We start from the raw sequence: 139,165 nt of genomic DNA on the forward strand, positions 1-139,165 counted from the left end.
AAATAGTTCACATGCTAAATTGAGAAAAGGTGGCCCAGGGAAACTGAGGCTTGGCAAGGGGAGATTATTTGTCCAAAGTCAGCTCAATGGCAGAGGCAGGAACCAGCTGTCCTGAGCATCAGGCCATGGCCGCCTCTAATTTGCTTAGCTGTGTTGCTCACCAGACCATACCCCCTTCATGGTCACACATTCAGTTAACCCAAACCCACTTTTCAGTAATACGGCACCAGCTGCCCAGAGCACTCCATACCCTCAGCTGCCTATTCCAATGCCCACGTCCACAAAGTCACCAGAACAATAGAACAGTAGGATCGGCATCGGATATCTCAAGTGAAGTACCAATATCCCACCCTAAAGGAATAATGTTCACCCAAGCACTGTCAACTCGAGCAGGAGCTGGGTGGTGCTTTCTGCCTGCAACTGCTCCCCAAAAAACACCACAAACATAAAACTAACCGGGATGCAGCATTTCTTCCAAGGCTGAACACTTGCTCCTTCACAAACAACTAGTGACAGCGCCACCTGGTGACATCTCACTGTAACACACCAGCTCCAGCCTTGCTGCTGGCTGAGGATGGTAAGGGAGCTCATGTCTCCCGCCTCCTGCAAGCCTCCCACAGCTGAGGCCTGTCCTAACAGGCCTCTCTCCTGAGTTCTCTCTCTTGCTGGGCTTTTCCTGCCTATGCTACAGATTAGATGCAAGGAAAGATCTTGCAGGGGAAAAGGAGCTCCAGTTAGACCAGCATGGGGCAATTAAGGGGCCAGAGATGAGGCAAGACTCAGGTATTCCAAGTAGAAAGGAAGATTCTTTACTAAAATGGCAGGGGGGGTGGGTCACAGAGGTGGTTTGAGCACTGGCCTGCTAAACCCAGGGTTGTGAGCTCAATCCTCGAGGTGGCCATTTAGCAACTGGGGCAAATAGATGTCAGGGATGGTGCTTGGTCCTACCAAGAGGGCAGGGGACTGGACTAGATGACCTCCTGAGGTCCGTTCCAGTTGTAAGAGATGTGATGTGGGTCTCCCTGGCTTCCCATCTGCTCTGCCTCCTGTTACCCCATGGGGTTGGCCCAAACCCTGGCTTGATTACATACTCATGGGAAGGGCCTGTGGAGCAGCTGTTGGCACGGTAATATCTGGCTGTACAGGACACACCCCCAGAGGCAGGCGCATGGGATTTCTAGGGGTAGGCAGGTACTGAAGATGCATGAGGCAGGCAATGCCCAGCTAGGCCCCCCTCCTCTCCTGTGCCTGCAACCCCAGGAACAGCAGTAGAAAACATGGGGAGGCTGCTCACAAAGGAACCACAGGCCCTGTAAAAAGCTGTGCGCGTTTGGGTCATGATGGAGAAGGGAAGCACTTGTTGATGACTGACATGTAGCCCTTGAGGTCAGCAAGTGAAGGTGGCCGTCTTCCGCGGGAGCATCTGATGAGCCAGAAGTTAATTGGCAGAGCTGAGACTTGGCCCAGGACACCAGGGCTTGCACCTGACTCCTGTGCAGAGTGTCTTGAGATCTGAGGGTTATGCCTCAGCAGAAAGACAATGCCCTCCCAGCGATGAAACACCCCCAGCAATAATGGCATCGCCTGCAGCACGAAGCCCTGACCACCACATCACCCCCTAGTGGCATGGCATCGCCCGCAGCATGCCATGCTGTAGTGCCACCCCCACCCCCGGGACACCATATCACCAGCGGCATGCTGCCCTGTAGCCCCACAGCGCCCCCTAGGGACACATCATCTGCTGCAGCATGAAGCCCTATAATACCACCACGCCCCCTAGCGGCACGACATCACTTGCAACGAGGTTCAGGTGGCCACATCGCCCCAGGGCACCCTATGGCCTGCAGCAGTCCTGAGCACCACAGCGCCCCCTAGTGGCATGACATCACCTGCAGCAAAAGGCCCCGCCCATCACATCGTCCCCAGGCAGACCTCAACTCAGCTACCTGCAGGGCCAGAGCCCAGAGATGAGACTGGAGGACAGGGCCTTTGCTCACTGGGAAGGTGGGGCAGAGAGCCAGGGGAGAGGTGGGTGGGGCCCATCACCATTGGGGGAATGGGGTGGGACCAGGCAGCAAATGGGGGACCAGTCCTCACCAGATGGAGGTATAAGAATAGCAGGGACAGAAAGGAGATGGCAGAATTGGGGGAGCAATTGGGCATCCCTTCCCACTCCCAAGATAACCTAGTTCCAAGGCAGGTGGGGCAGTCGTACAGGCTGTTTCACTGCTCGCTGTCCTCCGCCCCCATACAAGCCCCTTGAACCAGATCAGAGAGATCTCCACAGGTGGACAGTGACCCTCCAGCCCCACCACTTCCCTATCCTTCCCCAGCCTCCCCACCCAATGCAGGCAAAGGGGACCACAGAGGTTTAACTAGTAGTTTCATCAATAAATCAATTTATTTAAAAGAATATGTTACAATTAATTACACTAAGTGACTTTACCAAACAATTTTAGAGTGGTTAGCTCTATAGAACAAGGAATGAAACACTGTTAGCAATCGGGTTTTTGTTTTGTTTTCTTCACATTTCTGAATCACAAAAATCACAAAAAAAAATACAAAAAAAAAATACAAGATGCTGCATGAAAATACAGTTAGAGTTCTCTGAAATAAATTAAAACAAAAAAAAAAAGGGGGGGGTGATTAAAAAAATCTGTAAATTTAGTAGCAGGCATCAGTTCAGGCCCCTCTCCCATCCCCCCCAGCAGGGGGAATCTCCCCCTTACATCAGAAGCTCTGACAGATGTGTTATTGCTGTTATATCTGTTGCTTTCCTTCTATAGATGAGCCTTTGCGTAACACAAACCAATCCAGGGATGGGGTGGAAGAGAGAGGGGCTGAGGCAAGGTATAAAATGCTGAGGAAGGATGAATCAGGGGCACTCAATTGCAGACTCCCTTCCCCCTCCCCAAGCTCAATGTAACACATACACAATGGTCTGTGGCTTTGGCTCTAGGGGAGTTGCTTTGTTGTGCCTGGCCAGGAGCAGTGTTCCCTGTAAGCTGAGCACTTGGGCAGCCGCCCAGGAGAGATTCAAGTGCCGCCCACCTGCTTAGCAGGGCACCCCCAGACAGCAGCATGAGTTTCTGCTGGTGGTGCACATCCACACATGCCTTGGTGCACATAAAATGTATTCTGCACATGGATGTTAAAAATTAGAGGGCATCTTAGGTAAGAGCTTCAAGGAAACCAGACAAAGAACACCCAAATTGGAGCAGTTGGAATCTAAGCTGGGAAAACAAGGACAGTGGCTGGAGAAGGTCACAGGATAAAGCAAACATGACAGTTCAGTGCTCTCAGAGCTGAATTCAGAAACTGATAGTATATCAATGCAGTTTCCCCTAATGCGGTGCTAGAAGACTCTCTCCCATGCGAACTGGGCTTTGGGGACTTGCCAGAGGCAGACAGCAGTAAAGTGCCAGAGGTTCCCCACCTACCTGTCAGGGCAAGCGAGCAAGGGACAAACAAAAGAGGGCTGCAGACCAGCTGGGGGGAGGATGTGCAGGAGCAAGGAAGGGGCCTTACTGTTACTGGGAAGCTACCAAATTGTGTCCACTCGACCTGGCTGAGGAACTGAAGGATCAGCTGGAAACAGATGAGCTTCATGCTGCACCACCTGCCACTTCCCCAAATACCCCCCTGCTTCACAGCTGTGCCCCAGGGCAGCACAATCAGCTGCAACGGGGCAGCACCCAGTAAGCACATAACAGTGTCTTGGTTGGAGTCCTTCAGAACACTAGCAACCAAGCTCCACGCTCTCCGGTCCAGAGTGTTGCAGCCAGAACACAGGATCACTTGGTAAAGTGCAAGGGCTATGGGAGCTTCATACAAATTTGTTCAGCAAAACCAGAACTGACCCCGTGAGCTAAGCTGCTGTCGGCTTTAACAAATGCTTCACCTCCAAGCTGACGGGGGGGGGGAGGAAGAAATCCACAAACTGCTGGGTTTTTACAAATGCACCACTCATCAACTTTGGTTTGCAGACAGCGAAAAGCTTTTGCACAGATACAAATGTCACTTTCCCCTACAGCATTTGGCCATCTAAGCCACTCAAATCAGACGAAGTCACAAATCTGGCTTGGAGTTAGCTTCCCAGCCCTGAAGAGGAGCTCTGTGTAAGCTCAAAAGCTTGTCTCTCACCAACAGAAAATTGATCCACAACAGATAGTAATTCACCCTCCTTGTCTCTATAAACATGGAGCCAACAGAGCAAAAAAAGAAAACCCTGCAGGACAGCAAAGAAGTAATTACCTTGCTTTAACCATCACTTCAAGCCAACAGGATCAGGGGAGAAAGGGAAGCCGAGAAATTTATTTCTTGTCTAATTAAGGCTTCCTCATCAGCTGTATCTTCTACCTATTTAATTCAGAGAGCACTTGAGGAAAACAGTTATACCAAGTTCAACCTGACCTATTTAACCAGTGCTCAGGCAGCCACAGCCCATCAAATGATTGAAAAAAAAAAATCTGAAAAGCAAAGAGTCAGGAAATAGTCTCTGAGTGGTCTGCAGCTCTTTACACGAAGTGACCTGGGCTAAGACATCTAGACAGCCTGTTTATTTCTGATGGCCCAAAAAATGGGACAAATTAAATCAGCAAAGGATTTTTTAAAAAAGGAAGCGGCTATGACAGATTCCCTGTTGCATTTCAAATTTGAACACAATACACAAAAATCTGAACTGGTCTTACAGGCATGGAGCTCTTGCCCCAAACCCTGCACTTTAGCACGCTAAACAAACAGAACAAGGAGCATCTCGAACATCGCTAGAAATGCCACAGCACAGAACAGCTCGTGGTTGTAAAGAATCCAAGTGAATGAGGCTGTTAGTTCTTAAGTCGACTTAGGCTGGTTTATGGCTCTCACTCCACTTTTGGTTTTTCGCATGGGCCCTGCTGCAGAACCTACTCCTGCCAAGGGATTTCCAGCTTCTTTCCAGAAAACTGGAATCTTGGCACCTGTCCTTCCCTAAATCCCATGGATTGAGACGCATCTGGCAACACAATGGATGATTACAGAGCTAGGTGCATGTAAAGGCTCACAAAGAAAGGGGGGGGGGTTGAATGATCTCCCTGCTCCCCAACACTATCCCTGGATTATGAGGAATAAGCAGAAGCAAGTTAAACTTATCACAGTGCATCTCAACAGCGGGGGCGGGGAGCCCGAATAAACTGCAGGCAGTGGAGGAGTTTGGGGAATGTAAGAGTTAAGCATGTAGCGGGGGTGGGGGGGACCTCATGGGGTGAAAACTGCCCATGGAAGCCAGCTCCTTGTCCAGTCACACAGCCAGCGAATTACACCCAATAACCACAATAATTGGTTCTCCAGGCCCAAATGTGGCTCAGTTCTCTGGGGTTCCCTTATTTCCTTCCCAGCAGGAGCATATCTATGCTCCCCAACAGACATTCACAGCCGCAGTGCACACCAATGGGAGCTGATACTGGGAGAACAGGAGCTGCACAGAAGCTGCATTTCTCACAGTACCACAGAGCAAGTCTGAACTCCATTGTAAAGGTTCCTGTTGATCTCAAAGAACAGCCCATCTTAGCACCCTTCAAACAACCTGTTCGGGCTCTCTCCACAGCCTTAGCCAGGTGCTTGGCTGTGTGCAGAGAATGGTTGAAGCCAAGCCTTCACTAGCCAGCCATGCAATGCAGAGCTCTTGGGGTCCAAGCCTCTGACACTGATTGCAGCTGAACACTGAAGATTGAAGAAGTTCCACAAAGCACTCCTGATTCCTGTGACATGCAAACCTCTTGAACTCCTTTGACTTGAGCCGTGGTGAGTAGCCAAGCCCAAGGATCAGAGACCAGGGAGGGACCCAACACAGCGGCTCGGATCTTTACATTGCCTCTGATAAAAACAGAAGGGAATGTATCACCGATCTCTCTAGACACAAGAGAGACTTTGTCAGTAGCTATTCAGTCCAGTGGGTAATTTACGGGAAAAGTCTAATACTGCACATTGACATCATGCCTCCCAGTCAAGGGCCTGAAAAAGTGCTTTACATGGGTGGTTATGAATGCCTCACTCTACTGGTCGGAAAAGTGAGGCACAGAACGGGGACGTGACTTGCTCAAGGTCACCTAGAAAATCAGTGGCAGAGTCAGAAATAGACCACAGGTCTCCTGATTTCCAGCGGCCTCCTTTCACCACCAGAACAAGCTCCCTGCCTCAAATACCAGGAGATTCTCTAAGCTGTAAGTGGGCTTCTGTGCCGGAGAAAACATACTCCAGTGAGCCAGGCTATCGGCCTGTTACTGAACTGGCAGAGGGGCACGAGCCATGCGACCTTCTTCCGTTTCACTTGCTTTCTTCATGGAAGGGACAAGGGATTGGTTCAAAATCTGAAGTGCAGAGCCAATGTGCTCTTGTGAAGGGGGCACCCGCTCAGGCTGATGGGCCAAGATTACCTAACTGACACAGAGAAATACAACATTGGTAGGCAAAGGCTCCCAGAGCACTGGATTCTAAGTTTAAGGCCAAGGTCTGTCCTAAGCAGATGCTGATCCCGCTTCAAAATTATTCCTGAGAGGATGCTGTCTCGCGCTCTAGAGCATTTCCTGGCCTGCAGTTTAAAGAAGCCTCCAGGGTTCATGCCAAGACGCTGAGGCTCAGATCCCACAAGCCTCAAGGGTTGTCCTGCTTTTCTAAAGAGATGGGGTCTCCAAGGTAAGGTTTTATCAAGCCAGCAAGTTAGAGCAAATAGGAAGCATTGCCCATGCCCCAGCTTTGGGTCCATCTTTGCAGCTTCTGAGCTGCACAGGGAACAGGGTGCCCAGCACAGGGAAGAGCTGCCAACTGGCCTAGACTTCCTTCTGAAGACGGTAATGCAATTCCGTTTCTCTCCCCTCTTCTCCTGCTGGCCACACTGACTTCATTTTTTAACCCTCACTTTTAGCCTCTTGAGGTCCCCAGGCTGCCTCTGATGCTCTTCCCGAAGCAGAGGCAGGGCTGTCAGACCTCTCGCCTTGGCTCCCTGTGCTGTGCACCAGCCCTGCCAGCCCAGAAAGCAAGACAAGGGGAGGTGTCTCCTGTGCCACCAAATCCCATAGCAGGACAGAGCTCTGTACAGCTACCATGTCAGCTGGGCCCCATGCTCAGCAGATCAGGTGGCTAGCAAAGGCATCTTTGCCATTAGGTGGGATGGGCGACTCAAGAGTTACCCTCTGGTTCCCAGAGTTCCCAGGCTATCTCAGCACAGGAATCAGTTGCCAAGATACGGGTGGAGGTGGTAAATCAACCTGAGCAGCTACAAGCACGACGAGCGCTCACAAACCAACCTTCTCCAGGGGCTGCCTCCTCAGGTCCTTCAACCTGCGGTGGGCACACTGTGGCCAGTCCTGGCCAACACACCGGTGGGAGGGGGGAATCCAGAACACCCTGGTCTAGATGAGGCCAGAACCCCTTCCCTACAAAAAAGCCTCTGCACTGAAGTGTTCTGAGAAGCTGGAAAGCAGCACCACAACACTAAGTGCTACTTGCTGCGTGTGCAGGAAAAGCGCTATTCCCCAGGCTGTTGCTTGGCTGGCTAGAACAGTTCCAATTCTCAGAGACAGAGCTCTAAAATCCGACCCTGCCCACAAAAGCCACCCTTGCACTGCTGGTCCAGGTCTCCCACACCCCGCCTGGGCTCACGAAGTACTGGCGTTAGCGCTGCATGCAAAAAACACTGCTTCTGCCCTGGAAAGTTGCAAGCAGCAGCCAAAGCCTGTGAGCTCAGGCTCACCCCACCCCAAAGAGAGCTGATCAAGGCACAGGGAAAGCAGCATTTCTGCCCATCCAAGCTGGACAAAGCTGATTCTGCCTTCTGGCTCCCCTTCCTGCACCTCTGCTTCAGGGCCCAACCACGACACCTGAAAAGAAATTCAACCTAAGAGAACTGTGGAGCTGGAGTCAACCTCCCCTACATTGAAATTCGGTGCAGCACCACCATGGTAGGTCAAAACTCTCCTGTCAACCACCCTCACTCCTTGAGGAGTACAGTGGTCAACCACAGGGCTCGATTTAGCATGATCCTACTAGGCACACTAAATCAAACACCAGAAGATTGACCACAGCAGCAATCTTCCACTTAGACTATGTCTACGCTAGGGAAAGAAAGTCAACTGCAGATACACATTTCCAGTTATGGCAATAGCACAGCTAGAATCAATGTATCTGCAGTCGACCTACCTGGCCTTCTTTGCTGCAGATGGGGGAAACTCATCAATCGATGGCAACCCCTGATAGGTGGATTTCGCCTCTCGCTAGTGTAGACATAGCCTTAGCGTAGAGTAGCCCTTAGCCTCCCCAGGGTGAAAGCCCCAGCACAGAGAGCCAGCACAAGGTCTGTGCACCATCCCAGGTCCACTTAATTCTTTAAACTCTGGATGCAGGGGGCCTTCTTACACTGAGAAGAGGCCTTAATCTGGCTCTCCAGCACAGAGGTGAATTTCACTCTTTAGGGCTTGGATCAAAATTTCATGGAGGCCAATGGGAAGACTCCAGCTCAAAACCGATCGTACCACTCTGTGTATGTAATCTCAGCTCTGAACCCGGGGATTTCAGAGTCCCATCAATTACAGCATCATAGCCTTAATGAGCATTTACTCCTGTGAGCAGCCCCATTGATTTTAAACACTGCCTGAGGTCATGATGCAGGACTGGTCTGCCAGTGAACAAAATCCTTCCTCTCCTTGTCCGGTTGGTTCTGGAGCTGGCTAATTTACACACTTCTTAAAAAGGTTCAATGCAAAAAATGAAAAAAAAAAAAGGAAACTAAAAGCTTGTAAACGTGTCAAGGTCCTTAGAGAAGCGAGGTATTCCCCTCTAATGTTTTTTTCTCTTTTTTTCCCCCCCATTAAAGTTGTTCTTAAAAAAACACAATGGATTCAGAGGAAAGATGCGTGTAAAAACACAAGCTTAGAAAAGGTACTGCTGTTGATATGAAATTTTAAAAGAAATATATATATGTATATACGCGTACGGTATTTTGTATATATAACTTTCTTTTCTTTTTTACATACATACATATATATGTCTGAACAGTGCAAATGGATGGCATTTCTATTTCCAGTTGTAAAAAATATAAGCACAGTCCATATTCCAATGAAGGACCCAAGCGAAACAAAAAAAGAAAGACAGAATACCCTTGGCTGGATTTTGTGGGTTGCTGAATAAAGTTTTCCCCTCTTGTCACTCTGATAAGCCTGCTGGTTTTTTCCTAGCTGCTTAATTCCATAACCATGACATTCACAAATGGTATTGTTATTAATAATATTTAGTTGAAGGGCTTTTTAATACAATAACAGAATTTTTTAAATCTTTAAGTGTTAATTTGGGGGGGGCGGGGCGAAGGGAGATTACGTTCTTCAGCGACAGGAGGGGCTAAGTGGCGGCATCTCTCTGCTGTGATCTGGCCATCTGAAAGATATTCTGAAAGAGAAGAAAGGGAAATGAAAAACAAGTTAATTACCATAAGCCTTTGGTTTGATCTAGCAGTCTTGCTGAGCATTAACTCTCTGGGGCAGCCCCATCTGCAGAAAGGTGCATTGAAGTATGGAGGGGCTGGGAGTTGCCCCAGCATCTTTTATAGAGTCCACAGCAAAGCCAAGAACAGACACCTAAGTTTAGTTCCCGTTTCCAGGCTCCTACTTTAAGCATTAGACCCCACCCCGCTGTTAGATCTCACCAATAAACTCCCTCCCACAAGCGAAGGGCTACCAGGGTGAGAAAAACCTGCCCTATAGTGATTGTTCTCCTGGAGTCTATTTATCTTGATTAAAAAACCACTTAGGTGTGTGACTTGATCACTTTCATCCAGTACCCACGTGGGAACACCTATTGCCTTGTGGGCCCTTCAAGCTAGCAGAGAAGAATAACCGAGCCGTGGGATGGAGGCTGAAGCCAGACAGAAAATAGAAGATGTGCATTTCTAGTAGCGAGAGTAACACTGGAATAACTTATCAAGGATCACAGTGGATTCTCCATCACTGACCATTTAAAAATAAAGATTGGATGTTTCCCTAACAGCTCCACCCTAGGAATTTGTACAGGACAGGACTTTGGCCTGTGTTACATGGATATGGGAGGGATCAGATGAGATGAGCAGCAGGTCCCTTCTGGCCTTGCAGCCTCTGCCTATGAAACCTCCAGCAGCTCATGACATCAGCTCTCCTAATGCTCCTCCGTGCTGACTGGCAGCTGCTCCACTAGCTCTGACCTGCCCACCAACCCTCCAAATTCATTCGCCTCATTCTGTACCTGCTGCCTCCTGCACCATTTCAGCTCCGCCAGCACCGCAGGCCCCACTGGCAACTTTTACAGACACATAACCCAATCGAGGGCCTCCCAACAGCACATCCGACTAGAGGCTCACATGCTCACTTCTGACCCAGATAGAACTGCTGAGGGAAAACAACTGGACTCAAGCCAGTGTTCCCTGTAAGCTGAGCACTTGGGTAGTTGCTCAGGAGAGATGCCCATGACGCCCACCTGATTAGCAGAGCACCCACAGCCAGCAGCCTGCGTTTCTATGCTGGTGCACATCTGAACGTGCCTTGGTGCACAGAACAAAATTTATTCCACCCACAGATGTTAAAAATTATGATGGAACCCCATCTCTAACGCACTGCAATATGAAGCCTCCTGGTAAAATCACAAACACATCACCATCATCCTAGGCTTGTCTGAGACCACAGCACTACAGGGGGTGAGAGAGCAGGCAGATCTCCAAACACACACACTGATTTCTTGCCAGTGCTGGGTGCAGAAGTAATTCAGGTACCTGCAGCTCGGGACATGCAAACTTGCAATTCTTTGCTCCAACTGTACGCCCAGCAGCGGCACAAGAGCGTTGATGAATCACACCAACAGCCAATGGTAATTGCTATTGCTAGAAGCAAAGGCTGGAGAACCAGCCCTACAGCAGACACCTCAGGGAAGCTCTGCTTCCCTTGGCCACATGCTGTAAATTAATCCTCCACAGAGCAGGGACGAGGCTTCCCTTCATGGCAGGTGCCTTCACTGAAGCTGCCAGTCAGGTGTTGGTCTCAGGGTAGTATGCTCTGAAGGGAAGGGGGTTATACTCCCCTCCCTCTGGAGGCATAGCCAACCCCGTGCTGGGTTGGCGAGTGGGCACAGGAAGCTAGGCTCTTGAAGGGAATCAGCATCTGGCCTGAAATGGGTGACCACCCACGGGGGGAAACAGACAGACCGTCCCCACCCCTCCGAAGTAGATTCATCTCATGGGAGTCTTTTGAACAAGACTTTTTAACAAACAATGTTCCTAGCTGTGCCAAATGGAGGTGAAACATCCCAAAGAGGAGGGCTTTGCTTCGGGGGCCTTCGTCTAACCCGTTCCCTCCAAATCTCCTGAGCATTGGTACCCATGCTGCCCACTCACAAACCCCACCCAGAGGCGGCTGCATTTCAGTAGCACATGGATTCTTCTCCAAGGAAGCTACAAGTTGCTATGGGAGCCTGCAGAGGGAACAGAAATACAGTTTTCCTCCTAGTCAAAACTGCTTCCCCCTTCCAGAGCTTCTCTACTTCAGTGCTTATCACCAGCATGTTTAAGCCAAGGTTGGGAGAAGGATGGCCCATGGGCCGGATCCAGCCCACAGCCCAGTGGGAACCTTGGGCAGACTCCCTGTCTGCCCTGCCCCCACAGGCTACGCAGCAGCTGGCTGTGGGGGCCATGTACCTCTCTGAGCACCGCCAAGAGCCAAAGCAACAGAGAGAGGCTTTGAGTGCTGCCCCGCCCCCAGCACAAACTCGCGTCTCCCACTGGCCAGTGAGCTGCCTGCCTGTGAAGTATTCCCTTCCCCACCCCCTCCCCCAATGGAGCTTAGAAAAGCACATGGCCTCTGCAGCTGCCACTCTGAGTGGCATACAGGGGCATGGAAGAGAGGGAGCCTGCCTGAGGGACCCGCTCGGCTGCTGGCTGGGAGTTACTGATGGTAAATGCCTCCTGACCCACAGCCTGCCTCTGGCACTCCAGCCCCTCCCTCCTAACCCTCTGCCCCACGTCCTGCAAACATACTCCCTCCCCATACCCTGCACCCCAGTCCCTGGTCACAACCCGCTCGCAGACCCTGCACTCCCTCCTCCAGGTCAGAACCTTTTCCTGCACCCATACCCACTCCCAAACCCCTGCACCCTCTCCTGTACTTCTATTCCCTGCCCCAGGGCATAACCCCCTCCTTCACCCAAACCCCACATTCTCTCTGCACCTCAATCCCCTACCACAAGCTCCCTTCTGCGTCCCACCTCCACCCCAGACCCTGCACCTCTTCCATTAATATCATGGAAAAGTGCAGCCCTTGACCATGTACCAAATTCTTGGAACAGCCCCCATCAAAAGTTATTGCCTACCTCTGGTTAAAGCGCTAATCTCCCTGTGACTGAATTAAACCCACAAGGGGATGTCTAACCACTTGAGCATCACAACCCTCAGGGTACGTCTCCACTGCAGACACATTGAGCCCAGGTGCAGCAAAATCAAACTCTGGGAGATCTACTGCAGCACGTCGATCTTTGTGTAAGTACAGATTAGCCCTGAGTCTCACAGCCCAGATCAGCTGACTTAGGCTCACAGGGTTTGGGCTGTGGGGCTAAAAACAGCCATAGAGATGCTGGGGCTAGAGCCAGGTCTCTGGGTCCTTCCCTCTTTCCCAGGTTTCAGACAGAGCTGGAATGTCTATGTTACGATCTCCTTTCTAGACATAGTATTGAGAACATTCTACAGCGGTCACCATAGCAAATCTAACATTTAGCACTGGGCTGGAATTCTCACTGCCCCGCATTTGTGACAGCCCACGTTCTGAGCAGAAGAAACACAGCATGTCCCACGTAAACTAACTACAGTGACATTTAAGGGCAGGCACCGGAACTCTTTAAATGCCAATTACAAAGAGAAGTTGCATTTTTGGGTTGCTTTGGCTGTTTAAGACACTTGATGCCTTAGGTTAGGATCTAAGCATGATTAAGTGGACATCACTGGACAGAAATACAAGAACATCTGGAATCTTAGCAAAGGGAATTCTCCCAAGCCGAGTGCAGTAAAGACAGAAGGAGAATTGCATGGAAGAAAAACATTGTTAGCAATTTTTACAGGCCAACTGATCCATTATGGAAATTCCATGATGCTAATTGTGTCCCCCCTACCCCCACCCCTGCACATATGGAATAGGCCATAGCAGTCTGCAGAGACTTCACTTGGCAAGATTTCTGGCACATACAGATGCAAGTCAACAGCATGGGCTTATGCAGAAACAGATGCTGCAACCAGACACAGTTGGAGAGGAGGGACAGAGTCGAGTGCTTACAGAGATACTGCAGGTGGCTTTTATTTCAGCCCCATAAACTGAAGGAGTCCAAGGCAGCTAGATGGAGTTTGGTGCTCACTGGAGAGCCCTCACCTGAACTCATCCACCCTCCATCCTCAAGAGCATTGGGGAAGCAACAGGCGATAAGGAGTCAGAGGCTGCCCTGCAGGAGCCTTAGGGCTCAGCAGAAAGACTGGAGATTAACCTCTGGCCATAGTGTAAACAGGGCAGAGAAAGGGTGAGGGCAGGTCGTGAGGGCAGTTGCAAGGAGTATCGGGGTTGACAGGGATGCCCTGAATGTTTGATTTAGTGCATCCTGACTATCATGTGTTAAACTGAATTCCGGAAGATCAACATCTGGGGCCTCCATCTTCCTGTAAGTATGGACATGCCCTGAGAGTTTGATCAGCACAGCTCTGTCGGATGGGGAGAGAGGTTCACACCGCTGACTGACAAAACCACCCAGTTTACATTCTAAGCATAAATCAGGTTTAAGATATAACACCCCAGTCAGGCAATGGAAACTTCCTGAGATCATCTCAGGCTAAAGGTTTAAATCTCTCTGTAGAACCAGTGAGAAATGCTTCCATGTTACTGCTGAGCAGCAGCGTGCCTTTGCTTAACAGATTCAGCAACACAAGATGGTTTCCCTCCCCACCATTCGATTAACCCTTCAATTACTGAGATGAAAAAGTGACCAGGACTTGCCCATGAAGCAGAACCAGCACGCCCCTCCAGAAGTACCAAGGGAAAAGCTGACCTGGAGTTTGAGGTTAGTGTTTGGGCCTTTAAAGAAATTGCAAAGTACAAAAAAAAAAAGTCCTCCTTTATCGCTCCCTTCTGACCCTCCTTTTCCCATCATCTAGGAATGGAAAAAGCTTCATAGGTAAAGTCTCATTCCAGGTCCTCCAAAGATTGCCAATGTCCAGCACACATGAGCACTAAATATTTCCACTGTAAGGAAACACTTCTTAGAGCAGCATGACAGTCTCTCCCCAGCTTAGAGCAGCAGGTAACATTCTCCTTTAAGGACAAGCTGTCACTGTTATAAACACTATTCTACACTGTCAGGAACTGGAATGGAGAACCCAAAGGTAAGTAGTAAGTCCGCAGCACAGCGATCAAAGCGACTCAGAGAGCATGAAGGCTGTTTGCTTCCACCCCGGTTACCTTGCTGCACATATTGTCTTTACTGATGTTCTTGTTATCCTTGTCTGTTGCTTCCTCCTCCACCTTTACAAGAAAAAAAATATAAAGGACATAAATAAAAACTGATGGGGAGGGGGGCTAAATTTCTATTTCTATGTCATTATAGGAGTAATTCAGGGACAGGGTTTGGGAGGCAGATCCCAAGGCAATGAAATCCAAATGCCTATTCTGTCAGGACTGACTGACCCAGGATCAGACCAGTGTTTATCACGTGCTCAACCATGGCTGCAGCTAGCGTTGCTCTGACTGGGGCAGAGGTGAGAAAAAGCACCCAAAAAGCTACTGAAGTAAAAGTACAGCTACTGGGGGAAGACGGGGTGTAATTAAGTCAAAATATCCTTCTGGAAACCTACCTGAGTAAAAGTACAAAAATGTAATTAAGTAAGAGTCGAGGTAGCCACCTGGAAAACTACTTGAGTTAAAGTGCAGACATGTCATGTCTGTTGTAACTCAAGTATCCAGAAACAGAAGGCAGCCGTCCCATGGAAATCCATGGGCACTTCTGTATACTTGAACACAATAAAGATGTGATATGCCTACACTTTTACTCAAGTAGTTTTCCAGGCGGCTACCTTGACTTTTACTTAATTACACACACATCCCCACCCCCAAGCAGCAGTATTTTTACCCAAGTAACTTTTCGGGTACTTTTCCCACCTCTGGACATGAGGTACAGAAAGAGATGCTAATGTTTGGACTTAGCCCATGGAGCAGATTGGTATTCCCCAAGCAGAAGACAAACAGGCGGTCCTGACAGAGCACTGCCCAGTGCAGACTTGAACAACACAGATGGAGCTAGACGTCTGTACACACTGACTGAAGTGCCTCTTCTTCCCCTCGCTGAATTCCTTTTGTGCCATGTCATTACGTGTGATCAAGAGCCAAATATCCTGCCAGCCACCACGGAGAATGCTGCCTCCAGGAAATCCACCTGTGTAGGCCTGGCTGTGTATAAATGAGAGCTTTCCAGACTGCCAGGGCATATTCACATACCAGCCTCAGATCTCTGGGATAGAGGAGCCCACACAAACAAAAGCACCTCAGTCCTTACAGAAATAAGTATCCACTCCAGGCCCATCTGGAGGTCAACAGGCAGTTTGTGGCACCTAACAGTGATCTAATAAGGAAAATGATCAAGAGGCTACAGAAGTGACAGAGCTGATCGTTACCAGGAAAGGGTTACACAGAGGAGTTTAGCAGCACATAACAGACCACGGCATCCTAAGCAGATATCTGTCGTCTCAGAGCCAACTCACTGGGGCCACTTTGCCAGCTACTTTCTTCTGCCATCTCACTGTTGCCCTGCAGTTAGCCATAGCAGGAAGCTGTACCATGGGATGCAAAGCCTGGCTAGAGTCCCACAGGGATAGGGAAACTCTGGCAAGTGAATGGGGACGAGATAAACCTCTTCTCTAAGGAGCAGGAGAAGATGAAGAGATACATACAGTAGGAGCAGAAAGCAACGAATACAAAGAAGTGAACAAGCAACAGGTGAATAGTAACTGAGCTAATCTATATACTATCAAAACAAAAAAGCAGTCCAGTAGCACTTTAAAGACTAACAAAATAATTCATTAGGTGATGAGCTTTCGTGGGACAGACCCACTTCTTCAGATCAACAATTGTTGATCTGAAGAAGTGGGTCTGTCCCACGAAAGCTCATCACCTAATGAATTCTTTTGTTAGTCTTTAAAGTGCTACTGGACTGCTTTTTTGTTTTGAAAGCAACAGGTGGGGTGAACTTATCTGCGAAGGACTCCTTGGCTTGGACATAAGCCCCAGTATTAGCCAGAGTGGCATTTAAAAAATGAATAATTACCAAGAGGACACCACGACATACACATTCTGGACAGGCACCTATGGCTGGGATTCCAAGCTTAATTAAAGAGAATACTTTGCACTTCTACAGAGTTTTCTCCTGTAGAACATCAAAGCACTTTATGAACAACTGAGTAGTCGTCTTACCCCTCCCGAGGGAGAGATTTTCCTCTCTCCTTCTAACAGATCAGGCGATTAAGGCAAAGGAGTGACTTGCCCAAAGCGTCTCTGCCAGCCACTTGCAAAGGTGGGGGGTTTGACTACCCTAGTCCCATACACGCACATCACCGCCTCTTCAAAAGGAGTTATGCTGCACAAAGAACGAGAGGACCAGGGCCCAGGAATCCTTCCTGACACCCAGTTCCCTGTTTTAGTTACACTCTAAAGTTCTCATCCAACAGCTGCACATAAAACCCAGCAGCACCTTCCAGGTGCCCACTCCCAGAAACCAGGAGTTCATCCCTGCTACCAGCTTCCACCGCCCTAAGCACTACACAATGCTCCCCTCCCGCCTTTGGGCGGCAAGCCGGTATTGCAAACAAGTGCGAAGACGTGGCAGGAAAGGGTTCTCTCCACTCACAAATGTACTAAGCCATTTCTGTGCTGTTATAGGATCTTACCTCCTTCCTCCACTTGAGCTCACAGAACACCCGCTCAAAGCACTCGTGCATGTAGTTGAACTGCAAAGACAAAGCAGCCTTCTCTCAGGTTGACATAATACACAATAGTGCTGCACTGCCCTGAGACAACAGTCCATTCGCGAGCAGGGCTGGAGTAAGAAGCTGTCCACTCAGCTTACATGTACAGCAGGGGAAGGCAGAGGTACCAGCTCCATCTACCAAGAACTCACTGTACTTCTGGCTCCCCCTAGTGGCTGTCTGGTCCCACAGCGCAAGGAAAAGTTGACAGTGAAATCAAACAGATCAGAGCAAAGAGAATTTTACACCTGTTTCGAAAAAGTAGGACAGTCCCTCTCCTTAGAGGATTTGCAGGTAACAAGGTCACTCACATACGGGGTGAAGATTTTAACCCATCGAGGTTTCTTCTCTCCTCGTGCGTATTCAAAACAGAACGCCATCCCCTCTTCGTCTGTGTCCCACCGCTGCATCTCGTCCCACTCAAATGCTATTACCTGGTTCTAAACAGAAGGAAAGATCAGGGTCCGGGGGGGGGCCATGCTCCAGTCGGGAGGATCTTGCCTAAGGCCAATTCAGGAGACAAGCTAGCTTCTGAAATGTGGCAGAGCAGACCTGAACATGGGAGGACGGGGTAAGGGGAGATGGAGGGCAGAGTGCAGGGGAAGAGATGGAAAAACAAGGGTGTCACAGGAAGGGGAAGTGGGGATGCAGAGAGGTTCTACTAATGCTGCAAAGTGTGCTATGGGGATCCCACAGAGCAGCAGCCCCTGTCATCTTCCGGCAGCTGCAGCACCCCAAGAATGAAGAATCTGTATTCTGCCTCTCCCTGCAGCAAAGCTGGCCATACCCATGAGTAGTTTACCTCTAGCTGACCCTCTTCTGTGCAGGCATGGAGTTTAAAGTGCTTGATGCTGATGGCTGTAATCACATGACCCTTTCGCCGGGAGTCGCAGGAGCAGTGGGGGAAGATGATCTCATTGTAACCCTCACATGTCCGCAGCATGTTTAGATACTGCAGAAAAGCAAGAAAGCAATGTGTTGGCATATTTAACAAGTAACAGGCAACAATCCCCCACAGCCCAACCTGCTGCCACCCTCTCCGTGCTCAGCAGCCCCTCAGGGCACTCGCAGCTGGGGGAGACATCCCTGCTTTTAACAGACTACTTTCATGAAATCCTACACCAATGCAATATGCACGCCATCACATTCAGTCCATTGCCAAGAAGCTGGCTGAGGTTTTTTTGAGCTGAGTTCCTATATCCTTGAGCATCAAGTCCACAAATCAGCAGTGGACAACGTCAGGCTTGTGGGCTGCATGTGGCCCATTGGGGTTCTGTGTGTGGCCTACAAGACATTTTGTTCACAGCTGCCCATGTGCAGGGCTGCCAGATTCTGCTGGTTTTTGTCCATGTAGGTTTTTTTTTTTCCTACCAGTATTACACAAGTGACACGCACTTAAAGCCAGGGCACATGAAATGAGGTGAGTGCTGACTACACATTGTGACAGCCACGCGCACCCTCTGCATCCAATCAAAGCACTGCTACCGTTCAGTCGGCACACCCTGCAAATTCTACATAAGCCAGTGCATTTAAAGAAAGTATCCTCTCCTGGAAGGCGGCCTCGGTTACAACAATCTTCCAACCCACCGAGATGCAGGGTGTAGTTGCACACACACAAGGGCTTTTGCTCTGTGTGTGGGCGTGCATTCGGTGGGGGATGCAGAGGAGACGAGAGTAACTGCACCTCTAAGTGGTATTTCTGTTGTGCAGAAGTTTTAAGTGTAGACTTGACCTCAATGAGGTGCTATAAAATTCACAAGTAAATGCTCTATAAAAAGCCGGCTGAGCTGGAATCACTAGCTAACACAGCTCAGCTGAACTGGAAATCCTATGGATTTTATTTTAAAATGTAGCCAGAAATGGTCAAGCCTTCAGTCCAAGATAACCCTGAGCCTGGATCTCATTCAAGCCATCTTCATTTAGTCCACCAATGGGCTCTGTTGCTTATGCTGTCACATTTCCCAAAATCCCCTGCTGAATTTTATCTAGTTCTGTCGTCCGTCAGGGATGACTAGAGTGAGACAGAGCTTAAAATCAACACACTGTGCTCAAGTATTGCAGAACAACTGAAACAAACTCAAAATCGAAACCAGGAACTTGGGGCCTAAAATGGGAGGGAGGAAAAAGTTACAAAAGAGTGAATTAAGCCCAGAGCGTCAGCCTGAATTTTCAGATTTAATGCTGAATCTCTTTGTTATGGGTTCAAATTCACAAAATTAAACACACTGTCAAGTTGTTTCAGGCTTGCCCTTCAAAGTTTGTATTAAAAGGGTTTTAGCAATAACTATTATGGAAATATTTACAAGAGACTTTTCTTACTTTAATAAACTCTTTTTAAAAAGTATAATAATTCCCCTGTAGTGCTGGGAACCCAAACACAGCAGCCTTGCGATAAAGCAGGAGAATCAGAAAAGGAAACTGATTAGCAAAAGAATGGGAAACTGACAGTCAATTTCAATGAAAGTTGAGTAAGATGCACATAGCAATCAATTAGATTTCAGATCATCAATTGCACGTTAAATAGCACTTTTGAACTTCATAGCACCTCACTGAGGACAAATCTACACAGAAAACTTCTGCACTATAGAAATACCAGTTAGAGGTGCAATTATTCATTTTCCTGGCAAAAGCCTTTGTGTATATGCAGCTATGCCACATAAAAGTACTTTTATTGATTCTAGGTATTTTGATCAGGGAACTGGTATAAGCCTGCATCGGCTGTATCCCTGGGGGTGCTGCCAGTCTAGCTATAACAGCAAACTTTGTCCAGTATGGGCTAGGTCATGGTGTAAGTTGGCGCACACTCACTATACAGATGGGGAAAACAAAGTGTCACGTGATTTCCCCAAGGGTATAAAGGGAGTCAGAGACAGAGCAAAGAACCCAGGGGGCCTTAATTTCTCCTAACTTTAAATCTAAGTGTTTTCTGTTTAGATTTAAGATTTTGCACGTCTTCCAGGGAGTCTGAACAGCTCCTAGCACAATGGAGCCCTAGTGACACCTGGGACCTGTAGACTTCATTGCAGCAGCACAGGGGAAGAGTTCCAATTCTATTGCCTTGACAGTGGCTCGTTAATGCTATTTATGATGTTTGCAGGAATTGAGAAGACACTGATAAAGCAAACCATGAAAGAATGATCGGGCTCAATGCTTATTGGAATGTCCCACCAGCTTGGCAGTGAAGCGAACAGGTGCTTAATATTCACTGCGGTAAGCAAATACATGGATTAGAGAGTGATTAAAATGCAGATTCAGCTTAGGCACCACAGCCTCTCAGGTGACCTGTTTGAGATCTGTACAGAGGCATTTCAAGTTCTGAGAGCAATGATCTGTGACAGCTGTTACAGTCTACAAGGGTCAACAGGGCCCCCATTAGCAGAAGCAAAGTAAGAGCTGACAAGGACTAACTGGGGAAAGGGTTTCAAATCTGGAGGTCACTGACACCAAAGACCATTCATTTTCAGGAGGCACCAATGCCTGAGGGTGTGGGCATCCACCAAAAGGTGGCCAGGAAAATAAAACCTGAAAGGATGGCAGCTCAGTCATCAACGGCAGCAAGAGGCCTCATGGTTATTTCCAGAGCAAATCAGTAAGTTATTCCATTTGCAAGTCCAATGATTCGCCTGACCTCCAAGCTACGTTCCCTGCCTCTGACAGCCTCAGCAAGAACAGGGAGGCAGGGACTGGAGCTCAGCTGAGCTCAGCTTAGCTCTCAGTCTGGTGATGTGCAAGACAGGACAACACTCAGCTTGCTTGTCTGTAGTCTTGCTGGCACAGACGCAGAAGCCAGAGATATGTAAATCAAGTTACACTAGCACCGCAAGCATTAGGTGTGTTGGCAGTGGGGTTTTATAACCTGCCCCTGAACATCTGGTACAGGCTGAATAGTAACAGAGAGAGAGCCATGCTAGTCTGAAGAAGTGGGTCTGTCCCACAAAAGCTCATCACCTAATAAATTATTTTGTTAATCTGGTTCAGGAGACAGGCGGCGCTGCACACCATAGCGACAATTCCTGTTCTCAGAACACACCAGGATGGACACGGCCTTTGCCCATCAAATACAGAACAGGCAGAAGAGAGACTATAAAAAGGATCTCCAACTGGATGAATAATATATAAAAACAAAGAAAAAAACAAAAACAAAAAAAACCTCTCTGTGCTATAGATTCACCTGCTCAATATTTTCTAAACAAGAACTGAGTCCTGCCCCAGTGGCACACACCACACAAGGCAAGGAATTTGACTCAATGCCACACATGATCAGGCATAGGGATATTAGCTCATATAGACTAAGGCCAGGTCAACACTAGACATTAAAGTCTTTGGAGATACGTAATTCTCTAGCAATTGCATAGCTAGAACTGACTTACCTACAGTCGATTTACCTGGCCATTCTCACAGACGGAGGTCAGCCTTCCATCCTCCTCATGATATTGAGGAGTACAGGGGTTGACTGTCGATCCCTGACAGTTTGATTTTGCGTGTCCCTACTAAGTGTGTGAAATCAAACCCCATAAGAAGCAAACAGGATGTTAGGAATAATTAAAAAAGAAAAATAAGATGAAGAATATCTTACTTCCCCTATGTAAAACTATGGTACGCCCACATCTTGAGTACTGCGTGCAGATGTGGTCTCCTCACCTCAAAAAAGATATATTGGCATTAGAAAAGGTTCAAAAAAGGGCAACTAAAATGCTTAAGGGTTTGGAACGGGTCCCATATGAAGAGAGGCTAGAGAGACTGAGACTTTTCAGTCTAGAAAAGAGGAGACCGAGGGGAGATATGATAGAGATATACGAAATCATGAATGGGGTGGAGAAAGTGAATACAGAAAAGTTATTTACTTGTTCCCATAATATAAAGAACTAGAGGACACCAAATGAAACTAATGGGTAGCAGGCTCAAAACTAACAAAAGAAATTTTTTCTTCACACAGCGCACAGTCAACCTGTGGAACTCCTTACCAGAGGATGCCGTGAAGGCCAGGACTCTAACAGAGTTTAAAAAAGAGCTCGATAAATGTTTGGAGGTTAGGTCCATAGATGGCTATTAGCAAGGGGTAAGCTATGGTGCCTAGCCTTTTGTCGAAGGCAGGAGATGGATGGCAGGAGACAAATCGCTTGATCATTGTCTTCGGTTCACCTCCTCTGGGGCACCTGGCATTGGCTACTGTCGGCAGACAGGATACTGGGCTAGATGGACCTTTGGTCTGACCCAGTATGGCCATTCTTATGTTAACCCTGACCAGGTTGAACTTCCACGTAGTGAAGACATAGCCTCACTCACAGTGTCTGGGAATGGTGTCTTACCAGTTAGCACCATGATAGCCTAAGCCTGGTACAGCAACCTGGCATTTCCTTGCGTGTTCAACCAGTGCACGTCCACACATGCCTACGGTGCTCTTCTGAACACAACTTCCTTCGGAAAGTGGTGCTTTTGTGGCTTCACTGCTGACTGGAATGGTACAATACAGAGCTAATGCACCTGGCTTCACCTACCAGAGGAAAGAGCCATTGCCAAGTAACAAGAGAACAACAAACTTACCATAACCATCTTCCTCTGCTCCGACAGCTTCTGCAACTGGTAAGACTTCTCCTCTGCTTTGATGCAACCTCTCTTCACATCATCCACAGCCTAAATGAAAAAAGACGAAAGCAAACTGAATAGAGTTGCACCTGCATCTGACGAAGTGGGTCTTTGCCCATGAAAGTTTATGCTCATACATTTCTGTTAGTCTATAAGGTACCACAGGACCACTCGTTGCTTTTGCAGATCCAGACTAACACAGCTCCCCCTCTGATACTTGAATAGAGTTGAATCTTCAAGAGACAATTAAGGGCTCTCTTCACTGTAGGTACTGTATGCAGTACTTTTACCTGGCACTCCTGCAGAACTGCCCTGAGCTGTACAAATATGTATTTCATGCACAGCACCCTCAGGCAGCTGGGGACAAACTGGTTTTATGAAGGAGTAAATGAAGGGAAACAGGTGAAGGGTCTTGCAAAGATATAAAGGGCAGTGAGGGCAGAAACAAGAACTCAAGGGTCCTAGAATTAAGAGCAGAAGACTGGACTCCTGAGTTCCTCTGTTTGCTCTCTGAGGGCCTGGGCCAGTGATGGGAAGCAGCTGGATTCTATGGTCTGTTTCAGATTTCTGCCATGGAGTCATTTAGCAACAGCAGGCATATCACTCAACCACCTATTTCCACTTCTTTACACAACAACATACAGGGGTCAGCAATCCCCAGCACAGCTGCCAAGAGTGGCCCACAAGCCGATTTTCATCAGCATATGAGGTGGGAGATCAGTCCTGTCCCTCCTCCCCTATGCAGCCTGGAGCTTGCTCAAAGCCAGACTACCTGTGGATTAACAAAAGACCAGCTAATGCTACCAACCACCACCTAAACGGTACAGTGCTAGATCTTAACATATTTATTAATTAAGCTGTTGTAAGTAGGACTATTAGGGACTTAAAAGTATCACCAGCATTCAGACTATATACAGAGGTCAAAAGGTCAAATTTTGGCACTCTGACTCGGAAAGGTTGCTGCCCCCTGGCGTCATACATAGGACTGGCCCAAGCTCCTGGTGGTGCTGAAGTATGCAAGATCCTGAAATTCAGACTAGCTTAGGGCAGCCAATGCTTAGCTATGGCAATATGAGTTTCAATGGCTTGTGAGCAAGTCAGGTCAGCATCCCGAGGCCAGAAATTTACAGGTTCCTACCTGGTGGAAGAAGTAGGTAACGGCAAGGTCATTGTCATTCAGAAGAGCTTCCTCTTCCGTAGTGAAGAGCCACTTCCTGATGGTCAGACATGTCCCCGGCACAGCCGAAGTGTAGTTCTGTACATAGAGTTTGTGTGGGAATTCATTGGGCGCCAGTTTACGCACTGCAAGATGTATTGGAAGAGCAGGATGAGCTCTTTCTGATCTGTGTCCACACAGCACACAGCATGATGGGTTGCTGGCCCATGACTGGGGCATCTAGGCCCTACCATAACACAACTAAATAACTGATCACCAGAGAATTTCCATCGCTGCCACTAACAATGTGAAGCCAAGGAAGCGAGCAAGTCTCTTGACAGCTGATGGGAGTAAGTCCCCAGTTCTGCTCCTTCCAAGGCCCTTTCCAACACCTGCCTTCAAAATGTCAGAGCTTTACTAGGCTAGTCCTGTGCAGCCTCAGGTCAACACAGCCATCAGAAATGTGTATTAAATCAGAATCCCCTTGCTTGCCCCACTGGCTAGGAAACACTGCTCCCCAGGTGCTGTACCTGAACGCTGCTCCCCAGGTGCTATCCCTCAAACAGCTGTGTTATGCAAGACAGCGGCTAAAACCAAGCAGCCAAAGTCATATTTGTCAGACTGTCGCAGTTTATTTTCAGTGTTTGTGAAGAACACAGGGCCATGTCCCGCGTATGCTGTAGATTTTGGATCTCTGGCCTGGGCATCAGATATTCAAGCTGCCGGAGAAAACACTGCAGATAAGTCTTGCTTTGGCCTATGGGAACGTGTAATGTGGATGCTAACGAGACTAGGAGTCTTACAAGCTATTGTCGAGCACTTCAGAACAGCAAAACACATTTTCATGCATGTTCCCCAGCTGCAAGGATTCTCCCAAACGACAGGGGTATCTCACACAATTGCTGGGCAGCCTGCCATCAGAACCAGAACAAAGACTCGTGCAGTGGTCAGCACCGAAGGAGCTGCCTTCAGGCTATTTAGTATCAGCTCTGGATGGCTGGTACAACAGACAGCATACCTTTGTTGTGAGCCTGATGTACTGAAAAACTGCCTAACCAAACAACGAAGGAGAAAAAACACACTGTGAGCCAGTATGATCCACCTGAGTGATTTTCCAGCCCTGCATTCAGGTCCTTGCACTGTCACACCTGCAGCTCAATTCTTTGCAGGGAAACTAAATGGAGTGGATCCAGTACATAAAGAACTATGACTATTTAGAGGTTGAGGCGTAGCACCTGGGGAGCTATATCCTCTGGGGAGCAGTGTTCCCCAGACAGTGGGGCAAGCAAGGGGATTCTGGTTTCATACAATTCCTCTGAAGGCTGGTGTTGTAAAAGGTCTTGGAACAGACAGCCAGAGTGGTAACTAGAGCATTTACTTCCCAAAAGTTTGAGAAGCATGGCCCTTGTCAAAATAAGCACTAATTAATAATAATTATTTAGGATGACCACATTGCCCTAGGGCAAATATGGGACACCAGCCTCCAGGGATGGGGGGCTGCTGTCCCATGTCAGCGCTCCTTGGCAATGGGGCCTGCTGGGTGAGGCCCTGGGGATGGGGGTTCCACAGCCTCCAGGTGGTGGGGAGGCAGGGAACAGGGCAGCTGCCCCATGGCGGAGCTCACCAGCAGCGGGTGTTACCATCACGGGGTCTTGGGCAACGGGGCAGCCACCTTGTGGAGGAGCTCCTTGGCAGCATGAGCTTCTGCCTGGGGTGCTGGGGAATTGGGCAGTGGAGGCTGCTGCTGTGAGACAGCAGGTGGTAGGGAGCCCCCAAAATATTGGACAATTTGCTCATTTTCTTAAAAAAGTCGGGACACCTGTGAGACAATTTAAATAAGGGGAAAAACTGGATGGATGGTCGCCTTATAATTATTATTACAATCAGGCAGCGTGAATATTACCCATGTGATGCTCTGCCAATATACCAGAGTTCTGAACTCCAGCAGCTTGGACATTCCTACCTGAGCTCCCTACACAGCTCTGCCAAAAACTTTCAATCTTGTCCTGCTGCACACTCTTCTATCCCAACCCTATGCTCTCTGCACACAGATCTGCCGACGCCCTGGGATCCTGCCCTGGCAACTCAATGCCATGTATCTCTGATAAATCAGCTGTCAACTCAGTGGCATCAAGTGGTAATTTTGTGAGAGAGGCAGCTTCCCGGGAGACACGGGTGAACCATTAAACTTTGATGAGCCAGGATTAAGACCTGCATGCCAATCGAGTCAGCTCTTTCAGGGATATTTTAGAAGTGCTTTATTTAAAAATCTAAAAATGCCTCTGCAAGCCAAGCCAGCCACGTCTTCCAAAGCAACAGCCAGTGGGAACAGTTTGTACTACCTCTGCCTATACTGCACAATTAGCAGAGCAGCAGGAAGATTTAGGACACACCTTCAGCTATATAAGAAAGTCATTAACCTACAAATTGTGGGAACACAGCAAAGAATCGGGACCCCCTTGGCTCAAAGCCTAGCACATAAAATCTAATCGCGCTCACCCCGCAAGAGAACGTAAGTTACTGGGACTTCCTTCCACTTCAGAAAATCCAGCCTGAAACTAGGTGAAAGCACTGCTGCCTGTGACCTGAAAAATCACAGGTAAAACCAGTATCCTTTCGCTGACAGGGTTGGCGTCCACTAAACCCCCAGAGATTCCCACTACTAAGCCTCAAATGCCATCAGAGTTCTCAGCCCTTGTTCCTGATGCGCAATATAAAAAAAATTCTTAAGCACGCTGCAGTCCTTAAAACTAAAACATGCTTGTATTTCTCTCGGTTCTGTCTCCTTGAACTGTTTAAAAGAGGAAGTCAAGCATTAGCAGAAGCAAAAACTATCAAACTGGGAGGGTGCCTCATAATCCAAGTCTCCAACACCTAGAAAACTTGTCCTGGGGGTACCAGATTCTGAGAATCAATCAGAGCTGAACGAGGATGCCAGCCAGCCCTGCAGCTGCAGAACTTTTGGTTGGGTCAGGAGACTTACCAAAGGAGTGATTGATTACTTCAAACAAGGCAAAGTAGTTTGCTGTAGTGCTGTCCATCCCTACTTTAGCAGCCACAGCCTAAAGGGCAATCAAAAAGAAAAACAGGGTCAGCAAAATAGCATTCAGCACTCTTCCTACCTTCTTCTGAGGCAGGCCTGGCCTAGCCTCATGTAGATTATTTACAAGTCACTGCTCACATCTATTAGTCACCAAGGACAGCTTTAACACTCTTCCTGTTCAGTCACACTTTTTATTTAACTAAGGCCTAGAGTCTCTCACTCTTTCCTCCTGTAAACTGCTCCAGATTTCAGGCACTGCCACAGCTGACAATTAGGTCATCTTTTCTTCCGAAGCATCAAGTTTCAGTTCCTAATACACCAGGCAGACACCTCCCCCTTCCCTTAGGAGTTTTTCCTGCAATACTTCAGCCCTGCATGCTGATAACAGAGTTCTGCTTAAGACAGACCTTGATACAAGCAATTCAATAGACTTTGCCCTAAATGCATCAATATACGCCAAGTTTGACCAGACAAGCACAGATTGCATAAATCTAGAACTCCCAAGATTTTGCTGTCATGCAGGTCCTTTGGCTCTGTTACGTATAACACCACCTTCCTTTGTTTGGGTTTCCTCCCAAACCTGTATCCCACCCCATTAATCCTCTTCCAGCTACCATCCTCAGTTACAGCAGTATTAGATGCATTTTATTAACCTACTTTAAATCAGGTCCACTGGCAGCAGCACCATGCTCTAGGTATACTCAGGCAGCAATAAGCCAGTTAAAAATCAATATGGCGTGGGACGCTGCAGTGACTTCAGTGGGAGTTGAGAGGGGTCAGGACAAACGTTCTCTCCAATTTTTTCCATCAATGGGCAGAATAAATATTATGTGCCTCATGGGATGCACAGATGTGAACTACCAACAGAAACACTCACTGCCGGCTGTGGGTGCTCTGCTAATCAGCTGGACATCATCTGAATCCTTCCTGTGCGTGCTGCTCAAGCGCTCAATTTACAGGGAACACTGGTCAGGACCTCTCCGGAGTCAGGCCTTAAACCTACTAATCCAGCAAAATAAAACAGCTAAACACTAACCCCACACTCCGGATCTTCCCAATGTGGGCAGTTCCTATTAAGATTCAAGCCACTGACCCAGTAGAATCCCACACTGGGGTTTGCAAGACCTATCTCATTGCCTGCAGACAGCTAACTCTCTACAGCCGTAAGACAGAACCTATCTAGTAACTGAGAAATCCAGCTTCAGCCTTTAAGATGCTATCAATGAAAAGTAACAGAACAGCAACTCTGCCCCAGTAGGAGAAATCACCAAAGAAGATGCTATTGCACTAAGATCTAAGGTTGGATTTCTCCCGCTCTCACTTCTCTGTTGCATTATGGCAGGAACAGTTCTACTAGATCCCACTCACCATGCAGAGCAGCAGTGGGAACTGTCTCTCTGTGTACGCAGGGTCTTGCTTCAAGTTTGGCCCACATTAATCTATTTTAGACAGTTGGAAAGCTTCATGCAAATATGCACCTTACCTGATACACTTGGTCTGTAGTGCTGTTCTTTTTGACCCTGACTGTCACTGTTGTTGTGTCTGGTAGTGCTACTCTTAGCTCCACATCTGACACACCATTGTAATTCTGGAAAAGAGAAGAGAACATGTAATCCAGAGTCCTTTCTTCCCATCACGTAACAGAGCACCCAACCAGGAGTCACTAGATTAGCAGTCTGGGTACCGCAGGAGATACAGTCCGAAAGAGGAGTTATTTTACCCCAGAAAAGTCATCTAGAAGTGGCATTGCACATATGCACTCCATGAGTTTAAATCAAGTTGGCTAAGTTTATAAAATTTATCTATTTATTTAATTTATTTATTTATAAACAGCCAGGCCTGCAAACTCACACTGGGATCTGAGAATTAAAACAGGCTCTGGTTCGCCCATGGCTATCAGTACCTATTTTATCTGGCTCCCATTACTCTAGGATCTGAGCCTCACCAAAGAGCAACCTGTTATCCTCACAACAGCCCTGAGAGGCAGGGCAGGACTATTACCTCCACTGTACAGAACTGAGGCCTAGAGACAAAGTACTTTACTCAAGATCCCATGCAGGAAGTCTACTGTGGAGCAGGGAATTGAAGCAGTCTCCCAAACCTAGGGCTACTGCTCTAGCCACAGGCTCATCATAATTCCTCTCTAAGGATTCTGTAGACCAGTTCTGGCCTGTGCACATAGATGTAACTGACAAGAAAGTATGGAACTACAAATGGAACTTGATTAACCATTCTATTGAGGCCGCATGAGCCAGAACAAACCCCAGCTCTCTCTCTCGTTGCTCAGTGGAGTCAGAAGGGTTCAATCATCACTGTGAGTCAATACAGATTTGCTGAACAGGAAGAGGTCATTTTTACATAGTCAATTTTCTGAACAAAATCACATTTCAAAATGAATCCTTTACAAGCCCCAGAAGCTGATTTCTGATTGCAACAGAGGCAGCTTTCGGAAAACAGGAAGATGTGTGTCCAGTTGCTTCACAAAACAGTAGCATAAGTGAACCTTTTCAGGTCATAAGAAGGGAGGATTTTCCACTTGCCTGAATCACTGCATTTTAAGTTTGCCAGTGAAGGAAGAGAATGAAAGGAAGGGAAAATAGCAACTCACAATTGCTGCCTTGCAATCAGAATTAAATTATTCAGAGATAAAATATTAATGTTTATTACGCCCATTGCCTTGGCTCCCAACGGCTGCAGCATAAAGTATGAGTAACTTGCAAATGCAAATCAGGCTACACAGGGCCTACACCAAAGCCCGTACTGCTGTAAGATGCAACATTAAACACAAGTAGCCATCAGCAAACCAAAACAATGGATTTTATATTGGACTCTATAGCTTGCCACAGGGCCAAGGCAAGAGCCCACCATTGAGAGAGTTTGCTTGCTTGTTTGTAAAGCTCTGAATTCCAGGAACTGATAAGGGCAGTGAAGGTGTTCTTCATTGCAGAGCTGTATCAACAGCAGAGGAAGGGCTTGTCAATACAACAGGGATGATCAACCTGCTCAGGGTCGATCCTGCAGAGTTCGATTTTGTGCGGCTGGTAGAGACACATGAAATCGATCTGGAGTTGGCAGTCAACCTCCCTCTATGTGGATGGCCAGGTGAGTTCGATTCTAGCCACACAACTGCCACAGCTAGAATTGCATATCTGCAATCAACTAACCTGCCTAGCATAGACCAAGCCAGAAATATCAGAAGCATATGGCAATCTCTGACAAGTCTTTTGAGCCCATTATGATGGTTCCTCGCTTTCTAGGATAACAGATACATCAGGCTATTCCTTTATTGTCCCAGTTTTCCTTGTGTACCTGGACAACAACAAATAGCTAAGCAAACCAACGTAGCTGTTCTCTTTGGCCATACTTTACTTAGGAGTTTAGTTTGTTACAACCTATGGGTTGAATGTAGCTTGAAGAAAAGCAGAACCCGATTATCACTCCAGAGTAGTCTTCAGCCTCCTCACTTACTTCATCCGATTCCGATAAGAACTCCTGCATGATGTCGCTCTCCCCAATGACTCGAATCGAGCACACTGCAGGACCAAGAAAATGCTGTGTTAGTGGCTCAGGCTTGGAAATGGTTACAAGAGCCTTCACTCCAGGGGCTTGGCTCGAAGGGAAACTAGGGGAAGGGAAAATAACTTGCAGTCACTGTTCGGTGGCTTGCATGAAATGAAATGGTAACTAAGTCCAGTCCCTTAAGGAAAATGTCCATAACACTAATACTCCTGACTTATTCCTTTCCTGAAAGACTTAATAGGACCCAATGGGCCACGGAAGGTGGAGCTGAACTATATCAGCCATGCGTAGGAGAAGCTCGCTGTGCTAATATCAGTGCTGTGCCCACTGTAGGAAGAGAATCCTATCTCCCCAACCTGGCACCTGACACAAGCACTCGCACACACGGTCCATCTCACCCAGCAGCCGCCAATCCCTACTGCTTCAAGGCAAACAAAGTATGGGCTATAAGATGGGGTGAAAAGTCCTTCCCACAGATTCCCATTTACCATGCCTTGATCAGCACACAGGGGGCATGGTCTCTTACTAGGAAGGCTTATAGGATCCACAGATGAAGGAGGGAAGTTGCAGGCAGCTTTGCTGCCCAAATGGCATAAGCAACTGAAGCCACGGCAGACTCCAGGCACTAAACAATGGAAGATTAAGTAGAGGCACGCTACTGTCCTCAAACAGTGGTTCCCAACCTTTTCACTGGTGCGGACCCCCCCGCAACGACACCCCCAAGCCATTCGCGGACCCCCATCAAAGCCAATTCTATTTTCTACGATCATTTTTATTTTTCTTTTAATTTTGTTAGCAGACCCCCTGCAAAATCCTTGCCGACACCAGGTTGGGAACCACTGCTCTAACACATACAGCAGTGGCGAGACCAAGTTACCATACTCTGTCTGGGATTCCTTAAGAAAAAGATCACCAGAGCCACTCTTTCCACAGTAAGAAGCTTCCCCGATCTCCCTCATATCTCCACTCTACCCAGCAACTTTGCATATACAACAGTATAAATAATGGTCCATTATGCATTAACTACTATGTTTTGTTGCACTAAGTGCTCTGCAAGCCAAGAACATATGCAACATAAAAAACAAACTTCACTTGACTTTACTGCACTGTTTCATCTGAAAGAAAAAAAAAAAAAAAATCAAACCTGGTTTCAAATGAGATTCTTTCCCTTGTTGGTAAGGTTTTACCACCATCCTGGTAAGACAGGGGTGGGGAACTTTTCTGTTCAAAGGACACAGACCCAAAGAAAAATCATTCAGAGGTTATACATCTTGGCTACTTCTACACTAGCCCCTTCTCTTCGAAAGGGGCATGGTAATGAGCGAGGGCAGAAGATGCTAATGAGGTGCTGCTATGAATGTGCAGCACCTCATTAGCATAATGGTGGCCACAGCAATTTGAAAGTGCTGCTTTTGAATCGCACACCACCCATGTAAATGGGGCCTTTCGAAAGCCCCTTATTTCTAAAGCCAAACAGGAATAAGGGGCTTTTGAAGGTTGGGGGGTCCTTTCAAAAGGCCCCCATCTACACAGGTGGTGCATGATTCAAAAGCGGCACTTTTGAATTGCCATGGCTGCCATTACACTAATGAGGTGCTGCATATTCATTAGCATCTTCCAATCTCTCTCACTACCACTTTTGATACAAAGGTGCTAGTGCAGACATAGCCCTTGAGAAGGAAAAATCCACCTCACTGGCCCCAAGCCTCACTGCAGACTAGGTCAAGGAAAGCTGGGTTCCCTGCCTCAGTCATAAGACTATTTTTTGCCTGCTTTGAAGTCGCCAATGGATACCTAGCACTGGGCTTCTGTTTCTAGCCCAGGTGGCCCTGTTACCTTTCTCTAGGTACTCCTCGAGCCCTCGGCGTCTGGCGTCCAACTGCTGCTCTGATAAAGAGAAAGGCCATTTCCCCGGCAGGCGTGGAAAGGTGAAATTGGCAAATTCCCGCTTCATATTCTGGTGGAGGATGGCAAACTCCCGGTACCGCTTCGAACACAGCTGCCTGCCTGCCATGTAAACATTGTAAACCTAGCAGGATAGAGAGAAGAGAAGGAAAGGACAAAAAAGTTGTTCAAGGCAATGAAAACTTACCAAACGTAACACACAGTGCTGCCTTCCTGAGTCTGCAGACAGCCTGAAATTCGCTGAAAGTTGTGAACTACCTCAGTCATTTCAATGGGGGGCTGACTTTGAAACTTAGTGACGAGTGAAAAAAAACTACAAGAAATTCAAATAGTTCACCATGTCACAGCTGATTGTTTGGCCAGAGAAATGCACCAACTAACGATGCCAATCATTACTATTTGGCATAGTAAGAGAGGGGGTGAGGGGAAGCAAAACAGCTGGCATAAAACGGTTGACATTCAAGCTACCTTTCATCTCCAAAAAAACAGATAAATGCACCCTAACCCTCTTTCCAAACTCTCCACCCGCATTCAGCTTCCACCTTGACAAATCTACGATGAAGAAAGCGTGAAAACCTCACAAACTGAACCAACTGATTGGATCATTATTTTCATATCCAATAACTGCCCCCCCACACACACACACAATATACATTTAAAGCTATGGCTGAATTTCCAGTCTGCCACAGAATTCAAGACTTCATGACTTAATCCAGCTGTGCAGGGGAGAGTGGTTCAAATATTCTGGGAACACCCCATTGCTCCACTAGCTTCCATGCTGTACAGGTAGTACTGATTTCATCCCAAGGTCATTCAGGAAATGGGATTTGGCCTCTGTGCCCTGGTGGCGATTTGACATCACAAAGGAAAGGAAAACTGGTCTAGAATGAAGGAGGTCTTAGCCCACACGTCAGGGCAACTTTCAAAGATCTAACACCTACAGAAAATACTTTCACCATTCAAACATCAGCCAGATCCCAACTTCAAGGTCAATTAGTCCTACATGCTGTATGTAGCAATGTGTTTTGTTTTGTTTTAAACAAAGAGTATGTTAAGGCCAGAGATAAGTGAGGCAATTCAAAAATCAGCATTTCCACACAGACAGCATAAGTAAAAAAATGAAGCATACAACAGGCTCTCATCAATTTTGCAGACGTCTAGGCACTGCTAATATGTCCACAGTGACAAAGAGGGACTGAAAATGGGACACCGCCTTCATTAGCTTCATGGAAAGAAAGAGTGTGCTAAAAATATAAAACATGCTCACACCTTTTTGTTGGTGCGCAAGAGAAACTTGGGCAACAACCATCATTATCCAAAGTCACACATCAACTCCCCATTCGTTGCATTTCCAATGCTGAATGCACTGGCAGATCAGAGAAGCTAGAGTAATTCAAAAAGCAACACAAAAGACAACAGCAGCTCTGGGGAAACCAAAGAATTTCAAGTTCCACTTTGTTTCCAAAACCTGCACAGGGTGTGCTCTCAGAATTCGAATCAATTTGTTTTCAGCGTTACCCATATGAAGAGCTGACCTGTGACCTTCCAAAAGAGAGAGAGAGTTTCAAAGCACAACTCTTGCATTACTCACAAGCATATATCTCATCCTTCTGGCATCCCATGACATGAAGCTGGAGAACATCAGGAGAGGATGGAAACAAGGTGGTGAGTCCAATACTACCTGCCTTCTGTACAGCTGAGAACATACATTGGGACTGTCTAGTCATTTTAAGCAGCATTTCAGTCCAGTCTTATTACAGGCTTCCTAGAGCACTGAAACAGCTGCTGCAGCTTCTCTGCAAGATTTCTCCTCTTTACACTAAGACTCACATTTCTATCACTCCTTCATCTTGTCCTATACTTAGGTATTGAATTTAGCAATCTGCCTGGCACGTGTGTGGAGCCAAGAAGTGAAATAACAGGGGGTGCTAAAGGACAGGACTGTGATATGGGAAGCATGCACGTTCCCTGCTCAGGCAATATCTGGCCACTGCCCTGAATCTTTTATTGCCACATCAAGTTTTCTCCCTTTAAAAGCACATTTTATATGCCCTAGTTTACAAGCCTGACACTGGACTCTACCTTCTTGGTGATAAACCAAGTTCTAATCCTCACCTCCCCAGGAACACACAAGCTACTGTGTGTCTGCTGGGTTCCTGGAACAGTAACTCTGTGTCATGTTCTCCATGGGAAAATGCCTCCATTTTCTATGCTGTAAGGGAAAAAGTAGCAAACTGGGAACCTATTCGTCATCTGTCAGTCAGCTCCTCATGCTCCAAACTGGAGCTGCAGTGCACACAGATGAGACTGCTCTGGTTCAGCCAAGCTTTTAGTCTGGGCAAAGCAATTCAAAAACCAGCTGAGTTCCCTTTAAAAATCCTTTCGCCAGTGCACAACAGACTTGCATGCTTTCTCCACCCCACCCAAAAACAGCACCACATCAGACCCTGACCTCTCAGCTCCAGACCCTTGACAACCGTATGTCCAGTTGGAACAGCAGCTCCCTAGGGGTATGTCTTCACTACCGATAAGATTAACCCAGTCAGGGTTGATTTCACACACCTAGTAGGGTTCGAGCAAAGTTACATTATCTGGGATCAGCAGTCTGTTCCTGTACTCCTCATCCCTGTGAGGATTAAGGGAGGTCAATGGGAGTCTTTCTCCATTGACCTCCCTCTGTGAGGACAGCCAGGTAAGTTGATTCTACCTACATCACTGTCCTAGCTATAATTGCGTATCTACAAGTGACTTTAAGGTCCAGTGCAGACCTGGCTTAAGTGTAGGAGGTGAAGGGAAGGGTCTGGATAAAGCGATAAGACAAGGGCAATACCCGCAAAACACAGAAAGAAAACCAGTATTTGGGAAATAAATTGGGCCAATCTGCTTTTTATATCCTCTCTCCCCCACTCCAGGCCATGAATGATTAACCAGCTTTTTAAAAGACCCTCAACGTTTGAGCACTGGAAAGGACAGCTGCAAGAATTTTCACTCTAAGGCTGTCTATGGGCCAATCCCAGTAGCTGGCAACTGGTAACTGTCCTCTTGAGAATAAGTGCCTATTTGAGAGAAGAAAAATATTGCCCCTGGGCTTGGCTCCTGTCTCTCGTGGTCACTTGCTGAAAACCAAAGACCTGCTGGACTTTCTTCTTTTCTGCTTTAAGATTCTTTGCTCACTGTTCTCTTGTGATTCAAACCTAGCAGGTTATGTTCTCAAAGCACTCTTCGGCTAGACAAATCATCACTAAGGCTAACAGGACTATGGCCCCAGCAGATGGAGTACAGAACACACTGCAACAAGCTGACTACAGAGTTATTCAGGAAGCACAGAACACAACCAAAGGTGAGAAGCAAAAGGTCCTAGATGAGACCTGGCCTATTTATATCATCACTTGAACACTCTGCTTTGGGACCGATAAGCCATTAAGATAGGATTCTCAGTAGGAATTTGCCCTAAACCAGTCCACACTTTTAGGCCTTTCTCTGTATTGCTTTGCAAACATTATTGCATTTATAATAGATGCCTCACCTTTGATTCTGATAGGCTGGAGCCTTCTCAGCCATGCCTCAGGTGAATGTTGCAGGAGTAGTACCCATTCACATCTCCATTTGTTCGTACTTAAATCAGCAAAGATCTCTAACATCGAGCATATTCAAGCTCTCATGTGTGATCTGAAAGGGTGGCTCAAAAGTCACAGCGAGTTTGAGCCCACATCCTAGAAGCAGTCACTCCCTCTCACAATTCAGCAGCAACTGGAAGCGTGTTCAAAAGCAGGCAGGTACCCAAATAGCAGGTGGGACTGTGAACAAGGACTGAAGTCCGTCAGCAAAAGAAATGCTGCAGACCAAGATTGGCATGACTGTTGCAGGGGTGAATGCACAAAGCTTGTGGGTGCATTACTAGAACTGCAGGTGTTCTTGCAGGCAAGGATTGAAGCACATTGAAAAAGGTGCAGGGGTCCCCAGAGAGGGTACAGCAGAAAATGATGCAAGTGAGGACACACGTGCATTGGCAAAGTTCTGTGGGCTCTGAAGTGCTAACAGGAACGAAAATCTGCGTTAGTCATGTCTACAGACACAACTCAGACACACAGGGAACTGTGTCCGGAAAGATGGTGCCATTTTTACACCATCTCTGTCCTATGAGCGATCATAAACTGATTCCACCCCTCCCAGCTCTTACCGCTCTGTGGATGTGTAGTGAATAAGCCCCAACCTTCCTTTTGGAGTCAGTGGCATGTGCTCAGTTTGAAGCACAGAGAATGTCAGTGGGACAAGGTAGATGTAAATACATGCAGCCTCGCTGCCAGCAACAGCCAACCCCAGCCTTTTCGGGGGGGAGCGAGGGAGAAAGGAAACTGGACTGATTTTTCCCTCGAGTCAAAACAAGAACAACGACGCCTAAAGAAAGTTTAACAGCCACAATTAAGAGCTCATTCTGAGGTCCACAGCAATTAGATTATCTTTCAAAATTGAAATAATGGCAGGGAAGTAGGTCCCTGCCACCCACAATTCAAATTCGGCTTTTCCCTTGCTATCTCTCTGGAACAACGGAACCAGAATGGAAACGTGCAAAATAGCTAGTGCATTCTATTGCAAGCTGCTGCAGAGCTCGGTAAGCCATGATAAGCCAGAGTCAATCACAAGCCACAGAGGATGCAATGGCTTAGAGAGTAGTTTCAAGACACACCATGTTATTTGAAAGAATGAGCATCAGCTCCCCAGTGAATGCAGATGAGGAAGGTGGTACTTTCTACAGCTGATCCCTAGTGAGAACAGAAAGAGAAAGGAACACACACACACACACACACGTATGTGCAACACATACAGCTTTACAAACACAGCCCGCTTATTAGGAATGCTGAACATTCTAACAGCTCCCACTGAATTAAGTGGGAAGGGCAGATGCTCAGTGACTGTGAAACACAAGCCACCTTAATGCCTACATGTGAAATCTTCTGTCCTGTCTCTGTACAGTAACCAAGCATTGCTCAGACATGCAGCATATTCTTAAAAGGTAGCAGAGTGAAACTGACACTACCATTCCAGCTTCATTCTGTTGCATGGGAAGGTGCAGGGACACAAAATATGAGAGAAGAGTTTTTTCTCATTAAACAAATATATTCCTCAGGTATCTATCACACATGTCCTAGGCACAGAATATAAAACAGGATATAGATGCATATATGAGCTAATTGATGCCACTGAATAGAAAGTGTTACCAAACGCCACTTGTCACCATCTGGAACTCTCTACTCAGAGCTATCCCACTTGAAGGGGCTGGCTGGAAACTGACACAACCCAGGTCAGAAACAGAGTAAGTGTGGGCCAGTGTTAAGTAACATATCTTTGAAAATAATGAGCAGGTCCATCCCGATCCAAACAGGAATGTGTGTTGGCATCAAAAGACCACCATCACAGAGGGTACTAATTGCCTTTCTCACTGGCAGACACCATATGGGAGTAAAGGGACTGAATGAACCATGGAGGCCAAGGCCCCCATAGCCCTTGAGGAAGTTCCTCCATTATGATGAGGGTGGTGGGACTTGTATTACCGATGCTCTGTGAATCAGAGGCCTTCACACACAGGATTGTTAGTAACCCTTTACATGCACTAACATTAAAGGAAATAATGGGGAGGAGGGATAGCTAAGTGATTTGAGCATTGGCCTGGTAAACCCAGGGTTGTGAGCTCAGTTCCTTGAGGGAGCCATTTAGGGACCTGGGGCAAACAGAGTTGGGGGAGGGGGGAAAGAATGGTGCTTGGCCCTGCCAAGAGGGCAGGGGACTGCACTTGATGACCTCCTGAGGTCCCTTCCAGCTCTCTGAAATGTGTATCTCCATATATTTAATGAGAGTTGGAGTTCTAAGATATGATCAGTATTACAGCCTCTTTGGGGTTTGGGGAGAGGGTCTGGCAATCAGAACTCAAGGATCAGATTAAAAAGCACATCTTTCTAAGAAATGATGGTTTAGGACCTGATTGGCATGAAAACCAACCAATTCTGGACTCTACAAGGCATGACAAACCCAATACTAACCACAAACTTCTCGCCGTTCTGCTCCACGTGCTTATATGTGGGGATGGAGATGGGTACAGCTTGCTTTTCCGTGTAGTCATAGAACGACTGCCCCAAAGAGTCATCGCTGGGATCTAAGTTATCAGCTTCATGGGGAGGAACGGATAACACTGTCAGTATTAACTCCTTCTCGCCTGCTCGAATCAGGTCCACCACCTGCTTGTGGGTTGCCCCTTCTACATTCACACCATTCCTGGAAAGGAAACAAATAATATGGCCATAAATAAGGCAGGCATGCCTAAGAAGCCTTAAAACTAAGCCACGATCAGAACAAAAGCATGAAAACAAGGTGGCTCTTCTTAGCTGCTCCCCTTCAATAATTTTAGCTGAAGCTGCCTAACATGGCATCCGGTGACTCCCACCAGTTGTGAATTTGAGCCAATACCTATTCAGCTCCCAAAATGTAAGTTTTACAAAAAATGAAATAAGTAAAAAGGTTACAAACCTTCCTGATGAAAGGAACTGGCTTTAGTTTTATACCAGTGGAAACAGGGCTTTTTGCTGGAAAGCCAACCAGTGCTTTGTGACATGCCAGTGCAAGGGAATAGATCTGATCAGTAGCGACCGCTGAAATTTTCTTCAGCAGACAGCAAACATACCAAAAAATCTATTGTTCAGGGCACACAAAAAGGTAAGCAAATTCACATTAAATTCAGGTAGAATTTTAATGACATCTTTTCCACATGAAAAGCTGCATTAACTTAGAAATTTCACTAATGTTTTTCTTCTAAAAAAATATGGGGGAAACCTCAACCCTCACAAATGATTTAAAAAAAACAACTAACAAAAACATTGTGTTTGGGGTGGAAATAAAAGTTAATTTTTTTCATTTTGGTGAACAAGAAGCAAAACAAAACCTGTTATGGGTTCAACTGAACCAATTCTCTCTCTCTCTCTCTCTCTCTCTCACTCACTCACTCACAGTTGCTCAGCTCTACTGACTGGTTTACCTTCACTCTCTGACCTATGTATCCAAAAGAACAGTGCTTTATTTGTGCTGGTACTTAATGGTACTGAGTACTAGCACCTCAGCAGCCCCAGCTGTGGGACTGCCTGGGGAGCAGGTGCAGGGAGCCAGCTGAGTACCAGCCAAAGTGTAAGAGTCATTGATGATTTTAATTAATGATCAATTTTTGATACTATCATAGATAATGCAGTTAAGGCTCTTTTAAATCTCAATATTCTCTCTATAACTTTCAAAACAGGCTTTACATATGAGAACCACAATTCTTCACCTTCTGAAAAAGCTCATTGCTAGCTATGTCCCTGGCAGATGAACTTTCAGTTTACATCACTAATCCAAGGAGGTCCAAGATTAGGGAAGCAAAGGTTTAAAATGAATAATGCACATTGTTCCAGTCAGGCAAGGGGAAAACTGATTCTCCCACAACAAGAAGCAGGTTTAATAGATTTTAAACCTTGACAGGACCACCCTGATCATCTTGCTCACCTTCTGCACAACTCTGGCCAGAGAAATTCATCTACTGATTTCTGTATTTAGTCCAATAACGAGCAACTGAGTTAGAGCAAGTATTTAAAAAGGTTAGGAGCTAAGCCCAAAATGAAAGAGGGAAGGCTAGGAACTCTTGACACTAGGTGGTCTCTAAAACCAGGAAATGCTACTGCTCTCTCAAGAACAGTCATCGGACAGTTAACTCCTGCTGAAATTCTCTTCCTTGAATAGCCCAGGAGAAAGACGGACCAGGCCTAGTAACCAGTTTTTAAAGGCATTTGTTTTGTAGTCAAATCAAATCCACCCAAACATAGCTGCTTTTATTTTCTCTCCCAGTTCACCCGGGGGTGGTGTGGGGATCCTTCTCCCAGATAAGAACCAAACGTAGCAGCAAACTTCCATAAATGTTGTCCACGGCTTAGTGCGTCAGGGTTTGGTATCTGAAACATTCACTTGTATAAACAGTCCGAGCTGCATCCCTACTAATCTTGGAACGGGTCTGCAGCCTCTAAACAGAGTAAGTGTATGTCTGATCTGCAAGGACCAGTTTTTCTTCTCTTAACTATACAATTGGCTGCTCCAAAAATACACACTTAGAAGGGCATGAACACAGAACTAGACAGCTTAGTCTCCGGGTCACTGGTTCCAACCCAACTAGTGACCAAAACGAGAACTTCCTCCCCAGTACCACCCCAATTTTTCTTGTCACGCAGGAACTTCTGTGTCTTATCAGGCCCAGGCTGTCTTCATTAGGAGAATAGGTCTAATTTAGTACAGTCAAATTTATATCACCCAAATTTATAAAGTCAAAGGTGACTGTCCTGACTGGACACATGAAGTCAACAGCATGCATCCCCAGTAGCCAAGCTGCCTTTGACTGTGGGTAGCCATCCTACAGTCCCTGCCACCCCTTGCATTTTGGGTTACGCTCCCAGTGCCAAAATATTACAGCAGGCGGTGCTGGCACATGTCTTATCCTCCCACAATGCACTTATCTCCTCTTTCCTCCCAAGCCTGAACCCAAACTATACATACAAAAATGATGTGGACTAATGTAGCTATTACCACTCAAGAGAGATCTTGGACTCACTGTGAATAGTTCTCTGAAAACATCCACTCACTGGGCAGCAGCAGCAGCCAAAAAAGCAAACTATGTTAGGAATCATTAAAAAGGGGTAGAGAAAAAAAGAGACTGACTATCTTACTGCCTCTGTATACATCCCTGGTACGCCCACATCTTGAATACTATGTACAGATGTGGTCGCCCCATCTCAAAAAAAGAGACCTTGGCATTGGAAAAAATTCAGAAAAGGGCAACAAAAAAGATTAACAATTTGGAATGGGAGCCATATGAAGAGAGATTAAAAAGACTGGGACTTTTCATCTTGACAAAGAGGAGTCTAAGGAAGGATACAATAGAAGTCACTAAAATCATGGCAGGTGTGGAGAAAGTAAATAAGGAAAAGTTATTTACTTATTCCCATAACATAAGAACTACGGATCACCAAATGAAATTAATAGCTAGGTTTTTCAAACAAACAAAACGAAATATTTCTTCATGCCATGTGCACTGTCAACTGGGGAACTCCTTGCCAGAGGATGTTGTGAAGACCAGGACTTCAACCGAATTTTAAAAAGAAAAAAAAAAAAAAAAAAAAAGAAATTCACAGAGGATAGGTCCATCAACATCTATTAGCCAGGATGGGTAGGAATGGTGACCCCTAGCATTTATTTCTCAGAGGCTGGACCTGGGTGACAAGAGGGATCACTTGATGATTACCCGTTCTGTTCATTCCCTCTGAGGAAACCTGGCAATGGCCACTGTCAGAAAACAGGATACTGGGCTAGAGACCTCTGGTCTGACTCAGTGTGGCTGTTCCTATGTTTTTAAGCAACAGCAAACAATATTTTGGTGGACAACAAGACCACCTGCGGCAATTTACAGACTAACAGGTAATTTGGAGCATAAGCTTCCATGGGCAAAGACCTGCTTAGTCAGATGCATGAGTGGGAGGGAGGGTTTCAGAGGAGGGTGACTGAACAGACCTTGTCTACTCTGGCCCTACCCTTGACTGAAACTCCCCCACTCATGCATCTGACAAAGCAGGTCTTTGCCCATGAAAGCTTATGCTCCAAATTATCTGTTAGTCTATAAGGCGCCACAGGACTTCTTGCTGTTTTTGAAGATACAGACCAACTCGGCTACCTCTCTGAATCTTTTGGTGCATTCTTCCCCCTGGTTATCTGTGTAGACACCATAGCATAGCAAGTATGGACCCTGCTCAGCTGTGACAAGCACTGCAAACACCTCGCACATTAGGCCATGATTTCAACAGAGCCGAGCCAGGAGCACCAGAGCAAGGAAGAATGTGAGGAGGCCACAAACACAGACATGCAGGAACCCACTGAGTGGAGCAACCGATTTATGCTGGCAGTAGTCGATCCTGTTGATATAGCAATTCTAGCCCCATGAGCCAAGCACAGACTGATGGGACCACATAACTATACAGGTAAGGGATGATGACCAGTTCCTGCAAAACTTTTGCATGCATAAGACCACTTTTATGGAGATTGGGAATCCCTTTTCCCTGCCCTGAAGTGCAGCAATACAAGAATGAGACCCACTCTGACAGTTGAGAAGCAAATGGCTACACCCCATGGAAGCCTGCAACCCCAAATTGCTACCAGTCAGCTGGGAATCAATTTGGAATGGGTAAATCTACAGTGGGAGCTGCTGTGATCCAAGTAGTCAAGGCAACTAGAATCCTTCTGTGGGATGTCTGGGAAAGGTGCATGACGTAGGCATCCATAGGAACGCCCATCTCTTCAGAAAGCTTCAAGATGGAGCTGTCTTCCCAAACCAGAAAATTACCACTGACATTGAAATGCCAATAGTTCTCCTTGGAGACCTAGCCTACCCCTTGGTTCCAGGGGCTCATAAAACTGTACACAGGCAGCCTGGACCACTATAAGAACCAGTTCAACTACAGGTTGAGCAAGTGCAGAATGATGGTAAAAATGTGCCTTTTGGTCAACCAAAGGCACGCTTTGGCAATCTGACCAGGTTAGAGCTCAGCAAAAGCAATATTTCCATTGTTGTGGCTACTTGCTGTAGACTCCGTAATATCAGTGAAAGTCCAGGGGAAAAGCTTCTGACAAGGTTGAGGCGGGGAGGGGTTTCAAGGCAGATGATCTAGTCACTAATTATGAGCAGCCAGACACCAGGGCAATAAGGAGAGCATATTGAGGCGCTAAGAATCACGGCAGCTTTGAAAACTAGTTTCATGAATGACTAGAGATGTGACAGTTATGTATGTTACTCTTAACAAGGCGGCTCCTGTAGCAGATATATTGCCTATAGACAACACCTTCCCAAATACAACTGGCCCAATAGACACAGTTGTTCTAAACTCACATACAGTAATCCCTCAATTTTACAGACCCCAATTTAGCGGACTTCAGGAACAACAGAAGTCTGCCAGCCTCCCATTGTTCACAAAGTCTGCTAAATCCACCAACACCCCGCAACTCAAAAGAAAATACGTGGTGACTAACCACTGCTGCCACTTCTGGAGCCTTTGCTGTAGCCTAGACCACTGCTGTGACTCCTGCTGCCGTGGTGGAGGCCCCAGACAGGTGGCGTCTCCTGCTGTGACAGCTGTGGCTCCTGTTGCTGTGGCAGAGTCTCCTCCTGCTGCAGAGGTGGCTCCAGTGGATCCAGGGAGTCACTGGCATTTATTGGGGGCGGGGGAGGCTGAGGGAGGCAATAAACCCTCAGACTTAACTGACTTTTGGGTTTAAATGGATACCCTGTCCCCTCAATAGTCCATTAAATCAAGGGTTTACTGTATTTTCATTTAGAAACACAGGGAACAGAGACAGAAAAGGACTTCAAAGCCCGAGCTCTGACTTGGGGCCGGGGGGGGCAAAGAAAGTGGATGGTGTAAGGACAAGTGGCGTATTACAATCTTCCTGTGCAACCAGCAAAGCTACGGGAATGAAAGCTTTCTGTTCCAAGAGACATCCCCTAGGACGGGGTGAGCAAACATTTTACATCAAGCCCCACTTTTCATCCCTGAAATTAGCAGAGCCCCAAAACTTGATAATGTAATCCAAACTAATGGAAATTTTGGTTATGTTCATATGGAACACACCCCTTTTGGCACATGGAAAAAATTAATCGATGTGTAAATGTTGTGGCAGACTGCTGCCCGTAGGCTGCAGGAGCCTGCTAGAAGGCAGGTATGCTGGGTTGTGGGTTAGTGCCTTCCTGTTCCCTCAGTGAGCCCAATTAGGGCAGGCAGCTGGAGCCTCATTCGGACTCAGCCTAGCTGAGTCTAATCAGCACTCATGGGCAGCTGAGGCCCTGCACTCCCTATAAAAGGCTCCCTGCCTGGTAGCACGAAGGGGAAGGTTTTGGAAGGTGCACAGCAGAGCAGGAGCAGAACGAAGCAAGGAGATACCATGAGCAGACGGTGGGCTAAGTGGCCCAGGGTGAGGTTGCTACATTGGGGTGGGGTGAAGGCCCTGCCAGCTGCCTCTTGTCCTCTTAAGGACCCTGGGCCGGAGTCCAGGGTAGAGGGCAGGTCTGGACTCCCCCACACCCTTCCCCAGAGGGGTACTTCACTGGAGCAGGCACAGGCCTGCAAGGGGGCTGGTTTTCTCCTCCCTATTCTGGGCTTGCCGATGACGAGGATGGCTCACTAAGCGGAGACACCTGCCTCTGGAAAGGCCTGGGCAGATAGGGAGTCTCCGTGAGCCTCTAAGGCACAACAGAGAACCGCCTGGAAGAGCAGGGACCCGCAGGGACTGACAGGGGAAATTGTCACAATGTGAATACACATGCATAAAAACAATACCACATTTCAACATGCTTAATGAGATGGATGAGCCCAAGGCCCAGCAGCTGATTATGCTGCATCCCCCACTTAGGAAATTTCACAGCGCTGCCAAGGAGGCCCAGCTCCAACTTTGCACACCCCTGCCATAGGAGGTGAGTGAAAGGCTGGCTGTGACTTCCTCTCCCCTTCACACGTGCTCTGAAGTGCCTGGGAAAGTAGACTATGGAACTTGGTGAGGAGGGTAGGTAGTTTATCATAGGGTGCAGGTGAACTCTGGGCTCCAGACACTTTTCAGGCACCTCTACCAGAAGCCTCATCAGTTCTGTCTGCTCCACCATGAGCCTCAACTTCTCATCCTGCATTTTACACTCGTGTTCCCTGCATGCTCTTCTCTCTTCTTTTTCTGTGTGCATGATCTGTAACATTCTCCTGTATGCATTCAATTGTGCCCTCTTGGTGCATGGAGACTGCATTTGCTCATTAAACGTTTCATCCTGTGTGTGTTTCTTTTGCCTTATGATCTCATAGCTGAAGTGAGGGAGGATCTGGACAAGTGGGTAACAGAGCCCCTGTTGCAGCTGCATTGGGGAAGAAGAACAAAGGGCAGACTTTAGAGACGATACACTGTAAAATGCAGAAGGTTAACTCTTGTACAACGAATGATGCTCTGCACAAAAGGCACATGTTAAATACAAGGGCAAATGTTTCATTTAAGTGCCTAACAGGAACACTGAAGACACAGTACAGGGCAGCGGGACTCAGTCTGATGTGAGGCATGGTAAGCAAAAGGTTGGGGTTCTTGCTCTTTTCTTTCTGCTTTGAAAACACAAAGTACAGCTCTCATGGCTATCTTTCAGCATCTAGGAGGACAGCGTTCACAAAGGCCCCTGCAAGGGCAGGATGGGCAGATTTGGAAGGGTTCATGTGGCCAGCATGCGGTCCCTCGCTCTCACCCAGCATGCCTGCACAATGCAACTCTTCCTCTTCACAGTGATCTGCAAGGAAGGCGGAGGGAGGGGAGACCTGTTCTCCAGGATAATCTCTTTACTCTGTTTGCAAGTAGCACAACAAACCTGGGGCCGTGATTTGTTGGGTATGAGCAAACAGAGGTTGATTACCTCAACTTCACTTATTCCATCCAGGTCGCCACGGACAATATCACCCTTCTCTGAATCATAGAGCATGATAGGGAGTGGATTCTGACTGAATATGTGCAGAAACCTGCACCTTATGTTGCAATGACGCCAGATCACTTACTTGTGGCCTGGCCCCAAAAGGCATCCTACCACAGAGGATAGACTAAGGCAGGCATCCCCAGAAAGTAACCTGAGAAGGATATAAGAGCACCTCTATGACAGCTTTGTAGAGGTGTGCAGGGAGCATTCCAACTCCATCTCCAAACATGTTAAACTTTTCCGGGGAGCCCCCACTGTGTAGGCACCATCAGGGCAGAGCAAACAGATAAAACACAATTAAGTTCATCCACCGTAGCAGATGTGAACTCACCAGAAGCGCCCTCCCTGCCATCACAAATAAGTCCTGGGAAAGGACTGGCTCCGAACTTCAAAAAGATCCTGTCTGCTGTTGAGATTGGCTGCTCCACTTGTCTGCTGGGCTTTCTCCTCCTCCTCATCATCTACAATTTTCCCCTCATTGTTGCTTCTGGCTGCCAAAAGTCACTTGGGAGGTATCCATGGACAGCTTTGAGACAGTGGTTGGGTAACCCTCCCTAGAATCCCAGTTGGCTGCTTAGAGAAGCAACATGTTCGCGGCTCTGAGAAATTGCCTTTACATGCCCTTTAAGTCCACAGAAGCAGCTTGGTGGTGGGCACTCTTTGTTTATAAAACTGACTTAACATGGTTAACATCGACCCAAACATGTAGTGTAAGCCAGGCCTAACTGACCATCATATCCTGTTTCCTGTGCCTCCAGAGGAATGCAAAAGAAAAGCGGTGAAATGCTACCCATGCAAAAAGAGAGAGGGAATTCTTTCTTAAACAACCCCCCAGGCAATCCTTTATATCCCTCCTGGAGCGTGAGAATGGATTTTCATCATATAAAGCTCTCGCAGAACTATCTAGGTCTACTTCAAATGCAAACGCTCTATTTAGCACTCTGTCCTTCCAAGCACTCCAATCAAAAAAGGCAGCTCCTGTTGCTCAGTATCAATCACATCTTATTGAACTTGTACTTATAGAAATATACCTCTAAAGATTGTCTAGTCTTACAAATCAGATTCAAAATTCTAAGCCAAGCCTAAAAAATTGTTAAAGAGGATAAAACAAAGGAGCAGAAATGTAGCACTTTAAAGACTAACAAAATGATTAATTCAGTGATGCGCTTTCATGGGACAGATCCACTTCTTCAGATCTCTTCTTCAGGTCTGTCCCACGAAAACTCATCAACAAAATTAATCATTTTGTCAGCCTTTACAGTGCTACCTTTCTGCTGCTTTGTTTTGTTGGAGTACAGACGAACACAGCAACCTCTCTGTGTTTAAGAGGGAACCTGCAGAAATGGACAGGCTAAAGCTGGCGCAGGCAGGGTGTTAAGCACAGTTGTTAAAATTCTCTTCAAAGCTCTATGCAGACGGGTTTTCTAGATCATTTTAAAAGAGAAAAGTGAACTTTCTCCACACACCACATTCAGGCTCTTCTGGGATAAGAGTTCACAGAACAGTGAAAGCTCCAATACTTTGAGCAAGAGGAAGGTGGGAGTACTTAGAGTACAATGGTTTGGGTACTAGCCTAAGACATGGGTTTAATTCCCAGCTCTCACACAGACTTCCTGTGTGATCTTGGGCCAGTCACTAAAGGCTTGTACCCACTACCGCTCACATTATCCTAACTCATGTGGCTCAGGGCTGCGAAGGCAGCATCCCCCTGAGCAATGTAAGATACACTGACCTAAGCGCTGGCATGGAAAGCCCTCTTTTTGCCCACCACGCTCCTCCTCAACACAGCTTCTCTGATATTTTATTACTGTGACAGGAGAGCTCTCTCCATCAGCATAAAGTGTCAACCAGATGCTCCACAGGGGTGTGGCTGCAACGCTGTAGTGTTTCTAGCATGTACTAGCTCCCAGCTCTACAGTATGAAGGAGCTGAAAGAAGCAGTGCTACATCACATGGTACAGAGGACCAGCACCTGCACAATAAAGTCACCATAGCAACTCAGCCAAGAGCAATCACCTCCAAGCCAAAGAATGGGAACAGTAAATCATAAGCAGGGATCCTAGTCTTAGCAAGTTAAAAAAATTCTGATAAAAACCAGAAATCCACGCTTCTCCTGTGATTAAAATGAAATGCCTAACTTTAGTCTCCGCAGCCACAATCTGTACAGGTATCAACTGAACACAATGTTTTACTGATGTACAGTAGAACCCTGTTTGGCCAAGCCTCCATTATCCAGCTCTCTGTATGAACTGAGCCACCAACTAGTTAGAGCTGACAACCAGAGCCCTAGCCACTCAGCTGATGACTGGTGGTCTGGTTAATACACAGAACTGGATAATGAAGGCTTGCATAAATGGGGTTCTACTGTATAGGTTTTCATTTTTACACAAAATGTAAAAGTGAAATATTCTCAGTAAAAAATGCAAATTCTGCATTTTTCCACTGCAAACTGATTTCTAGGATCCCTGATCATCAGTGTTCCCTGTAAACTGAGGACTTGGGCAGCTGCTCAGGAGAGATTCAGGTGTCGCCCAGCTGATTAGCAGAGCACCCACAGCCGGAAGCAGGTGTTTCTATGGTGGTGCACATCCATGCCTCTTAGTGTACATAAAATTTATTCCATCCATGGATGGAAAAAATTAGAGGTAACTCTGCTGATCATAGGCCATGAACAAATCAGAAGCCTCAGAAGAGGAAGATCAGCTTAGCCACACTATATTAACTTTTACTCAGTGACAACTTTGGGGCACTATAGAGCTGGCTCCTAAAATAATTGGAATTAGGGTTTGTTTTTTTTTGGACATGAGTGGTTTGGTTTGGGGATTTTTTTATTTGTTTTTGTTTCCACCTTTATTTGGGCCCATCCAGCAGACTCACTCTGTCCCAGAGGAGAACTATTCATCCTCCACTTCAGCTCTTACACAATCAGAGATGTCTCGTGGCAAAACACAAAGTCCAATTCAGCCCCAGGATGGAATCCTTAAACAGGAAGGTCCATAGCATTCACTATGAATGGGCCGGAGCACCAAAATGATCTGCTATGACAAGGAAGTAACAGCACTGAGCACCGCACAAGCTTCCCTTTATCTCAGTGTGAAAAGCACAACCTGATGGGTGGCGTTGACCACACACCGACAGTCCATAGCATGCCCTTTGCCAGATTTCAATCGGATCCAGAGTGCAACTGACAAGAACTAGCCACATTTTTTAGCTAATACTCCATTTCATGTAAAATAGTTACAGCTAGGGACTCGGAGTCCAGAAGCCAGAGTTCTATTCCCAAATCTGCAAGTGTGTCTGTCTGATTATGGGCAAGGCACTTCCTCTCTGTACTCAGTTTCCTCATCACTTAGACATGGATCACACAGTCCTACTTCACAGAGGGGTGGGGAAGCTCAACAACTATCTGCCAAGTTGTCTGCTGAAATCTTTAGAGAGAAGCAATTACGGAAGGACAAAATGTAATTTGATGGCCACAAACTTTATGCCACTCTCAAAGCAGTGGATAATTTAATCCAACTATGAATTTAATCCAACTTTTTCTTAAACCCCTGGTGCCCTGGGGGACTCTCAATGCCAGGACAAATGACCCAGGATCTTCCCCTCCCATCCTCCATGCCTTTTTCTAGGCCTTATTAGGAAAGCCATCCACAACAGTGAGCTCAAAAAGCAGCTCCTCCCCCAGCAGTGCTGAAGACATTCTTATGGACAGATAGCAATTTAAATAATCCAGTTTACAGAAAAAGTTTGAAATCAACTTTGTGTTGCCCTAGTTAAAGAGATTAATGCTAAAAAGATACCTCCTCACCTGCATACAGCATTCAGCCAATAAGCCCAGACCATCCCACTGCTGAAGGAGAAAGCTCCAGGGACTAAAATATTTGTAAGCTTTAAAAGTCACCACTTTCTAAGAAGCTGAACCAGCAGTATATTACTCTCACCAAAACTTCATGCATCATCCATTTCAGGTAAGAGAGGACTCTTCCTCAACTCACTTCCTCTCATCTTTCGGTTCTTGACACCCAGCTTGGTGCATGTGTGATTCTGACCCCAAATTGATCTGTGTCTCCAGAAACATTAAGAGTCCCATAAAACTCGGGGTATCACTTATGAGCCGTTCAGCCACACTGCCTGCCTCTTAAAACCAATCATCCTTGGTAAAGTTGCTCCCCATTAACAGATTTGTTTTTAAGTTCAGAGTCAGGAGCCTCAATTTCATTTCATTACAATATTAGCAAGTTGCTAACTGGGGAGTGGAGAAAGTGACTATCTGGACACTACTGTTAATAACAATCTACACAGTAGTAACCATGTAGGTCAGCAGCCTCCTCAGAAGAAGCCTCTGCTAGACATGAAGATGAAAAATGCTGTATGCTATAACAGGCGTTGGTGACATGGGACTCCCTTTCCTCAAAACTACAGCATCAGCCTCTGCAACAGAAACTCAGTTATTTCTGTCTCTCTCTCTACTGCTCTCACACTTGTCTCCAGAACTTCCTCTTCCAAAGGCTACTGTGAAGTCCACAAACAACTGGCTAAATAACATTCACTGAGAAAGCAGCCTCCTTCATAAACTGACCCATTATCCACGGGTCAGCAACCCCCGGCACGGGTGCCAAGAGTGGCACATGAGCTGATTTCCATTGGCACTCAGTGTGGGAGCTCAGCCCTGCCCCTCCTCCCCCATGCAGCTGGGAGACTGCTCAAAGCCATGGTAACTGTTGATTAATAAAAGAATAAATAAAATAATAAAAGACTAACTAATGCTACCCGCCACTACCTAAATGGTAAAGCTCTGCATAGTTATTTATTAATGAAGCTGTTGTAAGCAGGACTACCAGTAAATTTAAAAAGTATAACAGGCTCTTGAACCATACACCGGGGTCAAAAGATCAAATTTCCGCACTCGGAAAGGTTACTGACTCCTGCGCTATACCCATACAAAGAGTCAGGCTGCTGCTCACTGTACCAGTTCCTAGCCTCAAACATCTAGCACTTCAATTAGGTAAGGACTTCAATTGTGTGGCAAAATTTACCTATGAGACAGCACAATATAGGCTTATAGCCAAAAACAGCTACTCACCTTGTAACTGTTGCTCTTCGAGTTGCTCTTGTCCATTCCAGTACATGTGCACACACTGCGTCAGACGACTTTCCCCAGAGGTACCTGTCGGGCCAGCTGTAACGCCCTCTGTGGCAATGTCATTGAAGCTGCCTATAAATATCCTGGCTGACCCAACCCCGTTCAGTTCCTTCTTGCCAGACCATCTGATAAAAGGGGGGTGTCCAGAATGGACAGGAGCAACACATCTTGAAGAACAACAGTTCATAGAATCATAGGGACCTTGAGAGCACTGGAAGGGACCTTGAGATGTCATCGAGTGCAGCCCCCTGCCCTCATAGCAGGACCAAGTACTGTCTAGACCATCCCTGATAGACATTTATCTAACCTGTTCTTAAACATCTCCAGAGATGGAGATTCCACAACCTCCCTAGGCAATTGGTTCCACTGTTTGACCACCCTGACAGTTAGGAACTTTTTCCTAATGTCCAACCTAAACCTCCCTTGCTGCAGTTTAAGCCCGTTGCTCCCTGTCCTATCCTCAGAGGCCAAGAAGAACAAGTTTTCTCCCTCATTACGAGTTACAAGGTGAGTAACTGTTTCTTCTCCAAGCAATTGCTCCTGTACATTCCAACGTGACTTACCAGCAGCATGCCCCAGAGGTGGGACCAGATCTCCACCTACATGTGGTAGCCTACTGCAGGACCACCCTACCAAACTTGGCATCCTCCTGGGCCTGCTGCATAAGGGCATAGTGTGAGGTGAAGGCATGCACCAACAACCACATCACTGCCCTGCATCTGTCAAGACAGGCGCATGTGCCAGGAACTCTGTCTGATGCCTGTGCCCACATTGAGTGTGCTGTGAGGGGCAGGGCAGGGACCTTGGCCAGCTCATAGCAGATCTTAATGCCCAACGTGATCAAGGGTGGGCACTGGAAAGTAACAGGGGCTCCTTTCATTCAGTCTGCCACTGACAAAAAGTTGGGGGGAAAACTATGCAACGGTTTAGTCCTGTCACTATAGAGGGCCAGGGCCCTTTGCAAATCCAGTGAATGCAGCACCCTGTCCTCATCTGAGGCATGAGGTTTAGGGCAAAGAAAACAGTGGAAAGACATCTTGGCTAACAAGAAAGGCATTACAACCTTAAGTAGAAATGCAGGGTGTGAATGCAAGTGCACCATATCCTTACAGAATGCCCTATAGGAGGGTTCAGGCATCAGGACCCTCGATTCTGACACCCCCCAGGCATCATGATGACCACCAGGAATGCATTGGCCAAAGGTTCAAAGGGATGGCCCATCAGCCAGGATAATACCAGATTAAGGTCTTTATCTTTCCTGATGCTAGGTTTGAATGACTTGCAAATTGAACACTTGTCCTGAACAACAAGAAGTCCTGTGGCACCTTATAGACCAGTTAGTCTATAAGGTGCCACAGGACTACTTAGAGAGGTAGCCATGTTAGTCTGTATCTTCCAGAACAAGAAGTCCTGTGGCACCTTATAGATTAACAGATATTATGGAGCATAAGCTTTCGTGGGCAAAGACCTGCTTCATCAGATGCATCTGATGAATAGGGTCTTTGCCCACAAAAGCTTATGCAATAGGACTACTTGTTCTCAAAGATACAGACTAACACGGCTACCTCCATGATACTTGTCCTAAAGAAGCGGCTCTGTCCCATGACAGCTCATCACCTAATAAATCATCGTGTTAGTCTTTAAAGTGCTACATGACTGCTGGTTTGTTTTGTTAGAATACAGACTAACAGCAACCTCTCTTCCTTGTCCTGAAGGTGACTCTCCCCTAGGCACTTAAGGCAAGCTTACTGTGGGTCACCCTTGGGCACAGGTTTCCCACATCACTCTCACTGTTAAAGCCCTGCAGCTACTGTATACCCCGGAGCAAGACAAAGTGAGGGGAAACCCCCTCAGAAACTAAGGACAACTATTAACTACTATCAGCAATTGCTTAAAAACAACAAAGAAGCCTGAAGCTTGGGAATGCCACCAACGGCGAAGCAGTGACAGATGCTCCAACAAAGGTCAGTAGGTGGAAAGAAGAGACTGAGCTGAGGTTGGGTCACCAGGGGTATTTACAGGCAATGTAAATGATGTCACCACAAGGGACACTAGAGCGGACCCAAGGAGTAGGGCTGGGGAAAAATCTTCTGACAGCTGCACACACAGCGAAATGCACAGCAGAAATCACTTGAAGAACAGATTTTAGTAGTGGCACTTAGAGGCACCATATCTAGGCCCCAGGTGTGCAAGGCACTGCATCAGGCTTAAGCATGCACAGTCCTGCTTCCAAGTGCTGCTCTGCCCAAACACCTGAAAGGAGTTCACACTCAAAATGTCAAGTAGGCTGGGGGATGGGATGTAGCAAAAATTCAAGTCTCCACGGCTAATGAATCCGATAGATTCAACTTCATAAGAGGTCTCTGTCTTCAAAGAATTTCACACAAAGAGCTTTAAAGTAACACTGCAGCCAACTAAACACATAATTATCTCACATCCTTTTCAAAAACAGTATTTTGATCTGTGATGAAAGACTGACATGTGGTCCATCAGGAACTAGGCACGTCGAAGAGTGTGGCAGGCAAGTCAACCTGGCTCTTGTGAGCGGATTGTCATCTCACACGAATTTTTAATCCCTGCATATTGTGGGGCTAGCCGGTTCTTCCTCACTACCAGAATTAGGGCTGAAAGAGACATGTATGACCGTCCAGTCGGACTTCAGCTCAATCCCAGGATCAGGATGATACTTCTGCAACTTCATCCTTGACCACCCCACACTGAACCCCAAAATTCCTGGCAAAGTAGAGATCATCTCTCTTCTCAGCTTGACTATTTAAAGCCCCACACCATTAACACAGAGCACATACACGGCTCTATCCCAAAGAGCTTAAAATTTAAACAGTAATGTTTCAGACAGTGGAACAGTTTGTAAGTCTATGTCTCCACTACAGACAATATTGGCAGAACTTACATCACTGAGGCATGTGAATAAACTACTCCACAGAGCAACACAAGTCACACCAACATAAGCGTTTGCATACAGAGCTGCATCAGCAAAAGGACTTTCTCACAACAATACAGCCTCTGCCATTCATGGAGGCCGTTTTCAATGCCAATGGGAGAGCTGGAGCAGCACTGCATGGCTTTAGGCGACGTCTTTGCTACAAGCACCACAGCAGTTCCCCTGTACTGCTTCAGTGTAGACCAGTGGTTCTCAACCTGCAGCCTATATGACATACAGGTGGTATGTATATTGTGTGGATACCGCTCACACAACCAGGGAAACCACAAGTGTAGAGACTGGGTAAATACAGCAACAGGAGGGGTTCCCCCATCACTGTAGTTAATCCACCTTCATGAAAGTAGTTAGGTTAATGGAAGAATTCTCTCATCTACCTAGCACTGACTATGCCAGGGCCAGGCAAAATATGGCCTTGCAGGAGCCATGGACAGGCACCCTGCCTGCCCTGCTCCCACGCACTGCAAAAAGAGGCCAACTCTGGGGTGCCATGAATCTCTGAGCACTGCTGCAAGGTGGGGGGGCATTAGAACATTGCTCTGCCCCCAGCACAATCTCACAGCTCCCATTGGCCAGAAACTAGCCAATGGGAGCAATCTGTCTGCAGAGCAGGCAGGATGCAAAGGAACACTCTCCCCCACATCCAGCTCACTGCACTCAGAGCAGCACATGGCGCCCCCCTCCCCACCACAGCTAACCACTCTGAGTGGCACAGGGGAGCTGTGGCAGGCAAAGAGCCTGCTTGAAAGATCTGCTGGGCTGCTGGTTGGCAGGTGCCAACTCTCTGCTCCCCTTCCTGCAGCCCCCAACCCATAGCCCCAGGGCACAACTTTCTCCTTCACTCAAACTCCCTCCCCACGCACACCCCTCCTGCACCTGAATCCCCTACCCTGAGCTCCCCTCTCCACCCAATACCCTCCCAGACCCCTGCACCTTGTCTCGTAACATCACAGAAGAGCGTGGACCTTGACCATTTACCAAATTCTTGGAGTGACCCCCAGCAAAAATTATTGCCCACGCTGGTCTACATACAGGGTGAGGTTGATAACTACAATACTCAGGGACATAGGTTTTTGTTGTTGTTTAACACCACTGAGCAACTTGGCTCAGTCAACATAACTTTTTAGTCTAAATCTGGCCTAAGTGAAACCCTCATGACTTGAGATGGTTAGAACTAGGCTGGATAGAGCTCTGGAGAATAGCTGAACATAACACTGCCCTAGCAGCTCAGTCACAGCCTAATCAGCATTGCCTATCTCTGGCATGCTCCTAACAAAGGGAAGCTCTTGTATGTTGACCTTCCTCTTTTCCAGCTGAAAATCAAGTCCTAGTTTTAACATTCTTCTAAGATAAAAACTCGTTAGCAGAGACAGCATCAACAAGATAAAGTCCAGCTGCTGCTCTCTTCCTCACACTAAGAAAGGAGCCTGCATCACTCTGTAGTTGTTTTCACACAAGGTTCTCATGCCACTTAAAGGAAGTTTCAACAGCTCTGTGTGTTTTGACAGGTTCAACACGAGCATATTATATGGTTGTCATTCTTCTGTTTCGGTTCTGAACACACTACAAAGACTAGTGAGAAGGGTTCTGAGGAACATACATAAAAAAACTTGTGCCAACATTTCAAAAGGCATTAAAAACAAATATTGCTACAAAATGAGCAAGAATTAACTCAGGGTAGGACTATTCTGCCTTGGTGAAGGGGACCAAGTATTTTTGGACACTTCAAAAATAAGGCTGGGTGTCAATTCTGGAAACAGAGCAGCAATTACTTTCTTTCAGCTTAAAGAAGAGAACAGATTCGCACTAATCAGGAAAGAGAAGAGTATAATTTTGTCCCAGTCTACACTAGAGTTTGGCACTATAGTTCCATCAGTCAGGGTATGAAATAGACCACACCCCCAGCCAGCACAGCTACACTGGCAAAATCCCCAGTGCAGACAGTGATGATAACAGAACCGTGCCTCTGTGAGCGTAAACAATGTCATTTGGCGAGGTGGTATTACTATGCTGACAGAAAAACTCCTTCCAGCAGCACAAGCTGTGCCTAGCCTTGGGGGCTATGGCAGCACGCCTATACCAGCAAAGCTTCTGTTGGGTAGGGACCGGGGGAATTTGAGACACACACACGTTACACCAACTTAAGGCAGCAACGAAGGGTCCTGGGGCACCTTATAGACTAAACAGAAAAGTTTTAAGCATGAGCTTTTGTGAGCACAGACTCACTTCATCAGATGCTTGGAACAGGGTGGGGAGGTCACCTCAATGGTCGGGGAAAATGAAGAGTAAGTAAAGATCTGCCTCAAACCAATCCAAATCAACAGAAGGTCCAGCAAGACAGATGCCCTAAGGCAGTGGTCCCCAAAAATTTTACCTTATGCCACAAACTCTGTCCATGCCCTCACCCAATTCACGCTCGGACACCAGGGCTGCAGTTGGGGTCCAACACTGGAGCTGAAGCCTCAGTTGAGAGTCAGGACCCAAGCTGCCATTTGGGGCAGGGCTGCAAAGCTGGTGGCTACACCCACGAAAGGACTGAGGGGCACAGCAGGGCTGCGTGGCCCTTACCCCCCCACCCCATATGGGGGCAGACCCAGGCCCCACTGCAACCCCCTGAACATTCCTTTGTGCTGACTGAGGGGAAGGGGGAGCCCATCCCACAGTATGAGCATGACTGTCCTAAAGACTGAACATTCAACACCTAGCACTAGGACACCCCTGCAGGATGGACAGGGGCACTGAGCTGGAGAACAAGGAAGAAGGGTAACCTGTTTGGAAGGACTCAAGAGCCTGGAGCTGGGGAGATAAAAGGGAACCATGGGGAGACAGGAAGGGATGTAGTCCATCACAGTTTGGCTGGCTCATCAGGGCACTGGTTTAACCTGAGTGAACTACAGCATAACTTCTACCTCTCCACGCTATCTCAAGAACATTCCGATTCTGCAACCAGGAGACCCATCAATGGTTCCCTTGTTCTGGAGAAGGCTGCCTGCGTCACTGCAAATGCCCTCTGCAAGCATGGCACCCTGAGGTGGCCCAGTACATGCCTCCCACAGGAGTCTGACTTGGCCAGATTCATACCAGGGAGCCACAGAGAAACTGGGAATACGAAGCCGAAAGACTCAGTCTTGGAGTCCACAGACTCCGTGGGTGTGGCTCTGTAGGGGTCCCTGGGGTCCCAAATAGTAAAGGGGTCATTCCCAGGAGACTTACTGACTGGGGAATAGCCCAGACTCTGTGACTTCATACAAGTACATAAAAACATAGTTCCCACCAGCTTTTTCATTTGCTATGACCATAAGGCATTACAGCAGTCCCTTGAGTTATGAGAGAGTCGCATTCCCACGTATCTTCACATAAATCAAATTTTACGTAAGTCGATGGAGTGGGAGCGCTGCTTTTTTCCCCAGCAGAATGCACATTCTGCCGCTGTGGAAATAGCAGGAGCACCTGGAGCTCCTTTTGAAAGATAAGTCCCGCTGCTACAGGGGCAGTTGGGGAGGGTTAAGCCTGGCGGTGGGTTAGGGCTGTGGGAGGGAGGGTGTCGGGGGTTAAGCCTGGAGTGGGTTAGGACTGCAGGTGGGACAAGGCAGTGGAGCTGAGCCAGGGCTGTGTGCTTGTGGGGTTGAACTGGGGCCACAGGGAGCCAGGGGGTTGAGCAGGATTTTCAGCTGTGCTTAACTTGCATTAACACTGAGTTAAACACAACTCAAAATCATGTAATTTGAGGGGATTACTGTCTAGCAACTTTGCAAAGTACTGGAATACTACTAGTTTGAAAAGGACACAATTAGCTTTCAGCCTACGGTTCAGACTTTGTAAACAAACAAATATTTCCATCTTCATATGAAAAATATTGTTCCAAGAGCTTTTATGTTTAAAAAAAACCATTTCCTCCTTGCAGTGTTGGAAGCGGCAACACAACAGCACTTTCCTACTCTACCAGAGCCACAAAGGAAACTGACCAGCCTATATTTTCATTTTTCCAACCTGCAGGAAATGCAAGACTCTGCGTGAGGGGTGAAAAATAGCTATAAATTATTTCAGTTTCAGTAGTCTCAGGTGCTATTAGTCACACATATACACTTTGTTTAAATATACTATGGAAATTTGATGTCAACATTGATGGATACATGCAAGAGCTCTTTCAGTTGTACGCTTGATAAAAAGCCCATAATGCAGAACCCTTCATTAGAGGGATTTATAAACACTACTAGAAGGACAAAAACAAAATTGTCACAGCAATATAAAAACACAATTATGTTGAGGAAGAAAGTCAATCAGCTGGTGTTGAGATGGATTTTGGTTTTGTATCCTTACAGGAAACAAAGAGAGTTAAACACTCAGACTTAATGCACTGTGCAAGTTGTTATGCATGCAGACTTACAAGTGAAGGAGTCTTTCAAGAGATACAAGACTAAGAACAACCACCCAGAGGAAAATGGTTAATCAATCTTCTGGTAAAACACAAAACCATGTTACATCCCTCTTACTCATCTTATACATTCACATGACTAGAATTGCTCACTATAAACGTATCAGTGTAAAGCAGCAGGATGTTCTTCAGCTTCTCATTAGCTAAAATTACAGGAAGATATTTAAAAATTCTCAAGACTCTGAATTGCAAAATTTCAAAGAGAAAAGAATACTTATGCTTTGGGCAGGAGGCTGGACTGGATCGCCTGAGGTCTATTCAAGCCCTAGGAGTCTATGTTTCTATGATAATACATACTTCCACAGTATTGAGCACAAAAGCAGAACCCTGCAGGACCCAGACAAGTCATTCAAGGAAAGAATAGTAACAGAGAGAGGTAACATCACTGGACCTAACCACATTAATTACAGAATCAGGGGCACATTTTCCTGTTCCTCAACTAATGTCACAACTGCCATCATGTGCCAGCAATGCCCACACACCATGTATATTGGACAAACTGCAAATACTCTTCACCAAAGAATGAATGGATGTAGAGCAGACATCAAAAATCCCCAAATCCACAAACCTGTGAGCCAGCACTTTAATGGGGTGGGCCACTCTGTTAAAGACCTGAAAGTTTGTGTTCTGGAGAAAAGAGACTAACAACCATCTACAAAATGTTTGGAACTAACATTCATATTCAAGAGGTGCTAGTCTATACAAATTTGACACATTAACATGTGGTTTGAACAGGGACAGCAATTACCTGACCCATAATAAGGACTCTTTCACATACTTTGATGTCTGACCTGACACAACTTCTCCACCCCACACACCCCTCTTTCTGCTCTTCTATCTGATTTGCCAACCTTGATAACAATTTTTGGACCTCTGTGCTTTACATATTGAGTCTGTTCTGGTAAGGCTATAGATCTGAAGACATGGGTCTGTCCCACAAAAGCTCATCATTGAATAAATTATTTTGTTAGTCTTTCAAGTGCTACAGGACTGCTCATTTGTTTTGGTTTTTTCAGAGAGGTAGCCATGTTAGTCTGTATCCTAACAAAACAAAAAAGCAGTCCTGTAGCACTTGAAAGACTAACAAAATAATTTATTGGGTGATGAGCTTGCAGGGGGCAGCTTTTCCAGATCTGAAGAAGTAGGTCTGCCCCACGCAAAATCACCTAATACACCATTTCCCAAAGTATGGTCTGCAGCCCAGTACCAGCCCTGGGAAAAAAATACCGGTCCTTAGAAAATATGCAAAATTATGACTATGTACTATTATTATTACTGTGAATAAATAATAAACAGTGAAAGTTTATTAATTTTTCTTTTTTATACGAGTTTATATTTTTGGGCTGCAAAAGAAGGTACTGAAAAAAAACGGGTCAACTATATAAAGTTTGGGAAACCCTGACCTAATAAATTATTTTGTTAGTCTTTAAAGTGCTACAGGACTGCTTTTTTGTTCAATTAAAGAGAGTTTGGCCTATCTTAAGCCTGCTGACCATTTCAGAAGGTGATTTTCTGGTAATTTGCCCTCTGGGCAAGCAGCAAAACTTTGAAATAGCAGCACACACAGCTGCCTCCTTGTTTTTCTAGAGACAGCGTCTGTACTTTTCCAAAAGCAGAATCAGCTTTCTGTGCCTACTAGCCCATGCATAGAGTTAGACTTCAGACTGACTAAATGGATAAATTTAATCTCATTCAAACAAGGAGGAGCTAGTCTTTATGTGACAGCACTGAGAAAACAGAACTGTGCACACAGCCACATGTATAGGTCCAGCCAAGCCCAGAGGGTGTTGGTACAGCCTCCACTGTTACTCAGGACTTTAAATAACCTGCGGACATGTATAATTTCTCACCTATTATAAAAAAAGCCCACGAAAGTTCATCACCTAATAAATTATTTTGTTAGTCGTTAAAGTGCTACTGGGCTGCTTTTTTGTTTTGATAGTATATAGACTAGCTCGGCTTTCTCTCCGTTACTATTATGAATAGTTTATTTGGCTGTTGACGTCCCCAGAGGCAAAACTGGAAAAGCCAATTTAGCGTAATGCCCAAAATATTTCTCTAAGTGCTCATTTATTCCCAAATTACCCTAATATCTGAGCACCTCCAACACTGACACATTTATCCATACCACACCTTACCAGGCAGAAAAGTATCATCCCCAACTTACAGTCAGGAAACTGAAAAAGAGAGTAAATGATTCTTAACCCTTGTGTGGCAGGGCATAAACTGAGAGGATCAGGAAGACCTTTTTCCTATGGGCAGATTTTTCAATAAATACGCACTTCAAACTATTTTGTATATTTCTTTGAAGACACGAGCACCAGTTGCTGTTGGAGACAGGGTATCAGCACAGATGGACCACCTGTTGGATCTGGTAAGCCTTAGCGTTCCTGTCTGTGGCAGAGCTAGGAAGTGAATTTAGCTTTGGCCAAACATTTAGCCAACAGGCACTTCTTCCGAACGTAGCTCACTGGTGCTTAAAACTTAACTACTATTAGATCATCTCAAACAAACTTTGCTGTTACCAGTGATTTGCACAACTGAGAGACACATTTTTTTGAAAGACTACCTATGACTATCACTCAAGCTGATAATCGAGGAACTAAATTTGCTTTCTGTGTCTGCCTTCAGTGCCCTCAACTCCCACAAACAGACAACATGTTAAGAAGATTAGAGAAGCACTTCATAGTCATTATGCTGCAATGTCAGCATTTAAATCCAAGCATTTTGAGCTAGAAGTTACAAGGGAGAGATTTGTCTCAGGGTGTCATGCAGTTACGCGGCTTTATAACAAGCATGGAAAACATAAATTAGATGCTGTTGAGAACATCAGAACCATAAGGTTCACCCACAGATTGCAACATATTTTATAGATGTTAAGCCTCAACCCCACAGTGATCCCATAAAAAATATTTGTATTGTGATGGCACCTAGAAGCCAATCAAAATAGGTACTTTACAAACGCAGAACAAAAAGATGGCCCATGCACAAAAATCTTACAACCTAAAAATTAATGAATACTTCACCTGAGTATTTCCCTTTATGCAGAATTCTGTACACTTTGAATGAGGAATACTGCAACAAGTTAATGACCCCACATGCTAGATATCCTGTTTTAAATGGTATCCACTGTATCTACATTTTATAGATAGATAAAGCACAAAAAAATCAAATGCTTCAATCAAGACCACAAAGGCTGTGCTGCAGCCATATCAGCCTCAGGACATCAGAGAAACCCAAGGTGGATAAAGTAACATTTTTAACTGGAACAACTCCTGTTTTACTGGCGAGATGTTGGCCCAATTTAAAAAAAAAATAAAATAAAATAATATACCTCATCCACCTCTTCTCTCTTGATCAAAACCACACACCAAGGAAGTCGAAGAACTGCAAAAAGAACCCATGAGATCTCACCCCAGCTTCATGAGCTTCAAAAACAGCCAAACAACCCTACTTTGTTTTGTTATAGTTCAATTGCAGGGAATCTGCCTCAATTTATCAGAGTTCCAAACAAGGCCCAAGACTATATAAGCATTTGCAAACACAGGTGCATACATTTAGGCACATAAATGAATGGCCTGATTTTCAGAGAGGATCAGCACTCAAGAATTCCTATTCAGTCTCAAGAGCCTTATTTAACTGCCTAATCATAGGCCATGGATTCTGGCAGGGAGAGTGCGAGGCCATGGCTCAATCACTTTTTGGCTAGGCCAAAGAGTGTCACCCTGCAACCCTGCACACAAGGTCACAACACCACTTCTTGAAATTTGGAAGGGATGGGTGCAGGGGCCCATGAAAGGGAAGTCAGACTGACACGGGGGGTGCAAATGTATAACTCTTCACAAGCACTCCTCTAAATGGCTTTCCATACTATGCTTAAGTAAGATTTCGCTTAGATAGCCAAGTTTGAAAAGTCTAACCTCTACCAGTGCTAACTATGCACCATCTGATAATCTTCTGCAGAAGTTAACTTTCATACAGGTTTCACTACAGAGGAATAGTAACAGAGAGTAAGCCGTGCTAGTCTATACACTATCAAAACAAAAAGCAGTCAAGTAGCACTTTAAAGACTAGCCAAATAGTTTATTAGGTGAATGTACAACTTACTCAGATTCAATATGCCTGAAAGCACTGGATTCACTGTGTCCTCAAATCAACAAATGACGACACTTACACAAATTTGCACCTCCCAGGGAACTCCAGCCCCCACCGTTGTGCTTCTGTGGAGGAGAAAGGAAATCAATGCTATTTCTGGAGTTTATTCTCCTTCCACTCCTGCAGTACTAGAATTACTTCCAGGGGTTAGAATAGTAGATTTAGTGATAACAGCCCAACGGGAAGACACAGGATCTGCTGTTCCATGCTGACAAAATGCCATCATGAACAATTAACTTTTTAGGGTGCCAATTTATACCCCTAAGTTAACAAAGGAAGAGCTTGTATTTGTTTTCTTGCACTGGGGATCCTCTTATTTCCAAATTTCACCAGGGCTACAGGAGACACCTTGGGAGATACTAAAGTGAAATGTCCCAAGATCACACACTGTGGCTTTATTTACATGTTCAAGTTTAAAGTGCTGCTGCAGCAGTCCGGTCATGGAAGCAGTGCTGGTAGAGAGCACTCCCAGCGAACCACTTCTGTCACTACCCAAGAGGGGAGTACTAGCAGTGCTGGGAACCTGTTTACACCGGGGCTTTACAAAGCTGTAACTTGCTGCCATCAGGGCAGTTGTTTTTTTTACATCCCTGAGCCAGAAAGTCACAGCGCAGTGCAAGCTAGGCAAGCCCTATGTCAGTGTCAGACAAAAATAGGAGTGCTATCAAGTCCCTGTTCCTTGCGCTGTCTAGCAGTCTATACTCCCACCAACAGATGGGCATATACCCTGGATTCCTGACTCAGTTCTCAGCTGTAGCCATTAGATTACATGGCTCTCCAGAAGAGCTGGAGCAGTGGTCACTAGAAAGCCTGCTTCACAAGCCTCCGCTCTGACCCAAGAACCACATGTCATGTGAAGGAAAAAACAAAAAAAACAAACTATGGTCAGATCCTGAACTGGTGTAAACTGTCATGGCTTCACTGGACAATTTACACCAGCTGAGGATCTGTCCCAAACGACCAGGTCAATCAGCAAATCCTTGTCCCCTGGGTCAAACCCCAAAGCCAGCCCGTAGCCTACAAAATTACATCAATCATTTTAAACCCTCAATTTGCTTTGGGATTTTCAACAGAGAATATAAGGAGATGGAGGATTTTACACATTGTCCTGTAATGCATACAAATATTCCTTCAGTCAATAAATGCTGTTGTCTAAATACATTCTCTGGCTGCAAAATTTACCCAGCAAACACTTTCTCTGCATAGGAAAGTCAGAGCACAAATATTCAGGTCACACAAGAGAAAGCCTATAACCAAGGGCCTGTAAGAGCATTTCCCATCCAGTGGGACTAAACACAAACACCTCTTCCTTAACGCACTTAAATCGACAGACTGGAAAGCAAGGTATTCTTGTGGCTATGAAATATTCATATTAAATTTAAGTGTTTCAAGCTAACTGATTCTGCAGACATATTGATCTTTAAGTATTTTTAATTTATCTTACAACTGAACACATCTAGGAAAAATATCACAGCCGGGGCACCGCAAAACCAACCTGAAGAATTACAGTGTGCTGGGGAAATTCAGTTCAAAACCTCAACAAGGACAAGCTACAAAGCAGCTGCTTTAACAGTGAAGATACAGCCTAATACAGTAAATTCTTCCATATCTGGCATTCTATCATCCTGAACTCTCAAATAACCAGCATTTTAACCACAAGTACATTTTATAGTTACATTTTCCACAAGTACAGTATAGTGAGAGCAAATACATATAAAGATGGCAAATGCAATATAAGTTTACAGTGCACAATATTACTCTTGCTGGTAAATACTCCGCATACATTTTTCAGAGAGGTAGTCATGTTAGTCTGTATCTTCGAGAACAACAAGAAGTCCCGTGGCACCTTATAGACTAACAGATATTTTGGAGCATAAGCTTTTGTGGGCAAAGACCCGCTTCAACAGGGCTCCTACACTCTTCACTGCCTCGTGCATCTGATGAAGCGGGTCTTCGCCCACGGAACCTTATGCTCCAAAATATCTGTTAGTCTGTAAGGTGCCACAGGACTTCTTGTTGCATACATTTTTGTTTCTCAATATCTAATCTTGTTTTTCTTTAGTGTTATGCATTACTTGGTATACCTCTCTATTTGCCAGAACATCCAGCAACCTCCCAGGACTCAGAGATATGAAAGAGTTTACTGTAGCTCAGGGCTAAATTTTAAGTTGTACAAAAAATAATAAACAACATAATGAAGATAAAAATGTTGCTATTCGAGAATTTGTTGGGGGAGTGTATTTAAAATCTCCTCTGCAGGACTTAAACACTTCACTGCCTTGGACTCATGTATGGGTCCAGAAACAATATGAAACAAGGACAGTCCCACCTCCAGTAGGTGGCTCCCGGTGCACTTGCTCCTCCACGTAGGAGCTGGAAGAGACTATAGGTATGTCTCCACTGATGGGAAGATGGACACTGCGGCAGTCTGTCTTTGGGAGTTCTAATTAGAGCGCCTGGTAGGGAACGTGCTAAATTGAACTTACAGGGCTCCTGCACTCCTGCCCTTTGTTAGTAGTATGGGAAGTCACCAGGAGCAAATCACTCCCATTAACTTCCCTCAGTGGAGACAGCATGGAAGCCCAAATTCAGGTGCATTGATTCCAGCTACGTAATTAATGTAGCTGGAATTGTGTACCTTAATTTGACTTCCGCTGCAGCACAGACCTGCCGTGAAACCCTATTCTGGAAACATACAGGTGGGGAGAATATCCTGGGTTCTCTCCAGAGAGGGATTTCCCTTCTCTCCCGGGACTATGATCTGGGGATGATGATCCTTCTGCTTACCAAGGTGCCCTGACACACCTTGACCTGTTCCCTCCAATCTCAAAGGGATGGGATCCCCTAGATAGACAGAAGTCACCAGTCTCTGTGAGGAGAGGGGAGATTTTCTCAGGAACGGACCTCAAGAGATATTCCCATTCCTAAAAGAAGGAATTATCTCTCTCACTATAGCACATACTTAATCCTTCCATGATATAGACCCCTTTGCACACCACAGTCCCCCTCTCCCCATGGAAATCTCTCTGACCCTTTTTGCTGTCCTCCACCCATGACACCTGAGAGCCCTACTCCAGATCATCATCTGTAGTTTTCTCTCACCTCCAAGGATCTCTATGTACACCCCAGGGTGGTTCCCTCCCCTGCTGGTCTCCTGCAAAAGGGCTTCTTGAAAAGGTCCCCTCACTTCATCTGCATCAGTGTACCCAGAAATCTCAGAGCCAAACTCTCCCCCCACACACACCCAAACAGAAGTCCCACCTCAGCTGCCCCACACATGCTTGCCAGAGCTCATCTCCATCAAGAAGAAAGGAATTTTGAGGGGTTGTTCATCCACCACCAGGTTCCCCCACAGTCCTGGCTCCAATATAACATCCCCCATCCCTCAAACCCACCTCTCTCTGAGCTCAGCTCTACTCAGGCTGATTATCCTTCCGGGGCTCCACCCTGGTCCCCTGAGAGAGATTCCCTTGTGCTCAGGTCCCAGCTCACTCCGAGCACCTTCACCTTGTGCCATCAGGGACTCGGGACACAGGTGCTGTGCTGCTGCCACACTCCCTGACTCGAAGCGGTTTCTCTCCTCCACAGGGTTTGCAGCTGGTGCGATGGTTCTCAGCACCCCGCTCCCTCCAAACTGTTCTAACGCCCAGTCCCACCGCCTGCAGCGGACTTGCTGGTCACTCTATGGGGTGGGGAAGGGCCCCCCCGTTCCACCCTCACTCTGGGCAGAATAAGCCCCTTGTCATCTGCCCCATCCCTCCCAACCCCTCAAGTCAGCTGGGGGGGGGGAGACGGATGCCCCCCGCTCCGGACTCCCCCTCGTCCCTCTGGGGAAGGGGGAGCGGTGCCCCCCCGCTCCCTGCTCCCGCCCCGCGCACGCTCTCCGCCCGGCCGCCCCGTACTCACACCTCCAGGATGCGGTCCCCCTTGCGCACCCCGGCGCGGTCGGCCGCCCCCCCGCCCAGCACGGCGCTGACATGCTGCAGCGGCGCGTACAGCTCCCCGTTGATGCTCCGCAGCTGGCCGCCCTCGCTCACTTGGCCCCGCACGTTGAAGCCGTAGCCGGACTCCGATTTGACGATGCGGACGACGCGGGGCCCCCCCGGCCCGGGCCCGCCCCCCCCGTTGCGATGCGGAGCCGGCGCCGAGCGCTGCAGCCCTTCGCCCTCCTCGTCCGCCATCTTGGCGAGCAGTTCGCGGCGGCCGCCGCCGTCACACAATCTCCTTCCCGGCCACCATAGCTCGGCCGCCGGCGCCCAGTGGGAAATGCAGTTCAGTGAGTCTGAGAGGCACGCAGCACCATGGGGAACATACTCCGGGACGCCTAGGCGCGCAGAGCCCTATGGGAAATGTAGGCTGGGGTTTCTAAGGGGCGCGTAGCACTATGGGAAACATAGTCCGAGTAGCCTGAGGTGGAAGGGGGTGGGCGGGCTGAGACATGGCATTCTGGGAAATGTAGTCCTACTGGGCATGGCAGTATGGGAAATGTAGTCCAGGGATATTGTCTGGGCACTGAGCGCCGGGCAAAACATACAGCTCTGAGCCTGTTGGCGCTAGGCCTTATGGGAAATGTAGGCTGTCGCTCCTCCATGATGCCGGACCAAACAGGATAGTTAGTCTTGGGAACTGAGGAGCCCATGGCACCATGGGAAATGTAGTCTGGCCATGCCGTGACACCCTCCACCACCCACCCACACCCCTTCCCTGCTGGTGGGCGACATAGGCTCTGTTCCGACACTTCCCCGGCTCCGGCAGCTCCATGGGCAAAGTAACAAGTGTCAGAGAGGTAGCCAAGTTACTCTGTATCTTCGAGAACAACAAGTCCTGTGGCACCTTATAGACTAACATATTTCGGAGCACCTCGACTGCTTTTTGTTTTGATAGTTTGGAGCATGAGTTTTCCTGGGCGAAAACCCACTTCATCAGACGCATGAGGTAGTTTGGCCACTTCCTGGCCACAGAGGCTTATGGGTAGTGTAGTTCTAGGAGCCCTGGCACCGCCTCATGGGAGACGTAGTTCAGTGGACGGGCCCAAGCCCCCAAAGTGTGCAGGAAGAGGGGGTGATGGGAACTGTAATTTTGGTGACTACCTGGGGCCTGTAAGCCCTGCACTGCAGGGCTCATTTCCCACCACTGTCTCTCAGCAGAGACAGCCGCTGCCACCCACTACCCTAGCACTGGTGAGGTCACTAAGACACACCAAGATGTCATCACACTGTGATGTCATCACATTTACTCTCATGATAGCCCATTGCATTGAACCCCCAGCCCGAGTCCTCACATCCTGTCACAGCAACGCTGTCATCACCTCCCATGAATGCCTGCTGGGGCAACAGGCTTTGCATCATGGCCTCAACCTGTGGCTATGCCACAACACCACGGTGTCCCATGGCTGGGCTGACTCCACAGCATGAAGTGACATCCCCCTTTGCACTGCACTGTTGCTCCTTTTTAAAATGTCTGATCCTTGGGTGACCATCCATCCCCTACTGAGCAGGACAGCCCTGTATATCAGGTGCCAGAAAGGCATCCTGACTTATTTTTTTAAAAGGGGCTTTTTGGCCACCCACCAGCTGACCTTTTCCCTCAGCAGCATGCACAGGTGCAGCTGCTGCCTGGAGAGTAGGTGGAGAACTTACATGCTCAGCAGGGTGACCATACATCCTGGTTTCATGGGGATGGTCCCATATTTGAGACCCAAAAAAGGCATCCTGACTTATTTGTAAAAGGGACTAAATGTCCTTTAGCTGCTGGTGGACAGCATGTACTGTGCATCAGTATGCACTCTCCAGAAGAGAGAGAGACAGCAGGTTAGCTACTTCCCCCTTCCCTGAGGCTCAGGGGAGGGAGGAGGGCCCCCACTGCTAGATCCCTGCTAGTTTCCCGAGGCTCAGGGAAGGAGGAGGGGGAATGCACCAGCTCCCATCCCATATGTGGCCATGGGATATATGGTCACCCTAGTGCTCAGGCTACAGGAAGAGGGAACAAGCAGGGACCCTCCAAAGATAGGGTAGGTTAGTGCTACACTTCCAGGCTCCCTGCGCCTTCGGGAAGGCAGGGGAGTACCACTGGCTACCCCCTCCCTCCCGGCTCCCTGAGCACCACTGGCTGCTGCCCACTTCCCAACTCCCTGCGCTTTGGTTGAGCTGAGAGGAGGCTCCTCTCCTCCCCTCATATCTCATCCCCACTACCAGGTCACTGTGACAGGCAAATATCCATACACTACATTGCATCAGGTTGTTACACCGCATCCCAGCCCCTGTCGGTTACAGCATAGACCTTTAATATTAAGTATTATCAGAGCGCAACAGCACCTAGGAGCCCCATTTATGAACGAGGCAGTTAGGTCCTGTACAAACACAGAAACAGCAAGAAGTCCTGTGGCACCTTATAGACTAACAAATATTTTGGAGCACAAGTTTTCATGCACAAAGACCTGCGGCGTCAGATACACGAGTAGGGGGGTTCAGAGGAGGATTTAAAGGGGGGGGTCTTAGTAAAGGTGGGGGCCAGAGCTGACAAGATCTATTCAGTCAGGGTGGAAACGGTCCATTATGGGTAGTATACATCATGCGAGGAGCAACCATGTGAGATTGGTCGAAACACAAAAAGAATTCTTGCTGCAAAGTATCAGAGAGGGAGCCATGTTAGTCTGTAGTTTCGAGAACAAGAAGTCTTGTGGCACCTTATAGACTAACAGATATTTTGGAGCCTAAGCTTTCGTGGGCAAAGAGCCGCTTCCTCAGATGCTCATGCATCTGAGGAAGCGGCTCTTTGCCCACGAAAGCTTAGGCTCCAAAATATCTGTTAGTCTATAAGGTGCCACAAGACTTCTTGTTGCTGCAAAGGGCTTACAAACAACGAGGCAGAAGATTCTCCATAATTGTCCCAATCTAGCCCCGTGGAGAGGGTCACCTGGATTGGTCCACTTCTACCTCCTCCACCACGAAATGAGGTGTCCAAAAATGCTTCCCAAATATCTGCTGTTGCTTTGGCTCCAATTACCGCCTTTTGTCATACCTGTGATTCAGCAAGCTGTGGAGAAGCTGTGCTGTTACATCACTGGCTGAGGTGAGCATGTGACATTGCAAAGCAGGTCAATTCCTTTCACTCTGATATAGGTCGCCAGCTACCAAGCCAGGCAGGGAACCCCATTCCAACAAAAGTCAATTGCAACTAAGCCCAAAGTACTTAGGTCAAATGGTCTGTTCCAGCAGAACCATCAAGTCCTCATTGTTCAATCACAAGACAGAGAGAAACTCAAGGATACAGAAAAGTGGGTGTTGGCAGCAGCTGTATTTACTATCAACACATACGCATTAATGGCTGATTCCCACTAATGTTTGCAAATGATGCCAGCTGCACCAGCCCAGGGACAGCTTCGCAGGCTGCACCATCTGGTGCATCTAGCAGGGGTCATGGGCTGCAGAGCATCAGCCACGCAGCTTGGGTACCAGGTAGCAATCATAAACATGGCAACAAACCAGAAGCATCCTAGATCTTGTCACTCCCCTTGTCACTACACTCAACCACTTGGAAACGCTAGGCAGCAGACACTCTTACTGTGCCAAAACACCAGCACGGCTGCCTATGAGCTAACAGAAAAGTCCCTGCTGTGTGATTTTCTCATCCCAATTCTGGGAAGCAAATGGGGCTCTAGTAGTTACAGCAGGGAACTGGAAGCAAAGATACCTGGGTTCTGCTACCAGTCCAAGGAAGGAAAATAGCAGTTAAGCATAAGGAGACTGGGAGTGGAGACTTTTAGGTTGCATTCCTAATACTGGCTCTAACTCTCCCACCTTCGGTGAGTCTCCTTTCTCTGTGCTTCAGTCGCCTCAGCTGTATGAATGGGGCTAACTATTTTGGCCTGAGCATTAGAGCAAGCCCCAGCTTTTAACAACAGCCACATAGGATCCCGAGTACCCCGGCAGAGCAGAGAAAGCCTTGGTTCTTCGGGTCTTGTCTGAAATATGCTGAAAGAGCAAGCAGCACGGAACCTCATGCATCCGCCTCAAGAGAATGAAGGGCAAATCAGCCCTCAACTAGGAATTAAATCTCTGGCTCTAGGGCATCCAAGCCAGCAAGTCAGATGACTCATTTTTAATTCCTGGTGGTGGCACAGACCATTTTGTAACAGCTGTGGGGACACAGAGCAAGGAGAGAGCACAAAAAGTGATCCCTTCTGCAGCATCTGTCTCCCTTCCTAGTCCTCCAGCCCTTTCCTCAAACTGCAGTCACAATTTTCCTCTTCCCAGCTGGGACCATCTAAGGGCCGTTTCCAGATAATCTTTTCTACAAGTGCCTTCCTATCATAGAGTCCTCTCATTGCATTAATGTGCTCCCAGACCCAGTTTGCTTGGTCCCTGCTTTTCCTTGCTCCTAAGATATGGACCAGTTCAGTTGACCGCCCCCACCCCCATTTCAGGGTCACTACAGATGATGAGCTGAAGGGTGAGATCCCCAGAAATCGCCATGTTAGGCAGTAGTATCCCAACCAAAAAAAACCACACAGTCCATGAGCACCTTACAGGCTAACAAATTTATTAGGTAATGAGCTTTTGTGGGTAAACTCATTACTTAATATATACATTTTTTTAGCCTTTAAGGTGCTTCAGGACTGCATGTTTCATCTGACTTCAGCCTCTGTCTGTGAAACAGGCCTTACCATTTCTGACTCTTTAATGCATTTGGTTTGCCTCACTTTCCCTCCTTTGGCTGTCAGTAGAATTCTTCTCCCTCCCTGACCCCAGTTTACTGAGTATTCAGCCTGGACAGCTACCCAAAGCTAAGAACCTTTCTGTACAATCCTTCTGTCAACACCTCCAGTTCACATCAGCCTTCCCTAGTCTTATTTTCAGCTATTTCCTAGACAAGCTAGGTCCCATTCAACCTTTGGTCTCTGATGCAACTGGGACAGTGCCAGCTGTCATGCCTGATCCAGCAAAGCAACAGCAAAAATCAGCATTGACAATGCCTGCAGTTTAATCACAAGATCTGCAATATTTGATGGGCTCTCTTCAGTCCCAGTTCCCAAATCAGGACTACAAGACAAACTGTGTTCTTGAAAACCATTCTAGCTTAGCTGACTGTAGAAAATGCACCTCTTCAAGGTGCCCTCACTAGGTGGTGAACAAAGATCTCCACAGCTCATAGTGTTTGTTTTAAAGTAACAAAGAGAAAGCCGTGCTAATCTATATACTATCAAAACAAAAAAGCAGTCCAATAGCACTTTAAAAGCTTAACAAAATAATTTATTAAGTGATGAGCTTTCGTGGGACAGACCCACTTCTGCAGACCATAGCCAGATCAGAGCAGACTCAATATTTAAGGCACAGGGAACCAAAAGTAGTAATCAAGGTTGACAAATCATAAAAACCATTACCAAGGTGAGCAAATCAGAGAGTAGAAGGGCAGAAGTGTGTGTGGGGAATCTTGAAAAAGTGGGTCTGTCCCACAAAAGCTCATCACCTAATAAATTATTTTTAGTCTTGAAAGTGCTGCTGGACTGGTTTTTGTTGTGATAGAATACAGACTAGCCCAGCTCTCTCGCTGTAGTGTAAATAGTTCTGGAAGTGCAAGTCATTTTAGTACTTGATAGTGTTTTAACTATGGAGTGCATCAGATCTTCAGCTCCACGTAAATCTGCAGGAGCTCAGGGCCATCAGACTGGCATGTGTGACTTCCAAGGCCAATCTGACAGGACATTGCACATCAGTCAGTACAGACAACATGACAGCCATGTACTGTATCAACAAACAGGGGTGCACACTCTGCCCCCCTGTAATGAGGCCATGATGCTTTGGGTCTTCCACATACAGCATATCATGATGAAGGCCCTTTACCTGGCCAGCGTGCACAACTCACTGGCAGACCAACTCAGCAGGTCCTTTACAGATCACGAGTTGTCTCTCCACCCAGAGGTTGTTCATCCTATTTTCTGGAAGTGAAGATATCCCCAGGTGGACCTGTTCGCTTCCCACCTCAATGTCAAATGTGGGATGTTTTGCTCCTACGACAGTCAGAGCCTGGGGTCCTGGGCAGATGCCTTCCGCTTCCTCTGGTCAGACACGCTTCCGGTGTGAGTGTCTCACAGCTGGCTATATCCTTCGCAAGCCCCATCTCATTGATTGTAGATTACCTATGGGGTCTGGTACAGGAGGGCTTATCCCTCTCCTTGGTTAGGATGCATTTAGCTGCTATCTGAGCCTTTCACTCGGTTCATGGAGCATCTTCTATGTTCTCAGAACCCAGAGTCAAAAGGTTTAGAAAGAATCAAGCCCCAGGCTTGGACACCACTGCCGCCTTGGGATCTCAATTTGGTGTTAGACAAGTGGGGCAGACCCTTACCTAGAAGCTTCCGGAGCCTTCTAGGTCAGTATACTGGGTGGTGGGCCAATGCGTTTCTGTTCCCTGTCTAGGCCCAGGGCCAGGCGGGCCATGTGCTCCCTGTAAAAGGCTGCCCATCTGGTAGCTGGGGGGAAGCTTTTGGAAGGTGCAGCAGAGGAGAGGAGTAGAGCAGAGTGAGAAGGTACCACAGGGAAGCGGTGGGCAAAGTGGCCCAGGGTGAGCTACTACGTTGGGGCAGGGGTGAAGGCCCTGCCGGTTGCCTCTTGTCCTTGGAGGGACCCTGGGCCGGAGTCCAGGGTGGAGGGTGGGTCTGGACTCCCCCCACCCTTCCCCAGAGGGATCACTCTACCGGAGCAGGTGGGGGCCTGCAAAGGGGGCTGGTATTGTTTCCCCCCATACTGGTCTTGCCTATGATGAGGGTGGCTCGCTAAGCAGAGACCCCTGTCTTTGGAAAGGCCTAGGCCAAAAGGGGCCTCTGTGAGTTTAAGGCAACATAGAACCCTACCAGGAAGCACAGGGACCCACAGGGGGCTGACAAGGGACTTTGTCACACAAGCTTCTGCAGCCCCCCTTTAAACACCTGGCTCCCTGCTGTTTGAGTTACAAAATCACTTTTTTCGTAGCACTGAGTTGAGGGCACTCAACCCATCCGCATCCAACTTCAAATGGACATGAGCAACACATCTCAAAGAACACCAGTTACAGAACAGGGAACTGTCTTATTTACTTCTTCCAATAACACAAATGAGGCGCCATCAAGTGAAATCACTATGTCGCAGGTTTTAAATCAAGAGGAGGTATTTCTTCACTCAATGCACAGTCAACCTGTGGAACTCCTTGCTAGAGGACACTGAAGACCAAGACTAAGTGTTCAAAAAAAGAAACTAGATACATTTCATGGAGGATGGGCCCCATCAACTGCTATTAGCCAGGAATGGTGCCCTTAGCCTCTGTTTGTCAGAAGCTGGGAACAGATGACGGGATTGACCACTTGATATTACCTGTGCTGCTCATGCCCTTTGGGGCACCTGGCATTGGCTACTGTCAGAAGACAGGATGCTGGGCTAGATGGACTTTGGAGATGGAGTCAATGCCTGCTTCAGCCAGTGACCTGAATTAATTGTGCGATACTGAGTCACCATTTTGCTATTTGCTGTTCTAGGACAATACAGCAAAAGCCTGCCTGCCTCCAGCTGCATCAGCTGTCAACATTCAAGCCTATATGTGTAAGAACTTGATAGGCTTCCCTTCTGCCTCTCGCTGAGCACTACATCCTACCTGTCTGGAATGCACCATGTTACTCTGGGCCCTTTGATGCCTATGCATGCTTTTCTTCATGGCCCTGTACTGGTGCTCCCAGGGACAAGAGCCCTTGAAAGTCAGAAGAGTTGGTTGGGGAGGTGAGGCAGGAGGGAATGTTTCTGGTACAGGGCAGTCAGTGCCCTAACACCCCTACAGTATGTGGGTGAGTGGCTGTACTCTAGGAAGAGCTGAGTGTAGGCTAACCAAGCATTATGGAGGCCGCAGCAATCAGCCTAAAACCTTGGAACATGCATCAGCGCAGGCTGCAACACAGGACTTCGCTGTGCAGGGACACAGAACTGTTCTCTTGCAGGAGGCTGTTACAAGTGTCTGAAAACTGTTCCCATGGGCCCACAAATGTTTCGTTCCAACCTATGCTCAAATTCCCATAAAACCACAATACACACTATTTACATAATTTATTCAATCCACTACAGATTTGGGTGGCTATGTAAGGCATATGGTCTTCTGCATTAATGAGGTTATCTGATGGGTACCTTTTACAACACTTATATAAATTCTGTCTATACTAGTTTAGACACAGTCACGTGTAGATCTCCTCTTGGTCAGAGATGGAAAAAAGGAGAAGGCTGCTTCTTTTCAAAATCACATACAAGTTATTTTATAACTTTCCAGCCCAGCAGAAAAAACTGATTAGTACCCTCCATTGAAATAAGAAAAACATGCATGCACAAAATATGCTACATAAAACTATGGCATAAAACTTACATGTGTCCTTTCTGAGCTAATCTGAAGATACTAATAATTTATTGAAATAAATACAAGGAAGAGCTGGACAGTCTGCTTTTATACCTACACACATTCGTGTAAGTTTCATCTCCACACTGCTGAGGAACCAAACAACTGTTGAAAAGCCTTGTACTCAATACAGTCTCACAGCTGCCACATGCAGCACTCGCTGTCACCACAGGAGGGAGGAAGCCAGACCTTAAAAGGACATCAGTGGGATTCAGCTGGTTTGGAGTAGACTGGGAGAGAAACAAGGGAATCTCATTTCAAGAGGGGGATTCTGGGTGCTGATCTTTTTAAAAAAAGATGAACAGCTTCAGTCCACTTTGTTTAGTTGCAATTTAAAAGAGCAGGATTCCATGGAGGCATAAGGCATACAGCATCCTAAGCTGCTCATAGAGCAATACCAGGCTTGAACAATGAAAGAAATGGTAAAAAGAACAGTACCAGAAAGAGGCAGCCTGATGCTCAGGCCGAGTGCAAGTGGGTCTGTTATATACAGACATGGGTTGGATGTTCCCCAGACACTACATCAGGCACCACGCTCAACAAATTTGCTTCTGCTGGCCTCTGGAAGCCACGGGGGACAGCAGTATGGAAACATTGTTTCAGTAGCCCTTGCTGCTCTGCCAGTCCTCACCAAAGGGGCCAGCTTGGGTCCTTGAAGCATTACAGTTCTCTGGAGGCATTGTCCTCCATTTGTCCAGTGAGTTCAGAGGTGGCCCGAGGGGCTGCACACACAAGCCAGGGAATGGCAGTAAAGGTCAGTCAACAGTAGCAAACGGTGAGGTTCTTCAGTTTAGAAGCTGAGCCCAGGAGAGCTCATGTTTCCAGCACTCTGATGAGAGGAAGGGGCTTGGGTCCAATGGGTTTCATCAGCCTTTTACTACAAAGCAAAGAAAGGAAAGCGCTCAGAAGCAGACCAACCAGAAGCACTGCAGCTATGACCAATTAGAATGCAAGTCTATGAATCTAGGTTATTATATGCTCCCCCATTAAACTCTTATCTTCCAAATATACGTGCATTGAACCTCCAAACTCTTTTTGAGCGTGAAGGGCAAAGGAAGAGGAGAGGTACGGCGGAATGGAGGCCTACAGAGATCCAGTGACTTGACAGGTCAGGTAGGGAAGCTCATCATCATCAATAACCGCAGGCTCAGCGCCCATTGGTGTCTGATGCCTCTCTCACTATTTCCTTCCAGTAGGGAGGCTGAGTCAGAGCTAATCCCCATCTCTAATCACATTCTAGTGGCCTATCTGCCAGACCATCCTTCCAAAGTTTGAGTTTAATGCCAGCAATAGGAATATTCAAACGCTTTTAGCCTGAGTTTGGAACAGACTGGGGGGAAGGCGGGGAATCATGCTTAATTAGGTGGCTGACTTAAATGCAGCACAATACACAAGGCAAAATGTCTGCTATAGCAAATGACTCCTGAGAAACAGCACTTTTCACTCACAGAGCATTAAGCAATTTTGTCAGCCTCACAGGTCTTAAGTCTTGCACCCCAATTACAGATTGGGAAACTGAGGCAGGGAAGGATTGCTTTGCTGGTGTCTTCCACCAGGGGTCTTGGTGCTTAACAGTGAATCAAGCTTCACAAGAACTCCCACAAAAAAAATTCTTCCCCCATTTTACAAATGGGAACATTGAGGCACAGAATGAGAAAGTGACATGCTTCAAGGCCAACACTGAGGCAGTGACAGGAACCCAAACCTCCTGCCTCTCAAAACAAGGGCTTAGCTCACACTACCCTGCAGGAGAAGCAGCTTGGAGCTGAACAGTGCAAAACTTGTCCTTGTTCTGCCTCCACAGGCCGACAGAACTTCCTGCTTACCTGCTCATGGACTCTGATTTTGAGCGAGCTCTGGTGCTCTGGCTGCCCGGGTTGATTTGCTTCTCGATCAGGTGCTCAATCCGATCATGCATTTCCAGATTCTGAAACGAAGAACAGACCAGGCATTTCAACTCCGTTTGGACAGAGAGGCTGAAGCAGCAGCATGGAGTTTATTACAGCCTGACCCACTGAACATAGCACATCTGAAATTCCCACATTTCACCGGTTCACCACACTCCTCAAAGTTGTGAATGATGCTCATGGAACATCAGGTTCCCATGCCGCTGATGATACGTGCACTGCACTTTGGGGAACCTCCAGAGACTGGAAGACCACATGCACCAATGCTAGACAAACAAAAGGCAAGTTCTACCCCCTGAACTAAACACTTGGAGTCAATCCATCTCTGAGCAGACTGCATGTTAGAGGCCCAAGGAAGTGCTGGGGGAAGATTAATTTCTTAGGTATATCTTATTTCACCCTGCTCCATGCAAACTGCAGACTAGAGTGTGCTTTGATACTTTTGTGATCCAAACAGAGTTCCAGAGCCTGTGCCCGCCTCCAATCAAGGTTTCATTAGGCTGGCAGTTCTACAAGAATATACGGGATTAAATATGAATTTAATTTAGATTGTCCATTGAAGTGAAGTGCTAAATCTAGTCAAATGGCAGCAGTTGCACCATTGCACTTTTCAGGGAAATGGTCCCATGCATTTTCAGTGCCCCCCATCCCTTTTTGCACTGATTAGCAAAATACCAAAGCACCATGGAAAGAGAAGAGAATGGTTAAATGCTACCAGCACATGCTCACTTTTAGCCAAAAGGAGATACGATCACCATCCAATATGATGGACCCCGGTGTGCAGCTCTGTTTTGCAGAGCTACCATGTGGGACACACCACGGTCTAGATGGCACTTGCTCCTGCCTCAAGTGGTTCGATGGAAACCATCCAAACCTACAGACTTCAACTCAAGCAAGACCTGTCTTTGCTTGTGCAGCAGGCACACTGCATGGTAAGGCTGTGCTAGTTTCTCTAGCGTCCCGACTGGTGGCCCTGCTGTGCCTCTGAAGAAAAACAAAGTTCATTCCATACGTTTGTTAGTTGATTCAAACTTTGAAGCAACTTGCAAAAGAATCACATGACCGATTTCACTGGCATTTCATGTTTGAGGGCCTGGCTCTTATCACCTCAGGGGTCGGCAACCTGCTGTTCCAGAGCCACCTGCAGCTCTTTAAGGAGCCACTTGTGGCTCCAAGCACTGCTGCCACTGACTCCACTTGCAACTCTGGAGGCTGCTGCTGCTTAAACAATGCCCATAGTTAAAATGGAGCCCTGCAGACATGCTGAGAAAGAGGCGGAAGCTGTGGCACAGCAGTGGCAGAGCTTGTCAACTGAGGCAGGTAAATCCTGGGGAGGGGATGGCAGTTTGGGGCTGAAGGGGTTAAATCTGGGGATGGGGTTGAGACAGGTAAAGCCTGGACATGGGGGTAAGAACTTCCTAACTGAAATAAATCAGTACGTGCTCTATTCTTAATACGGGTGACGAAAAGTACCAGTTTTACATTATTAAGGACTGTGACATTCACACACACTGCAGTTCTTGAAGTATTGATTTTGTAACTGAATTTGAAAAAAAGTGGCTCTTTTCCCTATTTTGGTTGTAGACCCCTCCCTGTACCAGTTGGACACGAATGCTCTGAGCAGTTAAAACAGGCTTTTCCGTCCCACCACAGGCACTTGGAGACAACACCAATCCTGTAAGAGCAGCTCAGCCAACTAACAAACATACCTCAGCTTCCAAGTAGGCAACTCTCTCTTTGAGCTCCTGAATAATCATATCCTTCGCATGAATCACTGTTTTTGAATTCTGAAGCTGTAAAGGAAAGTTCATCAAATGACTAAAGAAATCTCATACATACCGACATGAGACAAGGCATCTAGAAAGCAGTTTAAACCAGGAGTCTTTCGAGATTGACAGTAAAGCAACACTCACGACAGGTTTTGTATATTTTGATCAGGGAAAAAAACCCTGAGTTCTGGGCAAGAAAGTCACAGTTAATTCTAGACTGTCCAAGTTCTATTTCACTACCAGGGATTCTTTGATGGGTCCCACTGCAGACAATGGACCAAATTTATTGCTGGCATAGACGACAGCAATTCATTTTATTTCCAAAAAACTGGTCTTGCTAAGCACCACAGTCTGATTCCCATCACTGCAGTTCTTCCCACAGAAGATCAGACCTTTCACCTCTGGGTCAGCACTTTGAAGGGTAGTTGTGGGGGAAGGAAACAGTGACATTTTCAAACTGCTCCCTCTGGCAGATGTTCAGAATCAAACTAGCAGGCTTTGTGCGGCCCTCAGCTTGGGCTGCCATGACCCTGCTTCCTCCTCACCCCCAAAAGCAAGCACTGGCCTCCCTTAAAGAGGATAAAAAACAAGTTTTATGCTGCTCCATTCAGATTCTGCAGACCCAGAATCCTTTATAGCATTTGCATTTCTGTAGCCCCAGGAGCCCTAATCACGGACCACACAGCCACTGTGCTCAGCCCTGTACAAATGGGGGGGCGGAAAATGATTCTAGCAGGGAGTATCTCTAATAGGTCTCCCACCTGCTCAATCATTTGCCGAACTTTGCGCTGCTGACTCTTCAGCATGTCGTCAAGATGGTGTATCTTCTCCCGCAAAGTGGCAACTTCCTTCTCCAGTTTGGCTGACCTACGAAGGAGATGCGAGAGTCAGAACCACTCGGCCTCCCCGGATCAGCAGAGGAATGTGGGACTGGATATTTTACCAGAGCCCCTAAGCAAATGCTGCAACACCTCCCCACCCCAGAGCAGTGCTTATCTTGCCATAGACAGCCAGTTCTCCAGCCACTTGGCCGAAATGGAATAGTAGGAATAGGTAGAGATTGTAAGGGAGGCTGGAGTTGTACGAGAGAAGCTGGGGAGACAGACAGGTGCCCCAGATGGCAGATATGCCAACAGTAGCAAAGACTGAGTAGAGGAACAGAGGCCAGCAACCCTGAGAAAAGATGAGGTTTTTGTTTACCTACAGCAAGGTGCACAGCTAGTCCAGTGGGAGGGTGGGACCCAAGGCAGCATGCTGACAGTGGGGGCCCACTGGTGGGTTGGTCCCAGGGTGACACACTGACAGTGGGGCTTCACCATTGGACAGGGGGTGCCCCAGTCAACTGGATCACAGGGCCCTAGGGCCAAGCCTGGCCAGGTGAGCTTAGTAAACTAGAACCATTTCCACTCAGACCCTGAAGCAAACAGGAAGCTAGAGGAGCTATGTGAGAATAGAGCAACATTTAAAACTGAAACATGTGAGAGTTTTGCTTTTCCTAACAAGGCCACGTGAGGACTCTGCTCAATCTCTAGGGAAGGTTTTTGGGCACTGCCAACTGCAGTCGGAACAGACAGATTAGTCATCTCCTTGAGAAAACCCTGACATTCGCTAAGCAGCCATGCCCGCCCTTCACAAGAATGCCAAGTCATGCCCCAGCGAGCTGAAAGGCTCACTCCTGAGAAAGGAGTGTCAGACTCCCTACCCAAGGCTGAGCCTCACCTATCCTGTTCGGCGAGCTTGTCATTTTGCAGGCTCCTCAGTTTCTCCAGTTCTTCTTCACCCTCTTTCATCTTCAGCAGCAAACTCTGATGTTCCTACAACAGGTCATAGGACAAGTTACAACAGCTGCTCTGGTCTCTATTTCAAGGCAGACACACAACATGGGGCTACACGCATCTGTGGCACTGGGCAATTTCAGGAGTCAGCCTTGGTTGTCAGCAAAGATGCTGAGGTGCAGCCTGTATCCAGAGCTGTCCCATCCAATGGGCAGTTCAGGATGGCCCCATGCTTTGGGGGAATCCTTGTATTGGTAAGCAAGAGGGTTCTAGGAGCCAGAGGCAGTGAAGCGACAGCAGCCTCCTTTGCCTTCTCCCAGCCAGGTCACACTGCTTCACCACAGTGGCAGGAAGCAGAGTGCCGGGGCCCCATCCTACTCCACTCCCCACAAGCAACATGCCTGGGAGCCAGGCTTAGTGGAGTGCAGCAGGCTGAGGCCACGTAGCTCCGCTTCCCACTGCCACCATGAGTGCAGAGGGGCCTGACCCTCTGCTGCCAGTGCCATGCCTCCAGCTAATCCCCTCAGTCACATCGCTTGGGGCAGGGGACTTGGGAAAAGCGGTGCAATGGTGGTGGGAAAGGGCATGGGCAGGAAAAGACAAAGCTTGAGCTAAGGGGTGAAGTGGGGGCAGGGTGAAGGTAGGAAGAGGCAGAGAAGGGTAGGCCAGGGCCTCATGCCTCTCTCCCCTCCCCCAGGGCTACGCTGCTTGTATCTCATGGGAATTTAGCACACGTGAAATGAAACAAGGAAACTCCATTTCCCTACGGGATGGGGCAGCAGCACTCCAAGTCTCCCCATGCTGCACTCTACCACTGTGCTTCACCTCTGGCCTAGACCTGTAGGAAAGGTCCGTCTCTGATTTGTTTCCACCTTAGCCCCTCTGCTGAGGAAGCCTGCACAGCACCAGTTGTGCTGGTGGTGATCATCATGTGGACATTCATACTCTGGAACTCGTTACACCCAGGAGCTATCAAGCAATGACAACTCGGCAGCCAGCTGGCATGCTTTCTGCTTTGGAGGAGGCACTTGTGCTACAGCAGTAGTGCTTCAGAGCTGATCAGCATCCTGCCTGCTGCAAGCGCTAAACCCGTCACACTTAGCAGTGGACACCTGACAGAGCAGCCTAGGAAACAGACCATCAAGCAGGCCCCGTGTGGCTCTCCAAGCAGTACCTTCTCCATCCCTGACATGAGCCTCTGCAGTTCCTCCAGCTTCACTTCCTTTGACACCATATCCTCCTCAGCCTTCTTCAGCGCTGCAGTGGTTTGCTCAACTTCTTTCTGGTATTGGGATGTTGTCATCTGCAACACAACACAAAAAGAAAGACGTTTCTGATGATCCTCAGAGTCAAAGCCAATGAGAAGGTCCTTTTCAGGTACTGTATTTTGAAGACTGAATGGCATTCCTATTCTTGGCAGGTGTATTGTGCTGAAGGAACCCCAACAGCCCAAAGCACTCGAGAAGGGGAAGCCTTACAAAGCGTTGTCTCCAGAGCAGTTCACGCTACCTGACACAAATCCTATGGCAACAGAGACAGAAGTGCACCATAAATGGCCAAAAACTCATGATCAGAGGCAGGTGCATTGCCCATGAACACACTCAGGGTATGTCCACACTTGAACCACTATAACAGCACAGCTGAGCTGCTGTAGGGCTTCTGTGTTGATACCACCTATACCCATCAGTGCGATTCCTCTGTCAGTGTAGGCAATCCACCTCCTGGAGAAGTGGTAGCTAGGGCAATGAGTTCTGTCAACCTAGCACGATCTACATTGGGCGGCTTAACTACTTCACTCAGGGCTGTGGATTTTTCACACCCAGAGATGTAGTGTTGCCGACGTCATGCAAGGTGAGGGCTGGTCTACATTGGGCTAAGGGATGTAAATGCCCAAGAGTCAGCAACAGAACTGGGACTAGAAGTCAGGAGCTCCTGGCTCCCTCTCTTGCACGCTGATCATCCAATCCTTTTACTGTCCTGTGGAGAAGGATTCTCTTTTCACCCACTAACTTCCCTGACATGACCAAACCATACACCTAAAGTGGATGCAGCTGCCAAACCAGCTGATAAGCATCTACACAATGTCCATTTAAACAGGAAAGCTATATTGGCTAATAGAAGACAGACGCAGATTTCCAGTCCCTGAGCCATGCATCAGGAGTGCTCCCAAACACATTTCTTCTGTCCTCATCACCCCACTCTTCAGGCAACAGCTGAAGCCTAGTCTGCACTTAAAACTGATTGCTATACCCTACCCGCACTTCCCTGCCCATTAGTTCCTTAGCTCATAATCGCACAAGTACATATCTGTTTTGGAGGGGGGAAGAGGCTTCACTGGGTAATAGGATTTATTTTCCCAGCCATTTAGGGCTAAAAGGATTTCTCTTCAACAATTTAGTCAAGCTCCGTGAAAAGAAATGGAGTCTGGAACCAATGAAACAATGGCACGAAATCCTCAAGTATCCACCAACAGGGACTGCCCTTCGCCTCACGCACTCATTATGTTTAATGACCTCTCTGCCTAGGTCAATGTGACAAAGCCAGCCTGCAATCCAGATACGCTTTCCATAAACATAAGGGGGCGGGGTTGGATCATCGATCCCTAGTTCTGAGGAAAGGAGCAAATGAGAGATCCTGCTGCGTCAGCACCACCTAGCACACAGCACCTGCTGTTTTCTGTTCCTTTCACTGCTGCACCTGCTTGTCACCCTAAAGCAGCATGTAAATACAGTCACCACTGCAAGGAAGTGAATTCAGCCCTCGTCTCAAAAACGTGCTCACGTTTCTATTTAACAAATCACAATGTGACATCAGAGCTGGTTCTCACCTGCTCAGCTCATGTCACGACCCTCTGCCACCAAGACATGTTGTGATCTTGATGCAACAAGCTAAGAATCTCTCTGTAAGAGGCAGGCTTGTGTTGTGTGGAAGATACTAGACCATTCAGTAGATCAGGCTGGACTCAGCCACTGTTTCACTCCTCTTCAGACTTCCTATGTGACTACTTAAGGCACTTCATTCTCTGCACCTGAATTTCCTCAGCTACAAAATGGGGACAGACAAATACTTCCCTCAATCACTTGTTCCTAGGCCAGAAAGGAATATTGCAATAGTGTAGTTTGACATCTTGTGTAACAAACAGCCTAACCCCTGGACAAGGATTTGAACCCTTGACCCTCAGATTAAGAATCTGAAGCTCCATCACATGAGCTATCCAGTCAATACATTGCTGCATGCAAGATGCTCATATGATTTTGATGAGCACAGAGCCTTCCTATACGGGATAAAGTGAAACTGGAGATTGAGGGGGAAAAAAGGCCAAAATGCCACTTCTCCTAACAAGCACTTTGCTACCACTGAAGTTGTTATTACCTGGAAATGGTCATTGTATATATCAAGATTAAGTCAGTGAAAATTTGACTGCAATACGTTTAATGATCTGTAGAGACTAATGGCAATCACTGTGCTCACGATGACGTCACATGAGGACAAGACTGGGTGTGCTAGCTGGTGTGAACTAGCCATATGCATTTTTTTAATCAATTGCTAAATGCCATCCAAGTCTTTTTACTCTGGATTTCAAAACTGCCTTCACAGCAGCTCTTCATCAGTGTCCCCCTGAGCTCCAGAAGGAAGGGACTAGTCAGTTTCTGAGGACTCTGAAAGCAACTTGAAGCCAGCTCCTCATTCAGGCAAATATCAAACTGTTTCAGAAGTCAAAAAATGTGTGTATTCACCTCAAAAGCAGTCTTGTCTGACTGATGCCGCTTCTCAGCTTCCCGCAGTTTAGTGAACAATCTCTTCGCTGTCTCACGAATTTTTTCTATGTCATCGCTTGAATAATCATCTTCCTGCAAACACAGCATGAAATCATTATTTGTCTCAGGTCGAACAATCAGAACAGATGCATTTTTTTTCCTGCAAGTGGAAGAGCCAATACTTTTGACCAAATGTTACAATATTCACCACCTAAAAAGGTGGCAAAAGTGTTGTTAAAAAGTTTAATGTAAGCAAATGAGACTCAGTTCTCAAAAGTCCACACAGAATCAGGTGTCTTGGGCCCATAAAACAATTTATTTTATGTGACTTTCTTAGGTGACCCTTCAGTCCCTCCCATGTTGTTTTCAGGATGTTTTCATTAGCTACCTTTAGGTGTCCCCAAAACCAGCAAGTGAACCACATCAGGACAGCTTATAGCACTCAGATTACTGTATCCCGGTACCTTTAGTTATGGCTTTTAAACAGTTAACAAAAGGGTTGCAGCATTGTATTGTGTTATTCTGCGGCATGCCATTACTGTAGAGATAGCATGAGACTGAAGAAAATTGAGCAATAAGCTGCTAACTACACAACCTCAAATAAAGTGGTCTAATTATCCCTACGCTCAAAGGACCTTGTGCTTGAAGAGATTTAAAAAGCTGAGCTCATTACTAAAGCAAGCTTGTTAAAATGCATGTTTTAAAAAAAATATATCAGAGCTGACTTCTAACCGAATTCAGATAACACCAGAACAGCACCAGTTGACTTTAGAATGCAAGGGAGATGCTAGAACAATTATAGTTCTGAAGTCACTCCAGAAGCAAAGGGGTCTGTTTTGGGACCAGTTCTGTTCAATATCTTCATTAATCATTTGGATATTGGCATAGACAGTACGCTTATTAAGTCTGCAGATGATACCAAGCTGGGAGGGGTTGCAACTACCTTGGAGGATAGGGTCATAATTCAGAATGATCTAGATAAATTAGAGAAATGGTCTGAAGTAAACAGGATGAAGTTTAATAAAGATAAATGTAAGGTGCTGCACTTAGGAAGGAATAATCTGTTTCACACATACAGAATGGGAAAAGACTGTCTAGGAAAGAGTACAGCAGAAAGGGACCTAGGGGTTCTAGTAGATCACAAGTTAAATATGAGTCAACAGTGTGATGCTGTTGCAAAAAAAGCAAACATGATTCTGGGATGCATTAGCAGGTGTGTTGTGAACAAGACATGAGAAATCATTCTACCGCTCTACTCCGCGCTGGTTAGACCTCAGCTGGAATATTGTGTCCAGTTCTGGGCACCCCAATTCAAGAAAGATGTGGAGAAATTAGAGAAGGTCCAGAGAAGAGCAACTAGAATGATAAAAGGTCTGGAGAACATGACTTATGAAGAAAGGCTGAAAGAATTGGGCTTGTTTAGCTAGGAAAAAAGAAGATTGAGGGGGGACATGATAGTGGTTTTCAGATATCTTAAAGGGTGTCATAAGGAGGAGGGAGAAAACTTGTTCTTCTTGGCCTCTGAGGAGAGAACAAGAGGCAATGGACTTAAACTGCAGCAAGGGAAGATTAGGTTGGACATTAGGAAAAAGTTCCTAACTGTCAGGGTGGTCAAGTACTGGAATAAGTTGCCAAGGGAGGTTGTGGAATCTCCCTCGCTGGAGATATTTAAGAACAGATTAGATAGATGTCTATCAGGGATGGTGTAGATAGTGGTCGGTCCTGTCGTCAGGGCAGGGGACTGGACTCGATGGCCTCTTGAGGCCCCTTCCGGTCCTAGTGTTCTAGGATTCTACGATTTTAAAAAGAAACCACATCTAACTGTTCAAAATATAGTTTTCCCTTTTTTGATTACACACCTGATCCTCCAGTGAGTTCCTATGCAACGTGTCAGGCGTCCAGATTCCATTTTGTTTTTCAAGCATTACCTATTTAAAAAAACATGAACTGTGATCCTCTCATAAAAGTGGACTCAGCAATTAGAATACTGTCATCAGCTTCTCTTTGTATTGCTGTAAGAGCTTTAAAATAGGGAATGTATTCTCCATAATAGGTTTAGAAAAAAATGAAAGTGAACTAGTGCATTTGAACAGCCAATGCATTTAGTGTGCTGAATCTCTCTCGTTTGTTTCTGCATATTTCTCAGTTTTTCCTCCATAGACAGGTTTCCTAACAGGCTTTTAATGACCCAAGGGGATTTTATTTCTAGGCCACATTTTGCTATTTTTATTACCCAAAAGTGGCATCTGTTCTCTCAGGAAGGAAAGTGCCACTGTAAGTTGACTCAAGAAATGTTCCTGTTACCTTTGCACATTGCAGATTATTCTTATCTCCTTGTCTGTTCTCAAGTTTACTACTTATATCTTCCCGCAGCTTCTTCAAAGAACTTCTAGCCTGGTAAATGCAAGTCAATTTAGCTTCGTCTGTATGGACAACAGTGTCAGTTATTCTTTTCAAAATATATCAAATGCACGTCATAGATCCCAAGGAGAGGGTGTAAAAACATTACATGCCAGTGTTCGACACCAGACAAGCAAGCAGGTCTTTGTCTTGTCACAACAAGCCACAAAAGTTGCTGATTTTACTAACTATGCACCCGCAAGCAGCACTGGCTACAAGTTTCTTACTATCCTTGTTATATGTGGTTAAAATTAAAGGACAGAAGGACCTCTCAATACATATGCTGATTTCTACTACTGTTTCATTTTCTTTGGAAGACGGCACTGAAAATTAACAGAAATGACTAACAGAGGCTTGTTATTCCACACATTGATCCCGTGGGTCTTCAGTAAACTCCCATATGGCTGACAAGTACAATATCAATTTGCACCTGTGATACAATGTTAAGTCACTAGAGAAAATGAGTCCAGGGTCAACCCCCTGCACACTCAAGGCTGAAATGCAGATACTTCAGCAGGTACTTTCTGCATCTACAAACACTTCTCATACAGGGATCACCACACACTTTTCTAGCTGTTAATCTCTGATGCACCACTGCGATGTAAGTATTGTCTCACTTTAGAGGAAAAATCTAAGGCACAAAAGAGCCAAGCTCATACATGTGTGATTATGCTGTATCTTAAAGAGGCCAGCCACTGATCCAAACTTCTTAAAGCACAAGAGCTACTTCAACTATTCAACGTAATTAAGCAAAAGGGTTATTCAAGAGCTTTTGTATGACTAAACTTGGTGCATCTATTTACTCATATAGTTATACCAATACAAGCCCTAGTACAAACACAATTATGCAATTATTTCTCCCTCAACAGATCTCAAAGCACTTCAGTCTCTTAATGCATTTATCTTCTACACTCTATGAAGAAGGGCAGCATTAATCAGCTCCATTCAACACTTGAGGAATTGAGGCTCAATGAAGTGAAATAACTTTAAAGCTACACGCAAAGCTCATGTCAGAGCAGAGAATTCAATGCCACTGGTCCCTCATCTTACACCTGTGCCCTGACCATAGCTTCTCATTCTACTGATACAGAATAGTTCCCTTCCCATATGGTTAGAGTTAAAGTGCTGCAAATTGTGTGTTTAGTTAAGGCCTTAGTCACACCATTAATATGACTGTTACTTGAAACTTTTCACTTACACCTCTCTCTCTATATCTGGAAGTGAGGGACACTGCTGACCAAACACACACCCAGTGAGAACTCATTGTAATAAACGAAGAGTGGTTAATAAAGTTAAAATACCAAAGACTTAGTACCTCCATACAAAGATTAAAAGCATTTTGATGGCTTAGATAAAAATTTCCAAGACTAACAGTGCTGCCAGAGTATTTCCTCTCAGAGCCTCCCTTCAAGTAAAAGAATGTGTCTGCACCCCACTCCCAGCTGGGGAGCAGAGGAACAGTCAGGTGAAGGCTGATGACTGGGAATGGGGCCAATGGCCAAGAACAGGGACCAGCGGACAAGCCATGGCCAGAAACCAGCGCAGGGCCAAGGCCAGGAGTGGAACCAGGGCCGTAACTGGGGCTGGAGCAGAGCTAGGGACACAGCAGGTCTGAAGGTGCTGACCAGGGTCCTGTTGCATCCCCCGCCAGATGTCCATCCATGGCCCACCGTAACGTGCACCCCACAGTTTAGTGGTCTCTGCTGTTAGAGCAGTGGCTCCAAACCCTTTCTGCTTTTCAGTTAGTTTTGAAGAGCTGTCAAATAGTCTGATCAGGCCTATAATGTGTTCACTGCAGTGAAGAGATCGTTCATGCCACTTTTATTTTCTTTAGGGGAAATGCATTTTGACTGAGGCTGCAGACCAAAATTCAGAAGGATAATATAGAATAGAGGCACAGGAATGGCACTGAGCGACCAACAGAATTGCTCGGCCCCTGGCCACGATGAGAGGGGGCGGCACTGCGACTGCAAAAGGGGCACGGCCTCAGGCAGAAGGGGTGGGGCTGGAGTTATCCCTTCAGTGCCACCCAGAATGCACCACCAATCAGAGCTCCAGCCTCAATTTAAAGGACCCCATGCTCTGGCCATTGCTGTGACAGTGGTGGTTGGGAGCCCTGGGCATTTTAAAATTGCTGGCCCTGGGGCAGCAGCCACCTTCATCCTCTCCTTTCAGTAGGCCTGCAACTGTCCTACTCAGATGTTGGACTGTCTAACCCAGTATCCCATCTCCCAACAAAGGAAAGTGCAGAAAGCCCTCAACATTGACAATTAGACATTTAAGTTTAATTTAAAAGGCAAATCTGGGACAAACCAGACTAGATCTCACTTCTGCACAAGTGGTTTACATCTCAACCAACTATCTACCACCCGCTGCCCCAGCTGGGAAGGGAACCCTTGAAGTGTCAGCCATCAGATTTCTTTAGGCAGGTAAAGCCTTGCTTATAAAACTGCCTGCTAAGAGGTGGCTTTAGTGACGTAACTGGGGAAAACAAGCAAAAGTCATGTCGTTCTCACACAGCTGACTTGCATCTTAGCCAATGCAACACTACAAAATGTGCCTGCAAGGTGGCGGTGTTATGCAAACAGGAGAGAGTTCTCTGGTCAATATAGAAAAACCAGCTTACAGAGCAGCAGTACCTATGTCAGTGAGAAAGCATCTCCTGCCAGCACAGAACAGAACTTTTTCAGGCATAAATGCTAATGTACACATGGCCTCTGTCTTAGGAAAACCAGGTACATAGTGTGTACTTGAGAAACAGAAGGGCAGATTTTTGTATACGAAGAGAACATCTCTGTCATGACAGATGCTTCAAATAGTGCCACAAGAAATTGAGGGCTACAAAGCTTTGAGATAAGCCTCCAATGGGCAGCTGGGAATTCAGCCTTTGGTTAGGTTAAGCCAGCAACATATTGTACATGATCTCCAAAACCAAAAAACTACCTCTTGAATGTAATGAAGTTCACTTTTCAGCTGACTGACATTCTGTTCATGTTTCACCTTGTCCTCAGCCCTGGCTTTCAAGTAAACCTGTGAGTGAAAGAAAAACCTCTGTGAAACAGCTGTTCAGTTACAGAAGAAGATATGAAACAAAATAGTCACAGTCACATATCCAAGTACAACAGGAAATAAATTCTCCAATCCCCCTAAGATCTTCCAGGCTCTCTCTCACCTCTAGCCCTTCTTTTGTCAGGGCACATGGCTGCAATTAGGAAATCAAGTTCCCATTAATTTTAACTGGCCATCCTTTATAATGCTTTGAGAAGTTCAGCCTTAAGCTTGACTTTTTCCAGGAGAAATAGTTAATGATGGTTATGACCAGGGCTTTTTTTTCCTGCCACAATGCCATGGAATGGCACTCTAGCACCTTTTATCGTGGTGCCCCCATTTTGAAAGTTAGCTGAGCTACGCTCCCCATTTGCAGCAACAAATGGGGCAGCAGGGAGTGGTGAAATGCGCCTCAGTAGAGCTGCACATGTGGAGTGCAGCCCCCCACTTTGTGCATGCCTGGAGCCGCATGGCTCCTGCTGCCCCAGTGCCTGTGGCCCACCATGGTCCCGGAGGCCCAGCCCAGCATGGCTCTTGTGCAGCTCTGGCAGCCCAGCTCGAGTTGGAGAGCCGCTGCAGCAGCACATAAGTAACTTGCCGGTATTCACCTGAGGGGAGGGGAAAGGGAGAGGGGGTACCTGGCTGTGAGGAAGCGGGAAGGCATTCATTTGCGGGGGCTGGGGTGCCTGGTTCTGGGGGGAGGGCATTCATTTAGAGTGGGGAGCTGGAGGTGTGGGGGGGGGGTGTTAAAATTTGGTGGTGGGTTGGGGATGTGGGGGCGGGAGGGGCTTGAGCTCTTTTTCCCTAGGAAAAAAAGAAATGATTACAACCATCAGTTTTCCCGCCCCCCACTCTCCACACTAACTTTTCTTCATTTCCTGGTTTGTACATTTGAATGGATTTTAAAGCATTTGTTTACTTCTCCAAGCTCTCCCTTAGGGCTGGGAAGACACTAAACACTCCTCAAATGCCATTCTTGTTTTGAGTTTTAAAAGGTCCAGCTGAATCGAGTTCATTCCATTAAACCTGGGAAAGTTATTCAGCAACTCTGAAGCATGACACTGTTTCTATATTTAAAAATGGCTTCTCCTGAAAGAAAACCCACTCTTTAAGCATCCCCACAGGCTCTCCTACTCAATTAAGGGCACCCCTAAGCATGCTTGCTGAGATTTCTTGTTTGCCCAGCCAAAATTACATTTTTAGCTTACGTCTAACGTTAAACCAGATTAATTTAATCTTTATGCATAGTAGGTACTGCTAAATTGATTGTGCACATTAATTATAAAGATCAACTGAGAGCCATGGTCAACACTGACCTTGATGATCTCCTCATGGCCATCACTAGACTTGATGCATTCTGAAGCCAATGAATGGCCATTGCCCGATCTGTTGGCCACCATAGCGAAGGCCCTTCCAACAGGCTGCAAGATACAGAGTAAGACAATCAAATATCGAGACAACTCGCTTGCATACCTTGTCTGGACTAAGCACAGCCAGCTCTCTCATCAGATCAGCATCAAGCACCATACTGGAAGAATGCTGTGTAAAATGCAGTCTAGACCTTTTTTTTTTGGTGGTGGTGGGGGGAGACAAGAACCTTCCCCCCCGGCTTCTGTGGTTATACAAACCCCGAACAATGGGGCCTTTTTACAAGAGGGGGCTGCTAGGAGCTACAGAAATTGAAGGATTCTCCTTTAAGCAATCTGCAATGGACAAATGCTTACGCAGCTCAGAAAATGACATTCTGGCTTTGTCTACACTAGACCTAGAACTTCAAAAGGGGCATGATAATGAACCTAATCAAAAGATGCTAATGACACTCATGAATATGCAGCATCTCATTAGCATAACTGCAGCCAATGCCACTTTCAATCATGCATGGCTCATCTACACAGGGTCCTTTTCGAAAGGACCCCACACACTTCAAAATCCCCTTATTATATAACCAAATACGAAGAAGGGGATTTCAAAGCATGCGATGCCCTTTCAAAAAGGACCCTGTGTAGATGAGCCATGCACGATCGAAAGCGGTACTTTGAGTGCCACGGCCACAATTATGCTAATGAGGTGCTGCATATTCATGATGTCTCATTAGCTTCATTATCATGCTCCTTTTGAAGTTCTGGGGCTAATGCAGAGATAGCCTCTCTCTAGCATATCAAGCACAAAATAACTTGACTATTATCCCTTAACAAGTTCTTTCCTCTCCAAGCAGTTATCGTAACAGTTGTTACAGAACACCAGAACAGAAGAATTTTCTACTTAATTAAAATCCCTGGTTTTTAACAGCTGATAAAATTCAAAACATGGCACATAACAGAATGCAATGACTTCTACATACAGCAGTATGTTCACGGCTGGAACACACACCTTTTGTTTCACCTGATCACATCTCTCGCCTGGAAAGTCATTCTGCAATGTCAGCCGTAGAACTTTCACACTGTCCTGTAAGGAGGATGCCAGATTTTAGTTAAAAATGGTTTATGCTGCTCCATGATTAGGTTTTAACATATTTTTGTATCCACATAATACACACGCCTGTTAAATACAAGTCTCAAATACCCATTTACATTCTTTCCAAGCTCAGATGATTATGTGCAGAGACAGACAAATCCTATTTAACTCTTTGTATCTGACTACAGTTTATGCAGTAAAATGGTTCAGATTAAAAATGAGGAAGATTTGAAGGAGACTGAATAGCATCTCATTCAAGCCCCAGACAGACCTGAGGAAGCATTGGGGTGCGGGGGGGGAAGCAATCAAAGGATGTGATAATGGTTATATTAGCTCCAAGGCTGGAAAAACTGCCCTTGCCATTTGTAATCTAGACTAGTCATTAGGAGTTGCCAACACAGACCCAAGGTTGCTACTGAAAATACGCAAGTGAATGTCCTGGATTACCACCTTCATTTGGATGGGAAAGGCTCAATGTCACATTTCTCTCTTCCTTCAGTACAGGGGTGAAAAAAACTTTACGTTGGTCCCCACTATTCATTCCTGAAAGTAGCAGGACTCGCCCAACCTGTCTAATTCAATCCAAACTGACGGAAATTTTGGTTATGTTGATATGAAAAAAAAAAAAAAACACACACCCCCTTTTGGCATATGCAAGAAAATACGTACCTAGACCATAAAAACTTTCAGTATATAAATGTGTATACACATGCATACAAACAGTCACATGCTTAAAAATTTTAATGAGCTAGATGAGCCTCAGACCGAGCAGCTGATCATGCTGCACCCATTGTATGAAATGTCATGCTCCCACCTTCCCAGAAGGGGCCCATTCCCCACTTTGCGCACCCCTGCTTTAGTACTTGGGCTAGCTAACCTCACTGCGTTATGCCCAGATGTTGAGAACACCCAGAAATTGAAGATAGTGTATGTCACGCCAACAGTACAGGTAAGTCAACTGTAGATAAATCAATTCTAGCTACAGCAATTGCTTAGCTAGAATTGCATATCAGCCATTGACTTTAATGTCTACTATCAGAGGGTTAGGTGAGTTACAGCTCAGCAGATGTTTATGTAAACACGATTAAGAAACTTGAGAAGCCAATTATGAGAGACAAAAATGTTGGCAGTAAACTTTAATTCAGGATGTACTTTCTAAAGAGTAAAAGGCTTAGTATGATTCAAGGTTAACGGCAGTGAATTTTACAAGGCTGAAAACAATTCTGTAGAAAAATATTATCAGTTATGGATTATTTCACCAGAAACTTCCTCATGCGGACTGTGTGTATGTGAAGCAAATGAGGCTGTTGCAATGCAAAGCAATTGAACTACACATGATACAGTCCAGGTCACAATAAGGAAAGAAAGTAGCACCATTTTCTTACTGCAGAGAAATGAGTCTATCAGAATCCTGGACAACCTATATAACCGTCATGCTGACTAGTTTAATGGTTTAATGAACTAGCATGTGAATGTGCGACACTACCTACAGAAAAGGCAGGCTTCAAAAAGTGAAGCTAAACCCACTTGCATGTCTAAGCACTGTTATTATGGAATGCACCCGACTGTGCGTAAGCACTGTCGGACATGATTTTCAAAAGCACTTAATACAAATCTCACTGACTTTCACTGGGATTTGTGCTCTAGAGAATCCAGGTGACTTTGAAAAATAGGCCCCTTAATCTATCAACTGTTTATTACAGGTGATCTTTTTAATTCGTATGCAGTCATTGGACATATCCAACAGAGCCAGGGGTTCTTTGATACAGTTTATAAACTGTAATAACTATTAATTAAAAATAGGTTCCTCTTTAGTTCAGAGGCAACAGTATTTGTCTTGTTAAGCAGGTTTTTACAGTTCAATATAGCAGGAACAGGTTCTCACTCAGATACCTGCAGTGGAGTTTCTTGAAACATACTCATTTCTCTATCTCATTTAGAGCCTTGTTTACAAGATTCTTGTCCACAGAAAGCATTGCATAGTGTGAAAAGTCATCTATACTGCATGCCTAGAAATTGAGACTCCTTAAACAATATTTCAATAGCCTGTTTTTGCAGGGGGAAAGAATTAACATGCTAATGCTACAAAGCTGTGGACATGTGCTACAATCCAAGCCTGTTACTGTCTGCACACAAGAACTGCTTCAATGGGATATAAATGTACTGCAAAAAGGAGAAGGTGGGACTATTCCTATGGTTTGCCATGCATGGGCTATTCATTATCTACAGAGCTGTATTCAGTTTCAGTAATTGTCATGGCTACTTGAAACTCAGTCCAGAATTTTTGCATTTCCAGAAATTTTCTAGTGAGCTAAACTCACAGGCTCTCCACAGAGCCCTGCGCAACCGTGGCACATCTGCCCTTGTTAGGTATATCTGATATAAATTCAGCAGTAATTAAATTTCCAGACAAAAACAGAAAACAGGGACTAGAAAACAGAGATGGACTGAATCAAATTGCAGAATGACCCGGTGCTACTTGAGCAATCGAGACCATAAGAAACAAAAAGGAATGAGTCACAGCCAATAAACATGAAGCAGAACATCCGAGAAATGAACAGGACAGATACAGAATGGGAGAAATATAATTAGCCTGAATCACTCTGTACCAGAGCCTGATTATTTCCATTATCCTCTTACATACACAGGTACCTCTAATTGCTACAGCAAAGATACAAAATTAAGATACAGATGCTTGATGGGAGATTCTAAGACAGTATTTCTTAAACTCTGTTAGACCACAGAACACCAAAACAATATTCTTTTATGCGAAACACCTATGAATTTTTTCCCCCCCAGAAAAGTTGCTGTCAGACCAAAAAAAAAAAAAACGAAAAAAGTAACACATAGCAAAAACAAAATAAAGTAATTTAATCAGGCATCGTAGCAATGAAGGATCATTGTATCTGGTTTTAACATCAGAAAATATATTCTACTGTGCACAATATCAAAAAAGAGTTGGACACTCGCAGCACACCTGCGAGTTGTTCACAGAACACTAGCATCCCATGGAACAGTCTTAAAGACTGACATTTATTTCTCTCCTCATAAATAAGGTGCTACAGGATTGCTTCCTTTTTGTGAGTTCTCTTAGAACAGTGTGTCTTAAACACACTTAAACAAACAGCGACCGGGTGCTGGCAAACAGGGTGCGTGCTAACAGGAGGGAGTTTGGAGAGGCTCTCCTGGAGGAGGAGAAGGAAAGAGCAAACTAAAGCACCTTGGGGTAAGTGGCTGCTTATATTTGGAGGTTTTGGGCTTGTGTGTTTGTTTGGAGTTTGGAGTTTGTTTGTTTGGAGTGCTGAGCTGAGTGTTTGTTTGTTTGTTTGAAAGGCCGTGTGCTCAGGCAGGCAGGCAGGCAGGCAGTTGGAAGCTGATTAGGTTTGAATTGAAACACCGTGTGCTGATTGGCTGAGCTGTAGGCAGAGGGAGGAGCTATCAGGGAGGCTGAGCACTTAAACCCTGCTAGTAAGCGACCAGGGAGCTTTGCGACCGGGTGCTGGCAAACAGGGTGCGTGCTAACAGGAGGGAGTTTGGAGAGGGGAGTTGAGAGGGGGAGCTTGGAGGGAGCCAGTGACTTCTGTTGCCCTTAAACTAAATCCTTTATAACAACCTCTATCTGAAACATTTAATTAACCCTCATATATAACTAGAGTAGGAAATGGAGGCAGAAGCCCAGCAGCAGAGTGGGGGCTATCCTGTTTATTGTGTCGAGTGCAGTATGTATGACTACCTACCCTGTGGGCGGGTGGCGTATGTGTGCGCTCGATGCAAGGAGCTCCTGGCCCTCAGAGACCGAGTGCGTGCTTTGGAGGCCAGGGTGGCTGAACTGGAGGAGCTAAGGAAGGCAGAGGTGTTTGTGGATGAGACTTTCCGGGACATAGTAGGGCTGTCCCACCTCCAATCTGACAGTCCTGAGGCTGTTACGGAGGATGAAAGGCTCAGGGAAGGAGAGCAGTCAAGGGGAGCAGAGGGAAACCATCCCGTAGTTGGGACCCTCCTTCCAGAGGGTGATGTTGTATCCTCTCGTGCCGAGGATACTTCTCCGGGGGAGGGAGCGCCAGCTGTTAGGAAGAAGCAGGTTTTAGTAGTGGGGGATTCGATCATTAGAAATATAGATAGTTGGGTTTGTGATGACCGGGAGAACCGTATGGTGACTTGCCTGCCTGGTGCGAAGGTTGCGGATCTCTCGAGGCATCTAGACAGACTTATGGGCAGTGCTGGGGAGGAGCCGGTCGTCGTGGTACATGTTGGTACCAATGACATAGGGAAGGGTAGAAGAGATGTTCTGGAGGCCAAATTTAGGTTACTAGGAAAGAGACTGAAATCCAGAACATCTTTGGTGGCATTCTCTGAAATGCTTCCAGTTCCACGCGCAGGGCCAGATAGACAGGCAGAACTTCAGAGTCTCAATGCGTGGATGAGACGATGGTGTAGGGAAGAGGGGTTTAGATTTATTAGGAACTGGGGACACTTTTGGGGTAGGGGGAGCCTATACAGGAAGGATGGGCTCCACCTAAATCAAGGTGGATCCAGACTGCTGGCATTAAACATTAAAAAGGACATAGAGCAGTTTTTAAAATAAGAGGTGGGGGAAAGCCGATTGGTGCGGGGGAGCACCTGGATCGGACGGAGACTTCTCTTACACGAGGCTCCATAGACAGGGATTCCCTAGAAGTTAGTCAGATAGGGAACGTGGGAAATAATATATGGGCAAGATCAGATGTGAAACAATCGTGCATAAAAAAATCCACCACGTCTGTGAAAGGCGGACATATAAATAGTGGTAGTTTTCTAACATGCTTTTACACTAATGCTAGGAGTCTGTCTAATAAGATGGGTGAACTGGAGTACCTCATATCAAAGGAGGAAGTTGACATAATAGGCATCTCAGAAACATGGTGGAATGAGGACAATCAGTGGGACACTATCATACCGGGATATAAATTATATCGGAAAGACAGAACAGGTCGTGCGGGTGGCGGAGTGGTACTATATGTGAAGGATAATATAGAATCAAATGAAGTAAAAATCCTAAAGGAATCAAAATGTTCCATAGAATCATTATGGATAACAATTCATTCCTCTAATATGAATATGGCATTAGGAATATATTACCGACCACCTAACCAGGACAGTGATAGTGATGCTGAAATGTTAAGGGAGATTAGAGAGGCTATCAAAATAAAAAACACAGTAATAATAGGAGATTTCAATTATCCCCATATTGATTGGGTGCATGTCACCTCAGGACGGGATTCAGAGATTAAATTTCTTGATGCCTTAAATGACTGCTTCTTGGAGCAGCTAGTACAGGAACCCACAAGGGGAGAGTCGATTCTCGATCTAGTCTTGACTGGAACGCAGGATCTGGTCCAAGAGGTAACTGTTACTGGACCGCTTGGAAATAGTGACCACAATATAATAACTTTTAATATTCCTGTGTTGGGAAGAACACCGCAGCGGTCAAACACTCTGGCATTTAATTTCAAAAAGGGGAATTACACTAAAATGAGGAAGCTAGTTAAACAGAAACTAAAAGGTAGAGTAATTAAACTAAAATCCCTGGAAGCTGCATGGAAACTGTTTAAAGACACCATACTAGAGGCCCAACTTAAATGTATACCCCAAATAAAAAAACACAGTAAGAGACCTAACAAAGAACCACCATGGCTAAACAGCCATGTTAAAAAGGCAGTGAGAGAGAAAAGGGCAGCTTTTAAAAAGTGGAAGTCAAATCCTAGTGAGGAAAATAGAAAGGAACATAAACACTCCCAAATTAACTGTCATAATGTAGTAAGAAAAGCCAAAAAAGAGTTTGAGGAACAGCTAGCCAAAAATTCAAAAAACAATAGTAAAATGTTTTTTAAATACATTAGAAGCAGGAAGCCTGCTAAAAAAGCAGTGGGGCCCTTGGATGATAAAGATATAAAAGGAGCGATCAAGGAAGACAGTGCCATTGCGGAGCGATTAAATGATTTCTTTGCTTCAGTCTTCACGGCTGAAGATGTTACAGAGGTTCCTAAATCTGAGCCAGCCTTTTTAGGCGACAAATCTGAGGAACTCACTCAGACTGAAGTGACATTAGAGGTGGTTTTGGAATTAATTGATAAGCTGAATAGTAACAAGTCTCCAGGACCAGATGGCATTCACCCAAGGGTTCTGAAAGAACTCAAATGTGAAATTGCGGAGTTATTAACAGTGGTTTGTAACCTATCCTTTAAATCCACTTTGGTACCAAATGACTGGAAGACGGCCAATATAACACCAATATTTAAAAAAGGCTCTAGAGGAGATCCTGGCAATTATAGACCGATAAGTTTAACATCAGTACCAGGTAAATTAGTAGAAACACTAGTAAAGAGTAAAATTGCAAGGCACATAGAAGAGCACGAATTGTTGGGCAAAAGTCAGCATGGTTTCTGCAGAGGGAAGTCGTGTCTGTCTAATCTATTAGAATTCTTTGAAGGGGTTAATAAACATGCGGACAAGGGGCACCCAGTGGACATAATATACCTAGATTTCCAGAAAGCCTTTGACACGGTCCCACACCAAAGGCTTTTATGTAAATTAGGTGGTCATGGGATAGGAGGAAAGGTCCTTTCATGGATCGGGAATTGGTTAAAAGACAGAAAACAAAGGGTTGGAATAAATGGTAAATTTTCACAATGGAGGGGGGTAACTAGTGGTGTTCCCCAGGGCTCAGTCCTGGGACCGATCCTGTTCAACTTGTTCATCAATGATCTAGAAAATGAGGTAAGCAGTGAGGTGGCAAAGTTTGCAGATGACACCAAGTTCTTCAGGACAGTCAAAAGCAAAAGGGATTGTGAAGCACTACAAAAAGATCTCAGCAAACTGAGTGATTGGGCAGCAAAATGGCAAATGAAATTTAATGTGGGTAAGTGTAAGGTAATGCATGTTGGAAAAAATAACCCAAATTACACGTACTACATGATGGGGTCAAATTTAGCTACGACAGATCAGGAAAGGGATCTTGGAGTTATAGTGGATAGTTCTCTGAAGACATCCACGCAGTGTGCAGCGGCAGTTAGTAAGGCAAATAGGATGTTAGGAATTATTAAAAAAGGGATCGATAATAAGACAAAAGATATCATACTTCCCCTATATAAAACTATGGTACGCCCACATCTCGAGTACTGCGTGCAGATGTGGTCTCCTCACCTCAAAAAAGATATATTGGCATTAGAAAAGGTTCAGAAAAGGGCGACTAAGATGATTAGGGGCTTGGAAAGGGTCCCATATGGGGAGAGGCTAGAGAGACTGGGACTCTTCAGTTTGGAAAAAAGGCGATTGAGGGGCGATATGATAGAGGTATATAAAATCATGAATGGTGTGGAGAAAGTGAATATAGAAAAATTATTTACCTTTTCCCATAATACAAGAACTAGGGGACACCAAATGAAATTGATGGGTAGTAGGTTCAAAACTAATAAAAGGAAATTTTTCTTCACACAGCGCACAGTCAACCTGTGGAACTCCTTGCCCGAGGAGGCTGTGAAGGCCAGGACTCTATTAGGGTTTAAAAAAGAGCTTGATACATTTTTGCAGGTCAGGTCCATAAATGGCTATTAGCCAGGGATAAAGTATGGTGCCCTAGCCTTCATAACAAGGGCAGGAGATGGATGGCAGGAGATAAATCACTTGTCTTCTGTTCTCCTTCTCTGGGGCACCTGGCATTGGCCACCGTCGGCAGATGGGATGCTGGGCTTGATGGACCTTTGGTCTGACCCAGTATGGCCATTCTTATGTTCTTATACATTTGTTAGTCTTTCAGGTGCTACAAGGCTGCTTGTTTTTTGCGAAGCCTCAGACTCATACAGCTGCCACCCTGAGTCTAAGAGAACTATCATCTTAAGTAGTAAGCCACAAAATGAAAGTTCTAGGATAGTGACACACAGCAAAGATGCCACCTCCCCCACCCCACAAGCCTTGTATAATGCTTTTGGGGATGGCAAGGCCTAAGAAAATCCAGTCGACGCAGGAAGAGTGGACAAGAATTCAGTGAATTTTCCCCATGCCTTTCCCATTTACAGCCTATATTTCCACAGCAACGTTATACTGCAGCAAAATAAGCATCTGTTCTGGAACAGCTGGTAGGGGAGCAAAGAAAAAAGTTCACTATGGAAAAAGTGAGGAGACCGACCGCAAGCTATGAGGTAACCAGGGAAAACAGGTACTGTCTCATAAATAACATTCCTGGAGTGGGGCTGGCTCTTTAATCGTCCCAGCTTTAAGATTCCATGCATACTTTTAAATCTTGTTAAACTAATCTCTCCAAAGTCAATCATTTGAGAAGTTTGGAGGAGACATCACTGAATATTACACAAGCCAGACCAGCTCCAGCATCCTCAAACCCTGGTCAAGAATGGCTTCTGCATAGCTTGGGTCAATCTCTAAACAGAAGTGCCCCCTCATTTTTAAGAGCAGCTTGCTGAATATTATTCAAACAAATGTCCTGAAAAATTTGGAACAGAGATGTGATCTGATCACTCATCCTTTTTATCTTATAGAACAGCTCAAAGCTCTCCAAGGACATACAGCATAATGTTTTCATTTCTACTCTTTTTTATACTAAAGAGTATACTTTTTTTTATACTTAGCTACGACAGATCAGGAAAGGGATCTCCTCACCTCAAAAAAGATATATTGGCATTAGAAAAGGTTCAGAAAAGGGCGACTAAGATGATTAGGGGCTTGGAAAGGGTCCCATATGGGGAGAGGCTAGAGAGACTGGGACTTTTCAGTTTGGAAAAGAGGCGATTGAGGGGCGATATGATAGAGGTATATAAAATCATGAATGGTGTGGAGAAAGTGAATATAGAAAAATTATTTACCTTTTCCCATAATACAAGAACTAGGGGACACCAAATGAAATTGATGGGTAGTAGGTTCAAAACTAATAAAAGGAAATTTTTCTTCACACAGCGCACAGTCAACCTGTGGAACTCCTTGCCCGAGGAGGCTGTGAAGGCCAGGACTCTATTAGGGTTTAAAAAAGAGCTTGATAAATTTTTGCAGGTCAGGTCCATAAATGGCTATTAGCCAGGGATAAAGTATGGTGCCCTAGCCTTCATAACAAGGGCAAGAGATGGATGGCAGGAGATAAATCACTTGTCTTCTGTTCTCCTTCTCTGGGGCACCTGGCATTGGCCACCGTCGGCAGATGGGATGCTGGGCTTGATGGACCTTTGGTCTGACCCAGTATGGCCATTCTTATGTTCTTATGTTCTTATCTACAAAACTGCACAAATTTAATGCAAACATCCATTTTGCATTAAATTTTTGGTAGACTTCCTTGCGCTTAAAATCAAGCTATCATGAAGCATAAAGAACCCCTTCCTGACTAAGTTAATTTTCTGGGAGAATTAAACCTGTGGTGGAAAAGGAGTTTGAAGAAATTGCTAAAATGAACTCTTGCAGCACGGCCAAACCTCACTGCTGTAGTCCATGTATATTCAAGCACCTATTTAACTATAAGAATCCTAAGTAAAAAGGAGACTGTGGACAGAAGTCTATACCAATCTCTGCCCTACACGGTCAAATTCAACTCCTCTGAAGATGCATTTGACTATGTAACTGCAATGAAAATGCATTGCACTGACTGCAACGAAATTAAAGCAGGGAAGCATCCCACTTGTCTACATTCCAGGTACATTTAAAACTATGACTGTTTCCCTTTCCTGGTCTTTTAGGGGAAAAAGAATGAATAACCACTAACAATTTATTAACTAAGAAAATACCTATTACTGCCTCCAGTAATTTTCTACAAGAGGCAGGTGTGCATGTCTGAGTTAGTAAATTCGGCATACTACTACCTATGAAAGTAACCTCATGTTTGGGAAACACTCACATGGCAACACCTTAGTAAATACCATCTTAACCTTGAGCTGTTTGCTCCACAAAGATTACAAAACTTGCTCAATTTTCTTTTCTTCCAACACACCCTGAATTGCACATGGTTAGAGTGTTTACAATAGGTCATGATAAGAGCCAAAGAAAACCTGATAAATTTTTAATACAGTTTTCTACTTGAGCTTCTGTGGATGATCACCTACAACTAGAGATTTATACAACACCTTTTAACAATAAAAAATTCTTGCTCTGATGTCAAGAGTTTACTGTGAGCAAGCAGTGGGGATGGAGTGTGTAATTTGATCTAACAGAGTGACCGTCTCAGATTCTTCAATGCATAAAATTTAAAAAAGTTATCCAAATGTAGACATTTCCCCCACAATATAAAGTAATAGATGCTGAAGGGGAAGGGAAATAAGGTCTGTAGCCAAACTAGGATTCACATGTTTTGAAAAAAGTCTCATTTTAGATCTTGTTGTGACCAACATTCATTACTGTGAAGCCACCCAAGAACAAAAACAAGCAGGAACAGAGATACAGGTAAGCTAAATAAATAAAAGAGATACTGAACACTGCTCAGCAAAGCTCATTTCAACTACCTGTTCCCAAGAGCATCCAGAAGCAAGGAAGTCTGTCTAGGAAAAAGAGAAGATTAGTAAAGAACTAAAGACTTAAGTTAAAAAACAGAGGATTAGGCTGCTCTCTAAAGAAATGAATGGAGAGCTACATAAAAAGAATTGCCTTTTCTGAGGCCAGGAAAGAATGCCCATAACTGAGCCAAGAATCCCTGACACCAGCATTGAATCATTTGGGGTGTGTCTACACAGGCACAAATCTTCTAAACAGCCATGCTAATGGCCGTTTCGAAGATTCCTAATGAGGTGCTAAATTGAATATTCCGGCCCCAGTACTTCGAAAGCCCCGCTTTTGAAAGGATCGGGATAAGGGGATTTCGAAAGGGGCGGGGTCCTTTCAAAAAGGACCCCCATGTAGCCACACCATGCCACAGCCGGAAACATCCTAATGAGGTGCTGAATATTCAATTCAGCGCCTCATTAATAATCTTCAAAATATGGGTATTTCAAAGATTTGTGCCCATGTAGACACAGCCTAGGTGACTTTGAACAAGTCACTTCATCTGCGTCAATTTGTCAAATGGGAACAGGACTGACCAGGATATTATTGTGAAGAGTAATCAGAGTAATGTTTGCCAAGTGTAGAAAGATGCAAGGTGTAATAGGTTTGCTTATTACTACAGTATCACACAACACATTATGCAATACATGCGTAACACCACAGCTGTTCCATATATGGAAGGGAAAGGCTGCAGGGAGTTAGGATTCTCTCATTAGAAGACAAAAATGAGTCACCTTGGGTAAGAACAAAGGCCTGAGGACTGATACTGGCAAGGAGAATGAGAAACTGAACATGAAACAATTAAAGTTCTGCTGAACAACCAAACAGGAGAAATCCAATGCACATTTATGGAAGCCATGTTTTTTCCTGGCTGAATTTCTTCCACAGCATTAACAGTCTTCTAATATTGTTTATCATATAGCAGGAAGAAAATTACATCGAGTGACTGACATACCCAAATGGACGAACTGGCATTTATGGAGCCTTATCTAGAAATCTCAGAGTTCTGGGAACCCAGTTTATCAGATCCAGCATATTTTAAACTTTAGCTTCATCACTAACCCAAAGAACAAACAAACAATCTGTGTCAGCCCAACAAGAATGGCATTCCTAGAAGATTTGCATTCTGAAAGCAATTCAGAAGGACTTTAAACATAAATACGCTTGCACAAAACAGAGGCTACTAGTAAAGTAACAATTAAAACCAGTCCTGAAGAAGAACTTTGTTTAAACTCAAAAGCACATCCTCTCTCGCCAACTGAAGATGGTCCAGTAAGAGATACGGTCACCACACACACCCCTTGTCTTTCCAGCAACCAAAACACATTTACTAGATTACTCAAATCTCATTATTAAAGTCTCCAATGTAATTATCACCCTGACTGCAGGCAAATTAAGCACCACACAAGGCACACAATTCAATTAGCACAGTCTGGATATCATTATTTGACAGCCGTAGTGTTCCAAACCTATTTGTTGCCTGCTTCACTTTTCCCAAAAGAGTTATATACCTGAGTACAGCATCAAGAAGTGCTACATAAATTGTTTATTTAACTATTTCAAATAGCTAGAGGTGGAGCAGACACTGATCCTTGTAGTGTTAACATTTCTAACTCCTCATCTGGCCCCATCTTCATAGACCTAGCACGCATACAATTTCTGCAAACAAAGATTATGGAAGAGTACAAAACACCAGTGAGGCTGGCTATAGTTTTCCAATTAAACTGAAAAATATTCTGATTTCCAAACTCCACTACCAGTATTTAACACTTAAAGCACAACCTTAGAGCAGATGGGGAGTAGAAAACATGATTTTGAAAGAAAATAAGAAGCCAACAGTATGTTCATACAAGATGACAGGACACAAGCGCTTTCATAATGTGTTTTGAGAAGAGTTCCAGTAGGGCTCAGAGCACCTTTCCAAGCCAAAATAGAGAGAGGAAGGGAAAATAACTGACTCTCAGAACTGCAAGTGAAAGACCAGACCAAAGAGCTGCCTGGTTTGCACTCAAAGGTCTGACACCCATCCACACATGTAAGCAGCTCAGGAGCTGCCTGTTCTCCATAGCAGCTTTCCACAATCAAGGAAGTTACAAAGGCTTTCTGGTCAGTGGAGTCTCCCTAACACTCCAACATCAGGGGCCTCCCTGCTTGTTCCTTGCCAAAGGCAACCCCGCAGCCTGACCTACCCTATAAACATCCGGGCGGGGTCTTCATCTCAGGCAAGGCTCACACAAATTCCCTGCACCTAACACCACAAACCCTGCGCCTAAACCCTCAACCCAGAGCCACTTCCACTGCAAGCAGGCGGCTAGCCCTGGGGATGGGAGCCAGGAATCCCAGAGAACCCCAAGGAGTTGGGGAGGGCCCCCCTCCCCCCCAAGAGAGTTACAGTCATTCAGGACTCAAGGGGCAACCACCTAAAGCCACAGGGCACCGGATCCAGCCTCCAACCTCCCGCCCAACACACGCGCACGCACAGGAGAGAGCAGAGCCGCGAGTGGTACAGGGACCTGAGGAACCCCCCTGGGGTCAGATGGGGGCGAGACTAACTCAGGGAGCCTCCCACAGACTGAGCGTAGCCCGCCCAAAGTCGCTGGGGGGCTGCCAGCTCAGGGACACCCCTAGGGATTGGGGGGCGGGGCTCTGCCCAGACCCAGGGGGCCGCCACCTCAGGGGATCCCCCAGGAGCTGAGCAGGGTCCCTGCAGGGCCACCGGGACCTGCGCTCAGCCCCGCACCCCAGCGAGGGGAGGGGGCGGCCCCTGGCCAGCCCTGGTCTCCCGCATGCGGGGGGGGGGGGGCTGACCCATGGGCGGGAAATCCCCCCTCCGTCCCCCGTCCCTCAGGTGGCTCACCGGCCTCTGGCCGTCCGGCCGCACCTCCGCCAGCGTGCACACGGCCCGCGCCCCGTTCATGGCTCCGACCCTTCGGCGACTGAGCGACGGGCGGCTCCGCCCGTGCCGCATATACCGGTCCCGCCCCTCTCCCCCTCGAGCCACGCCCCCTCGCCCTCAAGCCACGCCCCGACGGCCGACGGACGAGGCGGCTTCGGGTTCCCTGTCGCCGCCCCGCCTCTGCACGCGCCGCCTCCGCGTGAGCCCGGGACTCGCGCGCAGGACGCGGCTGTTGCTGCTGGTGACGCCTGGGCCTCCAAGGCGCAGGGAGGCTGGCAGCAAGCAGGGCGGGGTGCATGCAAATTAGTGCATCGCGATCGGGAGCCTGGCATGGAGATTAATGCCAAGTAACAGAAAGTCGTGCTAGTCTGTGTCCTGTCAAAACACACAAGCGGTCGAGTAGAACTATAAAGACTAACAAAATAATGTATTAGGTGATGAGCTTTCGTGGGACAGACCCACTTCCTCAGACCTTAGCCAGACCAGAACAGACTCAATATTTAAGGCACAGAAAACCAAAAACAGTAATCAAGGTGGACAAATCAGAAGAAAAAAATGATCAAGGTGAGCAAATCAGAGGGCTCATTTTCATACTTGGCTTAATCTAATTCTTGACTTTCCCCCCACCCCCATCCTTCTACTCGCTGATTTGCTCACCTTGATAATTTTTTTTCTGATTTGTCCACCTTGATTCCTGTGTTTTTTTCTCTGTGCTGTAAATATTGAGTCTGTTCTGGTCTGGCTATGGTCCGAGGAAGTGGGTCTGTCCCACGAAAGCTCATCACCTAATAAATTATTTTGTTAGTCTTTAAAGTGCTACTTGACTGCTATTTTGTTTTAATGCAAAGTAGTGTGGGACGTTGGATGTTAATGCAAAGTAGGGTGGGGTCTAGTAGCATCTAAATTAAAAGTGGGGTGGGGTCTCCTATATCAATACAAAGAGCGGGATGGGGGGTCTTGCCTGTGAATACAAGCGTGTTGAGTTGGGGTCTTCTACGTACACTAATATACAGCTGTGATGGAGTGGGGGGGGTGCATGTGTGAGTCAGGCTGGATGTCCGAGGCAAGCAGCAGCTCCCAGTGGCTAAGGATGACCCTGGTGCTACAACTGGCAGATAACACCTCTGCCTAAACAAAGAGCAGGGAGGAGCTGAGCTGGGTTTTGAATCGGGGGCGGCAGTTAGAGGCGAGGAAAAGGGAGAGCTGGAAGGCAGCCAGCCTGAGGAGGGGGAAAGCTACACCCCAGAGGGGCACCCCTCGGGGTCTTCCCCCCAGGACAGGTTGGAAGGACTGTCTCTGGCGGCTATGCTGTTGCTTCTGTGAGAAACTGGACATCTGTTGCCTAATAAACCTGCTGTTGTGCCTGCTGAGTGAGAGTCTCTCCTGCCAGCGGGCGGGGTGCAGTGCAGGGGGACCCCTGAACCCCATCACACTGGTGTCAGAAGTGGGATGCACTGCACCCACGGATGAGCTCCCAGCAGTGGCTGACTGAGCACCAGAGAAGGAAGGAGTCTCACAAGAGACAGAGGCAGAACAGAGCCATTCCTGCAGCTGCTGCTGGTGAGTGGATACCCCGGGAGATAGCGGGGAGATGGATTATACCCGACTCCTGAAGGCAGAGCTAGCGGGGCTGTGCAGAGAGAGGGGCCTGACCGTGGGGAAGGCGACCAAGGCCCAGCTGACTGCACAGCTGGAAGAGAATGACCGATCCTGGGGGGCAGAGCCTGTCCCGGCAGAAAGTGGCCGGTCAGCCTCGGGAAGCATTTCGGATTCTCCGACAGGAGCGGGGGCTCGACGCCGTCAGACAGACGCGGTGCCCGCCAGGTCGCGCTCAGCTAGCGGTGGTCCATCGCGGGCAGAGTCCCCCACCGCAGAGCTGCAACGGCTGGAACTCGAGGTGAAATTAAAGGAACTGGAGCACCAGGAACGGGAAAGAGAGCGTGAGCATGAGCGACAGGAACGAGAAAGAGAGCGTGAGCACGAGCGCCAGCTACAAGAGACACAGCGGGAGGAGAAAGAACGAGAACGGAAGGAGAGAGAGCGAGAGCGTGAGGAGAGAGAGCGAGAGCGGGAGCATGAGCGAACCATGGCAGAGGCGAGACGCCAAGAGGCCCCAGCTGCGGTAAGCGGGGAGGGGACGGCCTCTCCTGAAGGGGAGTCAGTGGTACAGTATGTACTGACCTTCCGGGAAAAACTCACCGAGCTCATGGGCCTGGCCAGGGAGAACCTCTCCATGGCCCAAAGGAAGCAAAAGGTCTGGTATGACCGTAACGCCAGGGCCCGAGCCTATGCCACCGGGGATCAAGTGATGGTCCTTATACCTGTGCGGCGGAACAAGCTGCAAGCGGCCTGGGATGGGCCCTTCAAGGTCATCAAACAGCTAAATGACGTGAATTATGTGGTGGAACTGTCGAACCGGGCCCACAGCCACCGGGTCTATCATGTGAACATGATGAAACCTTACTGGGACAGGCAGAACTTGGTGCTGGCCGTGTGCAGACACTGGGAGGGGCAGGGGGATGATCCCTTGGTGGATTTACTCACAAGGACTGGAGCCAGCTCCTTGCTGGAGTCTATTCCCCTCTCAGACCAGCTGACCCCTGCCCAGCAGACGGAGATCAAGGAGGTGCTGCATTTGCATCAACAGCTGTTCTCGGACAGACCCGGATGCACTGACCTGGCTGTCCACCGAATAGAGACAGGCACCCACGCCCCTATCAAGTGTGTGCCATTCAGAGCCACAGGGAGGACGGCTCAGGACATAGAGCGGGAGGTTGAAGACATGCTGGCTCTGGGGGTGATCCAACCCTCGTCCAGCCCCTGGGCCTCTCCCGTGGTGTTAGTCCCTAAAAAAGATGGGTCTGTTCGGTTTTGTGTGGACTATCGCAAGCTTAACGCCATCACTGTCTCGGACGCCTACCCCATGCCCAGGCCTGATGACCTTTTAGACAAGCTGGGGGGAGCCCGTTACCTCACCACCATAGACCTCACCAAGGGGTACTGGCAAGTGCCATTAGACCAAGATGCCCGGCTGAAGTCGGCTTTCATCACTCCTGTGGGGCTCTACGAGTTCTTGGTCCTTCCCTTCGGCCTCAAGGGGGCACCCGCTACCTTCCAGCGTCTGGTGGACCAGCTACTGAAAGGGATGGAGAGCTTTGCCCTGGCTTACATGGACGACATTTGCATCTTCAGCCAGACGTGGGAGGACCATGTGTCCCAACTCAAGCAGGTGCTGGACCGACTCCAGAAGGCCGGTCTGACTATCAAGGCAGGGAAGTGCAAGGTGGGAATGGCTGAGGTGACCTACCTGGGCCACAAGGTGGGCAGCGGCTGCTTAAAGCCAGAGCCAGCTAAAGTGGAGGCTGTCAGAGATTGGCCAACACCCCAGACCAAGAAGCAGGTCCAGGCCTTCATTGGGATGGCGGGGTACTACCGGAGGTTTGTGCCCCACTTTAGCTCCATCGCAGCCCCCCTCACGGAGCTGTGTAAGAAGGGAAAGCCTGACAAGGTGGTCTGGACCGAGCAGTGCCAAGAGGCCCTCTGCGCGCTGAAGGAGGCTCTGGTCAGGGCCCCAGTGCTGGCAAATCCAGACTTCAACAAGCCCTTCCTGGTGTTCACCGATGCCTCGGACGTGGGGCTGGGGGCGGTGCTAATGCAGGTGACTGACAAAGGGGAGAAACACCCCATCGTGTACCTGAGTAAGAAGCTGCTGCCCCGGGAGCAGAACTACGCAGCCATAGAGAAGGAATGTCTGGCCATGGTGTGGGCGCTGGGGAAGCTGCAGCCGTACCTGTTTGGACGGCGTTTCACCATGTACACCGATCACTCACCCCTGACCTGGCTGCATCACATGAAAGGGGCCAACGCCAAGCTCCTGCGGTGGAGTCTGCTCCTGCAGGACTACGACATGGAGGTGGTCCACGTCAAGGGGAACAACAACACCATAGCCGATGCCCTGTCACGCAGGGAGGGCCCCGAACTTCCCCAGGTCACTGGCTAAGTGACCCCGCTCAGTGCGGTCTGGAAGGGGGGAGAGATGTGATGGAGTGGGGGGGGTGCATGTGTGAGTCAGGCTGGATGTCCGAGGCAAGCAGCAGCTCCCAGTGGCTAAGGATGACCCTGGGGCTACAACTGGCAGATAACACCTCTGCCTAAACAAAGAGCAGGGAGGAGCTGAGCTGGGTTTTGAATCGGGGGCGGCAGTTAGAGGCGAGGAAAAGGGAGAGCTGGAAGGCAGCCAGCCTGAGGAGGGGGAAAGCTACACCCCAGAGGGGCACCCCTCGGGGTCTTCCCCCCAGGACAGGTTGGAAGGACTGTCTCTGGCGGCTATGCTGTTGCTTCTGTGAGAAACTGGACATCTGTTGCCTAATAAACCTGCTGTTGTGCCTGCTGAGTGAGAGTCTCTCCTGCCAGCGGGCGGGGTGCAGTGCAGGGGGACCCCTGAACCCCATCACAACAGCCAGGTGTGATTTTGCAAGACCTTGGAGCAGAGGTCTTGCATAAAAATGAATGCACCCCGGGTAAGGTCTGTGCGCAAATCAATAGATGAGTTTGGCTTGTGTACAGTATCCCCACAGCAGGGTGTGGGTAGAGACAGGCCAGCTTTATGTTTGTACTCTGTAGCAATAATGCATGGTTCTGGTTGCTAATTATGTGCTCCTATCAGCACCAGTCAGTTAAGGAATGGTAATTTTAATAACTATTTCTTCTCTCCTCAAAATGCATGGGAGATAATACATGAAAATTGGTGCAGGTCATTTAATTGTCAAATTCATGAATTCTTAAATTCTTGTAATTATTGTCATTGAGGATTATTACTTGCAAAAATGCAAGACTGTTTCTTCTGTGGATACATTTATGCATATATTTTTAATATCTTCATTAGTTTTTTGATACAAGGTGATGTTGCATTTATAGATTACAATAGCTTTATATTGTTTTTAATTGAAATGCCAAAAAATAAAAAAATTGGTTGTTTTCAGTTTGTCAAGAAATTACATGAAAAATCAATGCAGGATTTTTAATTGTTTTCTAGCTATTTATATTGGAAGGCATATTACATTCATATTAATTACTAGATTTTTGTTCTTTTGCATGTATTGACTTGCATCCATTGCATATCTTAATTTTATTGCTATTATTTACATAATCAATTCAGCATATGATGTTTTCAAATTAATTCTGCAATCATTTGTATCCAGGACATTACATGCATGTGATCCATGGACTTGAAGAATCTTGCATTCATTTACATTCGAGCAATACATGCATGACATGACTCCTAATCACTTTCCAGTCACTTGCTTTGGAGAGGTATTTAAGTAGCTTTAGCTGCTTCATTCCAGAACAAGAAGGAAGAGAAGGAAATTGTGTCCTGCAGAAGAAGTGTGTCAAAGAGAAATTTAATAGCAAGGCTGGTTAAAGAAGATACAAGTCAGCTATTTGGATTGGAGTTGCTGCCTATCAGCAGGCATCGTTCTGGAGTTTTGCTTACTTGTCTTCAGAGAAGGTTAATCACTTTTGATCTGCCCTACATTAACATCATGCATCTCTAGCACTTTTTCAGCCAAGGAACTGGATTGATTAAGCCTCCCAGCCACTCCCTGGAGAAATGTATAGGCACCATTACCATTTCATAGCAGGGAAACTGAGGCACAGTGTGTCACTATTCCACGTCACCCAGCAAAGCTGCATGGCAGGGTCAAGAACAGAACTGATAATTCCTGTTTTAATTTTTAAGGTCACATTTGCTATGAAACATTAGGAAAAGAGCATGGACAGCCTGCTTCCTAGGCCCTGGTCTCACACGCAGACCATACTTCCTACTAGCACCAAGAGTAGTAGAACCCAGGAGGCCTGACACACATGCTTTTGTTCTAGCCAGTAGGCCAGACTGGCATGGAGAGACTGACATCTACATTGCTGCTCTAATCACTCAACTCTGTTTCTGATCCTGTCTTCTCCACAGTTACTTCCAATGGCCTAGGATTCTCCCTCAAGCCAGGTTTGTCCTGAAGAAGAATGAGTTAATTGTCCCGCTGAATTTCTCCCATTCACCCTCGTTTGTTTTGGCACTTTTCTTTGCAGGTGTTGAGTGAGTAACCAGCCAACTCTATCTCCTGTGTTTGTGGTTCAGCAGAGGAGGACTTGGAAGGTGATCTAGCACAGCTGAGGGATTGTTTGGGGCACAGCAGGGAAGTTTCCCGGAGCTGCTGGGAGCAGCAGACCATCTGTTTCTCAGAGCAGAGCGCAAGAAAGAAGCTGTTCAGGGTTTTATGTTTGAGCCAGCTCACCCCTGTGTGTGAGAACAGAAGTGGAGGAGAGAGAGCCACGGCAAATCCACGTGAAAGCGCCTCACAAAGCAGCACACAGAGCAGGGCGTAAGGCTCCACTGCCCTCTGCTTTTGGGTAACAGAGCCTGCAGTTTCACTGTGCAGTGGGCAGAGACTACCCCCTCCTTGCAGCATGTTCCTGAGCAGGAGCACAGGAAGTCGTCCCTTCATCCATCTAGAGAGCTGGGCCCTGTGACTGTTGTTCTCAAGCAAGTCGAACTCTTCCATGTATTCACAGGTGGGAAAAAGTACCCAAAAAGTTACTTGAGTAAAAACACAGCGGCTGGAGGGTGTACTTTGCTTTTTCTGACTCTTGGCTGCCCCACCCCACCCCTCTGCTCTTCTGTGTTGCCCACCTTGATTACAGGTTTTTCTGATTTGTCAACCTTGATAATTTTTGGTTCTCTGTGCCTTAAATATTGAGTTTGTTCTGGTATGGCTATGATCTGAAGAAATGGATCTGTCCCACAAAAGCTCACCACTGAATAAATTATTTCGTTAGTCTTTAAAGTGCTACTGGACTGCTTTTTTGTTTTGAGTAAACATACAGTGGCTTTTGGGCAAAATGTACTTAAGTACAAGTTACTGGTGTCTTTTTCTGGGAAACTACTTGAGTAAAAGTACATGTGCATGCCCCCTAGATTGTACTCTCAAGTATCCAATAGTGAAAACCCCTGCACTTTTACTCAAGTAACTTTGGGGGTACTTTTCCCACCTCTGCATGTATTGATGCTCACAGATCCCTTGTAGGGTGATGCTGTGGTCCCCTTGGTACGGATGGGGACTTGAGGCCACAGGAGGATGCAGGGGACGTTTTCATGAACTCTACAGCACCTTAGAGTCCATCTGTGCTGCAGTCAATACATACGCAGCCCGACGGCAGTGAGTTGCAAAGCCCAGGACGGCTGATTGAGATTAAGGGGGCTAAAAACAGCAGCATAAACATGGGGGCTCAGACTGCAGCCTCCTCACTTGCCAGGTTTCAGAGCCTGACCTCCAGCCTGAGTGGGAGCATTTGGACTCCATTGCTCTTTTTGGCTCTCGGAGACAAGCCGTGGGTGCCTGAGTCAGTTGCTGCAGGCTCAGAGACTCTGCCACTAGGCATCCTTCCCCTCACCTACCTGCTCCCTTCACTTTAAGGACCTTGTGGTGCTTTTGGCCTGCCAGCCCCAGAGACGGAACAGCCAAGCTGCCCGCTCCCTGTCCTGCTAATGAAGGTCAGTACTGACCCCAGGCATGGCCCTCTAGGGGCATCCATGGTCTACAGCCTGTCTGCCAAGCCTGGGTATTAAGCTGCGGGATCTGGAGCAAGACTTAGGGAAAACCCCATTCCCTCCAGCCTCCCAGGGGGAGCAGAGAAGGCTTCTCAGACACCTGCCTAGGGTAGAATCCCAGCCTTCTGAGCCAGCAAGCTGCACACAAGACACCCTCACTCCAGAAGCAACAGCTCCCTTGCTGTCTCTTCCTGGAACCAGCCACCCTTGAGCCTGAGTCACTGCCTGTCACCGCGAGGCAGTTTGCATGAGAGAATCCTGCTAGAGACACCCTCACAGGATGCTTCTTACCTGGCAAAACGTCCCCTCGGCACACCTTGCTTCAGAACAGGGCTCCGCTTGGCGCCCCTCAGCCTCAGGAGCCAGGGCTTGCTCGGTCTGCATTTCGTCCCTTCCACAAGAAGCATCTGTGGCAAAGCCACCTCCTCACATCCTGGCTTTCAGGGAGCCGGTCTGGCCTCCTCCTCTGCCCAAACGGGTGTGCCATTTCTCCTTCTCCCCCTCCTCCGCTGCCTCCCTACCTGCTGCATTCCAGGGGCATGAGCTCAGGGGGACTGATCTGCAGCGGGGCGGACAGTGCTGGGAGAGGTGCCGAGCCAGAGCAGATTCCTGCCGCAGGCTGTGGTGAGAGGGGCGTAGAGCCTTGCTCTAATCACGGAGGCAGCAAACCTGAGCAATGGATCTCTTGAGGCTGTGGAATGTACTTCTCCTGAACCACGGGCCCATGCCAAACCTCTCCCTGCTTTCTGCTCTGAGGGCCTTCAACGGTCTGGTCTAGAATCACTAGAGAGCAATGTGTGTCTTAAAAATAGACTGTCCCCCCCCGCCCATACAGCCCTTCCCATACCAGATGCTCTACTGCATGCCTCTCTCTGCCCTTGGGGAGATGACCCATAACAGATGTGGTGTCAGCAGTTCATAATGGTAGAAATTGGGGGCCTGGCTACAGAATCCAGGTTTCATTCTCCAGTGATGAGCGCACTGTAAGAATCTCTATCGAACAATAGGGGGAAGAACAGTCCTTATTTCCTCATCTGCTGACCCCAAATATTGATCCTGTTTTTGGGCACAGAAATGCCAAGTGAACACGAGAAACAAGTAAGAGAGAAAGCTGGGCTAGTCTATATACTATCAAAAACAAAAAAGCAGTCAAGCAGCACTTTAGAAGACTAACAAAATAATTTATTAGGTGAGCTTTCATGGGACAGACCCACTTCCTCAGACCATAGCCATACCAGAACAGACTCAATATTTAAGGCACAGACAACCAAAAATAGTAATTAAGGTGGACAAATCAGAAAAAAAATTATCAAAGTGAGCAAATCAGAGAGTAGAGGGGCAGAATGGTGGGGGGTAGTCAAAAATTAGATTAAGCCAAGTATGCAAACGAGCCCCTATAATGACCCAGAAAATTCCCATCCTGGTTCAAACCACATGTTAATGTGTGGAATTTGAATATAAAAGAGTTCAGCAGCCTCTCTTTCAAGAGTGTTGTGAAAATTCCTCTTCAATAAGATGCAAACTCTTAAGTCATTAACAGAATGGCCCACTCCATTAAAATGCCAGCTGACCGGTTCCTGGATCAGGAGTGTTTTTAATGTCTGCTTTGTGCCCATTAACTCTTTGTCTAAGAGAGTTTGAAGTCTGTCCAATATACAAAGCATCTGGGCATTGTTGGCACATGATGGCATATATGATATTAGCTGAAGAACATGAGAATGTGCTCGTGATTCTGTGAATAACCTGATTAGGTCTGGTGATGGTATACTGCAGGAACACCAGTCCTGGAACTTCTCCTTGCAACAAAGCCCGCTGCCAGCTTTGTCCATGTATCTATTCTGGAGAATACAGAATACTTGAAAGAGGGTGAGGTGAGACATGTGCAGCCCCTAACAGCTCATCAAAATTGGCGGAGTCGTTCCCTCCCCACAAAAATGATTGCCCCCCCCTCCACTCTACAGGTGCTGTCTCAGTGCTCCTGCAATAGTTCCTTTCCGCAGCTCCCTGTGAACACAAGTGTTGCTAGGGAGCGAGGTGGTGCCACTCGGCAGGGACTGAGCAGGGCAGGGCCATGGGAACTGGCCCAAGCTGTGGAACATGAACTTTGCTCATGTTGGCTGGGTAAACAGCAGCCACAAAGGCCTGGCAGGCCGTACCCATCCTGCACTACCTCGCAGGTCTGGGACAGCATCCAGGGACCCACCCACCCAGGTGCAACAGTGGGTGGTTTTGTGCCCAGGATGGGAAATTTCAAGCCAGTATAAACGGGCACAGGCTTTGGGACAAAAGGGGTGTCACTTGCCTGCACTGGGTGAGTATGCCAGACAAGTCATAGACCTGCCAGGAGGCGGGGGCTATGGCTGGGCCAGTGACCAGCAGGGAAGTGGGCAGTAAGCTAAGGCAAACCTTCCCGTGTCTGTTGGCAAGCCCTGTTAAACCCATTTCTAACTCAAGACTACATCCCTTCAGGGTCCCCAGGCCAGATTCTGATCTCAGATGCCTGGTGTAAAGCCAGAAGAATTCTACTGACAAGAGCTTTCAGGGAGATGGGGGCACATTACCAAAGCAAACAGGTCCCTCAAAATCCTTCAACACTCATCTGAGAGGAGGGCTCCTGACACCCACTGTGCACTTGGGGAACTGAGGCACACACTGATGAAGTGACTTGCCCAAAATCCAGAGGCTGCAGAGCATGATTTAAAGTGGGGGGAGGGACAGAGTTTCCCTCTTCCTTTCACTCAGCACCCTCACCAGCAGCCTTGCCCACCTGGCCCAGCAGCCCCCCTACACCTGCAACTTGCGCAAGTGGCAGTATGAGCAGTATCAAAGGCGTAGCCGAGTTAGTCTGTATCCACAAAAACAACACGAAGTCCGGTGGGACCTTATAGACTAACAGATTTTTTTTTGGAGCATAAGCATTCATGGGCAAAGACGAAGCAACGTGCATCTGATGAAGTGGGTCTTTGCCCTCCAAAGCTTACACTCCAAAAAAAATCTGTTAGTCTATAAGGTGCCTCAGGACTTGTGGTTGTTTTAACATTGTGACCTAGCACTTGGGTTCACGGCACCATTCAGGTTTGGCCCACCCTACCCTCCAGCTCCAGGTCCTCTGCCAAGATCCCCCCGCAGGAGACGATAGCAGAAAAGGGCTCCCCTGTGTCACCCTAGCCAATGGGCCCGCTCCTCTTCTGGAGGGAGCCCAGCACAAATGCTAAGCTAGTGCCTATAACTGACCTCATAGGGGTATGAGGCCTGGGCTGCTCATTGGGCTGCAGTTAGGACACTCCTTGATGCCCAGTTTGCTAGGAACTGGCTCAACACCATCAGTATCTCATTTTTGTAACTGTTCTTGGCTCTTCACCCCCTCCACATTAAGCTTTGATCTATCCCTCGCCCCCCGGAACGCAGCCTTCATTAACAGACAAAGTCCAACCTGCTGCTCTTCTAAGGAATCCCCAGCTTGGCCTTTCCAAGTCCCTCTGATTTCATATCAGCACAAAACAGACTTAACAGTTGTCAGTGTCAGGGAAGCGGAAGCCTCTCCGTGTGGGTGTTTCCCAGAAACAAGCCAAACGCCACCCCCGCAAAAATAATAACCTTTATTCCACCTCCCACCCCAGGGTTGAATCAGGCTCCCTGACCCCCTTCCTGCTGTACCCCAAATTGGGCCCTGAGGATGAGTTCGCACCACACACCATCTTCCCCATTAAACTAATTGCTACCTCTCTTGTAGTCTGGCTGAGCTGATGAAGCCCTGAGATCCATGAGCCAGCTGTAGACAGCTCAGAGCAGAACCCTTGTTAGCCAGTGAACACTGAGTTATTTAAACATGGATAAATCTGTCAGATGTCCTAGAGACCCAATCTAAAATTTCTGTGTGTTAGTGAAGGCACCCTGGTCACAAGAGCGGCCTGGGAGCCAGGGCTCAGCTCAGGGGAACATGGTGTATCTATCTTGATACTTATATATTCACCACAGCAATGGAGAGGCTCATAATCATCCCAGCATTTTGTCCTCACACCCCCACGTGTCAGAACAGGGCTATTATCTGTATTTTAGTGCTGGGAATGTGAGGACTGGAGACATCAAGTGACAGTCCCCAAGGGTCCAGAGGAAAGATGACAGAGCAGGCTTTGACTCTGGACCTCCTACTGCTGGATGCCTGGGTTCTACTCCCAGTGCTGTAACAGACGCTCTCCAAATTTGAGCAAATGCCTTCCCCCTGCTCTGTGCCTCCATTTGTAAAATGGGGATGGTGCACGGGGGATTTGACAGTTGATCAGTGAGTGCGGGGTGCTCTTTTGGTATCCGGAAAGAGCAAAGCACTAACACTCTGAGAGCTGCTGGAAGCCTGGAGTTTGCAAGGTGGCTTTTAACTCCTTTGGTTCCTATGATCACTGTTTAGAGAAGCAGTGTTATCAACAGAGAAGTAACCCTGTGCCCTGCAGATTCATCAGAACTGTCTGCTCTGCCTTTGGGACGTTCGGTATGAATGTATTTTAGAGGTAATCTGGGATCCCTATAGCACGCATATGAAGCCGCCTTCTCCAAGGGAGCCTTTATTTATAACTTTTATAGAGGTCTGCAAGTGGGTGAACGGTGTGGAGAAAGTGACTCACTGGCCATCAAAGGGTTAGGGACACCCAGGCCACGTCTATATGAGAAGCCTCTGTGGACAGAAGTCACTGTCAGAAGGGATTTTCCAGCAAAACTTCCATCGACAGATTGTGTCTACACATAAAAGCAGATCAAAAGAGCAATCGGAGCTGTCGACAGAGAGCACCCAGACTGCCCAGCCTTCTCTCAACAGAATAGTTGACCAAAAGCTCTGCAAACAGAGCCGCCCAGTGAACCAGAAGCCCTATCTGTTGAGAAAAGCGCCCCAGAGCAGCTACTTGGCTCTTCTGTTGAAAGAACACTGTTCAGAGAGGCCTTATACCTGAACAGTCAGAGGTATGACGCTGCCAACGGATGCGCCAGGTTTTGTTGGCAAACTGTCGAGAAAGCGCATTTTGCACGTCGACGCTCCGCGGTTTTTCCCCGACAAAAGCCCAGTTTTGCCAGGAAAAGCCTCTCGTGTAGACACAGCCCCAGAGCCTGGGGTTGTGCGTGACCCTGATCACCTGATTCAGCCGTTGAGGGCGCTATGCTGCAGGAACTCATCTAATTCTTTTTAACCCAGTTCTACTCTTGGCTTTCACTACAGTTTCACAACTGGGCACCTACCGACATTTCCTGGTGCCTAAATTCTTTTTAAAACCTGGCTCTAACCTCTAGATCTGGACTAGTTCTGTTAAAGTCACAGGTCCAGAGTCTCCTCTGGAAAGGACGCTGCCCTGGTCGCTCCACTTCAGCTGAGTTACTCTTCCAACATAACGGAGAACAGAATCTGTCCTCCAGCGGATGGCCACATTCATGAAGTGGAGAATAGGAGCCAAGAGTCTGGATTCTCCCCAGTCTTCCGAACTCACCTCCCTACAGGGACACCTGGCAGTTTTAACACCTGGACAAGAACATTTGTGTCCTTTCTCTTTGGGAGCTATTTTTGTCTCATTTATTCCCTGCTAGGCAGGTCTTTCTCTTGTGGGTGTTACCAAGGGAGTTGTTCTTCCCCATAATGTGGCCCTAACTAAACTGGGTTACATCCAACATGCTGCATTTGGGGTACAGTGGTAAAATTTGCCCTGGCTAGACCTGCGTGAGGTCATCTCTCTGCATGATGAATCCACATTTCTGAGTGTAAGGTCTGCAATTATGTGGGCCAAATAGCCCCTACACGAGTATATTTTTCCATGCTATGAATCACCCCACTTGTGAGTTACAGTACATGTGCCAGGTTGCTATTGTTGCTTTCCCAGACCTGTGGGCTAAACTGAGCATGTGTTTATTAGATCCCGTGTTCACGGCTAGACTCTCAGTGGGTGAAAAGCCACACAGCTTGAAATGGAGCAACACGTCAGCAGGGGATCTGGTTCATTGGCTCCAATGGAGCAGGGCTCATTTACACCAGCTGGGAATCTTGCCCCATTGATTCCAGTGGAGTGATGGCCAGTGCGGGGGCTGTGATGGTGTTATTTACTGGAAGACAAAGGCAGCTGTTTATTTATTTGTAACTCATGGTGACAGACCAAAATTAAGTCCCCTGGATGGCCAGTCCTATGGCAGGACCAAAACTAGGCTGCAAAGGTAACAGGTCCCATGTTTAAGGAACTAGACTAGAATTCGAGAGATGGGTTCAAATTCCAGACTCTGCCACTGACTCCTTAATCAAGGGCTACGTCTACACTAGCGAGTTCTGTAGACAAAACTGGGGTTTCAGAGACAAAACCTGGAGCATCTACACACAAAATGTCTTTGTCAACAGAAACAGTCAACAAAAAAGCTCCAGGGGCGGGGGGGCGTCTGTCGACAGAGCAGATCAAAAGATCAATCTGGTTTTGTGTGTAGATGCGATTGGTCAACAGAAGTTTTGTCGGAACATCTCTCCCGGCAGTAACTTCTGTAGACAGATGCTTCTAATGTAGACGTAGCCAAGCTGATTAATTTCCCTGGGCCTCAATACCCTCCCCTCAAAAGAGATACAGGCTTTGAGCTCTTTGCGACAAGGACTGTCTCTCACTGAGAGTCTGTGCAGCACCTGACACAACAGGGACCAATAATTTTCTGGACACTCTCAGGGCACTTCAGAAACATTCACTGACTAATCCTCCGAGCTCTGATCTGAAGTGGCGACCAAAATTATCTAGAAACATCGCAGAAGAATAATTATGCTGGGTCAGATTAATAGTTCCTGTAGCCCAGTTGTCTTTCAGCTGTGGCCAGGGACTGATGTTTCAGAGGAAATGAACAAAGCAAGGCAATTAGCAAATGGCTGTCATCCCCCATCATCCCCTCCCAGTTTCTGGCAGTCATAAGCTATGTCTACACGTGAATGCTACATCGAAATAGCTTATTTTGATGTAGCGACATCGAAATAAGCTATTTCGATGAATAACGTCTACACGTCCTCCAGGGCTGGTGCCGTCGACATTCAACGTCAACGTTGGGCAGCACTACATCGAAGTAGGCGCTGCAGGGGAGCGTCTACACACCAAAGCGGCCCACATCAAAATCAGGGTGCCAGGAACAGCTGCAGACAGGGTCACAGGGTGGACTCAACAGAAAGCCGCTCCCTTAAAGGGCCCCTCCCAGACACACTTGCACTAAACAGCACAAGATCCACAGAGCTGACAACTGGTTGCAGACCTTGTGCATGTAGCATGGATCCCCAGCTGCAGCTGCAGCAGCAGCAGCCAGAAGCCCTGGGCTAAGGGCTGCTGCACACAGTGACCATAGAGCCCCGCAGGGGCTGGAGAGAGCGTTTCTCAACCCGTTAGCTGATGGCCGCCATGGCGGACCCCGCTATTTCGATATTGCAGGATGCAGATCGGCTACATGTGCCCTACTTCGATGTTCAACGTCGAAGTAGGGCGCTATTCCCATCTCCTCATGAGGACAGCGACTTCGACGTCTCACTGCCTTATGTCGATTTCAACTTCGAAATAGCGCTCGCCACGTGTAGACGTGGCAGGCGCTATTTCGAAGTTGGCGCGGCTACTTCGAAGTAGCCGGCACGTGTAGACGCAGCTATAGAATCATATGGTTAGGAGTGACCAAAGGGAACATCTACTGGAGGCCTCCCTGGGCAGTCTGTTCCATTACCCTACTGTTCTTGTAGTTAGGAAGTTTTTCACAAAGATTGAGTCTGACTTGGAGTAATAATTGGAGGTTTAGGCACACCCAGAGCATGTGGATGTGCCCCTGACCCCTACAATTACTAACTATTGATGGACCTGTCCTCCAGGAACTTAGCTAATTTTTTTTTTAAACACTGTTATTCTTTTGGCCTTCATGTCATCCTGTGGCGATGAGTTCCACAGGTTGACAGCCCTGAGTGAAGCTATACATCCTTATGCGTGTTTTTAACCTGCTGCCTATACATTTTATTGGGTAACGCGTGAGTTCTTGTGTTATGTGAAGGGGTAAATAACAGCTCCCTAATTCTCATGGTTTTATGGTCCCCTATCAAATCTGCAATAGATGTCCCTTTTCTAATCTGGGCTCTGCTGGTCTTTTTAATCTCTCCCCCTACATAAGCTGTTCCATACCGTATTCATTGTTGTTGCCCTTCTCTATGCCTTCTCCAATTCAAATATATTTTTATTTTGAGACACGGCAACCAAATTGCATGCAGGATTCAAGGCATGGGCGTACCATGGATTTATAAAATGGTGTTGTGATATTTGCTGCCTTATCTATCCCTTTCCTAATGGCTCCCAACAGCCTTAGGTTTCTTTGATTACTGCCACACATCAAGCAGATGTTTTCAGAGAACTGTGCTCAAGGACTCCAAGCTCTCTTTCTTGTGTGATAAAAGCTAATTTAGACCTCATTGTGTACGTGTAATGGGGATTATGTTTCCCAGTGTGTGTTAATTTGCACTTGTCACCACTGAATTTCAGCTGTAATTTTGTTGCCCAGTCACGCAGGTTTGTGAGCTTTCCTTTTTAACTCTTTGCTGTCAGTTTTGGACTTAACTATCTTGAATCATTTTGGATCACCTGCACATTTTGCCATTTCACTGGTCTAGAAAAGAGTGAACATTTAAGCGGATGTTGAACAGCACAAGTTCTGGTACAGACAGTGGGGTTGACAGCCACCCTGGGCCTGGGGGCAAGGTGTGGGAGCAGGGGGGCAGAATCCATGCCTCTGGAAGGGGCAGAGTCTTGGGCTGAAGTGCTGGTCCCAGCACAGTCAGCCCTTAATGCCGCCCAGAACTCCAGCAGTGGAGAACCACTCTTGGTGTGTTGCCAGTCTCAGTGACTCTGTAGCTCAGCACAGTTCCAAGCCCCTTTCACTAGCAGGGCACCATACGGAGGGGGTCTGAAAGGCACAAGCTGTTTTAGGACAAAATAACTCCAACATTCTCTGGGTACCAGACAAGGTTCCCTCTAATCTTCTCCATCCATGTGGGGAATACATTTTTGCACAAGGCATGTGCAAATGTGCACCACCAACCACAACACAAAACCTAGCTATGCGAGCTCTGCTAACTAGCTGGGTGGCAGTCAAACCTCCCGAGCGGCCGCCCATATGCTCAGCTTCCAGGGGATGCTGCGCAGCTCAGGTGCCTGCCTCATCTTGTGGCAGCAAGATCCCAGGGCTCAGCTGGGGTAAAGCAGTGTTGTCCTTTGCCCAGTGGGTCTAACCCAGCCCACCCCACCCCACCCCAGTAGGATTTGCTCTTACTGTAGATGGGGCCTGCCCCCGATGGGAGGAATTCTGCTCACCTTTAATCCAATAGCTGGGTGAAGTGGGGAGGGGAACTCAGCCACAGAACCCAGGGTGCCCCCGCTGCAGACATAAGACTGGGGAAGCAGCCTCTGGCGTGGGGCAGAGGGAGCAAGAGCGATTCAGCTGAGAGTGGGGCTGTTTTCAGCCACCCTGAGCCCCACTCCCAGCACAGCAGGGGCTAGGCTTTGGCCCCTCGTGCTAGGCCCCATGGGGCTGCATCTGAAGCAGGAAACTGGCAGATGATGCCCTGCAGTCTCTGTCATCACCACCTGCCTGTCCCTGCAACTGCATTTCAATAGCCTGACATCACCGAGCCAGACACCAGGAAGTGGGCAGGCCCCAGCTCCGTCTGAGCCAGGGCAGCAGGAAGAGATCACCCGTGGGTTGCAGCTGGGCAGGCAGCCCCAGGTGGCTGGGTGGGAAAGGATTGTCTGCTCGTGCCTTTGGGGTGCTCCCAGCCCCAGGCAGCCCAGAGGCATCCAGTCACCACAGTTCTTCCCTTCACTTGATTTGGTGATGACAGAAGAACAATTACAACACTTAACTCAGGTGCAAGACAGAGGCCTGACCCAGCTTCCCCACCCGTGCAAACCAGGGAACCGGTTCTGCCCTTGTTACTCCATCCCAGCCCACAGGGAGGGGCCTCATGCTGCAAAGAACAGAGACTCCGCTGCCAGGATGTTGCAACAAACCCCAATGAGCACGGAACTGCGCTCCACCAAAGGCCATAGGGATTCAAACGGGGAAGCACCACAGGGGCTGGAAGCAGTTGCCACCTCCAGGGCCCTCGTCCAAGCCAGCAAGTATTTGTATAAGGGTTCTCAGGTAACACATGGACCATCTCAGGGTGGGGAGCTTTTGTAATTTAACCATTCAGGATTCCTCATGGGCTAAGCCCAATAAGTAAACCCACACCCTGCTCCAGCAGGGATCCCCTGGCTCCTTAGGAAGTTTCCTCATTTTGCAGATTGGTAAACTGAGGCACAGAGCAGGGAAAGGGACTTGCTCTTGAAAGCACATAATGTCTCACCTGGGGACAGCAGCCAGGAATCCTAATACCGGTTCCCTGCACTAAAACCACCAGCTCCCGTTCTGCTCCTTGGGTCAGGAGATCACAGGCCCCCTAGCCCTCTGGTTTATCCTGTCAATTGCACAGGGCTCCCAGAGCTAAGAACAGAACCCAGGAGTTCTGACCTCTAGTCTCCTGCTCTAACCTCCACAGCTAGGAAGAGAATCCAGAAGTCCTGACTTCCAGTCTTCAGCTCTAACCACTAAACCTCACCCCACTCTCAGGGCAGAGACTAGAATGCAGAGTCCTGAACCCCTAGTCCCTCCCCCACCTGTTTGATTGCACCACTTGGCTATTTTTAATCTCTCCTGTCAGCCTGAGTCAGTACTGCCCAGAGCCTTAAATAAGGCTGAGACCCAGTTCCCTGCCTCTGCCACTTGTCTGCTGTATGACCTTGGGCAAGTCCCTGTGCCCAGCTCTAACAAGGGCAGCTTAATACAACCTCAGGGTTTTATTCTGCTGGCGATTACCATAGCATCTAAGTACTCAAATTCCAAACAAAAGTCCTTGGAGGATTTCCTGGCATCCCAGGCTCTTCTCCCTTTTCTGGGTGAAAATGTTGGTTAGGAGGCTCAAAAGATTCCTATCCCTGAGGAAATGCAATTTCATTCTAAATTCGGAGCATGGTAGCACCTGTTCCTTGCATCCCCTGTCGCAGTGCTCATCAGTGGCTCCACTTTGGGCCTCCTCTTGGGGCACATCCACACAGCCAGTGTCTGTGGGGTGAGCTAGGGTAGGACTACACAGCAGCAGCTCATCTCATGTGGACACTACTGCCGAGCACTGACTGGCCGCACGTGCAGGTTGCTGGGTAGTAACTTGGTCTATAGACAGGTCCATAGTCCCCCATGCCAGCCCTGCCTCCCACCAGAGGTGCCCTGTGAAGCAGCACCCTCTGCTCCAAGGAGCAGACAGGCAATCCCAGGCTGCAGCCCCCTCCCTCGCAGAGCAGTGACCCTCCAGATCTCCTAGCTCCTACTGGAGCCTTTCATCACCACCGCTTGTTCCCTGCTGGAGACCTTCCCAGAGGTCTATATTCCCACTTTACCAACTGGCCTAGGCATTGGCCTTTCCCCAGGAGCTGCTAGCTTCTGCCCCATTGTCCTTTTCCTTCTGGGCCAGTCACAGGAGAAAACCTCCCTTCCTCAACTGAGCTCCTGCAGTACACATCTCTTCCCCAGCTAGGTCTGACACTTGAACCAAGCCCTCTGCTTGCCAGCTATGCTAGAGCCCCTTGCTGGAGGAAGCTGATCCATCACAAGCAAGGCCGGGTAACAATATTCCATTCATGGGCAGAATAAATTTTGTTATGTGCACTAAGGTATATGAAGCTGTGCACCACCAACAGAAATGCTGCCACTGCAGGCACTCTGTTAATCACCTGGGTGGAATTTGAATCTCTCCCAGGCAGCCACCCAATCACTCAGCTCAGAGGGAACTCTTCTGGGCTCTTATCCAAAACCCAGCAGCCTGGGAAGCTAAGAAAAAGAAAGTTTTTTGGGTGCAAAAATAAAATATTCCAGGTTTGTTTCAACCTTCCTGAAATATTTCATTTTGCTAAGGTCCTTCTCTGACCCTTTCCATGTTTGACATCCTCTTAATGTAACTATTAATATAATAATGAGATAAATGTCTATGAGGGATGGTGAAAGACAGTACTTGCTCCTGCCATGAGGGCAGGGGGCTGGACTTGATGACCTCTCAAGGTCCCTTCCAGTCCTAGTATTCTATGAGTCTATATCCTGAAATGTTCCTGTTTTAATAATCTAATAAATAAAACCTACTAGAGTAGAAAGGATGAAACTGGGACAAAGCATCTCTACAGTTGAAATGCGTGGCCAGGTCCCCCCAAGCTGCGGCTGGCCTAGATTTTAGGTCCCAGTGTTACTTGGGGATGTAGGACTTCCATCCACTTACCAGAGTCCATTCCTTCAGTTTTGGGCATAGACCCAAGAGTCCATTTTCCCACTCCTCAGTGGGGTTTTCCTTCTAGTTCTCCACCTTAGCAGCTGAGGGAGGGGTTGGAGGCTGTGCCCTCCTGCGGTGGGCCCAGCAGACAGCTCTGGCTTAGGTCCTGTAGGCAGCAAAACCAGCTCCTGGCTCTTCACTGGTCAGCTGCTAACTAAGCAAGGTTCCCTCCTTTTATCCTCCCTCCCGGCCTGGCATTGGTTACAGAAAAAAAGGGGCTTGGCTAATGGGGCAAAAACGCCTTGGTTAGCCCCTGCACTGCCAGGCCCTCCCATCACTCCCTCACAAAATGAACATTTTCAGCCTCATTGAAGGAAAACGTTTCAGTCCTTTCCCCTGGAAAATACCCATTTAGTCACAGGAAAATTTTGCTGACATCAAGAAATATCACACCCAACACTTCAGTTTTGACTAACGAGCATGTTCCCCTGGAAACCCCGCCTGCTGCAGAAGTCGTCAGCCAGCTCTGCGGGCAGGGGGCATTGTTTGGAGCTGTTCAGATTGTACAGCAGCTCCAGGGGCGGGGGCAGGAGCACCCTGTGGCAACTGGTGGGAGCAAAGCGGTAGGGCCACCCCCTTGCTGGTGAGAGTGGGTACAGCAGACCCCTTGCTGCTGGCACTGCCCCCCTCCCCCACTCCTACCCCAGGCCACCTCGGGTGGAGAAGAGGCTGAGCCTGGGGTGAGTGGGGGGTCTAAACCCTTCTCTAGGCCGGGAGGGAGGGGGCAGACAACCAGGGACCCCCCCCCCACACTGCTCCCTTGCCAGTCCCCACTGGCAGGCTGTTAGCTGGGTTCCTGGGCACAGGCCAGCAGCAGAGCCTGTGGCGCCAGGGAGGCAGCTGGGACCCTGGTTGCTAGGCCAGGAGTCTAGGGGAGCCGCAGCACCCCCCGCCCATATGCTCTGCTAAATGGGAGGTGGGTCTGTCTCAGCCATCCCTGTGGGCACGCTTTAGCAGCTCTGCTCCATGCCCGCCCCTACGCACCCCGCTGGCATCTTGAGGCCTTGTCACCCCACAGCCACCCACCCCCCCAGGAGGGCTGCAGGCAGAGAAGGAGGGGGAGCTCGGAGCCCTCCTGCTCAGCCAGGCACCCTGCTAAGAAGTGAAAATGTCCCCTGGGTGCCCTGCAATTAACCTCCCTCCCTGATTAACCAGAAGGATAAGGTAGCCAGGGAAACGGCTGCCAGCCACAGCAGGGTGCAAGGCTGTGCCAGTGGCTGGCTGCTCTGCCTGCTGCTCTCTGCACCCCACCTACTCGGTCCTGAGCAGGGCTGAGCACCGGAGCACCTGCCGCCCAGGCATCCAACTTTCAACCAGACTTGACTGCCCACTAGAGAAGACATCATGGCAGCGCCAGTCAGCGGCAATGACCAGAGAATTAAGAGGCCAACAGGTGACACAGCAGGATGAAGGGGGAGCTCCCTCCTGGCCCTGGCTTCGGCACCACTCCCAGGAAGTGACCATCAATTGCCCGTAGCTCTTAGGCATAGGGCAGGTCAGGGAGGTGCCACTTGCTGCCCCTACCAATGTGAGCACCAGTTCTCTAGCCCCTATTGGCAGGAACTGCAACCACTGGGAGCTGCAGGGGTAGTGCTGCAGGCGGGGGTACCATACTGGAGCCCAAGGGACCTGCAACTTGTTTCCCAGGAGCGGCCTTAAGTCAGCACTGCCCCAACCCCTCACCACATCTCGGAGTTTAAAGATTTGCATTGAAGTTCACGGAGGGCTTAAACTCCATTTTTAGCCACCCACTACTTAAGGCATTACAAGCCCTGGGGTACAAAGGGATAGAGGCTATATCCTGTGGAAAAAGCTGTGGAGGACAAGCCAATGAGTGAATTTAAATCCCTCCTGTCATAGCAGCATCAGCTTCAGAGGAAACACTCTTACTCCAGCCTACAGCTCTTTTCTTGGGTCAGTACCCGCCAAATTAGTAGAAACAATAGTAAAAAATAAAATTGTCAGACACGTAGAAGAACATGATTTGTTGGGCAAAAGTCAGCATGGTTTCTGTAGAGGGAAGTCCTGTCTTACTAATCTATTACAGTTCTTTGAAGGGGTTAACAAACATGCAGACAGGGGGGATCCCGTGGACATAATATACTCCTTACCTCAAAAAAGATATACTGGCATTAGAAAAAGTTCAGAAAAGGGCGACTAAAATGATTAAGGGTTTAGAAAGGGTCCCATATGAGGAGAGGCTAGAGAGAGACTGGGACTTTTCAGTTTGGAAAAGAGGCGATTGAGGGGCGATATGATAGAGGTACATAAAATCATGAATGGTGTGCAGAAAGTGAATATTGAAAAAGTTATTTACTTGTTCCCATAATATAACAACTAGAGGACACCAAATGGAAATTAGTGGTTAGTAGGTTCAAAACTAATAAAAGAGAACTTTTCTTCACTCAGTGCACAGTCAACCTGTAGAACTCCTTGCCAGCGGAGGCTGTGAAGGCCAGCACTCTAACAGAGTTTAAAATAGAGCTTGATAAATTTTTGGAGGTTAGGTCCATAAATGGTTATTAGCCAAGGGTAAAGTATGGTGCCCCTAGGTTTTAGTCAAAGGCTGGAGACAGATCGCAGGAAACAAATCGCTTGATCATTGTCTTCGGTTCACCTCCTCTGGGGCACCTGGTACTGACCACTCTCGGCAGACAGGATACTGGGCTGGATGGACTTTTGGTCTGACCCAGTATGGCCATTCTTATGCTTCTGGTATCTGGGAAGGGGAGAAGAAATGAAAAGCCAAGCTCAGGCTGGAGTCAATGTCCCCATCACAGGTACAGTGGGGCTCACAGCTGCACTTGAGGTGTTACAAGCTGGGGCCTGACAAACAGCCTTTTGGGAAAAACAGCATTCCATGAGCCAGACCCACAAGTGGCCCCCCTCTTGCTAGAGTCCTAGGGAGGTCATCAAGTGCAGTCCCCCTGCCCAAGGCAGGATCAACCCCAACTAAATCACCCCACTCAGGGCTTTGTCAAGCCAGTACTGAAAAACCTGCAGGGATGGAGATTCCACCACCTCACTAGGTAACACACTCCAGTGCTTCACCTCCGAGGGAAATGTTTTTTCCCCTAATATCCAACCTGGACCTCCCCCACTGTAACTTGAGCCCATTGCTCCTTGTTCTGCCATCGCTACCGGTCATCTTCCTTAAGGGGAGGCCATTCCACTTCTGTGCCTTGCAGACTGAGCCTCTGCCCCACCTATTCATCCTTGACCAGACTCCTGCTAGGGACTTGCCCATTCTTCAGAGAGACCAAGGTGCCTCCGCTTCTATATGCGGTCAGGCCAGGCAGCTTTTCCAAAGCAGAGCAGGGTTTGCTATTCAACTGAAAAAGCTCATGATGAGTCTTGGGTCCACTCTTGGAAGTCTCAGCTGATGGGGAGCCCAACCATGCCCTGGCAAGAGCAGAGGAGGGCCAGTGCAACAGGGATGGCACTGACCTTTGACTTTTTATTCACCTCCCATCTCAGCCAGGCCTCCCCTATGGATTTGGGCAAGTCACTGTGCCTCAGTTTCCCCATCCTTACAGAGGAGACAATAGCTCAGCCTCACCGCAGGGCTGAGCATAAACACCAAAGATCAGGTGATCTTCAGATACTGGACAAGTCAATATCTTGTCTGGCTCTTTGCTGCCACTGAAAACCTCAAAGTTCAGTTTTAAAGACAAGGGCCAGGATGGTCCTGGAGGAACTTATGATTTTGTCTCTTAAGCTGGAGCCTCTTAAAGGAGACTGTTCATCAGGAACGGTTGAGAAACCCCCTTCCCACTCTTACCTCTGAGTCTCCAACCCCGTGGAAGTCCTCCATACCTATCTATCCTGAGACTGGTCATCCCAGTACAGATAGCTATCATGCTGCTATTCAGCTCTAACCTGCTATGTGCTGTACAGTCCCTGCCCCCAAGGAGTCAGCAGTGTAAGTGATGAGGCAAGATAATTCACCTGCCCATGCCTCAGTTTCCTCCATCAGTAAAATAGGCATATTGAAATCACTCTTTTAAACCAGTTCTACTGGTGCAGGGAGCAGCAGGGGAATGCTAGAGACAAAAAAGAATTATTGTATGATTCTTCACCAGGCTAAAGCAAGGATTTACACAGAGCCACCTGTACAGACCATGCTACCTGATACAGTTTAGCATAGTACACAGAAGAAATAGGGACAGCTTCTGCAGTCAGTCACCCTTGGAGAGACCCACAGTATTTCTTACCACCCAGCTGCTGCCACAATTATAATTAAAGGGGTTTACTGGATTGGCCAGGTCATAAATAATCTCACACACACACCCTGTCTCTGCAAACCCCCTAAGCGAGATTGCAGAAAGATGCCTTACCTGGAGCTGCTTTGCTTTTCAGCATAGCAAATAGCCTTGTCAATCAACTGGGGTAACATTCAAACAGCTGGAGATTGTAATTCTGTCCCTGCTTGTAAAAAGACATTTTTCTAGAAGCCAGGAAGAGCGTATTGCATTTAATACAGTGTTTCAACCAGCTTTTGCATTGTGTAGGTAATTACATGTAGAAATTTAAAGATGAGGGCAGCTTTTAGATCTTTAAAACAGTTAACATGCTCCTGGAAAACCATTTTGCCTAACGACTTTTTTTTTTACCCCGCCCTCCCCCTTCACAGATTGAGCAGATAGATCCTCCGGCTCCCTCATTCTAGCAGAACTGAAATTAACCAGCTAATTATATTTACTTCCTCAATTGCAACCTAGGATCAATGGATAAACAACTCAGGCATGGTCAGAATGATGGTGCATTGCATTAGGGATGCAACTGTGTCAGGGGACCTAGTTACAACATTGTTCCAATTTAAAGCCTAGATGCTATCTTACCCATAGGATTAACTGCAACCAACTCCTGACTTTAATTGTTATCCAGTTGAAAAAAAAAAAAAACCCTCTTAAGGTTCTACAAAGAGAATGGCTTTGAAAATCCTTTTACTGAAATAACTGGGCTTGTGCAGTTTAGGAAAGAGGAGACAGAGAGAACATGATTGCGGTTTACAAGTACTACAAGATGGAGGAAGAAACATTGTTCTCCTTGGCCTGAGGATAGGACAAGCAGCAATGGGCTTAAACTGCAGCAAGGGAGGTATAGGATGGACATTAGGAAAAAAGCTTTCAACTGCCCAGGCAGTTAAGCATTGGAATAAATTGCCAAGGGCAGTTGTGGAATCTCCCTCACTGGAGATATTTAAGAGAAGGTTAGACAGACCTCTATCAGGGATGGTCTAGACAATACTTGGTCCTGCAGCGGGCTGGACTCAACCTCTCAAGCTCCCTTCCATTTCTAGTGTTCTATGACTATAAAGCAGAGTGACTTGAAAGCATTTGCAAACCAGCAGTTCCCACTGTGTACTTAGAAGCACGTGGGTCTTTATTCATGACGTGGGTGATCAAAAAAGAGGCGTGTCTCAGCCTGGCAGCCAGGCATGACATTTTCAAACTCGCATGACTGAAATTTCAGGGAGTTGAAGGCAGAAGACATGATGACAACTATCAGGTCCGAACTCCTGTACAGCTCAGGCCAGAGACCCTCACCCAGCAATCTAGGCTTAGGGTTGAGTGATAGAGAATCTATTACTTCCCCCCTTAAGTTGTTCCAATGGGTAACACCAGAACTGGATCAAGTGCCAAAGCAGGAGTGGTTTGGGCTGCAAGTTCTAATCCCAGCTCCCAAATGGACTCATGGTGGGGGTAAAGTATTCCCTCAAATCTTGCCTCAGTTTCTCCTTTCCAAAATAGGAGGATCGGCTGCCAGGGACTTTGTGGGTGGGAATCCAATCCCCTACTAGCACAGGCCACCCAAACGTAAAATCCTGTTCATAACCTATCCCACTCAATGTTAAAATGAGTTAGGGTGTTGATGGTAGGCTGGTCCAGAATTTCCTTCTTCTGGGGGGGTGAGGCACTCTAAGTTCCAGACTCAACTGATTCCTGAGCAGGTGATCCTGATTTGCTCAAGAGGGATAGCTCAGTGGTTTGAGCATTGGCCTGCTAAGCTGAGCGTTGAGCTCAATCTTTGAGGGGGCCACTTAGTGATATAGGGAGGAGAAAAAGAGGATTGTGCTTGATCCCTGCCTAGAGAGCAGGTAATCAGATTCCATGGCCTCTCCCAAGGTCCCTTCTAACTTTATGAGCTGTGTATAGTACCCGCGTTGTCTCCGTGAAGCCCTAGCTCTTGTTCCCTGTTGTATTGATCCAGAGCAATCACCTCCCAAGTCAGCTTCTGTTTTGTTAGGCCAAAACAAACCAATGCCAATCATCCTGTTTATCAACCTTTCAGGGCCCTTTGAGGGAAGCATGGGGGTATCCACAGCACACACACACAGGAGTTAGAACTTTTCCTGGAAGGTTGCCATATCACTCAGAATGATAATGCGCAAGAACACAAAAGAAAAAGAAAAAGAAAAAACAGGCTGCTCCCTAAAAGCAGGACCTTTAAGGTGGCTCTTTCCATACTCGCTCTGCTCACGTGCTTTGCCACAGAGCACCTCACTTACACACAGGATCAAGAAAGTGCCCTCCCCAGACACACATTCTTCTCATGCCAGTTCGTAGCGCCAACAATTTTTAATCCCGCCCAAGTGCTAAGACCCAACTTTGCTCCAGCAGCATTTGACCTGTCATGTAAGGACATATTTCACTTACAAAGAGGGTATGAAAAATCACTGAGCAAAGAGACTGTTGGTCCCACCTTTTGCTCTTCCCACAGTAAATTTTCTTTCCTCTGCATTAGTAGTAATACATTTCAAGGCTAGAGCACGCAATGTAAATAGACAAGAAAGATCTGCCTCCTCGTGCCTGGTGGAGGAGCAGCAGTAGCAGCTTGGAAAGTTTCAAATGATTTGGTCAGGGGCACGTGGGGAGCTTACGGCAGAGCCAGGCAGTGAGACCTGGTGACTAGTTAAGAGTCAGCATTTTAAACCCAAGGTTGTCCCCCGTCCACACACCATTCATGCAAAGCAGCCCCTGCCTTGTGCAACCAATTCATCCACCCACCCAGGGCTGGGACTGCACAGCAGGTGAGAGAGTGAATGGCTATCAGCAAGGAGAGCTGAGCCTGATCTGCTGGAGGTGGAGAACCTTTGATTAAATGCCAGGACGAGAGATAACAGCTCAAGGAGTGGGCAGCACCTGCCTTATGCAAAGTGCCTGCAAGGCGGGAGCCTTTCCCCGGTACTCGATATGGGGCAGGTGGGGGGCTGCTGCTCTCGGAAGTTGCATAGTTCTCTGCCTCTGCCCCAGTTCTAGTTAATGGTGACCCTCTCCTGGGAACTGATATGTAAACACTCAGCTATCTCCCTTCTGAGGTCCTGTACCTGGTGGTGCTGGGATCAGGGGTCTGATAACTGGAAGACAGGCAGGCTGCAGCTCAGATGGACCTGAAGCATATATCATATCATATCACAAAACAGAAATGAATCACAGTCACAGTTGGAAGCTCCACACTGTGCTGGGTGCTGCAGAGAACTATTTCACATTTCTCCATTTTATCCCTTTTCAGTATGGGTGGTTGAGAAGCTATGCATCTATTCCAGGCCCATCCTATTTTTCTGGCTCATCTTGGTTCAGTCTCTCAAGATTCACTCAGTTATGTCATTTGTGAAGTCTGTACACGTTGAATGTCCTTAATCCAGCACCTTGACGTGTGCCAAGCAAGATAATTTGCTGGAACACAGGAGGTCAATATTGTTTAGCAGCATCACCAACATTCCCACTGCGTACTGGGCTCTTAGAAGACAACATTTAGGGGTAAATTACAGCTAAACAACAGCACGGAACACAGAGTGAGGACTGGGGGCTGTAAACAAACTTTATGGGACTGTGAGAAATTTGGACACACCCAAAAGTGGTCAGCCAGCTAAGTAAAATCATGCCGGATTACAGAAAGTTTGCTGGATGAGAGAATTCTTGATTAGAGGTTCAACCTGTATTTGCTTTGTTGATGGTCTCTTTTCTGTTTGGTTTTAGGAAAAGCAATCCCATTTTGGTTCCAGGAAAAGCAATTCCATTTTCCTGGCACAACCAAATCCTGACCATGCTTTATGTCTGTGGTGTCCACCATACTAGTCACTAGCCACATGTGGCTACTTGGCCAGTTGAGTGTGTTGAGTTGGCTTGAACAATATATTGTCAGAATAATGTGGCTAGTTCACCCAAGCATTACCTGTTATAGCAGATACTACTTCAGAACAGGTTGGACACCATGATTTTAAGTTATAACAGGAAGCTGTATAACAAATTCAGTGGTCCTAGCTCTTACCGTTTAGGAGGAATTCTTGAACAGACAGATAAATTATCTAAAATAGAGTGTCAAAAACAGAACAGGAAAAATCCTTAATACATTCAAAGCAAGTAAATTTTTCATTTTAACCTTTCCCTGAAGAGGCATTTCAGATGGAAAAAGACCTTTGTCTGATGCTCTTTTTAGTTAATTTCACCTGTTCTTTCACCTTTTTTCTGTCTTTTCTTTAAGCACCCAGTATTTGAAATGCCCCATCCCTTAATTCTGTCCACCAATTAGGCCTAAAATTGAACGCCTCAATTAATTCTAGTTCCACATCTGCTATCTTTACCAAGCTTGATTTCAACATCATCCTTGGACTGTATCAAAATGTCTGCATTAAATTTGGTCCCTCTGGTTCTCTTACATTTGTTTTATAACCTTTGCTATGAAAAGGAGGTCAAATTGTTTTCCATCCCTACGTTAGAGGTTATTTTAACATCTTATGAATGCTTGGATACTTTTTCCCAATTGATCTTATAATTCAGGGGTTTTGGAGGCTCAATTGTCACCAGCAGCAGACTTACAAATGGACAATTAACTTTAGTTTTTGCACCATCTCCACTAACACAACAGAGCTTAAGCATTCAGAGTGAGGTCTGTGCTAAGCCTGTAATACCAGCTGCTGTAAAAGGCCCCTGGGAATGGAAAAACAAACAAAACAAAACAAAACAAACAGATCACACTCACCTGCAGTAAAGCAAATGGATTTTCATAGCATCTTTAAATAACGAGATCAATAGCAGCATAGAGACAATGGAAAAGCAGCTGCAACTTCCCTCATGCCAGGGAGAACAAAGGAGTTCATATTATTCTGTTTAACTGTGTGGGGGGATTCAACAATTCTCATTAGTGGGGGACTTTTCCAAAGCATGTGAGGGGGAGAGGGAAGATATATTTCTGCACACAGCAAAACTGACATCGATATTTGCTTTTAAGAAACATGAGCAATTATCTCCGGTAAAGCACAACCCACCTTTCAGAAAAGGGCAGCTTGATCAAACACACCTTTGCGGCTCATTTTTCAAATCTGTTTCCATCATTGTAGAGTTAAGTCTCTACTACCAGGAGACTTGTGTACACAGTGGGGTTTAAAATTTAATATGTCCAATATCTGAGGAATCCAGTAAAATTGTAGCTCTGCAGAACAGGACATTCAAGATTTGCATAACACAGAGAGGATGTTCCTGACTTTAGCAACACTAACCTTGTGTTCCGCCGATTGAACGTCTGTACGACTGGGCCCCAGTAGAAGTTCCTATATGCTACTTTCACCAACAGAAGAGGCAAGACTCTTTTGCGCCCCCCCGCACCTTCCACCACACAATTACCTTCTACAGGCTTGCTGCCACTACAGTGTTTGCTCAAGATACAGCTTGAATGTTGCCCCAACTTGACTCCTATCCCCACACAACCATCTCAAGCAACACTTTATAGACTCCTTACCACTGGACTATCCAGTTACGTGGACTCCCTCCTCAAACCTTATCCCACCAACATTCCCAGCTCTCTCAGATACCACCGACTTCCTGAAGAAATTACAAAACATTGGAAAAGTTCCTGATAGCCTCTACATCCATTGTGGCAAGGATGGCGTTCTGTACACTAATATTCCACATAAAGACAGATTACAAGCAATCAGGAATACCTTCCCTGGTGTCACCACAGCCAGTCTGGTGTCTGACCTCTAACTTTGTTCTCACACACAATTATTTCCGATTTGGGGGCAATTTATACCTCCAGATTAGTGGAACTGCTATGGACACTCACATGGCCCCACAATATGCTAATATATTTATGGTTGACCTGGAAAAGAGATTCCTCAGCTCTCGTCCCCTATTACTCCTCCTCTACTTAAGATACATTTATGACATCTTTATGATTTGGTATAGAGACTCTAGAAGAATTCCACAGAGACTTTAACAATCTATACCCACTATCAACTTATGCCTCAACTACTCCACGTAAGAGATACATTTCCTGGACACTACACTACAAATCAAGGATGGCTTGATCAGTACCACACTCTACCAGAAACCCACTGATCGCTAAACTTACCTACGTGCTTCTAGCTTCCATCCTGCACAAATAACTAGATTCATCGTTTACAGTCAAGCCCTTAGGTACAATTGCATTTGCTCCAATCCATCTGACAGAGACCAAAAACTACAAGATCTTTACCAAATATTCATAAACCTGAATTACCCACCAGGAGAAGTTAAAAAAAACCCACAAACAAACAAACTGACAGGGCCAGACGAATACCCAGAGACCAGCGACTCCAAGATCAGCCCAAAAATCCAAGAACAGAACACCACTGGTCATCACCTACAGCCCCCAACTCAAACCACTGCAACACATTATTAAAGACCTACAACCTATCCTTAATCAGAATGCCACACTCCAGAAGGCCCTCGGTGACAGGCCTGTTCTCTCCTACAGACAACCTCCCAGCCTTATGAGGATCCTCACAAACAGCCACAGTCTATACCCCAGGAATACCAGTTCTGGAACCTTTCCTTGCAACAAAGCCCATTGCCAGCTTTGTCCATATATCTTCTCTGGAAATACCACTTCTGGACCTAATCGGGTTACTCACAGAATCACGGGCACTTTCTCATGCTCCTCTACTAATATCATATATGCCATCATGTGCCAACAATGCCCAGATGCTTTGTATATTGGACAGACTTCTAACTCCCTTAGACAAAGGGTTAATGGGCACAAAACAGACATCAAAACACTCCAGATCCACAAACCAGTTAGTCAACATTTTAATGGTACGGGGCATTCTGTTAACAGTATGTGTGTTACTGAAAAAAAATTTTTGCACTGCTATCCAAAGAGAAACAGCCGAGCTGTCTTTTATATTCAAATTCGGCACATGAACATGTGGTTGGAACCGGGATGGGAATTTTCTGAGTCACTATAGCCGTGTCTACACGTGCACGCTACTTCGAAGTAGCAGCACTAACTTCGAAATAGCACCCGTTACGGCTACATGTGTTGGGCACTATTTCGATGTTAACATCAACGTTAGGCGGCGAGACGTCGAAGCCGCTAACCCCATGAGGGGATGAGAACAGTGCCCTACTTCGACATTCAACGTCGAAGTAGGGACCGTGTAGTCGTTGCGCGTCCCGCAACTTCGAAATAGTGGGGTCCGCCATGGTGGCCATCAGCTGAGGAGTTGAGAGATGCTCTCTCTCCAGCCCCTGCGGGGCTCTATGGTCACCGTGTGCAGCAGCCCTTAGCCCAGGGCTTCTGGCTGCTGCTGCTGCAGCTGGGGATCCATGCTGCATGCACAGGGTCTGCAACCAGTTGTCGGCTCTGTGGATCTTGTGTTGTTTAGTGCAACTGTGTCTGGGAGGGGCCCTTTAAGGGAGCGGCTTGCTTTTGAGTCCACCCTGTGACCCTGTCTGCAGCTGTGCCTGGAACCCTTATTTCGATGTGTGCTACTTTGGCGTGTAGACGTTCCCTCGCAGCGCCTATTTCGATGTGGTGCTGCGCAACGTTGATGTTGAACATCGACATTGCCAGCCCTGGAGGATGTGTAGACGTTATTCATTGAAATAGGCTACTTCGATGTAGGCTTCACGTGTAGACTTAGCCTATGGGAGCTCGTCTGCATACTTGGCTTAATCTAATTCTTGACCTTCCCCCCCACCCCCTGATTTGCTCACCTTGATCATTTTTTTCTGATTTGTCCTCCTTGATTTCTGTTTTTGGTTCTCTGTGTCTTAAATATTGAGTCTGTTCTGGTCTGGCTATGGTCTGAAGAAATGGATTTGTCCCACGAAAGCTCACCAATAAACTATTTTGCTAAAGTGCTACTTGACTGCTTTTTGTTTTGATAGTGTACAGACTAGCACGGCTCCCTTTCTGTTACAATTTAGACTCCAGTATCAGAGGGGTACCCAAGTTAGTCTATATCTTCAAAAACAAGAAGTCTTGTGGCTCCTTATAGACTACCAGGTATTTTGGAGCAGTCTCTGTTCAATCCTTGGTTGATGGTGTCAAATTTGCAACTGTAGACCACGGTAACTCTAAACCTGGAACCAATCCCTGCAACAAGACTCGGTGCCAACTCTGCTCACATATCTACACCAGCAGTATCATCATAGGACCTAACCACATCAACCACACCATCAGGGGCTCTTTCACCTGTACTTCTACTAATATAATATACGTCATGTGCCAGCAATGCCCCACTGCAATACACACGGACCAAACTGAACAGTCTCTACGTAAAAGAAAAAATGGACACAAATCTGATATCAGGAACCGTAACATACAAAAATTTGTAGAACACTTCAATCTCCTTGGACAATCAGTAACAGATTTAAAAAAGTAGCTATCCTGCAACAAAAAAGCCTTCCAAAAACCAGACTCCAAAGAGAACAGAAAGTCCTGTGGCACCTTAGAGACTAACAGATATTTTGGAGCAGGAGCTTTTGTGGGCTCTGATTAAGTGGGTCTTTGCCCACAGAAGCTCCTGCTCCAAAATATCTGTTAGTCTCTAAGGTGCCACAGGACTTCTTGTTGTTTTCGAAGATACAGACTAACAGAGCTACCTCTCTGATACCAGACTCCAAAGAGAAACTGCAGAGCTACAATTCATTTGCAAATTTGGCACCATCAACCAAGGATTGAACAGGCACTAGGTGAGGCTGGCCAATTACAAAAGCAGTTTGTCCCGCTCTTGATGTTCACACCTCCACATTAGTCACTGATAAATGGGCCACACCTTCCCTGAGGGAATTCACCTGGTTTCTCCTCTCTTGATGTTCACAGCTCCACATTAACTGCTGATAATGAGCCACATCCTCCCCAGCTGAACAGACTGTCAGTTCTGGCCCTCCCTTTGACTGGGACTCCCTCCTTGTCATACACCCAAATATTTAAACCCGCCTCTGGAAACCCCCCACTCATACATCTGATGAAGTGGATCTTTGCCCACAAAAACTTATTCTCCAAAATATCTGTTAGTCTGTAAGGTGCCACAGGACTTCTGGTTGTTTTAGACTCAAGCTAGCTGGTTTGTGAGGTATGGGGTCAACACGCCTGTGCTGTGATGTTTAATCTGCTAATGCAGTGGTGATCTAGCGACAGCTGGAGCTGTGACTCAGAAGCTGTTAGGCAGAGGGCAGTCATTCTACGCCGCTCTAGGATTGTTTTGCTGGGTTCTGGTTTCTCTCACTGGAATGGAGTAGCTGGAACTCACCGTTGAAGCCCTGAATCAGTCTCTTCAGGTCTGAAACATGAATAGTTCACTTGGGCTGCACTCAGCGAGACTAGAAGATCTGTGGGACTAGCATAGTCACTTCCTGTGGTGTTATATCACCTAGTGCAACTGCGTGCTGGTACATACCTCATATTCCTAGGTGCTCCTCCAATACAGGCAGGCCTCTTCCTCCAGCAAGTACTCTGCCCCTCTCCTGTTATTTGCAGGGTGGATGTTGATCGTAGAGTCCTAGGGCTAGAATAG

At 47.0% G+C, this 139,165-nt stretch overlaps 2 protein-coding genes across 7 annotated transcripts; both read right to left on the minus strand.

The window, feature by feature from the left end:
- Positions 1–2,387: 2,387 nt before the first annotated feature.
- On the minus strand, positions 2,388–66,708 carry SNX27 (sorting nexin 27). Of its 4 annotated transcripts, none has more exons than XM_074980700.1 (13): positions 66,389–66,707; positions 38,283–38,514; positions 32,176–32,368; positions 30,289–30,353; positions 28,304–28,408; positions 26,761–26,839; positions 23,760–23,923; positions 22,580–22,669; positions 17,838–17,987; positions 17,347–17,475; positions 16,958–17,017; positions 14,481–14,543; positions 2,388–9,417 (listed from the first exon to the last, which is right to left on the minus strand). In XM_074980700.1, the coding sequence occupies exons 1-13, from the start codon at positions 66,661–66,663 to the stop codon at positions 9,370–9,372; spliced, it is 1,653 nt and encodes a 550-aa protein (XP_074836801.1). In that variant the 5' UTR covers positions 66,664–66,707; the 3' UTR covers positions 2,388–9,369. The 4 variants fall into 4 exon arrangements, with proteins under 4 accessions (XP_074836801.1, XP_074836803.1, XP_074836805.1 ...); XM_074980702.1 differs by having other exon boundaries at positions 66,479–66,706; XM_074980704.1 differs by having other exon boundaries at positions 66,520–66,700.
- Positions 66,709–74,535: 7,827 nt separating this feature from the next.
- On the minus strand, positions 74,536–105,456 carry TUFT1 (tuftelin 1). Of its 3 annotated transcripts, none has more exons than XM_074980781.1 (13): positions 105,368–105,456; positions 91,918–91,992; positions 90,864–90,968; positions 89,443–89,529; positions 86,404–86,493; positions 85,959–86,027; positions 84,079–84,192; positions 81,516–81,644; positions 80,286–80,380; positions 79,328–79,433; positions 78,507–78,590; positions 76,717–76,817; positions 74,536–75,767 (listed from the first exon to the last, which is right to left on the minus strand). In XM_074980781.1, exons 1-13 carry the CDS (start codon positions 105,425–105,427, stop codon positions 75,704–75,706), a joined length of 1,179 nt encoding a protein of 392 aa, XP_074836882.1. In that variant the 5' UTR covers positions 105,428–105,456; the 3' UTR covers positions 74,536–75,703. The 3 variants fall into 3 exon arrangements, with proteins under 3 accessions (XP_074836882.1, XP_074836885.1, XP_074836884.1); XM_074980784.1 differs by having other exon boundaries at positions 105,372–105,427; XM_074980783.1 differs by lacking the exon at positions 86,404–86,493.
- Between the last annotated feature and the right edge of the window lie 33,709 nt (positions 105,457–139,165).

This window comes from Carettochelys insculpta, chromosome 30, assembly GCF_033958435.1.
Source record: "Carettochelys insculpta isolate YL-2023 chromosome 30, ASM3395843v1, whole genome shotgun sequence".
Lineage (NCBI taxonomy): Eukaryota > Metazoa > Chordata > Testudines > Carettochelyidae > Carettochelys > Carettochelys insculpta.

Bases quoted from the DNA above. Each gene is read 5' to 3' on its own strand.
- SNX27 (XM_074980700.1), bottom strand. From the start codon at position 66,663: ATGGCGGACGAGGAGGGCGAAGGGCTGCAGCGCTCGGCGCCGGCTCCG. The intron at 23,924-26,760 runs GTAAGTCTCCTG...TACATCTTGCAG, and splicing joins AGTAATCAATCACTCCTTTG to TGCGTAAACTGGCGCCCAAT. The intron at 14,544-16,957 runs GTAAGATCCTAT...TTTCTTGTAAAG, and splicing joins AGCTCAAGTGGAGGAAGGAG to GTGGAGGAGGAAGCAACAGA.
- TUFT1 (XM_074980781.1), bottom strand. From the start codon at position 105,427: ATGAACGGGGCGCGGGCCGTGTGCACGCTGGCGGAGGTGCGGCCGGAC. The intron at 86,028-86,403 runs GTAACAGGAACA...TTTTTTAAATAG, and splicing joins ATAATCTGCAATGTGCAAAG to GTAATGCTTGAAAAACAAAA. The intron at 84,193-85,958 runs GTGTGTAATCAA...CTGTGTTTGCAG, and splicing joins GGAACTCACTGGAGGATCAG to GAAGATGATTATTCAAGCGA.